This window comes from Ursus americanus, chromosome 13 (assembly GCF_024610735.1).
Source record: "Ursus americanus isolate L20-20 chromosome 13, mUrsAme1.1.p, whole genome shotgun sequence".
Taxonomy (NCBI): Eukaryota; Metazoa; Chordata; class Mammalia; order Carnivora; family Ursidae; genus Ursus; species Ursus americanus.
The window spans coordinates 68,185,379-68,329,557 of record NC_142139.1 but is presented as its reverse complement, the minus strand read 5'-3'; the positions used below and the strand labels follow the sequence as shown (position 1 = coordinate 68,329,557).

At 36.5% G+C, this 144,179-nt stretch overlaps 2 protein-coding genes across 2 annotated transcripts in view; both read left to right on the top strand.

Annotated features, from left to right (window-relative positions):
* The window catches only part of ADAMDEC1 (ADAM like decysin 1), a 16,819-nt gene extending 10,652 nt beyond the window's left edge, over window positions 1–6,167 (top strand). Inside the window, exons 12-14 of the mRNA XM_045774098.2 lie at window positions 270–447; window positions 4,152–4,237; window positions 5,499–6,167. Coding sequence (XP_045630054.2) covers window positions 270–447; window positions 4,152–4,237; window positions 5,499–5,505 — 271 coding nt within the window. The 3' untranslated portion in view covers window positions 5,506–6,167. The remainder of the gene's footprint in view (window positions 1–269; window positions 448–4,151; window positions 4,238–5,498) is intronic.
* Window positions 6,168–39,946: 33,779 nt separating this feature from the next.
* On the top strand, window positions 39,947–116,267 carry ADAM7 (ADAM metallopeptidase domain 7). Its single transcript, XM_087866609.1, has 23 exons — window positions 39,947–40,196; window positions 41,192–41,295; window positions 45,816–45,892; window positions 69,558–69,636; window positions 70,379–70,455; window positions 71,260–71,452; window positions 73,601–73,654; window positions 76,681–76,752; window positions 87,275–87,444; window positions 89,847–89,931; window positions 91,614–91,744; window positions 93,300–93,474; window positions 95,140–95,229; window positions 96,231–96,426; window positions 96,820–96,922; window positions 97,899–98,088; window positions 105,815–105,895; window positions 107,029–107,107; window positions 107,627–107,732; window positions 108,100–108,199; window positions 113,909–113,974; window positions 115,148–115,204; window positions 116,223–116,267. The coding sequence occupies exons 1-23, from the start codon at window positions 39,947–39,949 to the stop codon at window positions 116,265–116,267; spliced, it is 2,580 nt and encodes an 859-aa protein (XP_087722735.1).
* The last annotated feature ends 27,912 nt before the right edge of the window (window positions 116,268–144,179 follow it).

Genomic DNA, 144,179 nt, shown 5'->3' with positions numbered 1-144,179 from the left:
CAATGGTGATCACAAATGGTGAGACTCATTCATCATTCGTGCCATTTAGGACAGTACTGAATCCACACAGGAATTTAAAATCTTCCAGTTCCACAAGTTCAATTTTCCTAGTGTAATATGTATGCTCTTTCATCCTCCACATGTGACATAGTGCAGTCCTAAACAGATACTGAATTTGGAGTTCCCATTGAACCAGGTGATAGAGTTAGACAAGTCAGATTCTCATGTTAATTTATCACTAGATATCATGATTTTTCTTCTCTTTACAGTTCAAAATTCCCAAAGGATTTCAGTACAACCTGCCGTTCACATTTTGAGAAATACATTTTATCTCAAAGACCAAAGTGCCTACTGCAAGCACCAATTCCTAAAAACATAATAACACAACCGGTGTGTGGGAACCAACTTCTGGAATTAGGAGAAGACTGTGATTGTGGCTCTCCTAAGGTATGAAAATATCCACAGTTTAAAAATTTATTAGAGAGTTATTGCAGCATGAGAATTATGCTGTTTTCTTTTTCTTTTCCTTCTTCAGGGAATGTTCTTTTGGAAATTCTTTCTAAAGACAAACATGGCATCATAGTAAAAAAAATAGGGTTGCACTTGTGGTTTTCTTTTTTTTTTAAGGTTTTATTTATTTATTTATTTATTTATTTATTTATTTATTTATCTATTTATTGAGAGAGAGAGAGAGACAGTGCAAACAAGGGGAGGGGCAAAAGGGAGGGAGAGGGGGCAGGGAGAAAATCCTAAGCAGACTCCACACTGAGCACAAAACCCTACATGGGGCTCGATCTCACAACCCTGTGTTCATGACCTAAGCTGAAACCAAGAGTTGGAAGCTTAACTGACTGAGCCACCCAGGTGCCCCACACTAGTATTTTTAATACTGATTTTAGCCATATTTTGAAAGGCATTTCAAAAGCCAGCATACACTTATGGGATGATTGTATAAAGTTCAATGTAAAGAAGTAAATCTTTAACATGTCACTTACAATCTTTCCTAGACATATTGGTCAGAAATTCTTAAATCACCTAGTCACAGTTGATCATTTGTTTAATGAAAACAATTACAAATCTAGAAGAAAGTTCTCTCCATGAAGAGAGCTGGCCTTCCTTCACCAAGCCAGTGTATAAACCAGAAAGCAAACAAAACAGAGGAGAAAAAGAAAAATCACATAAACCTGGAGAAAATGGGATATTAATATAAAACATCTAAGATAATTACTATAATTCTGCTAATCTTTATAAAAATCTGACACCTGCAAGGTATCAGTATACTGTAAAGAATGTCTCTGATAAAATATTGGCCAGCAATCCCACACTAGTTTCTAAGAGAACATTCTGAGTTCCTAGTAATCTTCTCTTGCTTTAAGACTGAAAAAAAATGAGTTACTATTTGAAGAGATTTTTTTTATGTGTCAATCAGCAAAATAAATTTTTAAGCACACCATATCTCCTTTATTACTCACAACAAACCTACAGAATGGGTTTTGTTATTATCCCAATTTAGAGAAGTGAGACTCAGAAAAGTTAAGTAACTAGTTCCAAAGATCCAAAGCCAGTAATGAATGAAGCCTGTGGGAACCCAAGATTAATTCATTACTTTAAGAGGCTCTATGACAATGGAGAGGGCATAAATTTTCTCTGTCCTTCAGTTATTTATTCAGACATTTTAAGCTGTTGAATTACATTAGTAGATTTCATGGTGTGACTTAATCATTTGTAAAAAGAGTACTACAAATACTCTTTCAGTTAGAATGAAATGCGAAATAATGGAAATGATTTGTAACTTTATAATAGGTTAGATATAAGTTTATCTCATTCCTACTTGCTTGCATTCCCATATGGCTTCTTGGGTGGAAGACCACTGAAACTGTTCACAACCCAGGGTACTTCTGATCTCAGCAGGCCCAGGGCCTGTAGTCAGTGCACACTGACAAAGAGAGACGGGGAGAGAGAGAAACACCGTCTATGTGATGGGTGAGGTCTAATATTCTCTATCAGCCAGCTCCTGTATGGCTTCCATTTTGTGTTGATTTTCTTCTTAAGGAGTTGAATAAAACTAGAGGTCAGACTTACGAACAGCTGAATTTTAAATAGCTGTTTTCCTATCTAAAAAGTAGTATATAAACATTATATAGTATCTTTTAGTGAAAAATCCAATTTTCCATGATCCCATATGCTATTTTACTATTTTTATGTACCCATTTAGGTCTTTTTCTAGATCTTAAAAACAACCATTCTACCGATCTACCTAGATATTATCACACAAGCATCACACACTATTTTAGTGACTTTAGTCATAGAACACATTTTAATATCTGCAGTGCCAAGTGTGTTCATTTTTTGAGGTGGAATATGCATTGTCATTCTTCAGTGTTCATTCTCCCATATAACTTGGTATTTTTTTTTGGTCAGTTTGCTCATAAATACAACCGAGATTCTGATTGAAATGCATGAAATTCATATTTTGCTCTGAGGGTCACTGGGATTTTCATGATATGATTGTTTTATTGTTTTAATTTTTTAAAAGATTTTATTTATTTATTTGAGAGAGAGAGAGAGAGAAAGACAGCAACAGAGATAGCCAGAGAGAGCACAAGCTGGGTGAGGGGAAAGGGAGAAGCAGACGCCTTGCTGAGCGGGGAGCCTGATGTGGGGCTCAATTCCAGGACCCCAGAATCATGACCTGACCCAAAGGCAGATGCTTAACGACTGAGCCACCCAGGCGCCCCTCGATATAAATATAAAGTTCTTCATGTAGTTCTTGCATATGATGAAGCTCTTTTCTATTTTTCTTTTTGCTATTAGTATGTGTAATGTTTACTTTTTTATATTAGGTTCTACTTTATTACTCCTTTTGATGCTATTTTATTATTATCTTAAAAAGTGACTTTATTTTAAAAAGTGACTCATCTATTGTTTTTAGAGTTGATTCTCTATTTTTTCCCAGGTCAAATATTTTACTACATATACAGAATGAAAATGTGATTTATACTTTCCAATTATTATTATACTTTCATATCTTTTCTCTCTCATAGCATTTGTCATAATTTTCATAAAAATATAGACTATGAATAATCCATGTCTTACTATTTATTTTATTAGTTATATTTTTGCTATTTATTAGATAGATTTTCTTTCTTTCTTTATAGATTATCTTTATTTTCTAATCTTTGCCATCTATCACAATAATATTAGTTGTTTTTTACCCTCAGTCTCTTAATGTGATGGATGATATCACTTTATTCTGTATTGTGCAGACACCCTTGTATTTTTGGTGAAAAAAAAAACCCTGCATAGTTGTAATGGAGAGTTATAATATTAATAATCTGTTGTTCTGTTAATATTTTATTCAAGTTTTTGCATTTATATTCAAAAATGAGAATTGTGTATGTGTATGTATGCATGTGTGCGTGTGTATATGTATGGGTGAGTATGTATACATGTGTATGTGTGTGTATGTGTTCATGTATGTATGTGTGTATGCATACGTGTGTGTGTGTAAATGTGTGTGTGCATGTGTGTGTGTGTGTGTGTGTGTGTATTCATTACCAGCTGTCATTATCAGAATCATGCAGGCTTAGTAAAATAAATTGAGAGTTTTAAATTTTTTTCCTACCTTCAAATAGTTTGAATAGTATAGAAATATTCTTCTTGGAAGTTTTAAATTAATTTACATGTAATATCATCTAGGTCAAATCTATTTGTGGTAATTCTTGGATAATTCTATTTTTGTCCTTTTAAGAGTAGTTTTCATTGCACTTAACATTATTTTCTATTATTGTCTCCTTGGTCATTTCTTCTGGAATCTGTATAGTAGAGTAATTTAGTTTAAAAAGTGAAATTTCTGGGGCGCCTGGGTGGCACAGCGGTTAAAGCATCTGCCTTCGGCTCAGGGCGTGATCCTGGCGTTACGGGATCGAGCCCCACATCAGGCTCCTCCACTATGAGCCTGCTTCTTCCTCTCCCACTCCCCCTGCTTGTGTTCCCTCTCTCGCTGGCTGTCTCTATCTCTGTCAAATAAATAAATAAAATCTTTAAAAAAAAAAGTGAAATTTCTTTGCCATCTTGTACTAAAATTGTACGCACCTGGTCTATAGAAAAAAATGCTGAACCCACTTTCCCATCGTGTGTGTGTTTTAAAGGAATGTTCCAATCCTTGCTGTGAGGCCATGACCTGTAAATTAAAATCTGAAGCTGATTGTAGAGGAGACACTATGAACCATATCATGTAAGACATTTTTTTCTCTTTCTTTGTTCCCAAATATTTTCTCACTTTTATTTCAGATTTGAGAAAGATGTGTCACTGAGTTCTGCAATACAATAAAACAAAATTCACTTCACATTTTTATTAATTTTTTGAAATTTTTATTGTTTATTTTTTAATATTTTTTACTTCATATTTTTAAAATAATTCAATTTCAGAAAAGAAAAAAGAAAGCCGCCACACTGAACAAAAACAACTCAGGGTTGTGTGTTTACTAATATACTAATGAGAACAGTAGCTACATGGTCATCTGGGAGATGTGAGATTAAGACTGCTTAAATCTACGCTAAAAACTATAAATTTCTGTGAGGTTGTAATGAGTTTAATACAAACTAAGATGAGGGAAAGAAAAGTTCATTTAAAAAAACCCTCTGTTGATTAAGAGCTGATAATTGTAATTTAAAAGGTAGTCAGAAAATCAGTAACATTTAAGAACATATACTATATGATTTGACAGTTTTCTTCCTTTTAAGTGTTCCAATAAACTATAATCTATGTATTACTCTTGGGTTTTATAGAATCCTACATCAGTTGGGCTAGAGACTCCAACTGCTCTGACTGAATATGGTATTTGTTTCAGTGAAAAATAGTCTCTGAACAACAAAAATCATAAATGGGGAAAAATTCAGGATAAAATACACGGAAAGTGCTATTACTCCCCACTCCCTCCCCTGAATCTTTTCTGGAATTGAACCTGCAGAAACATTATAAAGGGAATAATTGACTCAGAAACCATCGACTACCACTTCCTTAAGAAAGGACCAGCCAGGTCCTAAGACGAGGAGCAGCACCCATTCCTTCAGCAAGCCCCATTTGACCCGGACCGTGTGATCCACTCTGCAGGGAACTCTGGAAATTATGCCCATCTTCTTATTTGGTCACAGAGACAAAAACTTAGCATCTCAAAAGATACCCATTCAACCCCTCAGGGGCTTGGAATGATAGGTGTACATGTCCCATTACTGGGCAAGATTGGCAATCTAGTATCATGGAAAGGAAATGGACTCAGGAAACTTCACTTCTTTTCTTAGTTCTGCCCAAAACTAGCTGTGGGACTTCAAACCAAGTTATTTAATTAGTGTTCTCACCTACAAAATGGAGCTACTGTTGTTGTCACCCAGTAGGGTTCTTAGTATTATTTAAACTTTATAAATGTTATCAATGTTACATAATATTTTATAATTTGTAATAACCGTGGCTTCCAATTTTTTTTTATTTTAATCAGACAATGAATCAAAGAATCTACTTCATTGAGATGCTCTTTGCTAGGACAAGAATGAAGAAATCTAAACATCCCAGGAATCTCGTATTTAGATATATTTTGCTTTTCACTTGGCATTGTACTTCTTACATTGTTATCAGTCCAGCCAAGAGGTAAATGTACTCAGTGAAATTTCCTGTTTTCTAAAGCCTGATCTTTATGTATTTTTAAGGATGATGAAGGTTGTTGCCTAGCTCTGCTCTTTGGAGAACGAAAGAAATTAGCCCTTGACCAAAACCCCTCAAATTATGCAAGCTCAATCAGAACTGTAAAATGACAAGTGGCTTATGTTTTTACCCCACTCTCATGTTACTAGTATAGCCCATGACAAAATAAGACCCCTTGATGAGTGAAGCCTTTGGTGGGAGAAGGGAGAACAGAATTCATGTGTCATGTACCGATCCTCAGTATTCCACTTACCTTGCTCTTAGAAGTGAGATAGTTGTCTGTATCATGTGTCTGTATCATGTCAAGATTAACTAAGCATAAACATTTTTCATTTTGTCTTGTATAATCCTCTCACCATCACAGATAGTGTTAATTTTGAGAAATCTTCATGCTCACAATTTAGCCTAACCATCAAGGAATGCTTCATCCATCTGTTGATTTAATGTACCCTATAATGTCAATGAATAAAACCACAACTTTTTGAGCCTCTTGTGTGTGGTCATTTTCAAAAATGAATATTTTCCAGCTTTGTTGTAGGTTTGCATTAGGTGTTAAAGTCTCACATAATTAATTTGACTATTTCCCCTGTGGTCCTCTAATAGTGTTGCCACAGGCAACCAGGCATCACCATGTGAAGATGAAAAAAGAAGGCCACACCATCTTTTAATGTCAAAAATGAAATGACTTGAGGCCTGTCACACAAGAAGATTAGATTTCTTTCTGAGGTTTCTTTCTTTACAAATTTTTTAACAATTATTGAAAAAAATTACTCAAAATTCCACTGATGCTTATACTGGGAGAACAGGAGATGAGAGATACATCTAAAGATTGGGCTTTGAAAAGAACAACCTTCCAGAAAGCCCTGCTTACAAGTGTCACCTGTTTCCCCCTTCACTGCCTCACTGTTATTGTTGGGCTTGGCACTACAAGGGCTACAGGTGAAGCTGCATGTCCAATGTCACTGAGAGCCATGCTACAGCCCACGTGCATAAATTGTCAATATTTTCACTGTCCACTGGTAGGATACAGACTTCCACCAATTCCTCCAAGGCAAAAAGCTCTCTTTTGGCATATTTCCCTCCCCTACTTCATGCTCAGGTAAAGGTTTCTTATAGTAAAGTTGCCTGAGCTGCAAAAATTATAGGCAGTGAGTATGTGAGTGTCAATTGTTAGATTTTCAGGAATATTATGAGTTGGTTATGAAACACAGCCATTACTCAAAACCAATAAATTTTTATAAATATAAATTTATAATTAAATATGTTATATTTAATCTCATAGAGTTCTCAGAGGCTTTTCAGAGTTTTTCAGAGAAACAGAATATAGATGATAGATAGATAGATAGATAGATAGATGATAATAGATAGATAGGTAGATAGATAGATGATAGATATAAAATGAGATATATTTATTTTATGTATTTTATGTATTTAGTCATGGATATATATTTATGTATTTTATTACATACATTATTTATTATATATCATATAATATACATATTTATAGAGAGATTGAGATTTATTATGAAGAATTACTTATTAGGAGGAATTTGCTCACATGATTATGAATGCTGAGAAGTCCCAGAATCTGCCATCTGCAGGCTGGAAAGCCAGAAGAGCTGGTGGTATAATTTAGTCCAAGGGCAGGAGAAAATGAGATGGAATGTCCCAGCTTAGGCAGGCACACAGAAAATAAAAAGAGTGAATTCCTTTTTCTTCTGCCCTTTGTTTTACTCAGTGCCTCAACAGACTGGATATCAGGCACCCACGTGGAGGAGGGCAATCTGCTTTACTCAGTCCACAGATTCAAATGTTAAGCTCATCCAGAAACACTCATACAGACACACCAGCAATAATGTTTAATCTGGGCACCTCATGGTGCAGGCAAGTTGATACATACGATTAATCATCACAAAAGCAAAGGGCATACTCAAAACTGACAACTTCCTATTACACTACATTTCAACCTATGTTCTTCTGATTGTTTAGTTCTACCATAGCTGCGTGCTGGCAGTGCTGTACACCCACGGGGGGCATATAGCAATGGTACACCTCTACTGCACATTCAGTGATGTCACACTGGTAGCTTGAAATGGACCATGGTGGGAAAATTATATTACAGAAAAAAGAAAATACTATTAATCATTTATTGATTTGCTTATTGTCTATACTTAAGAAAGTGATAGAAAAAATGTTATAATGCAGATTAAATTTTAAAAAATGTGTTTTTATAGCAATTATGATGTGAATAGCATAAAACCCTGAGATACTATTCCTTCAGTATTTGAAAACTCTTATCCAATTCAGCAAAAAAGTTATTTACATCTTTGACGAATGAGTGAAATTCCAACATATAGCTTTGATGTTTCAATTTCACTCATTTGCATAAACAAAGATATGAACTAATATTCATACCAGAATTAGACTCACACATCACATGCAACTATAGTTTGGCCTCAGACATAAATGTTCAACAGAAATCAGTGAGAGCATTCTGTGAAAACCTAATGACTGTATGGAATTTACAATAAAGAATATCACATATTTTATTATTTTAAAATTATATGTCACACATACTTTCTACCTGTAAAATTTACAATAAACATATGTATTTATGTGCATACATGCATTTGTTTTTCTGAAGAGTCAATTATTAAAACTTTACCAGCATACCACTGACTAGAGCACACTAAGTGTAAAGTTTTTAAGTCATATACATGCAACCATTTCACTGTATTCAGAATAGGATGGATTCTATTAGCCTAGAAATCTGATCCTGAACCTGTCTCCACACTCTTCTCCCCTACTGAGTAAATCCGGGTATATAATCTGGTCTTTTTCTCTACCTTCCAGTGTTTTATGTTTTTTTACCTAAAAGATCCCTTGTGTCTTTCTGAAATTTGCCTTGATCAGGGCTACTCCAATCTATCCAACATAGAATTATAAACCTCAAAGGAAAGCAGTCAGGATTCTGGTTCTTTTCCACCTTCAAAGAATGTTCTACCTCAGTTACTTGAGACAAATATAGATATATGGGCTGGGCAATGAGGTGCAGAGGGCCCTTCCAAACTCTACCTAGTAACATTCAAGCTTCAAAAACTGGTGTATATCATGGCAGGGGGCGGGGGGAGCGCAACACCTAACTCCAAGTGGCTTCAGTGTCTAAGTCCTAAACCTTAGTCTAGTGAAAAAGACCTATTACGTAATTTTCAATTTCTTAATGATTCTTCATTTATCATGAAAAGATATGCATCTTCCAAAAAGGGGCCTAGAGATTTGGGCAACTTTAAAAGCTGTGTATGCCCAGCATATCACCAAAAACCAGTTTAAATGAAACTTTTTCCACTGAATTTATCAGGTGTCATAGAACTATTCAGGAAAGAAAAAAAAAAGAGCATGGCTATAATAAAGATATAAATACTCTTTTTGGAAACCTCCAGATGGCTGACATGTTGGTAGACCAAACATCTGAATAGTTTCCTTTTGATGTTTGGCAATATGCATATAGTCTAACAGTAAAATGTGATGTGTTTTTATCATCAAGAAATTCTTTCAAAAGCACAATTCTGTTTCCAACCAAAGCAAAATCAAAAGACTACCATCTATCTGCTCAGTGTTATAAGTTTTTCAAAGTATTTTTATATCTTTTACCTAGTTTGAGTCTTAATGAAAGCATTAAGAGACAAGCATAACAAGTGTTATCTTATTGATCAAAATGATTTTCTGTGAATCAGTTGCATTTCTATACACGAATGACGAGACTGAAGAAAGAAAAATTAGGGAATCCATCCCATTTACAATACCACCAAAAACCATACGTTACCTTGGAATTAACTAAACCAGAGACGTAAAGGACCTATATTCTAGAAACTGTATATCACTCTTGAAAGACATTGAGGAAGACATAAAAAGATGGAAAAATATTCCATGCTCATGGATCGGAAGAATTAACATAGTTAAAATGTCCATGCTACCCAGAGCAATCTACACTTTCAATGCTATCCCGATCAAAATACCGAGGACATTTTTCAAAGAACTGGAACAAATAGTCCTTAAATTTGTATGGAAAAAAAAAAGGCCCCGAATCTCCAAGGAACTGTTGAAAAGGAAAAACAAAGCTGGGGGCATCACAATGTCGGATTTCGAGCTGTACTACAAAGCTGTGATCACAAAGACAGCATGGTACTGGCACAATAACAGACACATAGACCAATGGAACAGAATAGAGAACCCAGAAATGGACCCTCGGCTCTTTGGACAACTAATCTTTGATAGAGCAGGAAAAAACATCTGGTGGAAAAAAGACAGTCTCTTCAATAAATGGTGCTGGGAAAATTGGACAACTACATGCAAAAGAATGAAACTTGACCACTCTCTCACACCATACACAAAGATAAACTCCAAATGGATGAAAGACCTCGATGTGAGACAGGAATCCATCAAAATCCTAGAGGAGAACATAGGCAGCAACCTCTACGACGTCGGCCAAAGCAACCTTTTTCATGACACATCCCCAAAGGCAAGAGAAACAAAAGATAAAATGAACTTATGGGACTTCATCAAGATTAAAAGCTTCTGCACAGCCAAGGAAACAGTCAAAAAAACTAAGAGGCAGCCCATGGAATGGGAGAATATATTTGCAAATGACACTACAGATAAAGGACTGGTATCCAAGATCTACAAAGAACTTCTCAAACTCAATACACGAGAAACAAATAAACAAATCAAAAAATGGGCAGAAGATATGAACAGACACTTTTCCAATGAAGACATACAAATGGCTAACAGACACATGAAAAAATGTTCAAAATCATTAGCCATCAGGGAAATTCAAATCAAAACCACACTGAGATACCACCTTACGCCAGTTAGAATGGCAAAAATAGACAAGGCAAGAAACAACAATTGTTGGGGAGGATGTGGAGAAAGGGGATCCCTCCTACATTGTTGGTGGGAATGCAAGTTGGTACAGCCACTCTGGAAAACCGTGTGGAGGTCCCTTAAAAAGTTAAAAATTGAGCTACCCTATGACCCAGCCATTGCACTACTGGGTGTTTACACCAAAGATACAGACGTAGTAAAGAGAAGGGCCATATGCACCCCAGTGTTCATAGCAGCAATGTCCACAATAGCTAAATTGTGGAAGGAGCCGAGATGCCCTTCAACAGATGACTGGATTAAGAAGTTGTGGTCCATATATACAATGGAATATTACTCAGCCATCAGAAAGAATGAGTTCTCAAGATTTGCTACAACATGGACGGCACTGGAGGAGATAATGCTAAGTGAAATAAGTCAAGCAGAGAAAGACAACTATCATATGATTTCTCTCATCTATGGAACATAAGAGCTAGGATGATCGGTAGGGGAAGAAAGGGATAAAGAAAGGGGGGGTAATCAGAAGGGGGAATGAAACATGGGAGACTATGGACTATGAGAAACAAACTGAGGACTTCAGAGGGGAGGGGGTGGGGGAATGGGATAGACCGGTGATGGGTAGTAAGGAGGGCACGTATTGCATGGTGCACTGGGTGTTATACACAACTAATGAATCATCGAGCCTTACATCAGAAACCGGGGATGTACTGTATGGTGACTAACATAATATAATAAAAAATCATTAAAAAAAAAAAAGAAGAAGTTGTGGTCCATATATACAATGGAATATTACTCAGCTATCAGAAAGAACGAGTTCTCAACATTTGCTACAACATGGACGGCACTGGAGGAGATAATGCTAAGTGAAATAAGTCAAGCAGAGAAAGACAACTATCATATGATTTCTCTCATCTATGGAACATAAGAACTAGGAAGATCGGTAGGGAAAGAAAGGGATAAAGAAAGGGGGGGTGATCAGAAAGGGGAATGAAGCATGAGAGACTGTGGACTCTGAGAAACAAACTGAGGGCTTCAGAGGGGAGGGAGGTGGGGGAATGGGATAGGCCGGTGATGGGTAGTAAGGAGGGCACGTATTGCATGGTGCACTGGGTGTTATACGCAACTAATGAATCATCGAGCTTTACCTCGGAAACCGGGGATGTACTGTATGTTGACTAACATAATATAATAAAAAAATTATTAATTAAAAAAATGATTTTCTTTGGATGGTGATGAATGAAGAGACTCTGAAGTACAAAGACAGGAGAGCTTAAGACAACTTGAGGACTTAAAATGACACTGCATGGCAGATGAGGAAACAAAGACAGAGACAAGACAAAAGGCCTTTGTGAGCGAAGTTGTGTGATATATTTTTTGGAAAAGGAAGAGAGAAACAGGATTGTGAACACTTAAAAGGGGAGACTGAAATATTTTCAAATCTTAAGGAGCCCATGTTTGAAGAGAAGAAATAGGCTTAGAAGATAATTTTGTAGGGTCAATTTTAAGAGAGTAGCTCTTAAAAGTAACAGTAAAAAAGTAAAAGTAACAGTAAGCATGCTGTTGACATATTGGAATAGATCATGGAAACATGTGGCACAAACACTGCGTTTTAAGTGAGGTATTTGCAAGTGGGCATTCTGGAATTTTGTACTAGAAGATATCTCTGGATTGGACTTTCTTATGAGAAGTTTCTTTAGAACGAGGGTTTGAGGAAAGAGTAGAAGGGTGTCCATAAGCCTAGCACCTTAACACCTAGCACTTACCTTAATACCTAGCATATAGCTTGGTACCAACTAGACACAAAAACAGAGAGAGGGGGTGGGAAGGAAAGGGAGAAAGAAAAGAAGAGAAAAGGAGAGAGGGGAGGGAGGGAGAAAGTCATGAGAGAATGGGAAAGAGTTGCACACAAAGTCTGAGGAAAAGTTATGGTTCAAAAAGAAAGACTGCTTAAAAGGGCGTTTATAAGTCCTTCAAACTCTGAAGCAATGTGTAAAAAACACAAGAAACATGATTTTGACCTCTACTCAGAGTGGGGTAGAATTTTCAAAGAAATAAAGTTAAAGTGTAAGAACAAGATTATGTAATGCAACTCTGTACAGTATAAATCTATATTTTGTTTTAGAGAGAGGGGGTCAATTATCTGATGATACAGGCCACCTTTAAGAGTAAGAACAAAGTACAATAAAACCAAGCTCGTATTAACTAATTTAACCTCGGTAGTTTTGAAAATTTGCAAAGTGCAGTGGTCCATTTAATGAACTAATTTATACTTCCACTGAAGTATGATTCCCTATCTGCAAGAGAGCTGCTGTGGAAGGCCAGCGCTTAGCCAGGGAATTAGCCAAGGCAAGCACCAGACTCCATGACTCTACATGTTGTATCTGGTCATACTAGTGCTGAAGGTTCAATCATTCCTGAGAGGTGAGAAAGAACCAGAAATAAAAGAGGTAGAAAGAGACAGACAGTGAGCAGTAGGGGGAGAGAACCCTGAGGAACCCTGTCACCATCAACTCTGGACACAGCAGTATGACAAAAGGCTGGGTTTTCTCTTCTCTGGAGGTTTTTCTGCAGAATACCATATTTGGGGTCCATTAATGCCTCAGCATCCAAATCTCCCTCACATATCACAGCAAGTAAAAACAAACAAACAAAAAACCAACCTTGGGTAATGGCCAAGTGAGGGGTCTGGCCCTACCTCATCTCTTATGACCTTCTTCAAAGAAGGCCTCATTTTTCCTGTCATGTTCTACCCAAGGGAGGGAGGAGAGTGGCTTATCCCTCAGCCTTTCTTCATTATTTCTAAATCTGTTCCCTCTTCTCTGTTGTTCACAGCATCAACCAGTATACCTCTTGGTGCTCTCTGAACATTTTCAACACCCTTCCATCTGTGTCAGGGAATGAGAGATTGCCTTATGTGTCCACATCCTTAACATTTGCATGCTAATGCTCTTTTTCTTCTTCTTCTTCTTCTTCTTCTTCGAGAGAGAGAGAGAGAGAGAGAGCGCACATGTGTGTGAGCAGGGTGATGGGGAGGGGCAGAGGGAGAGGGAGAGAGAGAATCTTAAGCAGACTCCATGCCCAATGGGGAGCCTGAAGTGGGGCTTGATCTCACAACCCTGAGATCATGATCTGAGCTGAAATCAAGAGTCAGACACTTAAGGGACTGAGCCACCTGGGCGCCCCAATGTGTTAATACTTCTTAAAAGCAACACAAATAATTGCTCAGACATTTTTAACTTGATAACACTTCAGACTTCCTTAAAGTCCAGTGGGATGCATTGGGGCACCTGGGTGTCTCAGTGCCTGTCCCACTCACCTCTTGCGCAGGTACCCTCTACCTCTCTCTCAAAATAAATAAATAAAATTAAAAAAAAAAAAAGACCAGTGGGATGCAACTTTATGCCAGCCCTTGGAGCAAGCCTTCTGCATGTCTTGAATGCCTTGAATGCCATCAATTACAAATGGCTTTTATTCTAAGATTTTGGAACTGGGACTTGCCTTCTATGACTGTTTCTGCCTTGTTTTCTTAAAAACTCCCATGTCTGCCCATTCTTGTGGTGGGATCTGCTTCCAAGTACTGACTTTGTTCTAGTTATTTATACCTTTCCCCTCTCTTGACTTTATGACCCAGATGGAATCCCATAATTCATCATTTCAGTGCTTTCTTCCCTACTCTACTCTGTCCTTTCCAGTCAGGCTCCTATCATGTTAATCACACACGACCTTGGTATCCTTACCTTCCATTTCTCAGGTTGGCTGCACCACAGAGTCGCATGAAATTCAGCAAGACTCTTGCTGCTATTCACCATTTCTTTTATCAACCTCACATTAACTCCTGAATCTTTCCCCTGAATTGGCTGTGTTAACTCATCCTCCCTTCTTTTCAATTTAAGGACTGCTTTTCCCACAGAGCTGAAGTGAACCATCAGAAGGGAATTCCAGTCCCCAAATATTCCTTCATTGGCATTTCTGGCCATCTCTGGGTCCACATTGGTCTCTGCCAGGACCCGGGACACCTGCGCCACTCACTCTTCTGCTGCCATTTGCTGCTTCAGAAAGGATGACTTCTTTTTATTTCCTGTTTTTCTGTCCACATCCTTCTTGATTGTTTCCTTGTTGACTTCTTTATTGATTCCTTCTGCTTGAATGACTTTAGCAATCAGCATCTTTCTTCACTATTCCTGGCCCCCTCTTCAGTTACTCCTCCCCCCTACCCTGTTCTATTCCTGCCCCCTCATTCATTCCTAATGCCTTCACCACAAGCTGCTCTTTTGTTTTCAGTTGCCCCTTGGGTCTCCATTCCTCCCCTCTTCTCCACCCTAGAAAAGGCTTAACAAAAAACTGAGGGGAGGAACACTCTCAGCAGGCAACTGCTTTTCATGGAGAAGAGGAAGAATTCGGTAGAGAGCACAGCCTTCCTTTCAGGTCTTACCAATATCAAGGAAAGAAATTAAATTGTTATTAACTCTAAACTCCTTCCCAGAGAGAAGGAGCTGCCTCAAGATGGCAGTCCTGAAAATTACCTGGAGAGGAGTTAAATGTGGCAGGAAGAACTTGGGGTCTTCCCTGACCATCTACATCAGAGGTGGCAACAATGAGGGCTCCCTGAAGGTGAAGGAAGCAGAGAAGCAGTAGTGGCCAAAAGAACATTTGCTATGTAAACATTTATGAGCATATTTGAAATACAGTAAATGTTTACTTTCACTGATTATATTTTACAAATTCTCAATAATTTTAAAATAAAATATTTATATTAATATTGGCAAATTTGTATAAAAAAGACAAACCACTGGCATTGTCATTTTGTTCCCCTCTTGAGACAAACTTTTATGTACATCATGTCAAGTTCTCCCTCATCTAAAACTATTTTGCCCTCCATTCTGAATGCTTCTTGAATGTCTTCTCCATTTTAGTTAACTTCTGCAAAGAATAGGCTACCATCACTGCCTCATTTTCCTACCACTTTGTCCTTCCTTAGCTCTTTGCAATCATGTTTTTGACCCCACTGCACTACTGGATCTCCTCTTTGCAAAACCAACAGCTGCTTCATTGCCAGAAGCTATTGGCTGTCTCTGATCTCTTCCTTTTGTAGCTGAATCTCCTCTTTGAAACTCTTCTCCCTCAAACTCCATGATGCTGTAACCCCATCCCTTCCTTCTTCCCTGCTTTCACACTGACAAGTACACTCTCAGCCCTTTATTCTGTCTGCACTCTTCCAAGTTAAGAAGGTACCAGCTATGAACCCGACCCAGTTGAGCCCTGTTGAACTTAGCATGGGTGTGTGTGAACCTGCTTTCTGAGCTGCAGGACACGGGGATTCTTCAGCCCTACCAGACATCTCCACCCAGCTGTCTGGCTTTCATCTCAAATGCAACACCTAGGACTGGATTTTCCTGCTGTTTCTCTCCATGGAGACTGCTTTTCGAATAAATGCTTCAGGAAGCTTGAAACATAGGAATCATTGCCCTCCTCTCTCCTCCCTGTTATCACACACTTAGTAAAGTCTAAGGAATGGCAGCAGAAAAATCTCACCAGGAGAACGGAGGCGAGAGAAGGGGAGAATGAAAAGAAATCCCGTTCTCCTCAATAGTGGGATCAGAGAAGCTCCCTTTTAGGCAGATACCCCACTGTTGCAGGAAAGTATAAAATCATTCTTCATCTTGACATTAAATATCAAAATATCAGAATATGAGGAAGTCACAGCATATCAGCTTCACCCATCTCCAAAACCACCACCACCTAGTGACGGCCTAAAATTGACAGACCTTTCCATTTCTGAAACCACATTAACTTGGATGTTGGTATCTTCATAGACACATGACAATAATCAAGAACAGACAAACCCATAAGATAAACAGATAAACAGATATCCCCCCCCCCCCCCGCCAGCACAAATCAATCTTGGGGTAAAAGAAGTACTGTTTCTTCAGGTAGAATTTGGTCCATGGGGTGTGAGAAAGCAGTGAGAAATCAGGGTAACGTGAGGTGGTAAGATTTCTGTGGACAGGAAGAAGCTGAGAGGGAGTGAAGCCTATTATTCCTGCTTTTGGGGACCCTGCGGACCCTGCGGGCTGTCGTCAGGAGCGATCAGGGTTCGGGAAGGGCGCCGTTCTGCCCTGAGTGGACCAGGCGTTCCCAGCCGCTCCTGCTCTGACGTCCAGGCTAAAGCCCTCGGGGCTCACAAACATGTTTTCCTATTACAGCTTTAGCATAAGCTCTCGGCCAGGGGCTGGGGCAACTGTCTGCTTCATAACAGCAAGAAATAGCAGTATAAATCCATTGTGTAGGATTTAAGTAACACAAACATGTAAACGCAAACATAAATACAACCTTCTTCCTGAAGTTCAGCTCTGCTCTTTTGATAAGCTCCAGCCCAAAGCACTGGCACATTTTTGTGTGCTTTGCCCAGGTCCCTTAATCGTCTTACTCATTTCCATGTGAAGATTCCAGTTTTTGTTTACCTATTAACCTTTCTTTCTCAATTTCTGATTCCTGTTCATCCCTAAAAATCCCACTTGTGAACCATCTACAAGGCTCCTCCCCAGAGGTTTATAGGAAAGCCACTTACTTCCCTGCTGGAGACTCTTTCCCAAAATTCTTCTGACTAGGAACGCAGTTAGGTGGTGACCGAAAGCATGAAGCAGATTCCCTCAGCCCAGCGGCCCGGCAGCCCACAGAGCAGGCTTCGGGGCTTCTCCAAGGTCGGGCTAATCCCAGGCCCTCCAAGAGCAAGGACCTCTTGCATCTCAGTCTACTCTACTTTTTCCCCCCATTTGAGGTGCTGTGGCCGGTGCGCTGTTGCTGAGCAAAGTAAAGGATTCCAGCATGGGGGCAAGTAGGCTTTAGTCTAAAGTTTTGAATCTTAAGAGAGGGGCTCAGACCAGCCCCCTTGTTTTGTGGACTCAGAGAGGACATAAACCTTTGTAGACAAAATCTTGGGCTTTGGGCGCCCCCCTGTGGATGTAAAGTGCACAGCAGCAGAGCCCTCTTCTGAATCTGTTCAGCTCGGAAATCCTCAGGGCTAACACCACCCTCAGGCAAACCCAGCTCGAGAGAGAGATTATTTAGGGCCTGTTTCTGAACCAAGTCCGACCTGCAGCCTCTACCATCAGTCCAATCTGCACTTCCTGCAGGATATTTAACAAAGTTGATCCTCTCTGGCTGGAAGATGCATTCCTAGCCAAGCCTTACCCGTTCAGCCTGATACCGGCTACAACAAGCAGCTCTTTTGTTAACTATTCAATCAGTAAGTAGCTGACCTCTGTCTTCACCCCAATTCCTTGGTTCTACTTTTGATTTGAAAACAAACTTGGGACTTAGAGTTTACAATAACCCTCTTCCTTGTTCATTAAAGATTTGACCAGTTTTCTACCTCAGCAGTTTTTTTTTTTAATTTTCATGTGTGGTATCAGGTAAGATCTAATGCTCATTTTCACCGTATATAAAGCCTGTTGTCCTTGCACCATTTGTTGGAAAACATGTCCTTTCCTCATTGAGTTATCTGGATGCAATTACAAAGGCAGCTGTCAACGAGTATGTATGTGAGAGCCATTCTGGTCTCTGCTCTGTTCCGTTGATCTATATACCTGATTACCTTTCAGTTCCAGTAGCTTTTTCCTCCTAATTTTATACTGCTTTCCTTGTTTATGTTGCCTACAGGACTGCAAATGCCAATGTTCTTCATCAGCTTGTCACATTATTTAAACACCGGTTGGCCATTCCTAAATCAGTTTGAGCAGCCAGTTCAGTGACTGCCAATTCTTATTTAGTCTGGGTCTGGCACGTGTGTGCTGTTCCGTGTCCCGACACCTGACTCTTTCCTACTCCTGCTATGTGATGACTTCGCTGTCCCATACCCAACACCCTCTCACCCAGAACCAGGCCGATATGATCCTCACTCTCTCTTCCCCATCCTCCTCCAAGCCGGTGGTATCATCCATATTTTGCTTAGACAATAACATTAGCTGAGTAATTCAGTTTAGAGACTGGATCTTTCAACCTTTGCCCTGAAGAAGGCTGTATCTCCATGGGAGGAAATATCCCATATTCATTGGTAATTGGTCATTTAAAAGATGTTTACTTTTTGTCTTATTTTATTATTGTTTATGTATTTGACTAGTTAGGGTAATATTTCTTATTCTTGTGGAATAAATAGAAATAGAGAAGAAATATTATTTTCGAAGATGATGTATCTATGTCTGGAATATGCTAGGATATTTTTCACAGCTCACCTGCTGGAGGACTTTTTTTTTTTAACACAGTACAAATACAAACAATAGTAAAAGCTTCTCTAAGAATGGGAGCAAAGGAAGATAACAGCTTCTGCTGAACTGAGAGGCGAAGTTTCTCATGGTCTGCCGCCATGGTTGGGATGGATATTGTCCAGAGATGATTAGCTGGTTTATTTTCCTTGCATTTATTGAGCTATGGGCCAAGTACCAAAACAGCAGGCACTTGCTGTAGGCTCCTATTATAGGAAGCGGGGAGAGTTCCTTATTTCTCTCCTGACCACACCAAAAATGCAGATGAGAAGGAGAGTACTAGCTCCTGTGTCCCTCAGCAAACTCCCAGGGACCACTACCAACCTTCACTACCCCAGGTCCCACTGGCCTCAAAATTCCTTGTTGTTTTTTGGAGGCATCAGCCAGCAGGGCTGTTGGCACTCAGTTGGCATCCTTCAGAATTAGAATCCGCGTAAGGAAAACTGAATCTGGGAAATTGGGAAGCAGTGGAAAATAGTATGTGGTTCATTACTGTATTTCCTTGGTGCTAACGGTGACATTCTTTCACATTTTGACATTTATGAAGTTGAGATACTGCTTGTAGTATACTTAGATATATGTTTTTACACATATATGCTTACATGCATTTGATGAGATAGCAGTCTCTTTTTTTCCCTTAATAACGATTATTAAATCAATGCTGTAGCTTACCAGCATGTGACTTGTCAATAGAGGAAATGTGCTCATTACCATGTCAATGCTAACATGCTAATGGTACCAACTGAATATTTTAAAGGCATATTTTAAAGTGATTAGTGCCTTTCTGTTTTGCATTAAGGAAACAGACTCCTTCTCTTTTACTAGGCAATTGTGACACCTGCTGTCAGAAATAAAGAACTTACTCTCCCGTTGTCAACTGGCCTTTCTGATGGATCAGATATAAATACTGCTAGAATGGAAAACTTCTAGGAGAAAATGGGCAAATAACGGTTTTTATGTTTGCATTTATTAAAACTATATAAGTTATACACAAGTAATGAATCATGGAACTTTACATAAAAAAACTAGGGATGTACTGTATGGTGACTAACATAATATAATAAAAAATATTATTAAAAAAAACTATACTAATTATTTCTGACCATTAAAATTACAGTTTTGAGCAGGTAGCATTTGTGTTGAAACATTGTAAGCAACCCAAGGCCTGTCTTTGTCCTTCCCCAATGTTTTCCTGAGGATTTGGTGCTGAGTGATTTAGCAACCACTAGATGGACAAATATTTGCAGACATCTACCCTGTCTTTCACAGGTAGGTAGCACTGTTCTTTAGTTTCTAGTTCCCTCTATGTTTGTTTCTATTTTTCAAAGTACAATTTTATTGAAGTATGATTTACATAAAAGGTACTTACTTTAAGGATACAGTTCAATATGTTTTGATCAATGTCACCACTACCACAATCAAGATACAGAACACTCCCATTCCTTTATGTCCCTCTCGGGTCAACCTCAACCCCACCCCAGGTCCCAGGCCATCACTGACCTGCTTTCTACCACTATAAATTAAATGTGTGTTTTCAAGTTTCAAGTAAAGGGAATCATACAGTATATATTCTTTATGTTCAGTAGCTTTCACTCAGCCTGTTTGGAAGATTCATCTATTATTCCAGGCATTATTAATACATAACTATTCACTCCAAAATTTAGTGGCATAAAGCATGTTAGTATGTTCCCTGATTCTGTGGGTCAGCATTTCAACAGTGCTCATTTCAACAGGGCACAGTGGAGACAGCAAGTTTAGAGAGGGTCCTGAGCACAGGGGCTTCTGTTCTCATGCAGTTGGGGTGCATCAGCCTCCTGGTGGGTATGTTTACCAACCTGGAAGCTCTTCAAACCCCCTTCAACTGGGATTTTATGGAGGCTCTCTCATGTAGGCATAATCTATTATTAGCTCTGTTTCCAGCCCCCGTCCCCTCTCTGGAGAAGTGGGGGAGGAGTGGAGCTGAAAATTCCAAGCTTCTCATCATGGTTTGGTCTTTCTGGTAACCATCCTCCATGTTGGAGCCCATCCAGAGTCACCTCAATAGAATGATCCTCTAAGGTTTATTAAGACTTGTTTTGTGGCATGACATGATCAATCCTAGAGAATGCTCCATGTGCACTTGAGAAGAATGTGTACCATGTTGCTTCTGGATGGAATGTTCTACATATCTCTATTAAGACTATCTGGTCTAATGTGTCATTTAAGGTCACAGTTTCTTTATTGATTTTCTGTCTGGATGATCTATCCATTGATATAAGTGATATAAGTGGGTATTTAAGTTCCCTACTGGTATTGTATTACTGTCCTTTTCTCCCTTTAGGTCTGTTAATATTTGGTTTATATATTTAGGTCCTCCTATGTTGAGTACATAAATATTTGGAAATATTATATGTTCTTTTTGAATTGACCCGTTTATCATTAGTAATGCCCTTCTTTGTCTCTTTAATTAGAGTCTTTGTTTTAGTCTATTTTGTCTGATATAAGTATAGCTACCCCAGGTTCTGTTGGCTTTCATTTGTGTGGAATATCTTTTCCCATCCCTTCATTTTCAGTCTCTAAGTGTCCTTACATATGAGTGTGTCTCTTATAGGCAGCATATAGATGGATCTTGTTTTTTAACCCATTCAGCCACACTGTCTTTTGATTGCAGAATTTAGTCCATTTACATTTAAAATAATCATGGATAGGCATGAACCAGTAAATATAAATATCAATCCGTGCTTGTTGTGTGCCCCTCCATCTCTTATCTAATCTATCACTCTATCTACACCAACTTATTTATTCTTATATTACATAGTTAAAATAATATTTAAGGTAACTCATGATACATAATGTACAAAACAAAAATATAAATTTGAAGTAGACAAGAAGAAAAAGGTAAACCTCTGAATTTTTTAATATTCCTATTTTTAATTTTATCCTCAATGTGAATAAGAGGCATTCTGGATCAGTGAGAGATTATTTATTATTATTTCCAGAATAATAACTGTATTGCTTCCTTTGTTCCAACTCCTACCCTGAGACAATACAGTGAGAGCCAAGTGGGAAAACATATTTGGGAAGCCAGACACTCCCTATGCAAGGGCCAAAGAAAAAATGGATTTTTTCTTCTTATATATATAAGGAGAAAGATACAGCTGTCTTTCTGTTCACTCCAAAATGAAGGGAGAAAATCCCTTGCTCCTTAAAGATAGAAGAGAAAGGATCCTGGGTTCTCACTCTAATCTTTTGGAATATAAATACATCACTCCAAAATCCAGATATGTCCCCAAACTTTCAGCCTTTAATGACCTGTAGGAATATCTCCCAGGTCCCAGGCCTCATTTTCCCTTGAAGTGTAAATTCGTATCTGTGGTGTAAATCAACTTCTCAAGACTTGCTCTTAGGCCAGAGTATGAAATTTCTGCAAAATTTATTCAGAAAACTACAGATCTGCAGAAACACAAAATAGTTCATTCCTCAGAAATATAATGCTAAGGTCATAAAATGCATATTAACAAGAAGTATAAAAGAAAATAGTGCTAGGTAAAGTCCTTGAAGCTGCCCTTTTAAGTAAACTGCAGAGATCTCAACTAGTTTCTGAGTTAATTGACTCTCTTTAGAGTAAAATACATATAAGTATAGTCCTATGCATGTACACACACACAAAATGAATAAGCAGAACAAACCCATTATTTTTATTCCAAAAAATATGACTGTTTTGTTTTTGTTTTTGTTTTACTTTCACTTGGGAAACTAAAATAGGCTTCACAGAATTAGAGATCCAAAGTATTTCATTGTAAATTGGGGAAAACTCATTAGATTGACTTAAAATGTTCTTTTAGTGATTTTATTCTTTCAGTTTAAGTGCTTTTGCCCAGGGCATGTGGTTGAAGTCAGATTTCTTTATTAGGAACAGAGCATTTTAGAGCTAGGAGAGACTTTCAATATCTAGTAACCGTAATGGATTCAGAGCTAATTTTAGAAAAAGATATGTCGACACACATATTGATTCTCAGTACTGATGAAGTTTGTGTTTCTTCAGAAATATGTACTTCCAGTTATTTTTCCATTTTTCTGTCACCCAATGAGATTTCTAAAACCTTGAATCATAATTCTTGACAGGAGATAGATGACTGAGATTTTGGTTTTCAGTTACTTGCCTTTATTAGAACCAATGTGGTATCCTGAGCAGTACTGACTTAGAAGATAAACTTGGTTTGGAATCCTTACTCTGCCAGTTACTACCGGTATGGAATTGGAGGGTGAAATTGGTTTAGTCATTTATGAAACCACACTCTCTCTCTCCCTCTCTCTTTCTTTCTCTCTCTCTCTCTCTCTCTCTCACACACACACACCGTTTTACAGATGAGAACACAGATGTACACATGCTAGAGGAAGTCTGGTTATATATGCAGTCCTTGGAACTTTAATAGAGATGTATAAATTGCGTTAGTAGTGTGTGTGAGCAGTAAGCATTCAATAGATGAAAGATGATATTAGTGTATAACAATAATAAAAATTGTTTTCCCCTTTGTCCAATCTCAGATGAAATAGCTAAGCATTGTTTATTTTCCATACCACCACTACCTCCCCCATCCAGAGGACACACTTAGAAAGTTTCCTTAAGCACATCTTTTGAGGACTACATTCTTCTGCATCACTTCTGCCGCCACAATCATTTATACATATTCAACAAAAAGTGGTGCCCCAGAGTCCATGGAAAGAATACCTGGGATCTTTATTAGAAGACTAGATATTCTAAGACACAAGCTTTTTTCTAACAAAAAATATATAGCATTAGCTGACCCAGTGGACAAAATAAATTGTTCTATGCTGGTTTCACCATGCTTTCTTTTTTCTTGTCTTTCCTGTTTTTTCTCTATGTATGTGTGCACATCTGTATGCATATGTGCAGTACTCTAACTCTGGCTATTGAGAGGGCTTTTCTTTAGTTGTCCATTTGAGCTCTTCTTAAAAGCTCTGGTGAGCAAAAGGCAATGCAGGGACCATCTAAGTAGAATAAATACTTTGAAACAAAACATATCTTTAGAAAAATGATTCCTCCTTCTCTCCCTTATCCCTTCTATGTAATAAAATAATGAGTTATGGTCATGCCTGCATAATTAGTAGAAAATCTATTTTAGAAGAAATAACCTGAAGCAAAGAATTTCATAGCTATATGTTTATGTTGGATATTTATTTCCTTCGAATTTAGCTTGCAAGGCGTTATTTTTTTCTCCTGGGGGTGGACCATTGCTCTTCGAAGTAACTAAGAGCAGATATTTCGATAAATCTCAAGTCCATGCTTAGTTTAAAATCCTTCACAAGTCTGCCTTTACTGGAGTTAACCTGAAGGATTATACATTTGCCTGACCATCAAACACATTTATCTTTCTCTTGACTCTCTGGAGTAAGGTCCATACATCACATAGCATCTGCTCTAGGATTAAAATACATACCTACAGTCCCTAATTTCAATTGCATTGCTATACCTAGTCATTTCTGATCTTCGTTTAACCAACAAAGAGAGTGACTACTGTATGTCAGACAATTTGTCAAGCACTGGAAATAGAACAGTAGTCAAGCAGACAAAATTATTTTTGGGTGATAAAGTCAAGGAAGTAAACAGGGGTCAGAGAAGCAAGGCCTTGTGAATCAGGGTAAAACATTTGGCTTTTCTTTTCAGTTTGTTGAAAATCCATTAGAAGGGGAAGGTTTTAAGCCATAAAATAAATTGACGTGGCTTACATTTTAAGAAAAGAAAATCGATGTCTCGAGAAGGGTTGGAGGGCAAGAAATTCTAAAAGCCTTTCTGGGCCTCCCATAAATAGAAACACTGCTCTCCTACCAGGATCCAAGATCATGCCATGTTTCCAAACATGGTCTCTTGAAACTGGTTATAGGTATAAATACTGGCTTGTTGCTCACTAGCTGTGTGACCTTGACAGGGTTACATAAATATTTTATGTTACACAAACATTTCAATTTCATCCACAAAATGGGGAAACAATTTTACCTTCCACCAAGTGTTGATATTGGGATTAAATACTGATACATATAAAGCTGAAGCAGTTCCTAATATACAAAAAACCAGTAAACAGCAGCTTCAAAAAATTGTGTTCATAAAATCTATTGATTACTCTCTGTTTTTGCTGTGTGGACTTTGGAATATCTTACCACAGAGACCAAAATTCTTCCCAGCTTGATTAGTCTCTTAAAATATTGAGCTACTCACTTGCTCTTGCCTGGCCTGAGATATCTCTCTTAGTCTGATGGATTGCCTGACTATATGATTAGTAGGCACCAGTCATCGTATTCTTCATCAAAGTCAGGGTTTTAAACTTCTTGATTCCACCAGGCCTTTGCAACTACCTCTCCCTACCTCCTGCCCACTGCACTGGAAATCCACACTTATATTCTATGTGTGTTTAATATCAGAGACATCTTATGCAACGTTTGCTGCTATAGTATGTTTAGCCTCTGAGGGTCTCACTCTCATTTAAACTATACATATTCTCATGTCCATTTTATAATGGATTGATTATATCATCTGCTTAGCTGCTGATTTTTACCATTTGTATTACTACCTTTCCCCTCTAGCCCCCAAAACAAGAATTCTAACTGCCTTCTTGTATTTGGGGTATTTTAAAGTCTTAGTCTAGAAATGTGTTAATATATAAGTCTTTGATTTCAATATAAGGGGAGGTATAAACAAGTGACCTAATACAGAGAGCTCTGAAGGAAGTGGTTTAATTAAATCATCGAAAAATGAGCATCCCAGATGAGTGTCCAGAAGTTCAACTGGCCTCCTAATTTCACTGTCATGACCCTCCAGCACAGCCAGGCTCTCAGTGGTGGTTCATGGTCATTTAAAAATTATAATATTTTGTTCTTTCCTCATATCCTAAAAGTTTGGAGAAGAGAATGTCTTTTGTGACTGCGGTTGTCATGTACGTTTGAATTTGAGGTTAGCTGGAGATTTTTGGATGAAATAAATTCACATTTGTTTTTACACCAAGTAATTGGCTATAATTTAAAATTCAATATAAGTCAGAGAAACAAGTATTAACCTTTTCTTATATCACAACCATTGTGCATTTTATATGAATAATGCCATTTAAATTATTTTTTCAGTCTCCTATATAGAGTTAATAGAGATTGAGAAGCAAATATAATTATTTCCATCAGAGATCCAGTGTCAAATGACACCCTTGCACTATGGTCTATATGTCCCTGGCCTAAAATGTTTTTACAAATGCTAGCCCAGGATCTCAGCAACATTAATACTGTTGAATGTTTATCTTTTCAGTGATTCAAAAGTCTTCCAAACTTAGAAAAAAACACTGACATATAAAAACAATATTGCTTGAAACAGGAGTTGGTATACACTTTCTTTAAGGATCTAGATTGTATATAAATGCTTCGTGGGCCATATGGTCTCTGATACAACAACTACTCAGCCATTGCAGCATGAAAGCAGCCATAGAAGAGACATAAACAAATGGGTGTGGCTGTGTTCCAATAAATATTTATAAAACTGGCTGTGGCCCAAGACCATAGTATTTTGACCCCTTGCTTAAAAAATGCAATGGAACATCAGAAATAGCAGGGAGATCAGTAGGAGAAGGAAGGGAAGAATGAAGGGGAGGGGTAAACAGAAGGGGGAATGAACCACAAGAGACTATGGACTCTGGGAAACAAACTGAGAGCTTCAGAGGGGAGGTGGGTAGGGGATTGGGAAAGGCCGGTGATGGGTATTAAGAAGGGCACGTATTGCATGGAGCACTGGGTGTTATATGCAAATAATGAATCATGGAACACTACATCAAAAACTAATGATGTACTATATGGTGACTAACATAACAAAATAAAAAATTTTTTAAAAATGCAAAGGATATGATTTTATTCCTTAATTTTGTAGAAAATCACAAAGCAATCTTCCCAATAGTGTGTTAGAAATCAGTATCTCATAGTAAGTACAGCTGGGATATTCTTTCTCTAAGGAAAACTCCCAGAAATGAAATTCCTCAATCTGAGGTAGAAGAATGACACTTACCCATGTGAATAAAACTAAAATTATTCTTCCTGGATAGGTCTGGCACAATCAAAACGATTTTCTTCTTTCTCTACTCCAATTCATCTTCCTAAATATCCTTATCATTCAAAAAAATAGGACTAACAATATTATTTCTGTTTAAAATTTTTGCAACTATTGCCTTCAGGATAAATTAACACCTTCTTATCTGGCAAACAGACCTCTTCTCAATCCACTCTAACCCACTGGATAGATTTATCCCATGGCACAGTCCACCTTCCCAATCCCATTTAACCTGGCCCATAATTAAACACATCTCCACTGAGCATCCAGTTCCAGGAACCTGTCAGGGTTTCAGATGTGAATTGACTTCATCTAAACTGTTTTTTAAAAATTTCATTTCAATTTATAGCAATGCTCAACTAAAGATTAAATCTCAGCATTCCATTAATATTTAATATTTTTTGGCCCTCTTTAAATGAGTACTAGAATGGCTACAAATATGCATTACTAAGTTGAAGTAACTGAGAAACTTCAGCAAAGTAAATGGTAGAGCCAAGGCGGGAGAGTCTCAAACCATATGAACAACAAAAGAGAGCAACGCAACACAACACAGGCATGCTTCCTGACCTCAGAGGGTGAGAGAGAGGGAGAGAGAAGAGACAGTTTTCTTGTGAATCCTCCTTAACAATTACGCATAAATGAGTATGATTCTTAAAAGAAGAAGCTTTGATGAAATAAAATTTTAAAACTCTTGAATTTTTATTTCTGTTTCTAACTAAGGGCACAAACAGGCAGCAGGAACACCCACAAAGCACAGTGGAAGACAAAGGTTCCAAATACTTTGCATGACTTGTGACTGAAATTTTAAATTGAAGGCGAATGTATTCCTTAATGTCAAACCTTGTGCAGATGCTGGTTACTTTGAGAAATTAAAACGTTTTTCTTCTGTGTGTGACTATCACTAATACAGGAATTCTCTGTGATACTCAGGACTAAGAAGTAGAATGGAATAGTAGGAACCTCATGAATTAATAGGCTAAGATAACTGGGCTTACCCAACTCCACCAGTCACTTATCTTTGAGCAGACAAATTTCTCTTTTGAGACTCAGTTTTTTCACTTCTATAATGGCTAAATAATAATTACACATAGTGTCAAAACTGAATGAGCAGGGTAAGTGCAGACAGAGTAAGTGCTCACGGTATAAGTTTTACTTCATCACGAGGTCATAGGGTTTATTTCAAGCCTGAATCAAATTGTGTGTTCTGAGTTAAGGGATATCTGGGTACCAACATTTCCTCCCTTAACTTTCTCTTTGTGAGAAGACAACCCGGATGTGGGGAGTTTCTGGCACAGGTTTGAGGACCATACTGAGCCTCTTCCTCATGATTAATGGAGTACTGCTGGTACAGGCAGAAGGTACAATTGTGGGTGAAAACAATCTACAGAATTTGAATGGACAGACTGTAGAGATGCTATCACATTCATTCCTACTTTCAGAAGAAAAGCATGACGGATACCCAAGCTATGAGAAATATTAATGTAACCTCAACTTCTAGTATTTGATGGTGCCTGAAGAGCTCTTGGACACAGGTCAGTCTGAAGCTTTTACACAGCCACAGATTAGCTATACAGAGACCCAGAAATGCTTGATTTTCAGGAAAATAAGAGTTGTGGAATTTGTTTTCAGTCACAGTAAATCTATAATGTTTATCATCTATTCTATGAACTAAGTACAGCAATAAAGTTATGATAAATTAATCAACTTCTTAAACTACTATTTACTGAGTCCCAACAATGAGCAAGGCCTGGAGTTGTTAGACCCTGCAGGGGACACAAGCATATTGGCCATGGTTTCTGTCTTCAAAATGCTGACACATGTTTCAGAAGATAAAATGAAAATTTTACCAGTGACTTTTCAAATGTTTGAGAGCATTTATAGGCAGAGGACTAGCAACTTCAAATATATCACTTTATTCAGATCTAGACAAACTTACTAAATACCTCAGGCTTCCCTATATTTAGTCTACAAAAACAAGCAGGGGAAAGAAACAAAACTCCCTCAAAGGTACGCACACACCTACATACAGACTGTAGAGCAGAAGTAGGTAGTGTTAGGAGTCAGGAAAAAGAAAGAGCAGTGTGTGCTATGGTGGGTAACAGAAGTATCATGAAGAATGCAGTACTAGATGTGTGGATTCAGGAAGGGTGGGCAGGGGATGGCCCCTCACTCCAGAGTCATTTATCATATTTGTCAAATCAGAGAAGGGTGGCATGGAATGAAGAATATGATTAACCCACAAAGACTGGTAAGTATACTGAGTTCTGTTCAATCAACCCTGAAAAAGATGGTTCAGCTGAACCTGTAGGAAGATGAAAGGAGAGCTCAGCAGGTGTGCTGAAAAAAAAGGAGCAGGGGCAGCAAGATCTGAGCAGGCCAACCAAGCTATTAGCTAAAAGTAAAGTCCCTAGTCTTCTTTTAGTTGGTCTTAAAATATTTTGCAAAAAGTGTCTGGATGTGACAACATAGGTCTCCTTACATTTGGCCATCCATGCTACTGGGAAATTCCCAACAGAAATGCAGAAAGAGACAGAGTCTGACTCATTCACTGGTAATACTCAGTTTCTTGAACAGAAAATATAAACTTTAAGGACAATATCTTTAAGTAAACTTACCCTAAACATATTTATTGAGAGTCTACCCTGTGTGAGATACAATTCTAAATCTTGGAGATATAGCACTGAACAACAAACAAAATGTTCTGTATTACATTCTAGTACAGGCAGATAGATGAAAAACAAGTACATAATTAAAAGTCTTCACTGATCAGGTGCTTAGTCTTCAATGACCAAGTGGGAAGGCAGATTAGGAGAGCTTAACTGTATTGTCTTAAGGGTGTGTATTTAAAATAGAGCAGGCAAAGGACTTGCTGAAACGGTGTATTTGAGAAAAGAACTAACAGGAGTGAAGGATGGAGCCTTGAAATGACATGTTGTCATATTGTGTCTCGGTAGAGCAAGAAGGGCAGAATAGCTGAAGAAAGCCAGGGAGAAGAGTACGTAATAGTAGCAAGGCACCAGATCATGTAAGGACTTTAAGAACATTTCAAGGAATTTAACTTCTACTCAGTTAGATGGTAAACTATTGAAGGATTTTACACAGAGGAATGACATGCTATCACTTCCATTTAAAAAAAGATTTCCAACTACTCTGGAAAATAGAATATGAGAGAAAGGCAAAGATAGAAACAGTGAAACCACTGATTAAAAGGTTCTGGCAGTCATCCGTGTGAGAGGGAGATGATTGTGGATTTGCTCAGAGTGGTATCAGTAGAGGAGATGAGAAGAGGTTAGATTCTGACTACGTGCTGAAGGAAGAGCCAACAGGATGTCCTGACAGATTATATATGGATTGTGAGAGAAGAGAGGTGCTGAGGACAACACCATGGTCTTTGGCTTGAGTGGCTATATTGATCTATAGCATTGTTATTTCCTGAGATGAGCAAGGCATTTGGAGGAACACTTCTGGGGATGCAGATCAGGAGTTTTGTTTTGCTATAAATTAAATTTTTGATGCTCACCCCATATCAAAATGGAGATGCCAAATAGACAACTGAAGCTAAGGAAATACTTCTGGAACATATGAATTTGCAATCAACAGCATAACAAGAGTTTTCAAGACATGTGATTTGTTGAGACTTCCAAGGGAATACATGTAGACAGAAAAGAAAGTAAGCTCAAAGAGTGAGCCCTAGGACTGTCCCATGTTTACAGGTCTGAGGTGTGATGAGAAATTAGTGCAGAGAGGCTATTTGAGGGAGAAAACACAGGGCTAGGAGTCAAGTAAGGAAAGTGTGGAAAGGAGAAAGAAAGAAAGAAAGAAAGAAAGAAAGAAAGAAAGAAAGAAAGAAAGAAAGAAAGAAAGAAAGAAAGAAAGGAAAGAAAGAGAGAGAGGGAGAGAGAGAGAGAGAAAGAAAGAAAGAAAGAAAGAAAGAAAGAAAGAAAGAAAGAAAGAAAGAAAGAGAAAGAAAGAAAGAAAGAAAGAAAGAAAGAAAGCCCAAATAACAAACCAAATATGACCAAGAAGTGAAACTAAGACTGAAACTTGGCAATTGAATTTAAAATCTGGAAGTCATTAGTGACATTGATGAGTAATTTCAGTGGAGTAGTGGGGACAAAGGAGATTGTCTTTTGTCCATGATTGGAGAGGCTCAAAGAAAGAATGAAGAACTAGGGACAGTGATTATAGATAATTCTTTGAGAACATTTTGTTGTAAAGGGATCAAAAAATTTTTTGAAGCTGCTAGATAGGCATGTGAGATCAAGAGACTTACTACAATTTGTTTAAAGATGATGAACATCACAGCTTGTTGAGGAGTGAGGAGAAGGTATGACATAGTCCTATACGAATATGGGATTTATGAATAGAGTCAGGAGTGCTGTCTTCTTGGGCCTGCCTATCCAACAGGAGAAAATCTAATTATATTGCATTTCATTTGATATCATGTCACCATTTAGCTTTTAAGTTTATGTTCTGTAAACCATTTTGACCTTGCTAAATTTAGTACATTTCTTAAAGCTTTTATGAAACAGAGTTAAGTTGAAGGTGAGAAATAACGTCAACCCCTCAATAAAATTGAGTTATATATATTATGTACAATTCATTAATTCATCTCAATCTATACAGCAATCCTATATAAAAAAACTCTATCATCTATAGTTTATCATGAAGAAACCAAAACTCTAGGAATATTAAGTAATTTGTTCAATGTCACTGGCTAAGTAATGTGATTATCAGAATAAGAGTGAAATGACTACAAACCCTATTCACCCTGGGTTTGCCATTTGCCAAGAATAACTTTATCCCTTTGGGTGACAGAGCTAGGCAGTTTGTTATGACTCTTGTTGCATTTATCACATGATGTTTGCTATGCATGTTAATTGATAAATCTGTAATTAGAAATAAAAAATATGATAGTGATTAAAAAAACCCAAATTTGTCATTATTCTGCCAAGTCAAAATTCTTACTTACAATGAAGTTTTTAGAAAAGGAAAGAAAAATTAGTAAGTATGGAAACAGCATTTTGATGTTAAAAAAATCTTGGAGTTCAAACAATCTAACAATCTCAATTTATAAATTAGGCACTGGGGAGCAGAAAATAAGTGAGTTGCCTAAGGTAGTGGAATTAGTCACAGGAGAACATAGAGCTCCTGACTTTGAATCTAGTGTTCTTTTTGATGCACTTAAAACATGATAAATAGGCTGAAATTAGCTTCTACAAAGAGAATTACAAGTTTCGTTTGATTAATGTGGTTTTGGAGTACTTGATATTTATTTTACAGCCAGACAGAAAATACTTTTTTTATTCCAGTATTTCTGTGTGAAGCTTTTCCCATTTCCATTATAATTTAAATATTTTTCTTTATTCACCTTATTCTCTTCGTTCACTTGGATTTATTGCCCCTTATCTCCATGTTTCTCTTCACAGAGGTGGTAGAAGAATAAGCATTTAGGGTCTACAGGATGGGCTGTTTCTCATTTCTGATTTAGAATACATTCTGCATCATCTGTCATCCTTCCTGGGGCATCCACTATTGAATACCCTCCTTTAAGTTTTTAAGAGGGTCTGGGGGATTGCTCTCCAGGTTGCTAGCTAGAAGGAGAGCAAGAAAAATATTGAGGAAAAGAGAGACACAGGAAGCTCAAGAGGGCAAGCCCAAAGGGTGTCTGGATTGTCAAAAGTAGAAAGTGGATGAGCTCTGCACAAAGCTGGGGTCCTCCAAGACTGTTTTCTGATCTTAGTGGTGAATATGGAATGAACACAAGAATCTACAGTCTCAAAACCTCTCACGGAAACCACAAAAAGAGTAGACTAGAGAACCTCCTATGAGAGGTTGCTTCACTAATTTGTAGCAAAGAAATAAGAAGAGAACAGAACATTCTCATACATATCTAATCTTCTTTAAAATCTGCTTTTGTCTGACATTTGGACTCCATGCAGTCCCTTTGATATTGAAATCTGTTCCAGGGTTCATTGTTTCCTGAAAAAAAAAAAGTTTTGTTTACTTTAGTGATCATGTTAATTTAAACAGAAAACTCTGACTAAGAAGTGAGAATAACATATAGACTAGTTACATCATAATATTGCTCTATACCAAGTGGCTGCACTTGGAGAGTTTGGAATTGAGTACAACATTCTCCAAGCTTGAAAGATTGATTATAATGTAATTATGAAAAAGAATAAAGCTTTTATTCTTCCTCTCAAAGAAAGGGGCACCAGTATATAATAGAAAGAACATAGAGTGAGGCAGACATTTTCTTTTAATTTCTGCTTTCCATTTATTGATTATGTGACTTGAGTGAATTACAAAAATTTTTCTTCTTTGCAAATGCTTGGTTGTTTCATCTGGGTTAACCATAGATAATGCTGTATCTGTAATATTTTAGACATGTTAGAAAGCTAGCTTAGCTGTAACTAATGCACAAAGACATCAGACAAAGGCCTCAAAGCCTTATCATTTACCATGACACCATAAATAATTGAGATTGCATAATTGGTGTTTAAAAAATTGTTTATTCTATTTCCCACAATTTTGACTGTAACAAAGGCAAGTTCAATATAGTTCCTGTCACCCAATTTAAAATGCTCTTTTCAACTGTCACAATGTATAAAGTTGGCAAATTTCATTTGATGTGTGGATGAGTATTTGTTTGGTTTGGTAATGGATCAGATACCTTGAGGACTCTTTCTTCAACTCTCTCTTGCTGTTGCCCTGAAAGAGTGACGGAGATTCTACTGGTAAATGATCATTTGGATTAAAGTTATTTCAATTATCTTAGAAATTTCTGAAAACACATGAGAATGTAACCAGGCAAGAATCATGTTGCAAATTATTTTTTGCATTCAACAAATTTATATTAAATGCAGTATCTATATGCAAGACACTGCTAGGTTTGTGGTACCAGAGTAAGCAAAAGCAAACAGAAGCTTTGCTTTCTGGAGATTACAATCTGCTAGAGAAGACAAATAATCAAATAATTGGACCAGTAAGTGTGTGATAACCTAACACAAGTTTTCAGAAGAAAAAAAAAACTTTGGCATAAAGTTATCTGAGGTACAGCTTTATTTTAGAAGGAAGAGAAAGGATCTTCTGCATATAATTTCATTATTTTTAATAGATTGGTACATTCAGGGTTTCTGTTTCTTCTAGTGTCAATATGGACTTTTTACATTTTTTCCAAAACCTGATGTGTTTAATGTAGGTTTCAAAATTATTGATGTATGGTTATTCATGATATTCTTTTAGGTATAAAAGATAACTATCATATTCTTTTTTCCTAATTTTATCAACTTGTCTTCTTTCATCTTTGTCAATTAAATTATTTTCAACAAGAGAGGAGACTCTTGTTTCAGAATGAAACTTGGTCTAGACTGTGGGATTAGGGAAGGCTTTCCCTAGAAAGTGACCTTTGAACTGAAAACTGAAGAGTGAAGAATTGATGTGGCTACAAAGAGGAAAGGAGAGGACTCCCAAGTGGAGAACCATGCATGTCCTGAGGCGTTTTGATGGGAGAAAGTATGGGTGTGTTGGGGCAAAGAAAGTAAGCCAAAGACCCTGAAGCTCAGAGAAAAAAAAAAGGGAGATGAAAAGTGGATGAAACTGGCACAGAAAAAGTAATAAAAACAAAAATAAACACTTACATAGTTCTTAAAAAATCAGTACTTCCCCAGCTTTTAATATGCAACAGGCACTGCTTTTAGATGACTTAGATAAATTACCTCTTTTAATCCTCACTACAAATGCTATGAGTTTAGTCTCATTTTGGGAAATGAGAGAACTGAGGCACAGAGAGATCAGATATTGTCCAAGGTGTGCAGGTAGAAATTGTAAATGCTGGGAACTGAACCCAGGTGATCTGGATTTGAATGTATACCCTTACTTACTCTACTATAACTCCTCAAAATTAAAAGTTAAATAATTATAGTTTAGTTTTATTAGGTGCTTACTATTACCAGACATTGTCCAACTTCTTTAATGTATTAGCATATTCATTTAATAAAAATCATTTAGCAACCTACTGTTCTAGGCTCTGAAGATACAGCAGTGAATAGAACTGCCAAAAACCCTCACGGAGAATACATTTCAAGGAAGAGAGGCAGGCAATTGAAATATAAATAAATATTTCACTTAGCATATTGTTAAGTAAATAAGTCAATCAGAGGAAGACAATTATCCTATGGTCACTCATATGTAGAATATAAAGAACAGAGCAGAGGACAATAGGGGAAGGGAGAGAAGACTGAATGGGAAGAAATCAGAGAGGGAGACAAACCATGAGAGACTCTTTACTCCAGGAAACAAACTGAAGGTTACAGAAAGGAAGGTGGGTGGGAGGATGGTGTAACTGGGTGATGGGCATTAAGGAGGGCATGTGATGTGATGAGTATTGGGTGTTATACACAAGTGATATATCACTGAACATTATATCAAAAACTAATGATGTACTATATGTTGGCTAATTGAATTTAAATTTTAAAAAAGGAAATATAAATAAATAAATAAATAAATAAATAAATAAATAAATAAATAAGATTCCAGATGACATCTAATGCAAGGCAACAAAAGGCAACAGAGGTACCAGGATGGAAGTTAACATGTCTGCTTTGCCTAGAGATTTTGGAGAAGATCTCACTAACATGATGATATTTGAATACGGATCTGAAGGCAAAGCGGAAGAGAGACCTGTGGCTGAAAGGAGAAGAAAAAAACAACAAGCAAAGCAGAATATGTAGGGCTTGTTCAATAAAGAGCAAGGACACATGTGACAGGATCTGAGTGGGTGACAGGAGAGTAGAAAGTATGAATCCAGAGAACATCAAGCTAGATCATATCGATCCTAGAGGCTATCACAGGTCTTCAACTGCTATTCTGAGATGGGAAGCCATGGGAAAGTTTTTAGCAGAAGAATCACATAATGTGATGTGTTTTAGTGAGATCATTCTCATTGATGTGTAAACAATATATTGTGAGGGACTAAGAGAAAACCAGTAAGGTCAATCAAGAGGCTATATTAATAAACTAAGCTAGAGATGATAACATGTTGGATTAGCAAAACAGCAGTAAATGTGGTTAGAGGTGGTCAGATTCTTGATGTCTTCGGAAAATGGACAGCTGGATTTGTTGATGGATAAGATGCAAAGAGGGGGAAAGAAAGGAATCAAAGATGACTCCTGAGTAACTGAAAAGATGGAGTTGAAATATCTTTTTTTATAGTAATTTTTTATTATGTTATGTTAGTCACCATCCTTACTTTTTGATGTAATGTTCCATGATTCATTATTTGTGTATAACACCCAGTGCACCATGCAATATGTGCCCTCCTTAATATCTTAAAACAGGAAAGACTGTGGAAATACCAGGTTTGACGAAGAAGTTCAGAAATCTAGCTTTGTACTTGTGTTTGAGATATCTATTAAATATTCAAGTGAAGATGTTGAAAAGACAGTTGTTTCTATGAGTCTGAAATTCAAAAATGCTTGGATTAGATAAATAAAGTTAGCAGCCATCATGTCACAGATGATATTTAAAACCGTGAGGTTAGGTGAGAACTGCTTTGTTAGTGACTATATATAGAGACAGGTGATAAGAGTTGAGCCCTGGGAATCTGGAATATTTAAACACTGAAAAGAGAACAAGGATCCAATAAAAGCAACTAAGAAGCACTGAATAAGCACAAAGTTGATCCATGGTATACCATGAGCTAAACTCTTCAAAAGGTAGAAGCTATTGTGTCAAATACTGCTAAAAGGTCAAGTTAGTGGGGATTGAGAAATGACCACTGGATTTAGCAAGGTGCAGCTCCTCAGTAGCATTGATGAGAAGTATTTTGTTGAGTGAAGGATAAAAAATTTGAAGCAGTTTCAAGAGCAAATGGGGGTAGAGGAATTGCAGACAAACTGCACACTCATCTTTTAAGAAGATGTGTTATTAAAAGAAGTCAAGAATGGGATAGAAGCTGGGTGGAGGAGACAGTGATCTAAAAGGAGACAGTGATCTAAAAGATCTAAAAGGAGGAGACAGTGATCTAAAAGACAGTGATATAAAAACATCTTTTAAAAGATGGACAAAAATGACAACATATTTGCAAATATACAAATTCAGATGATGGAGTAGCAAAAGAGAACAATCACCAGAGTGATGACATTGGATGGGGAAGAAGAAATGGAATCCAACATATTAATGGTGGCTGGACCTTACAGGCATGGGCAGTCTATCCATAGACTAGAACTAGTCTATATTGGCACACATTTTGGAAGTGTGGTAGATGTGATCATAGAAGGTGAGATTTCTTCCTTCTGGTGATTTATCTGTTTCTTAATGAAATAGAAAGCATGGTGATCAACTAAAGTAAATAAAGGAAGATTTGAGATTTGAGGAGAGGAAAGAGAATATAAAATAGTCAACTAAGAAAATTGGCGAGGGGCGCCTGGTTGGTGCAGTCGTTAAGTGTCTGCCTTCGGCTCAGGGCATGATCCTGGTGTTCTGGGATCGAGCCCCACATCGGGCTTCTCCGCTAGGAGCCTGCTTCTTCCTCTCCCACTCCCCCTGCTTGTGTTCCCTCTCTCGCTGGCTGTCTCTCTCTGTCACATAAATAAAAAATCTTAAAAAAAATTGGCGAGTAAATGAACCATGGAATGTAAGATTGCCTTTCAGCACAGATTCATTTAATATTCATACTGTCCCTATGAGATACATGCTATTATGCCCAATGACCATTTTATAGATGAGAAAACAGAAGTACAGAAATATTTCATACTTTTTCCAAAGCCACAGAGTTAAAAAGTAGCAGGCAATTTACCTTTTGAGGTTTTAAAGCCAAGTGAATCTTAATGCTAATACCAATGACAAACTATTGAAGCATTTTCAACAGGTCCATGACATGATCAGATTTGTATTTTGAGAAGATCACACATGTTGCAGTAAAATCAAAGAGAGTCTATAGGAACTTGGACTATGACGGAGGCAGAAAAGTTGGAGAAAAGAGGTCAGGATATTTTTTAGAAGGTAAAATAAACATACTTTGTAATGGGATGATTATGAGAGATATCAATGATGACTACTGGGTTTCAGACTTGCAATGTGGAATGGAAAATTGACATCATTAATGAAGGCAGAGAACAAGTTTTGCACCTTCTAAATTTGCAGGGGCTTTGAGCCCTTCCAATAAAGATGTTGAGTAGAGAGCTGGCTGTAAAGGTCTATAACTCAGGTGGCTAGAAGTATAAATGTGCAGCATAGTAGAGAGATGATAATTAAACTATAACTGAAGATGAGATGGCTTTGGAGCAAGCATACAGTTGGAGGAAAAAAGGTATAGCATAATACCTTCAAACTCCAAAATTTAAAGGTTGGATAAAAGAATATATGCCCACAAATAGCCAGAGAGCTAGGAAAATGTTAGGAAGACTGTGTCAAGGGAGCTAAATAGAATATTTCAAGGGAGGAGTTATGGTGCCAAATGTTGTTAAGAGGGAAAATAACATAAAGAACCAAAATATCCATTGGATATAGAAATTATGAAATTATTGGCAAGATCAGTCAGTTATATCAGCAGAAGAATGAAGGCAGATGCCAGAGTACAATGTGTTAGAATGAGCTGGAGGGGAGAAGACTGCCACAAGAAGTAAAGATGAACTTTGTGAAAAGTTTAACTGAGAAAGGAATGAAAAATAAGGTGATGGCAGGGGTCTGTGGAATATAGGATTAAGGGTAGGATTTTTTGAAAGGGAGAGACTTGAACTTATTTAAATGTCAAAAGAAAACTTCTAGTTATCATAGATTTTTTTCAGTTCATGAGATTAGAGGTATAATCAATAATGTGAGGTGGGGGGAAGACAGAATACCAAACACAGAGAAGGGATGGTATTGGCAAAGGGTATCTTCTAAAATAGTAAGAGATCACAGACATACAGATAGTCTTATACAGGTTCTTTGCACATTTGCCTATTAATGTTTTATTTTTTGTATTGATTTGAAAGAGTTCTATATTATGATATTTACCTTTACCTTTTATTGTATATATTGCATACATTTCTGGAGTTTGTCTTTTAATTTAAATTTATATGTGATTTATGGCATAAATATGTTTTCTTTTTTTATTATTGTGTTCAGTTAGCCAGCATATAGTACATAATTATTTTTCGATGTAGTGTTCAATGATTCATTAGTTGTGTGTAACACCCAGTGCTCATCACAACCCATGCCCTCCTTATACCCATCACCTGGTTACCTCATCTCCCCACCCCCTTCTGCTCTGTAACCCTCAGTTTGATTTCATAAATAAGTCTGGATTAAGGTGGTCAAAAGTGCAAACTTACTGTTTATAAGATAAAGATAAGATAAATACATACTAGGGATATAATCTAAAACATGATAATTATAGTGAACACTGCTGTATGGTATATTTGAAAATTAAGAGAGTAGATCCTAAGGGTTCTCATCATAAAAAAAATCATTTTCTTTCACTCTTTTTTTTTATCTGTAGGAAATGATGGATTTTAACTAAATTTATTGTGATATGACTTAACGATATGAGTACGTCATCGTGCCATGTACCTTAAACTTACACAGTGCGATATGTCAGACCTCAATAAAACTTCTGGGGGAAATCAAGTTATTTTCTCTTGCCTCAGGACTTTGGGTTCTTTTATCGGGGTGGGGGTTGAGGGTGGAGGTGGAATATGGATGAATATCTTGTGTTTTTTTACAGCTTTTGAAAGGCTATGATGCCCATGCCCCACATGGCACAGACTTTTATTTAGCTAGAAAAAAAAATAAGTTCTCAATATTTCTAATTTTTATGAAATTTTCCTTTATAGTTTCTACATATGGCGTTCTTCACATGCACTTCCTTAAACCTAAGTTTCTATAAACATTCTTCAATATTTTTTCTAAGACACACATGGTTTTTTTCACTTTTGAATTTTTAGTACACCTAGAATTATATTTATATCAGGCATGAAGTAGGGATCTCTGCCCAGCCCACCTCCACCACAGCACGTCAGTGGTGCCTTCAATTAGTACATGATGTCCACCCTCCAGGCTTTACCCTCAAGCACCTCACAGGTGATGCAACACAAGCAAGGAACGCTTCCTTATGCTAGATCAAAACCGCCTATCCACCTGTTAGGTTCTTCCACCCTGCTGTGGAAGCAAGGGCAGGGAGCCACACACATCTTTTCTCAAGCACCTGTGCCCCTTCTTCCACCAGAATCATTCAGGATGTTTCCCAGGAGTTTGCTTTTCATGATCGTACTCATGTCTCAGATTAAAGGTATGTCTTAATCTTTTTATCAGGGTTTTCTTACAAGGCTATGAGGTAATGTCTCTTTAGTCACGGAGTTTAAGTGACAAATGATAAAAAACATTAAAACGCATTGATGATTTTGCTGAGGACATAGCATAGGACTTGGACTAGTTATGGCTAATATTGAGATTCTATGATTCTATGAATTACTTAAGCGGTCTTACACACTCTGATTTACAGTGAGGAGGAGGAAGGAGTGGACATTTTTTAATATCTGCAGTATAGAGACACTGCACTAGCCATTAGCCACTGTGTACATTAGCCTTGTACAATCTTAAGTTATTATCTCCACTTTATAGATAAAGAAATTGAGAATAATATCTTCCGATCAGAGAGAATAGATACAGTATTTATGGCCATACTGCTAATAAACTGGTGAAACTTTGACTCAAATAATAGCAGACTCTGAAAATCTTATGGTCTTGCTTCTTTATCACTCTTCAAGGAGGTAAGCAGGGCTAATTCACAAGTGGATGACCACCACTTGTGAAGACTATTTAGCACTGATTCAGGAGTACCTAAATCCTTTTTACAAGGGAGAGCCTTGTATTTAGCTAGGAGAGTTACGATTTCAAATGCAAATGTCCCTGGGAGATAAAATCAATCAGTAATTTACACTGAAACAATCCCTTCCAGTAAAGGCTTTGACGTGTGGCAGAACCCAGAAACAGGCAGGATGAGATTAAGATGAAGAAGGTGGTGACTGCAGAACAAAGTGAAAAGATGGAAGAACCTAAAAGATCTATTTTTTTTACCTGTTTTCCAATTTTGCTTATATTTTCCTAATTTGGAAATATCAGTCTCAATTTCCTTACCTGTTAAGTGGGGGTACTACTTCATAGTGGTGTTGTACACGGCTGCTAGTTGGGAGCAAGTGAACTCTGTGAGAATAATTCTTATCCAGTCACTGTGTGTGAATGCTAATGCTGGATGTATTTCCCCCCTTAAACATTTCCTTTCAGAAAAGATAATCCTCGGAGTAGAAGGTCAAGAAGTGGTTTATCCTAAAAGGCTACCTCTGATGCAGAAGCGAGATGTTTGGCACATCCATGATTATGACATACCGGTACATGTTTTGATTTAATAAATATGATTTATTACTTTCACAGGATATATAGAAAGCAACCTCTGGCTCCAATCAGAAGTGAACAAGAGAGGAGTCTTGATTTTTCTGAGAACTCCCTCTCAGTTTCCAGCATGCACTTGGGGTAGGGGGGATGTTGGGGAGGATGCAACATTTTGATGGCTTAAGAAACAAAATGGGGTAAAATTTGGATTTTAGAGAGTGCCATTTAAAATTTTCTAAAACATGAGGATTTCCACTAACAGCTTTCCAGGCTGATTTAAGGCAACCTCATTTGTTCTCAGCTGGTGCCTATGGAATATAACCTCTGAGCATTTTGCTTTCCCAGTGATGTAATATGCAGGTTTACTTGCTTTACAGATTCAGCAGCAAAGTTGGACAACTTTCACAGGAACACATTTGGCCTGCTGCTTAGAATAGTGCTTATTCAGGTGTTAAAATGTAAACATTTACAATTTTATTTTCAAAAGAAACAAATGTTTATTCAGACAATATGTAATACATATAATGGGAAATAAGCTTCAAAATAGTAATTTTCAATTCCCACTACTATAGAAGACATTCAAGGTCTTACATATTTATTACCAGGCACTTGCATTGTGGGCCTGAACTTTCTAACTTGGTCCATGGAGAATACTGACTGTCACTTTGCCCCAGCACTCTTTGAGAGGGCAAACTTTTCCTAATGCAACTACTTTTCTTCCCTCCACCACTAGGGGAGACAGCCTTCCAGGCTTTCATTTGTTAGGTTCCTCAGTCATAAGCAAGACACATTTCAGCTTCCCAAATGAACCCACTAAGATGTCTTTCCCATGGTTTAAGATAATGAAAAAGCAGCTCTTCATCTGTTGCCATTTGGAGATAATGTCTAACCATTTTTCTGTAATAATCTCCTTATAAATAATGTTTTCTCTTGATCTCCAATTCCTTTATCCTTTATTCCTTCTTAAACCTTTTATTATTATAACATTGCATGTCAACTATACTTCAATTTTAAAAAGCTTTTATTGGTTGAAGTTTGGTACTCATCTAAGAGGGCAGAACAAGCCCTCTATCACCATTGTGCAAATCAAGACAACAATCCCATTATAAATATACAAGATAGGCCTGGACTGGGGCAGGAGATACACAAGATGAGTTTGAAGCCGGAAAGTAAGGAAATTCTCAAGCAAACAAACAACCCAAACTTGCATTGATGGGAGTATGACAAAAGAACATAGGAGCCAAATGAAGGAGCTCCCGATAGTCAAAGAAGGGACAATTTGAGCAACAAAATTAATAATGTAGTTTTGGACTTTAATAAAGTATAAATTAATATCTGTGAACTCATACTTGTATAAATAAATAATTGAATAAATAAATAAATGGGGAGAATAGATAAATCTCCCATATATAAGAATTAAAAAATTGATGTAGACACTCCCCTTCCCAGGAGGTGGAGCATAACTCCATACCCTTTAAGTATGGCCTGTGCATAGACCCTTCCAAAGAATAGAGTGTGGAACGGGGGGACACAGTATAAACTTAGAGTGGAGAAAGGCTGACAAATGCTACCTCAGCCAGGTGATAAAGGTAATCAATAATCATCATCAGTAATAAATCATGTTGATAGTATGTACTCTTAATATGATGTGATAAAAACGGCACTTTATTTTGTTGTTTTCTCTCAAATCTCCACAATTCCAGGGTAGGAATGAGAAAAATATTGGAAAAACCTTAATTAAGGAGCAACCTATAAAATACTTGATCAGTACTCCTCAAAACTGTCAAGGCTGTCAAAAAATAAGGGAAGTCTGAGAAACCGTCATAGAGTAGAAGAGTCTAAGGAGGCATGACAACTATGGTAACGTAATGTGGTGTCCCGGATGGGATCCTAAGACAGTGAAAGGACAGTAGACAAAAACTAAGGAAATCTGGATAAGTGCACACTTTAATTGATAATGTCAATCTTGGTTCATGAGCTGTGACGAGTACACCGTAAGATGTTAACAATGTGGAACCCTGGGTTGTGGCATACACAGGAATGCTCTGCATTATCTTTCCAACTTTTCTCTAAATCTAAAATGATTCTAAATAAGCTCAAATTTTAAAATAAAATAAAATAAAATTCTAAAATAAAACACAAAGTTAAAAATTCTGTTTATATAAGAACAATATTAATGACAAGATTAACAAGAATGTCATATTTGACAATATTAACAATAGTGTCTGAATATTAGCTAATATGAAACCCATAATCACACATTCAAATTTTACAAAGTCCCATTATACCACTTTGTTATTCACACACACCTGCATGTTCATCATGTTGTAAACGGGATTCAACCTTTCTTATCTGAGTAAGTACCTGGTTCTTGCCTGCCAACTGTATTTATAATGAAGTCCCAATTTTATGTTAAACTTGCAATAAAAAAAAATGCCCTAATACACAGCTCACATTCAGCAAACACAAAACTCCCCTCTCCCTCCCTCAAAGTTGTCTCTCTTCAGAAGACCCTCCTTTCAATAGCATAGTTTAAACAAACCAGAAGACTGAGGGTATTTTTTTTTTTGAGAGAGAGATGTAGAGGGGGGGCGAGAGAGAGAATTCTAAGCAGGCTCCATGCCTAGTGCAGAGCCAAACATGGGGCTCAATCTCACAACTCTAGATCATGACCTGAGCCGAAGTCAAGAGTGGGATGCTGAACTGACTGAGCCACCCAGGTGCCTCCTAAGGGAATTCTTTATTCCTCTCTTTTGCCTCCCCCACCAAAAAAAATCACAAACTTTGTGCATTCTAACATGTAAATATCCTTTGAAATTATCTACTCTCCCTTTTTCCTGCTGCCACTCCCCTGCCCAAGTGACCTATATCCCATCAACAGCCTTTAAATGCTTTTCCTGCCTACAGTTGTGATTTTTGCTAATCCATTATCTGTAATAAGTAAGCCATTTAAAATACCATACCTACTTCTGCATTTTTTTGCCTAAATCTTTTTCTTCTCTTTGGTCTTAGGATAAGATCCAAATCTTCTTTTTTTTTTTTTTTTTTTTTAAGATTTTATTTATTTATTCGACAGAGATAGAGACAGCCAGGGAGAGAGGGAACACAAGCAGGGGGAGTGGGAGAGGAAGAAGCAGGCTCATAGTGGAGGAGCCTGATGTGGGGCTCGATCCCAGAACGCCGGGATCACGCCCTGAGCCGAAGGCAGACGCTTAACCGCTATACCACCCAGGCGCCCCGAGATCCAAATCTTCTTAAGTGGCTAACTAGTCTGTACATGATTTGGCTCCTTCTTGCCTTTTCATTTCTCATATTTATTCAACTTACCCTTGATTCTCCAGCTACCTTGAACTTTTCTGGGTTTCTCAAACATGTCAAGCTCCTTCTTACCTCAGGGCCCTTGCATGCCCTATTCTCTGCCTCTGATTCCTCCCTCACACAGTCACTGCATTTCTCCTATTATGATGCTTATAATACTCAATTACATTTACTTGATTTTCTTCTTTGCCAAGCTGTGGTTTCCATAGGGGCAGTGACCTCTATCATGTGCACCATTGTATTTTCCAAAGTATCACTGTGCCTGAAATAATAGCTATTGAATACATGAGTGAATAATAAACTAAAGAAATGTGCTAGATAAATGACCAGTAACTATGAATCCTTAAATTATAAATAATCTTATAAATCACAAGGAAATAAAATACCACAAAAGAAAATATTTAAAGGACATAAGTTAGGAATTCGTATACAAATATGTAAATAACAAAATAAACTAAACAAAAGAAAAATATCACTTCCAAAGGTTATTAAAGAAAAGTTTGTCACAATAAGTTATCATTTCATTAATGTTAATATCTAAGGCAAGAAAATAAGAACCACTATAAATTTTTAGTGAAATTCTAATTTTGTGCTTCCTTTCTTCAGGGTTATCTTGCAGCATTTATCAAACATTTTTTTCCATGTTGCCAACATAGGAATGATGTCTAACTATAGTGAATACCCAAGTCAAATTTCTGGTCTGGGTATAGGTTAAATAAATTCACATTGTGATTTTCAGCCATAAAATACATACTATAAAAGAACATTTATTGGAATAGGAAAGTGGTCATGGTCATGATTTATTTTTATGTGAGAAAGTAGACTATAAAACAGTACACCCCAAACTGTTAGCGATACATAAACAAAAGATCTGTGGGTGAGGGGCAGAACTGCAAGGACACAACAACTTGTTATCTCTGGTTGAGGAGAGAATATATATATTTTCATTTCATTTCATTTTATAACTAGAAAAAATGCCCATCAAAAAATGTAATTAAAAAATAACTTACAAGCAAAATCCTTCATATATTGGCTCTCATAAATTCAGCCTAATCTATATTTATCATTTTGCCTGGCTGGACTGCTGGACCGCTGGGTATACTGATAAAGTCTAATTTCTCCCTGCACCCACCCCACTCCCCACCCTAACACACACTAAATGAGCACACATTTAAGTCACATGATGGATATTGTTTTGCAGGAAACATATGAAGAAGAATTGTTGTATGAACTAAAGCTAACTAGAAAAACCTTAATACTTCACCTTTTAAGATCAAGGTAAGTTCTATTATAATTCAATACCTTATAGATTTATTGGTCTGTAGTATCCCAGTTTTTGTAAAAACTGCCAGTGAAGTGAATTCATCAAGTTACTGTTACCTATATATAGACTGAATTCCTACTCTTCTAATATAAGCCCATCACATTTCAACATTTGAACAACAATTAGAGATGCTGCTGTTCAGGTCCTGAGTTACCCTCTATTTGGGGTACTTGGAGCCTTTGAGTTTCATATACTCACTCTAAAAAGAGAGTTAATACATTACTTCTTTGTGAGTCAGTAGAACAAAGGAAATTTGAAAAAACGTGGTTTTTAGAGTGACTGCTAAGTTATTTAAAATAGGTATCAAACCAAGTTCTTCTGGAGAATAAACTAAGAACGGGGAAGAATTTACTTCATCAAGCTACCTTGTGTCAGCTGAATAATTCTAACTCCTTTAATTTCTTCAATTAGCTTTCTCCACAATCTCTGTGCTGTTATTGCTGAATTTCTATAATTTTCCTTTGACCATTCCTAAAATCATAAAGAATTGTCAAATGTTAAGAAAAGTGGAAGGATAACTCTATTGAAGAATTGAGACTCTGGCCTATTAGCTAAAAACAGCAACAAAAAATATAAAACAAACATCCTTTCTTCTACTCTCGAGTTGCCTGTTGGACAAATGTGCAGAAATATAATTAATCAAATAACATAATTATATTTATAATTTATTCAGACTCTGCATACATTCTCAGAATGGAAGAGGGATAACATCTATTGAGCAATTTCCATGTGCCTTTTCTCAAAGTTCTCTCTTAGTTCCCACAATATCATACGAAGCAGATGTTGTTTTACTTCTATTTTACTGAGGAAGAATCATAGATTCACTGAAGTAAAAACTTGTCAGGGTCACAGTGCAGATGATGGTGCTGATTCTCTAACTCAGATCTGCCTGCTTACAAAATTACCCCATGCTGCCTATACCTCAAGTAGCCAATCTTATTATATTAGCTATCGTTTAATTCTGTTAATCAGCCTGGTGTGGTATATTATAAAATTGTAGACATACAAAGCAGTTTGATCTGATATTGATACCTCTGATGGGCAACATTACCCTTGTCCCCTCAGCAACACGAAGAAAGTGAATTTAGCACATACAATGGAGCCTCCCATTGTGAATATTATTTATTCAGATGTTTTCATATCTTATGGTTAACAAACAGAAACTTTCAATGATTCATTAGTAAGCATATCACCAAGTGCTCATCATATCACATGTCCTCTTTAATGCCCATCAACAAGTTAACCCATCTCCCCCACCCACTTCCACTTCTGCAACCTTCAGTTTGTTTCCAAGTCAAGAGTCTCGTGTGTTTTGTCTCCCTCTCTGATTTCTTTCCATTCAGTTTCCCCCCCACCCCTATTGTCCTCTGCACTATTCCTTATGTTCTGCATATGAGTGAAACCATATGATAATTATCTTACTCTGATTGACTTATTTCACTCAGCGTAATACCCTCCAGTTCCATCCACATTGATGTAAACGGTGGGTATTCATCCTTTCTGAAGGCTGAGTAATATTGCATTGTGTATATATACCAATCTTCTTTACCCATTCATCTATCAATGGACATCTCGGCTCTTTCCACAGTTTGGCTATTGTGGACATGGCTGCCATGAATATTGGGGTGCAGGTGCCCCTTTGGATCACTACATTTGTATCTTTGGGGTAAATTCCTAGTAGCACAATTGCTGAGTGGTAGGGTAGCTCTATTTTTTACTTCCTGAGGAACTTCCACACTGTTTTCCAGAGTGGCTGTACCAGCTTGCATTCCCACCAATTGTGTAAGAAGGTTTCCCTTTCTCCTCAACCTCACCAACATTTGTTGTCTTCTGTCTTGTTAATTGTAGACTTTCCGACTGGTGCGAGGCAGTAGCTCATTGTGGTTTTGATTTGTATTTCCCTGATGCCAAGTGATGCAGAGTATTTTTCATGTGTCTGTTGGCCATTTGTATGTCTTCTTTGGAGAAATGTCTGTTCATTTCTTCTGCCCATTTCTTGACTGGGTTATTTGTTTTTTTGGGTGTTGAATTAGGATAAGTTCTTTATAGATCTTGGATACTAGCCCTTTAACTAATATGTCATTTGCAAATATCTTCTCCGTTTCTGTAGGTTGTCTTTCAGTTTTGTTGACTGTTTTCTTTGCTGTGCAGAAGCTTTTCATCTAGATGAAGTCCCAATACTTCAATTTTGCTTTTGTTTCCCTTGTCTTTGGAGACGTGTCTAGCAAAAAGTTGCTGCAGCGAGGTAAAAGAGGTTGCTGTCTGTGTTCTCCTCTAGGATTTTAATGGATTCCTGTCTCACACTGAGGTCTTTCATCCATTTTGAGTTTATCTTTGTGCATGGTGTAAGGAAATGGTCTAGTTTCACCCTTCTACATGTGGTTGTCCATTTTTGCCAGCACCATTTATTGAAGAGACTGTCCTTTTTCCATTGGATATTCTTTCCTGCTTTGTCAAAGATTAGTTGACCATAGAGTTGAGGGTCCATTTCTGTGTTCTCTATTCTATCCCACTGATCTATGTGTCTGTTTTTGTAGCAGTACCATACTGTCTTGATGATTACGGCTTTGTAATAGAGCTTGAAGTCCAGTATTGTGATGCCACCAGCTTTGGTTTTCTTTTTCAACATTCCTCTGGCTATTTGGGGTCTTTTCTGGTTCCAATCAAATTTTAGGCTTATTTGTTCCAGCTCTGTGAAAAATGTCAATGGTATTTTGATAGAGATTGCATTGAATGTGTAGATTGCTCAGGGTAGAATAGACATTTTAACAATATTTATTCTTCCAATACATGAGCATGGAGTGTTTTTCCATTTCTTTGTGTCTTCCTCAATTTCTTTAATAAGTGTTCTGTAGTTTTTAGAGTCCTTTACCTTCATAGTCCTTTACGTTTCTGGTTAGGTTTATTCCTCCGTGTCTTATGGTTTTTGGTGCAATTGTGAATGGAATTAATTCCTTAATTTCTCTTTCTTCTGTCTCATTGTATAGAAATCCAACTGATTTCTGTGCATTGATTTTATATCCTGTCATGTTGCTGAATTCCTTTATGAATTCTAGATTTTGGGGTGGAGTCTTTTGGGTTTTCCACATAGAGTATCACGTCATCTGCAAAGAGTAAGAGTTTTACTTCTTCTTTGCTGCAACACCGCCTGTGGAGCCACAGCATGATTTGGGAGAAGGATGAGGCATAGACAGGTTAGCTTGTGAAAGAGAGCATGGGTGCAGGGGACGACTGCCAGGCGCGCCACCGCCAAGAGTGCGATCTCCCTGAACAGCTGCAACCTCACGTATTTATTGGCAATAAACAATCAAAGACAATCAAGGGGATGATCTGTATCACATCCTAGTGAATAGTAGTACATCACGGGGAAGGTCACGGGATTAGATGATGTAACGTTCAGCAAGTGAGGCCTATTCTTAAACATCTTCCTATGGACCCCATGGGCCATTGTCAAAAGCAATCAAGTTTTGGCTGGGGCAGCGTTCTTCCCCTTAGTGGACCAGGCATTCCACTTATTATCTGAGGGCAGCGTTCCACCCTGAGTGAGCTGGGTGTTCCCAGTTGCTGTGTAACCTGGGCATTCCTGACCTCTATACAAGCCAGGCGTTCCCGACTGCTGTGCTCTGATGTTTATGCTAAAGCCCTAAAGGTCACAAACATGTTTTCCTATTATATCCTTAGCATAAGCTCTCAGCCAGAGGCTGCTGCACTTCTTTGTCAATTTGAATGCTTTTAATTTCTTTTAGTTGTCTGATTGCTGAGGCTAGGACTTCCAGTACTATGTTGAATAACAGCAGTGAGAGTGAGTATCCCTGTAGTGCTCTTGACTTTAGAGGAAAAGCTCTCAGTTTTTCCCCATTGAGAATGATATTCCTTGTGGGCTTTTCTTAGATAACTTCTGTGATATTAAGGTATGTTCCCTCTATATCTACACTGTGGAATTTTAATCAAGAAAGGATGCTATATTTTGTCAAATGCTTTTTCTGCATCAATTGAGAGGATCATATGGTTCTTGTCCTTTCTTTTATTAATGTGATGCATCACATTGATTGATTTGTGAATGTCAAACCACCCTTGCATCCCATGAATAAATCCCACTTGGTTGTGGTGAGTAATCTTTTTAATGAACTGTTGGATCCTATCGGCTAGTATCTTGGTGAGAATTTTGGCATCCATGTTTATCAGGGATATTGGTCTGTAATATTCCTTTTTGATGGGGTCTGCCTGGTTTTGGGATCAAGGTAATACTGGCCTCACAGAACGAGTTTAGAAGTTTTCCTTCCATTTCTATTTTTTGAAAGAGCTTAAGAATAGGTATTAATTCTTCTTTAAATGTGTGGTAGAATTCCCCTGGGAAGCCATTTGGCCCTGGACTCTTGTTTGTTGGGAGATTTTTGATTACTGCTTTAATTTCCTCGCTGGTTATGGGTCTGTTCAGGTTTTCTATTTCTTCCTGTTTCAGTTTTGGTAATTTATAAATTTCCAGAAATGCATCCATTTCTTCAAGATTGCCTAATTTGTTGGCCTATAGTTGCTCATAGTACGTTCTTAAAATTATTTGTAATTCCTTGGTGTTGATCTTGATCTTTCCTTTTTCCTTCGTGATTTTATTAATTTGAGTCCTTTCTCTTTTCTTTTTGATAAGTTTGGCTAGGGGTTTATCAATCTTATTATTCTTTCAAAGAACCAGCTTCTAGTTTCACTGATCTGTTCTACTCTTTGTTTCCATTTCATTGATTTCTGCTCTTATCTTTATTATTTCTCTTCTCCTGCTTGGTTTAGGATTTATTTGCTGTTCTTTCTCCAGCTTCTTTAGGTGTAAGGTTAGCTTGCATATTTGAGACTTTCTAATTTTTTTGAGAAAGACTTGCATTGCTATGTATTTCCCTCTTAGGACTGCCTTTGCTGTATCCCAAAGTTTTGAACAGTTGTGTTTTCATTTTCATTTGTTTCCATGAATTTTTTTAAAATTCTTTAATTTCCTGGTTGACCATTCCTTCTTTAGTAGGATTCTCTTTAACCTCCACATGTTTGAGTTCTTTCCAAATTTCTTCCTGTGATTGAGTTCCAGTTTCAAAGCATTGTGGTCTGAAAATATACATGGAATAATCCAAATCTTTTGGTACTGTTTGAGACCTGATTTGTGACCCGGTATGTGATCTATGCTGGAGAACATTCCAGGTGCACTAGAGAAGAATGTGTATTCTGTTACTTTAGGTGGAATGTCCTGTATATAACTGTGAAGGCCATCTGGTCATTCAAAGCCCTTGTTTCCTTGTTGATCTTCTGCTTAGATGATCTGTCCATTGCTATGAGTGGGGTGTTGAAGTCGCCTACTAGTATTGTATTATTATCAATGTTATTGATATTAATTTGATTATTAGTTTGTTTATATAATTTGCTGCTCCTAAGTTAGGAGCATATATATTTACAATTGTTAGATCTTCTTGTTGAATAGATCTTTAAGTATGATATAGTGTCCCTTTTCATCCCTTACTGTAGTCTTTGGTTTAATATCTAATTTGTCTGATATAAGGATTGCTATCCTAGCTCTCTTTTTTGTCCATTAGCATAACAGATGGTTCTCCACCCCCTAACTTTCAATCTGGACATGTCTTTAGGTGAAAGATAAGTCTCTTGTAGGCAGCATATGGATGGGTCTTGCTTTTTTCATCTAATCTGATACCCTGTGTCTTTTGATTGGAGCACTTAGCCTATTTACGTTCAGAGTAACTATTGAAAAATATGAATTTAGTGCCATTGTATTACCTGTAAAGTCCCTGTTTCTGTAAATTTTCTGTTTCTTTCTGGTCTGTGTTACTTTGGGGTGCTCTCTTCACTTACAGGATCCCCTCTGATATTTCTTGCAGGGTTGGTTTAGTGTCCACAAATTCATTAATTTCTGTTTGTTCTGGAAGCTCTTTATCTCTCCTTCCATTCTGGATGACAGCCTTGCTGGATTAAGTATTCTGGGCTGCACGTTTTTCTCATTTAGTACCCTGAATACATCATGCCCGCCCTTACTGTCCTGCTGGGTCTCTGCTGCCAGTCTAATGTTTCTACCCCTGTCAGTTAAAAACCTCTTGTCTCAAGCCGCTTTCAAGATTTTATCTTTATCTCTGAAATTTGCAAGCTTCACTATTATATGTTAGGGTGTTGATCTATTCTTATTGATTTTGACAACAGTTCTCTCTACTTCTTAGAATTGAATGCCTGTTTCCTTTCCCAGATTAGGGAAGTTCTCAGCTATGATTTGCTCAAATATACCTTCTTTCCCTTTCTCTTTCTTCTTCTTCTGGGACTCCAATAATTCTAATATTGTTTCACTTTATGGCATCGCTGAAATCTTGAAACCTCCCCTCATGGTACATTAGTTGTTTTTATCTCTTTTCCTCAGCTTCCTTCCTTTCCATCAACTTGTCCTCCATGTCATTGACTCTCTCTTCTGCCTCATTTACCTGGTGTCAGAGCATCTAATTTAGACTACATCTCAGTTAAAGCATTTTTAATTTTGGCCTGATTCGATTTTATTTCTTCACTAAGAGATTCTCTAGTGTCTTTCATGTTTTTCTCAAGCCCAGTTAGTAACTTTATAATCATTATCCTGAATTCCAGCTCTGACATTTTACTTATATCCATATTGATTAGATCTGTGGCAGAGAGGATTACCTCTGTTTCTTTCTTTTGTTGTGAATTCCTCCTTCTAGTCATTTTTCCCAGAGAAGAATGGACGAATAAGAGAAAAAAATAAAAAATATCAACCATGTCCCAAGTGAAATACATACTAGACAAACCCGAAGAGGTCAGAAACCAAAAAAGAAAGGAAAAAGAAAAAAAGAAGAAAAAAGAAAAAAAAGGGGGGGAGGTAAAGAGAGAATATGTGGACAAAACAGGGTGATCCACTTGGTCCTGGGTATATTTTGGTCTGTTAGAAGACACTAAATCCCAAAATTGTAAAGAAAGCAAAATGTATATATATACACAAAAATAAAATTGAATACAGTGAAAGTAAACCAAAAATGAAGAAAAAATCTATAAAATATAACTGTAAAAATAAAAGTTAAAAAAACTTAAAAACAAGGCATTGATAAAACAAGGAACTAGTTTAAAAGAAAAAAAAGAAGAAAAAGCAAAGGAAAATTTTAAACTGAAAGATAAATGAATCATGAGAAAAAATCTCAAATTCTATAACTCTTTTTTTCCTAGCCCTGGAGTTTTTCGGTCCTGTGTGCTCCATAAACTTGGTGTTCCCCTGTTGTTTCAGCTGGTCTTCTGGGAGTGGGGCCTGCTGTGCTGATTCTCAAGTGTCTTTGCCTGGGCCGAGTTGCCCCACCCCTTGCTAAGAGGCTGGGCACAGTGTAAGCTGCTTCTGGTTGCTCAGGGAACAAAAGCCCTGAAGGTTTTCCATGCCTCTTTAGAGGATGAAAATAAAAATGGCCATGACCAATCTCCAGCCCTGGAGGTGAAAGATCACAGCCCCCTCTCTTCAGTAAACCTTCAGGGATAAGCAGTTTTCACTTTTGTTGTGCCAAACTGCAGACTCCTGCAGTGCGACCCCTCACTGATCCTTCCAGGGAAAGGTGGAGGGTTACTGTGTTTCTGTCTTTTGCAGGACCCTGCAGGGAGAGCAGTCACTCGATTGTATGTAGTTCATGGTTTATGGTGAAACAAGCTGAGATCCTGCTCCTGGGCTTGCTGACTATAATCAGTTTTCCCACTCCAGTGCTTGGGAACTCTGCTGGCTCAGTCATCCCCATTATTTCTGTACACTAGGAATACTGAGACCACACTTGTCCCACCTAGGATTCTGCCCTGCTTTGCCATCTGAGCACCTTTCAGGCAGTGACATCTCTCAGTAGAGCAGATTTCTAAAGTTCCCATTTTCTTTAATATAACTGTATCTTTCCATTTAAAATGTGTCTCTTATAAGTTGGCAAGTAGTTGGGTCCTGCTTTTTAATAAATTCAGACATTCTAATCACTAATTGTAATGTTTAAGACATTAACATTTAATGTTATGAATGATATGTTTTATTTAATATTTGATTTCTGTTTGTCTGGTTTTTTTGTTTGTTCATTTCTCTGGTCTTCTTTTCCTTTCTTCTTTGGATCTTTGAATTATTTGGTTTTTTGTTTTGTTTTGTTTTTACTTTATCTATTGGATTTTTATTTATTTATGGTTTTTTAACAATATCTTTCTGCTTTAGGTTTAAGCTTTTGTCTTAGAGATTACAATATTTGTTTACAGTTAATATTGTATCATTTTATGTAAAATATAAAAGCTTAACCATCATGTAAGTCTATTTATAACCACAACTCTTTTATTTTACCTTGTCATATATATACCTCTATATACATTAGTAATTCCATAATGCATGGCTATAATTTTGGCTTTAAATGTTCATATGTATCTTAAAGAAATTCAGTGAAAAAAATTTTTTTTAATTTACTGAATGCTTTACCATTTCCTATCTTTCTATTCTTAGAGATTCAATTTTCTATCTGCTGCCAATCCCTTCAGCCTGAAGGACTTACTTTACCCATTTTGGTAGTATGGGTCTGCTGGCAGAAATTTACCTTGGTGTTCTTTTATCTGAAATGGTCTTTACATTTTTTGTTCATTTGTGAAGGTTATTTTTGCTGGATATAAAGTTATGGATTGATAGGATTTTTCTTTTGGCAAAAAATATTGACATTGTTCTTTCCTCTGACCCCTGTAGTTTCTAATGAGATGTTAGTGGCAATTTGAATTTCTGTTCCCCTGTACGTGTTATGTTGTTCTCTTGCTGCTTTCAAGATTTGTCTCAGTTATTGATACTCCTCAATTTGGCAATGATATGTGCAGGTGTGATTTTCTTCATATGTATCTTGCCTGTGTTTTACTAAACTTCTTTAAATTATAATTTGTGTCTTCTTCCAAATTGGATAAAATTTCAGTCACTACCGATTTTTTTTTCTGCCATACTCTTTCTCCTCTTCCTAGCAGTCAAATTATCAGTATTTTAGCCCTTTTGATATTATCCTATATGTACCTGAAGCTTTGTTCTTTTTTCTTTTTTTCTCTTCTTTAGGTTGGATAATTTCTACTGATGATTCATTAAGTTTATTACCTCTTTCCTTTATCAATTCCATTTTTATTTTATGCCCATTTAATGAAACATTTTATTCACAGTATTTTCAATTATAAAATTTTTAATTTGCTTTTTAAAAAGTAATTTCCAATTTTTTGTGCTGATATTTCACATCTTTTCATGCATTTCAAGCATATTTTCTTTCACTTTCTTGAGAATAGTTATAATACCTGCTTTAATAACCTCATCTATTTCATCCTCTGAATAATCATGAGGTAGATCTTTATTGATTGTCTTATTTCTTGACAGTAGTTCAAATTTTCCTGTTTCTTCATATGTCTGGTAAATTTAGATTGTGTACTGAATAATTTGAGTGAAATGTGGTAGTGACTTTAGATTCTGTTGTTCCTCTGAAGAGGTTTGATACTTTTATTTTATTAGGGAATTAACTTTGTTGAACTCAAACTGCAAATTTCATCCTTTGGGTGGCAGCTCAAATTTCAATTTAGTTATTTTATTCTTAGCAGCACATGTTTACTGAACACATTAATATGTCATATATGATCTTGGGAACCAAAAAGACACAAGTAAAAAGGAAATCAGTCCCTTTATAAAAGTAGTTCACAGGTAGCCTCAAACACAGATATGATAACATATTAAGGCAAGGCAAATAAAAGCTGGTGGACCAAGCTGGGTTTTTACTGTATGTATGTCCCTGGAGCTAAGAGTAATTTTTAAAGTTAAAATATTTGGAATAAAAACAAAATAAAACAAAACTCAGCAAAGAACATGTAACAAAGATTATATGTGACCCACAACCCAAAATGTTTACCATTTTGATGTTTACAGAAAAAGTTTGCTGACTTCTATAATATAGGATAAGAATGTAGTACAATATAAAAATGGAAGTTTTGGAAGCATAAAATACACATATAGGAAAGAATTTCAAAGTCTACTTGGAGTTAGGAAGTGTGTTTCTTTTTTTTTAATTTTAATTTTTTTTTATTATGTTAGTCACCATACAGTACATCCCTGGTTTCTGATGTAAAGTTCGATGATTCGTTAGTTGCGTATAACACCCAGTGCACCATGCAATACATGCCCTCCTTACTACCCATCACCAGTCTATCCCATTCCCCCAACCCCCTCCCCTCTGAAGCCCTCAGTTTGTATCTCATAGTACATAGTCTCTCATGATTCATTCCCCCTTCTGATTACCCCCCTTTCTTTATCCCTTTCTTCCCCTACCGATCATCCTAGTTCTTATGTTCCATAGATGAGAGAAATCATATGATAATTGTCTTTCTCTGCTTGACTTATTTAACTTAGATTTAACTACTCCAGTGCCGTCCATGTTGCAGCAAATGTTGAGAACTCATTCTTTCTGATAGCTCAGTAATATTCCATTGTATATATGGACCACATCTTCTTAATCCATTCATCTGTAGAAGGCCATCTCGATTCCTTCCATGATTTGGCTATTGTGGATAATGCTGCTATGAACTTTGGGGTGCATATGGCCCTTCTCTTCACTACATTTGTATCTTTGGGGTAAATACCCAGTAGTGCAATGGCTGGGTCATAGGGTAGCTCAATTTTTAACTTTTTAAGGGACCTCCACACTGTTTTCCAGGGTGGCTGTACTGACTTGCATTCCCACGAACAATGTAGGAGGGATCCCCTTTCTCCACATACTCTCCAGCAATTGTTTCTTGCCTTGTCAATTTTTGCCACTCTAACTGGCGTAAGGTGGTATCTTAGTGTGGTTTTGATTTGAATTTCCCTGATGGCTAATGATTTTGAACATTTTTTCATGTGTCTGTTAGCCATTTGTATGTCATCATTGGAAAAGTGTCTATTCATATCTTCTGCCCATTTTATGATTTGTTTATTTGTTTCTCATGTATTGAGTTTGAGAAGTTCTTTGTAGATCTTGGACACCAGTCTTTTATCTGTAGCATCATTTGCAAATATATTCACCCATTCCGTGGGCTGCCTCTTAGTTTTTTTGACTGTTTCCTTGGCTGTGCAGAAGCTTTTTATCTTGATGAAGTCCCACAAGTTCATTTTTTCTTTTGTTTCTCTTGCCTTTGGAGATGTTTCATGAAAAAGGTTGCTTTGGCCGATGTCATAGAGGTTGCTGCCTATGTTCTTCTCTAGGATTTTGATGGATTCCTGTCTCACATTGAGGTCTTTCAACCATTTGGAGTTTATCTTTGTGTATGGTGTGAGAGAGTGGTCAAGTTTCATTCTTTTGCATGTAGCCGTCCAATTTTCCCAGCACCATTTGTTGAAGAGACTGTCTTTTTTCCACCGGGTGTTTTTTCCTGCTTTATCAAAGATTAATTGCCCAAAGAGCCGAGGGTCCATTTCTGGGTTCTTCTCTTCCATTGGTCTGTGTGTCTGTTTTTGTGCCAGTACCATGCTGTCTTTCTGATCATAGCTTTGTAGTACAGCTTGAAATCTGGCATTGTGATGCCCCCAGCTTTGTTTTTCCTTTTCAACAGTTCCTTGGTGATTCAGGGCCTTTTCTGGTTCCATACAAATTTAAGGACTATTTGTTCCAGTTCTTTGAAAAATATCATTGGTATTTTGATCGGGATAGCATTGAAAGTGTAGATTGCTCTGCATAGCATGGACATTTTAACTATGTTAATTCTTCCTATCCATGAGCATGGAATATTTTTCCATCTTTTTGTGTCTTCCTCAATGTCTTTCAAGAGTGATTTATAGTTTCTAGAATATAGGTCCTTTATGTCTCTGGTTAAGTTAATTCCAAGGTAACGTATGGTTTTTGGTGCTATTGTAAATGGGATGGATTCCCTAATTTCTCTTTCTTCAGTCTCATTATTTGTGTATAGAAATGCAACTGATTTCTGAGCATTGATTTTGTACCCCGCCACATTACTGATTTGCTCTATAACTTCTAATAGTTTGGGCATGGATTCTTTTGGGTTTTCCATATACAGTATCATGTCATCTGCGAAGAGAGACATTTTGACTTCTTCTTTGCCGATTTGGATACCTTTTATCCCTTTTTGTTGTCTGATTGCTGTTGCAAGGACTTCTAGTACTATGTTGAATAATAGTGGCGAGAGTGGGCATCCTTGTCGTGTTCCTGATCTTAGGGTAAAGGCTTCCAGCTTTTCCCCATTGAGAAAGATATTTGCTGTAGGCTTTTCATAGATGGTTTTTATGAGATTGAGGAATGTAGCCTCTATCACTACACTCTGATGGGTTTTAATCAGGAAAGGATGCTGTATTTTGTCAAATGCTTTTTCTGCATCAGTTGAGAGGATCATATGGTTCCTGAGTCTTTTCTTGTTGATATGATGTATCACACTGATCGATTTGCAGATGTTGAACCACACTTGCATCCCAGGTATGAATCCTACTTGGTCGTGATGGATAATCCTTTTAATGTACTGTTGGATTCTATTAGCCAGGATCTTGTTGAGGATTTTGGCATCCATATTCATTAGGGAAATTGGTCTGTAATTCTCCTTTTTGATGGGGTCTTTGCCTGGTTTGGGTATCAAGGTAATAGTGGCCTCATAGAATGAGTTTCGTAGCTTTCCTTCTGTTTCTATTTTTTGAAATAGCTTTAGGAGAATAGGTATTATTTCTTCTTTGAATGTTTGGTAGAATTCCCCAGGAATACCAATCGGGCCTGGGGCTTTGTTATTTGGAAGGTTGTTTATCACTGACTCAATGTCTTCATAATTAATTGGCCAGTTTAAGGAATCAATTTCTTCCTGTTTCAGTCTTGGTAGTTTATAGGTTTCCAGGAAGGCCTCCATCTCTTCCAGATTGCTTAATTTATTGGCATATAGCTGTTGATAAAAGTTTCTAATAATTTTTCCAATTTCATTGGTGTTGGTTGTGACCTCTCCTTTTTCATTCATAATTTTATTAATTTGGGTCCTTTCTTTATTCTTTTGGATAAATCTTGCCAGTGGTCTGTCAATTTTGTTGATTCTCTCAAAGAACCAGCTTCTAGTTCTGTTGATCTGCTCTACTGTACTCCTGGTTTCTAATTCATTGATTTCTGCTCTAATCTTGGTCAACTGCTTCCTCGTGCGTGGATTAGGTCTGTCCCTCTGTTGCTGTTCCAGCTTCTTGAGGTGAGAATATAAAAACTGCATTTTAGATTTTTCTATTCTTTTGAGCAAGGCTTGGATGGCTATGTTTTTCCCCCTTAGGACTGCCTTTGCAGTATCTATAGGTTTTGGACCATTGTGTTTTCATTCTCATTGGTCTCCATAAATTGTTTAAATTGATTTTTGATTTCCTGGTTTATGGAATCATTCCTGAGCAGGATGGTTCTTAGTGTCCAAATGTTTCAGTTTCTTCCAAATTTTACTTGTGGTTGAGTTCCAATTTCAAAGCGTTGTGGTCTGAGAATATGCAGGGAATAATTTCAGTCTTTTGGTATTGGTAGAAACCTGTTTTGTGACCCAGAACATGGTCTATTCTTGAGAATGTTCCATGGACATTAGAATAGAATGAGTTTTCTTTGGTTCTGGGGTGTAGTGTTCTATATATATCTATGAAGTCCAACTCATCGAGTATGGCACTCAAAGCTCTTGTTTTCTTTGCTGATTTCTTGCTTAGGTGATCTCTCTATTGCTGATAGTGGAGTGTTGGGGTCTCCTACTATTAGTGTGTTTTTATCTATATGTCTCTTTTTTGTGGTTAAGAGTTGGCTTGTGTATCTTGCTGCTCCCCTGTTGGGGGCATATATATTTATAATTGTCATATCCACTGGTTGGATACATCCTTTAAGAATAATATAGTGCCCTTCTGTGTCTCTAACTATAGTCTTCAGTTTAAAATCCAATCTGTCTGATATGAGAATTGCTACCCCAGCTTTCTTTTGAGGTCCATTGTCATGAAAGATGGTATTCCATTCCTTTACTTTCAGTCTGAATGTATCTTTGGGTTCAAAATGAGTCTCTTGTAAACAGCAAATGGATGGGTCATGTCTTTTTAAAACCCTTTGGCATTTATGGGAGCATTTAGGCCATTTACATTGAGACTGATTATTGAGAGATATGATTTTAATGATGCCATGTTGCCAGTAAAGTCTTTGTTTGTATAGATTGTGACTTTCTGTTCTGTATCACTCTTGGGGCCTTTTTACTTTTCTAGAACGCCCCCTTAATATCTCCTGTAGGGCTGGTTTCATGGTTACGAAATTGGCTAATGACTGGTGATTCTGGAAGATCTTTATTTCTCCATCAATTGTGAATGACAGCCTTGCTGGATAAAGGATCCTTGGCTGCATGTTTTTCTCTGAAAGAGCTTTAGAAATGTCCCCCCAACCCTTTCTCTCATTCCAGGTCTGTGTCGATAGGTCTGACGTAATTCTGATACCTTTGCCTTGGTATGTGAGAAATTTCTTTGCCCTGGCCACTTTCCATACTGTATCCTTGGATCTAATATTTGCGAAATGCACTATGACGTGATGTGGTGTAGGTTTGTCATGATTGAGCTTGGGAGGGGTCCTCTCTGCCTCTTGGACATGAATGTTTGTTTCCCTTGCTAGATTAGGGAAGTTTTCAGCTACAATTTGTTCAAATATCTCTTCTAGACCTCTGTTTTTCTCCACCCCATCGGGGATGCCGATGATTCTGACATTGGAATGTTTCATTGAATCAGTAATCTCCAATAACCTACATTCCTGAGTGTGGATTTTTTTGAGTCCAGATTCTATTTTAGCTTTCTCTTCTACTAACCCATCCTCCAATTCGCTGATACGTTCTTCTGCCTCATTCACCCTGGCCATCAGAGCCTCTAGTTTTGACTGCATTTGGCTCATAGAATTTTTAATTTCTGCCAGATTCGCTCTCATTTCCACCCTGAGAGATTCTATTTTCTCATTAACATTTTCGTTAATACTTTTTTCAAGTCTACACATCATCTTGACTATTGTTGCTCTGAATTCCATTTCTGATAATTTGGTTATATCCATATCCATTAGTTCTGTGGCAGAGGCCAAAGACTCATTGTCTTTTCTTTGTTGGGGGGGATTTCTCCTTCTCATCATTCTGATGAGGAGAGGTTGTGGGGTTGTCCAGAGCCCAAATTATTGACCAGGACCCAGGCCATGCGCCCTTGTTTTATAAGGATCTTAGGGATGTGGGCTTCTTAATTTTTTAGCCTGCCTTCTGGGGGGGGGGCCTTCCACCCCGATACTCAGGCAACCCTGTTTGGGTAGAGTCTCCGTGTCCCCTGCGAGGGGGGATGGGGATGGGCCCACTGTGAGTCAGTATTTCCAGGCTTTTGTTCTCTGGGGGCTTTCCCTGGTGGTTTGCTGTGGCTCTTCTGAGAGTCAGAGCAGCAGTGGCCGAATCTCAGCCTCTGCCTCAGAACAGAGGGATCACGGACCGTTCTCCACTGATATTCTTGCCACTTTAACTCTGTTTCTGTTGGTGCTGCTCAACCCTGCAGCATCCCGGGATGTGCGCCCCACACCCGGCATCCCAGCCCTCACTTCCAGGGCTGGCACGTCTCTGTCCTTTGTGTTTCTAATACCTCTCACAGCCAGCTAGCTACCCCTGCGCACTCCCAGAGCCCCCAGTCTCAGTCTGTTTCCAGTGAGTGCACCGGAGTTCTGTGAGAAGTCTGGTGGCTCACGCTCCCTGGCTCACGGTCTCAGTCTGTTCTCTCGCGGGTGCCGTCTGCGAGTCCGATATCTGTGCGCGGTTTCACGGCTCCCCGCTGCGTACCTCAATACTCAGCGCTGGAGATGTTCATTTGTAGAGATCCAGATGTATCTTCCTGCGTCTCAGGCTGATTCTGTGGGTGTTCAGGCTGGTCTGGTACCTATCCAGCTCGACTCAGGGGATCAGCTGAAAAAGGGGTCCCCTACTCCTCTGCCATCTTAACTCTATATCCCAGGAAGTGTGTTTTGAGCCCTTTTTTGAAGTTCTAGAAGTTTATCTTGTTGGAGGTGGGACCAAAAAGTCACCAGGGGTAGTTCAAAGGCATGAAAGAAATAATTTTAGGTTCAATAACTTTACAAATAGTTTGTTACTTATCTATATATCTATTTCTGAGGTATCTTGATCTCTGTGGGTTTTAATAACTGTTACCCTCTAATTTATTAAAATCCTTTAGTATGTTTACTCCTACATCATCCAAGTAGTCAGTGAAATGTTGTCACTCTTAGATCAGGAATACCATGATAAAACAGTACTTTTGAAACTATACTTTTATGATTTGTCAGTTCTAAATCATTTTTTATGGCTATTTGTATATTATTGGTTTTTTATCATATGTTTCAATTTTTAATTTGAGTTAAATGCTGATGTCTGTTCATCATCTTGGTTAGACCTTAGATTGAAAAGATCTTAGCAATGACAAAAATATTATGCGATGATAAATGTGTTATGATTATGTAATGTGTATGTATTTTGAGATTTAGAATAACAGTAAGCATAACTTGTGGTTGTCTACTAGCACAGCATAGTGATATTAAAGAATATGTAGAATAGAATTCCAAATGATACAATGGTCTATAAAATTTCTTAAAATTGATGTATTTTGATTTATAAAAGACAATGAGGCTATGAATTTTCACTTCCAGAGAAATGGAGCAGACATATTTTTTTCTATTCTTTCCACTAAGTACAACTAAAACTTCTGGGCATTACATATATAAAGTAAATATAAGAAGACTGACAGATCTGAAGAGAAAGGTAGACCAGCTAGGGATTTTGTTATCCAAGGAATGACAGACACAGTGGTGAGTTTCTTGGGTTGTCATTTTGCTTCATATATCCCAGACTAGATACTGGAGAAATCATAACCTGAAAATGCCCATGAGCACAAATAAAAACAAACAACCAAACCAAAAACAGGCAAAAATCATACTCTATTTAGCCAAAGGGCTAAGAAAGAAAGGAGCGGCTTAGAAAGACAGAAAGTTTTTAGACAATAACTATTCTACCCTAGCAGACATCACACACACACACACACACAAAGAACAGCATCCCCACTCCCAACCCAGCCAGAAAAGGCAAAATCAAGAGACTAAGCTTCTGCCCTTCTCAGGCTATAAAAAGACAACCCAACCACCCTCTCCTGTCCTGTGTAGTGATATCAGAGATAGCTAAATGGGGAGATAAGACTTTCATCTTGGCCCATTGGTAATGAAGACCCATTTTCCCCACTGTAGTGTGGCTGAAGACTATTTGTGGAGCCTGATGCCATGCCCACCCAGCAAAATGAGGTATCTCTCACCTTTCCTGCTGGGTTAATGTGAGAAGAGGCCTAGTGGAGAATTAGCAGGAATACCCCTCACAGTGACAGTGGAAGCCACATGAAGAGCATGGATGAAACATCCCTTCCCTTCCTAATCAGGAGATTTCAGCAGGAGTGAAAAGATAGAATTTTGACCCTAACCCAGCAATAGCAAGGAACTCATGTAGGACAAGTGGAGAGCCTGGATTTCCATTCCTACATGGCAATAATGAGGTACCTCACATTAAAATGGTATCATAGGAGATCTACAAAACCACAAGATTTAAATAAGATCTAGGGGGTTATAATATAATATCATAATACCCAAGTTTTCATTGAAAATCATTTGTCCATCCAAAAGCCAGAAATATTTCAATCTAAAAGAGAAAAAAAAATTAGTGGCTGCCAATACCAAAATGAAACAGATGTTTGAATTATCTGACACAACTTTAAAGCAGCCATCATAAAAATACTTCGATGAAAAATTACAAACATACTTGAAACAAATGAAAAAAACCAGAATGTCTCAGGAAATGAATAAAAAATCTCAGAAAAAAGAAAATAGAAGATATAAATAAGAATCTAAAGGAAATTTTAGAACTGGAAGTAAAATACATGGAAAAAATAAAACTCTCAATAGATGGGATTAAGATCAGAATGGAGAGGAGAGTAGAAATAATCAGTGCAGATAGAATAATAGAAATTACACCATCTGAAAAACAAGGAAAATTTTTTGAAAAAAAAAAACACTCTCAGGAATATGTGAGAATAAAAAAAAAAGATGTAAAATGGATGCCATTAGAGACCCAGAAGGAGAGGAGAGAGTATGGAGCTGAAAAAGTATTCAAATGAGTATTTTGATACTGAAAATTTCTAAATTTGACAAGGAAAATACCACATGCCTACAGGTTCAAGAAGCTGAACAACTTTAAAACAGGATAAACTCAAACAATCCCATTCTAAGACTCACATAGTTGATTTTATATATACATACATACATACATACGAAATATATTACATAGAGCAACCACTAAGAAATCTATACAGAGAGGTACACAGAAAAGTGTTACAGATAAATCAAAATGAAATTTGAAAATATATTTAAGCAACCCACAAGAAGGAAGGAAAAAGAAATTAAAACATGAAAAAAGAAGAAACAGGAACAAAAAATAAACTAGCAGACTTAAGTCTTAATATATTAATAATTACTTTAAATCTAATTGGTCTGAGTACTCTGAGAATGGCACAGTGGATGAAAAATGCTATTTATACAATGTCTTCCAAAAAATGGAAGAGGGAACACTTCCCTTCTCATTCTATGAAGCCAACATTACTCTGATATCTAAACCAAAAAAGGTAGTACAAATAAAATTGAACTACAGAGAATATCCATTGTGAATGTAGATGCAAAACTTCTTAACAAAATGTTAGCAAATAGAATTCAACAATGCACAAAAGTTATACACCATAACCAATTCAATATCCACAAGACTGGTTCAATACTCTAAAATTAATCAATGTAATTTACCAATGTAAATTTACCAATTTACCTATTTAACAGTGTAAAGAAAAATATCACATGATCCTCTTGATTGATGCAGGAAAAAACTTTCGATAAAATTCAATACCCATTTATGATTAAAAATTTTAGAAAATTGGGGGTCGCCTGGGTGGCTCAGTCATTAAGCGTCTGCCTTCGGCTCAGGGCATGATCCTGGTGTTCTGGGATCCAGCCCCACGTCAGGCTTTTCTGCTGGGAGCCTGCTTCTTCCTTTCCCATGCCCCTTGCTTGTGTTCCCTCTCTCGCTGGCTGTCTGTCTCTCTGTTGAAGGAATAAATAAAATCTTAAAAAAAAATTTTTAGAAAATTGGGACCATAGGGGAATGTCCTTGACTTGATAAAGAGTATTTACAAAACCCTATAGCAAATATCATACTTACTGGTGAAAGACTGAATGTGTTCCTCCTAAAATCTGAAACCAGGCAAATATGTGCACTCTTATCATGGCTATTCAATATATTCCCAGAAGGTCTACTCAGTGCAACTCAGGAAGAAAAGGAAATGAAAGGCATATAGATTGGAAAGGTAGAAGAAGAAAGTCCTTATTTTCAGACGACATAATAGTGGTTTGCATAAAAAATTCTATGGAATCTAAAAACAAGCTAACAAACAAATAAGCACACAAACACCTACTAGAAGGAATAAATGGGTTCAGCAAAGTCACAGAATATTTCATCATAAAAAATCAACTGTATTTCTGTATCACAATGAATATGTGGAAACTAAAGCTTAAAATATAATGCCACTTGCAATTGTTCAAAAAGAAATAAAACAATCAGTTATAAACCTGAGAAATATATACAAAGCTTGTTCAATGAAAACTACAAAATTCTGAGGAAAATCATCAAAAAGATATAAACAGATGAGACCTTATTTTATGTTAATGTACTAGAAGTAGAAGATTCAACTTGGTAAAGGTGTTGATTTTCCAGTTGATATATATAGGGTTATCACAATTCTTATCAAAATTACTGTAAGATTTTTTATAAATATCGACAAGATGATTCCAGAATTTATAGGGAAAGACAAAGGAACAAAAGAAATATGACAAAAGAAAAAAAAAACAGGAGTAATCATTTCGAGAACTATTATGTATATACAGAGTCTTACTGTCAGGGGAATAGACACATAGATCAATGGAATCAAATAGAAAACTCAGAAATAGCTCCATGCAAGTAGAGCCAACTGATTTTTGTCAAGGTTTGTAAAGCAAATCAATGGAGACAGTATATAGTCTCTTCACCAAATGGTGCTGAAACTATTATGTATCCATAACAAAGGAAGGAAGGAAGGAAGGAAGGAAGGAAGGAAGGAAGGAAGGAAGGAAGGAAGGAAGGAAAGAAGGAAGGAAGGAAGGAAAGGAGGGAGAGAGGGAAGGAGGGAGGGAGGGAAGAAGAAAGAAAGAAAGAAAGAAAGAAAGAAAGAAAGAAAGAAAGAAGAAAGAAAGAAAGAAAGAAAGAAAGAAAGAAAGAAAGAAAGAAAGAAAGAAAGAGCCTCAAACTAAATCTCAAAGCTTATGCCAAATTTATACCAAAATTAACTTAAAATAGACCATGGGTTTCAACATACAACACAAAACTATAATACTTTTAGATAAAACAAGATAATATATTCAGGATCTAGGGCTAAGGCAAAAAATTCTTAGATTTGACACCAAATCATTTGACAAGAGTAATAAAAGATAAAGTTGATAAACTGGACTTCATTAAAATTGAAAGTCCTTACTCTACAGAAGTCCTGTTATGAGGATGAAAGTCAAGCTGAGGATTGGGAGGAGACATTTGCAAACCACAACCAAGGAATACTAGTCTGGAAAATAAACAGGTTTCAAAACTCAACCATAATAAAGCAAACAATTCAACTGGAAAATAGGCAAAAGATACAAAGATACATCTCACCAAAGAGAATACGCAGATGAAAAATAAGCACTTGAAAAGATGTATGGCATCATTAATCATTCAAGAAATGCTAATTAAACTGTAATGAAATATCATTCCATTCAATCAGAACGGCTAAAACTAAAAAAAATAATTACATCACCAAATGCTGGCCAAGGGATGTAAAGAAATTGGATCGTTAATACATTGCTGATGGGACTATAAAATATAGCACTCTGGAAAACAATTTGACAATTTTTTAAAGACCAAACATGCAAACTTCGTGAGGTAAAGCAATTGTATTTCTAGGTATTCTCTCAGAAAAATAAAAACTTACATTCACACAGAGAGCTATATACAAATATTTACAGCTTTATTCATGATAGCCTTAAATTGGAAACAACTCAGATATCCTTCAACAAATAAATGGTAAAACACACTGCAGTCCATCCGTATCATGGAATACTACTTTGCAATGAAATGGAACAACTTGGGCAGATCACTAGGGCCTTATGCTGAATGGAAAAAAAAATCCCATCTCAAAAGATCACATACCATATAATTCCACTGCCAAAACATTCTCAAAATGAAAAATTATAAATTGGGAAAACAGGTTGGTTGTTTTGAGTTGTTGTCAGGAATTAAGGATGCTGGGGGGGATTATAAAAAGATAGCATGAGGGAGAGTTTTCTGGTGGAATAGTTCTGTATCCTGATTGTAGTAGTGTAACACAAATCCACACATATGATAAAATGGCATGTAAACACACACACACGCATTGTACTAGTGTGTATTTCTGGTTTTGTTATTGTTTTATAATTATGTAATATATAGCTACTGGGGAAACTGAGGGAAGGGTACACAGACATCAGACTCTGCTATGCTATCTCTGTAACTACTTATGAGTCTATAATTTTTTCAAAATAAAAGTTTAAAAATGAGATACTAATACTTTGTATTCATGAATTGAAAAATGCAGGATCCTTTGTTTTATAAGAAAATAATGTTTTAAAATATAATATTTTGGGGGAAACGGGAGTGATACCCACTTTGATTCAGTCCTTGAGCTAAAATGTACATCCTGGTTGTATGCTGAACACATAATCCTGCCTATTGGGACTTACTGGGAATGAGGGAAGTTATGTTCATGGAACATGGGCACGAAGGGAAATCTACCAGTTCTGCTCTAGTAGAGCAAATTCTGGTTGTTCTGCCAGCTGTTTTTGGAAAGAGGAATAAGAAGGCACAGGTGGATATTTTTAATTCAGTTTAAATATTTCCTTGATTTTGTTTTATAAAATCTATTTTTAAATGCATATTTATGAGATAGTTAAAGGAAGACTGTTGGATAAACAGTTATGTAGAGAGAATCATGTCAATTTTAATAATTAACATGTTTAGTATTTTTAACTACATAAACATCTGTTTGTTTTTCATGTTCATATAACATAGTATATGTTTTACCTCTCAAAAGTTATTTTGAGCTCATTCCATTCAGTCAAACCCAAGTAATCGTATGATACTGGGGCTTTCTCTACTCTATCACCATTTCATCTCTAATTGAGTTAATATTCCACTTTTCTTCTTGTGGACTCATGAATGTTAAAATGGAAAGGCTATTATCCACATTGGGTAATTCAGATAGAACTAAGTGAATTTCAGAGCACAGAACACTGTCTTCTTACTGAGCAAGAAATAGGCAAACTATTGACTATTGCCAAGGGATCTCACCAGATAGCAGGACTATAAACAAACTTCTGTTCCTTAGCAACTTACAGTTTGCCATGGAATGAAAAGTTGACAGTTTTTTGGGGGGGGGGATAACTCCATATCCATCCTTTTCCTGGGTCTAGGAGCAGGTTTGGGGCACATCAGGAAGTCTTTGATGTGGACCTTCCTGCTTATATGTTATCTCTATCTCTACAATCTCCTTCCTTCATCATAAGTCCCCCATCCTTTCCCTTCCACTAGGCTTTTTTCCTGGTCTATCCTGACAGTGGGGTATCCTGGTTTCTCTTTTACTATTGTTGGTCTCTTATTTATAGGAAGACTGCCCGGAGCTCTTCATTTTTATACTTTGGAAACATAAAGCTTAGCTCTTATATTTCAAAAGCCTTGAGTTTCAAGACAAATGTTTCTGTTATGAGTTTCAAAAGCCTGTTTTTCAGGATAAAATAAAATCCAATAATTTCCTCTTTTGTTCTTCTGTTCCACTATAGCATCCATGTACTGAGGGAGTTGAGATATATAATCGTAGTTCTCAGTCTGAGGATACCTGTGGGTTTGATACGTGAGCTGTGGGAGAGCACTGATGACTGATTACTCAGAATGCCATCCCTTTACTTGCACGGAGAAAAAAACTATAAAGAATTACATGAAAATATTAACCATAGTTGTCTGTCTATGGTGAGAGTTCAGGAAAATTTCATTTGTTTTTTTCCATGTTTTCTAAATTATTATTAATATATATTGCTTTTATCTAAATATATAACTGTTGCGTTAAAGTATTTTAAGATATATGTAGTGTATGTATACACGCCATATACGTCAAGTATATTTTGTATCAAATGTATTTATATATAATTTTTACTTAGCCAATATTTTCTCTAGGTTCTTCTCAAGTTACTGCCTTGCCTAAAACTGCCAGAATCTTTTTCAGTCTCCTCTAGTGTTTACCAAACCATGAAATCTGGGTAGAATCCCTTTTCATGTGAGTGGAATTGATTTTACTTATGTGTTTTTAGCATGAGAGGAACTTGCTGAGATTTTAAAGTAGCTCAGAGACTTCTCTCCCCCATAATTGGTTTTATCTGTTGACTTTAGAGAATGAGTAAATCTCACTTCCCCCTCTGCCATCTTTTCTAGGGAGTTCCTAGCCTCAAATTACAGTGAAACCTACTATTCCACAAAAGGAGAGGTGATCACCAGCTATCCTTCTACCATGGTATCTTATGGAAACTTCCTATGTCTCTTTTCTCAAATTTCCTCATGTGATTTTAAAATCCAATCTAGCTCTATAAGAAGCTCCAGAAAATGTTATGTCAGAAATGAATCTTGCATAGAATACTGGCACTGAATTATCCTGGAATAGAAAACATGACCCTCCAAACTCTAAAGGAATCTGATTACTGCCTAACAAGCAAATCAATATCTGTTAATGTATTTTTCTTTACTAAACTGACTTCTATGTACCCAAAATGGTGTTTAGTCTGGAGGAAGGGCAAAGCATTATGCAAAAGCAGTATAAGACACCCTGATGAAATTGTCATCAAGCTAGATTGATAAAACCTAAAGATATGAAACAGTTTTAAAACCTCCATCTGATTGACCCTTATGTGAGTCATATTCCCTGGCCTAGGACTGCTGATGCACCAACATTGAAGCCTTTTCCACTTTCCAAATGAATTTTTGTTCATTGATCATTAATATTATTCCAGTGGATACAGGTTCTAATATATGGAAGAATCCATATATTGTTTAACACAATGTAATCATGCAATTAAAAGGATTCTAAAGGAGTTTCAATTTTCCAAATGACAGGATGCAATAAATGAATATATGAATGAGTATGTGTATAATTTGTGAGAATGAAATGCTGATAAATTGTAAACATAAAATATGCATATGTTAATATTTATGTAATATGAATATATGTATTTATATCAATAGCTTCTTCACTATTTTAGGATCACTGTTTTTACCAAGGATCCATCATACATGAATTCGATTCTGCTGCCAGTATCAGCACATGTAATGGTCTGAGGTATTGCACAAGTGTCTATTTTGTTTATAAGTTTGCTTAATGGATTTTCAGAGACATTTGCTTCTCATCTTTCTAACAACCCTATACATAGAAAAATTAATGGGAAAAAGCTACTGTATATTTTCACCATGAGTATCCATTTTGACAAAAAGATGTCTAATGCACAGAACTCAATCCAAAAATCAGGCTTCCTGACTTCAAATCCTGTGAATTCTCACCACACACTACTTCACACCTTTTTAATAATCAGGAGTTTAGAGATTTTAGAAATTAAAGTTAGAAGTAAACCCTATTTCAGTTCTCTGTAGATCTTGGGCTTAAAGGTAAAGGAGGAAACGTGTTAGATCGTAGAAGAACAAGAAACTTCCACCTTCATGTATGTGTGCTTTACTTGAGTAGATCCCAATATATTCAAGAATAAGAACACCTTTCATGACAACATTTCTAGATAATAGTTATTTTACTGTCATATATTTACTCTACAATTAATGTACGATGGACATAAAAAATTCACAAAATGTGAGTTTTACTAGAACACTGAGACTTCAAAGTAGAGGTTGAACTGTCAAGTTTCTGAAAATCTAGATGAGTTGACTCTTACAAAAGTTATTAATTCAAAGGCCACATGTCACCTTATCTTTTTATCACTCAGAATACCTCACTACTTGCTCATAAGGCCTTGGTCTTATAGTTTCCGTTCTTAAATAGGCAAAGGCAATAAAATGGAATAGAAGAATATTGTGAGAAATATAGAGGTAAAATGGAATAGATCTTGAACATACATCACATTCCCATTTTCCACAGGGGATTCTTCAGGGTATATGACCAAAGGTATCTCATTGAACCAATGAAATATTCAGATGAGGGACAACATTTGGTGTTCAGATATAATCCAAGGATGCAGTATGCTGCTAATTATTCTTGTACAGAACTCAATTTTACCAGGACAAATGATTTAAAGGATGATATTAAAATTATGGAAGACCTCAAAATAGAAGTAAGTGCTTTATTTTTAAATCATCTTAATGCCAGGAAAAATGTATCTTATTTCCTTTTGTAATTCAAAACAGAGAGATGAGCCCAACTAATGAAGTGTATGTGCTACCTGAGTCTGCTTTTCATTGTGTGAAATCTAAAATGTCAAACTTTTTTTATCAACATAGAAAATGTTCATTCCCAGGGCACCTGGGTGGCTTGGTTGGTTAAGCATCTGCCTTCAGCTCAGGTCATAATCCCAGGGTCCTGGGATGAAGCTCTGAATCAGGCTCCCTGCTTAGCAGGGAGTCTGCTTCTCCCTCTCCTTCTGTCCCTCCCTTCCCCTGCTTGTGCTCGTGCTCTCTCTCTCTCTCTCAAATAAAAAAATAAAATCTTTTTTAAAAGAAGAGAAAGAATTCCCTACTGTAAATATCAGTTTGTCCCATTAATTTTAAGAAAAGGGAATATTTACAACCATACATATAGATTTATAGCATTAGGACTATAAGTGGTTGGAAAGAATGAAATTTGCAATGTCTCGAAAACTCTCCTAGATATTGTCTTCCTTCATCTTCACTGCCATTTTTTTTTTTGCTTGGGGGGAGTTAGGGTCTCCCCTTTCATCAGTCCAAATATTCTAATTATTAATTATTAAAGATAAGTAAGTAATAGCAACTTCAATATCTGGTGGGATGACTGCACAATGAGAGTCCTCTGTGTTTTAGACTTTCCTGTACAACTAGTTCATATCACCTCAAATCTGACTAGGTGTTAGCCTTTAAGATCCATGAGTGCCCATCTTCTTCACATATCCATGGTCCAGATTGTGTTGGAAACTTACTAGGTGCCTAACAGATGTTTCTGATTGACTCAGTCAACTAATACATAACTATTTAGTTCATACACAAAATGACTTCGTTAAGTTTTTGTATAATATGACTCTGGTTTATACTCAGATGATATGCACACCCCTCAATGCATAATACTGAGAGCTGAAAACAGAATTTTCTGATATTGGTGATTTATAAAATAAAAGATCTATAATTAACAACTTTTGTACATTTCCTTGGAATTGAGGCTACTGCAAAGTAGGAGACTGGGAGACAGGAGAAGAGTAGAAGGAATACAGTCAGTCCTATTAGCCAGTCAGTCTTATGTTTTGCTTTCCTCTATTGATAAGTCCTTTTTATATGAGCTTAGTTAGTAAGCATTTACTTTATAAACAAACAACCAAAAAAACCCAACTAAACATTAAAAACTGTATTCATTATTCTTTATTTATAACTCTTTATTTATTTAGAGTATAACTAACACACAATGTTACATTAGTCTCGGTATACAACATAATGATTCAACATCTCCATATTCATGCTACACTCACCACAAGTGTAGCTACCCTCTGTCACCATACAATGCTACTACAATACCATTGACTGTGTTTCTTATGCTGTGTCTTTTATTCCATGAGTTATTTATTCCATAACTGGAAGCCTGTGTCTCCCACTCCCCTTCACCCATTTTGCCCATCCCTACACCTGCCCTTCCCTCTGGCAACCATCAGTTTGTTCTCTGTATTTATAGGCCTGATTCTGGTTTTTGTTTGTTTGTTTATTCATTTGTTTTGAATTTTAGATTCCACATATGCATGAAATCATATACTATTTGTCTTCCTCGTTCTGACTTATTTCACTTAGCATAATACCCTCTAGATCCACTCATACTATTGCAAATGGCAAAATTCCATCCTTTTTTATGGCTGCACAATGTGTGTGTGTGTGTGTGTGTGTGTGTGTGTGTGTGTGTGTGTACTACATTTTCTTTATCCTTTCATGTACCGATAGGCACTTAGGTTGCTTCCTTATCTTGGCTATTGTAAATAATACTGCAATAAGTATAACTCTTATTACCTGAAAGACTTAACAAGGAAAGGAAGGATATTCAAATATAGAATATCATTTCAAGTTTATTAAAATCTGATATAGAGGGGCACATGTTTTAACAATATATTGAGTTTTATTTAGATAAATTCCTGGAATTATTTGTTATACTCCTGTACCTCACATTCCTGTAACAATAATATTAACATGATAAGTCATGAAATGGTTTGAACTTAAAACATTAAAATGAGGAACATTAACCATACTTCATTAAATTTTTCATAAATTTCCAGAACATCCATAAAGAAAAGTATGTTGAACTGTTCATTGTTGCTGATGATAACGTGGTAAGTTTTCAGATGAACATTTGCTCTTCATTCATGCTTACAAAACTATAGTTGTGATCCTAAAAAAGAGGGGAAAAAGTGTTTCAATCAGAATTCCATTTGAGCTCAATGTTATTTTTTAGCTTCCCCAAACAGATTTATATAAGATATGATAAGGTCCTTTGGCAGTATAGCAGACTAAGCCAATATAGAATTCTCCTCCCTATTATGAACATATGCAAATGATGAACAATGTATACAAAACTGAAAATATGTGCACAATCTATAGTTTAGCTCAGGAAAAAACACAGGAAATCTCCAAGTCCTAAAAATGAGAAGAGAACCTCTGTCAGAATAGTAAGTAAAATTCAAGGGCATGGTGACATGCAATATATAGAACATATTGCATAATGCCCAGAGCCATAAAGAGCTTCCCCAATCTCTGAAAAGAGAACTGGAGAATCTCTCTTCACTGATACTGCAAAGAGAAGGAATGTTCTGCCTGTCTGTAACAACAGGCAGGGAACATATTACGCATGAGAAAGCAGAAATCCTAAACTTGTGTCATGCAATGATGTGGAGCATGATATAATTTTCTTTAGATGCAGAAATGCCAAGCAAAGCTTTCAACGGAAAAACTGATTGAAAACTTGATAAACTGTTAACGCTCAGGTCAAAACTGCCCTATAAAGACATTTTCATAATCCAAGATAAAACTAATCACATGAGGAAGAGTCAACTAACATAATGGGAAGTAGAATAAGCACTCCAAGAGCTGAAAATTATCCACTGATATTTCAGATTATACACCTAAAAGTAGAGCAGGAAAAGATATGCAACAGGAAATAACAGAGTTACAGGAAGAGTAGGGTTTTTTTAGTTGCCCTCTAGCAGGAATGTTAGAGTTTTTTTCTCCAAAAGTGAGAATAAGGTACATCTGTTTTCACTGCCAATAAATTTTCTTTTGACAGATTAACTGAAATTTTTAGTCATCGCAATAAGACAAAATAAATGAGATCTATGTTAATTTAAAAGAAAGACACAACATTGTTGCATTTTTTTTAAAAAAAGGAGAAACTACAGTTAACAATTTTTTTAAAAAAGTAATTGGTAAAATTTAGGCACTAGATAGGCTTACATTAAGGTGTTTATGACAACATGTTAACTCACTTTTTAAAAAGTGCTAAAACAAGCTTTCTTTATAATAATTTATTAGTACAAAGTAAGGATGATGTATTAAATTTAATATTTACTCCAGATACCAGGTAAAGGTTTGCTTGATACGAGTTTAGGGACATTAAACTTTTACATGCATAGCTCTCACATATGCTGCCTTAATATTGTCTTTAAATATTTAAGGGGTGTTTTTTAGAGAAATTCCTACAGGAAATCACCTATTGTCATTTAACAAATAGTTAATGAGTGTCTAACATGCTAGATTCTGAGTATTAGATATACATATTTATATTTATCTGAGTAATATATGCACACATGCCTACATGTGTATGTTAGCTGAGTATAAAGGGCAACAGCAAGAACAATTCAGAGTTAGTGTATTCTGGTAAGATAGGATAGAAAAACAAAGGCAACTTCTGGAAAATATTTCAAGATATTTATATATCTTGAAGACAGTATGATGAATTTTCAGCATCTAAGTAGAGTAAGGATATGGCTGTATACACCCAGACCTAGCAATTTGAAAGACTAAGCAGAACACAAGTTTCTATATACTGGGGAAGACAAGCCATATAATAAAGACTTGTCAATAAGAATGCAAAGATCTCACACCCCTTTCTCTCCCTTATCCCCATGGGTGGATATCACTGACTGATAAAGTACCCTATCCCTGTGATCTCTAAGATAGGCTCAGAATCTTTCTCAACTGTGTATTTTAGGCAAGCACTACCAATTAGTCACCAAGAATCCTGGTGTGAAACTATATTTGCCAACCAGAATTTAAGGGAATGTGGAAAAAAAGAAAGCTCTGTACAATAAAACACTAGGGGTGATAGGGTATTAGCAACCAAGGTGATAAGAAATTTCTTGAAAGACAAAATGTTCGATATTAAAGGTAAACAAGATGACCAAGAAGATGAGGAAAAGGTGTTCAACAGATTGGATAACTAGTAGGACATTTATCTTCCTGTCAAGAATAGTTTTAATGTAATAGAGGCAGTTAAGCCAATGGATATCAGGTGGAGGAGTGAACTGGAAATGAGAAGTGAAGAGAGTCTAATGTTATATCTTTGAGGTATTTAGATATATGAGATAACAGGACAGCAATGGAGCAAGTAACTGGAGGATACTTGCAGGATTCAGAAAAGCCATGTTTCTTTTACTTTTTATTATGAAACAAGCTTGATCATTTGCATTTATCCCTACATGATACTTTTGTTATTTTTATAAAGTATATTTTATCAGGGCTAAATTGATCATGCTAAGAACAAGGTCCTGATGCCACAAATGGAAAATCCGTTTGTTAGAAGGGGGAAAAAAGACAAAACAGGCTGGAGCAGGGAAGTCTACTTTGTCTTCTCCACCTTTCCCTGTAGAGAAGGGGGAGGCAAGTTTTCCTGTCCTTCTCCATCACATCTCTGGCTCTAGGGTAGTCCTTGATTACATTCCTTAGTTTTTGACAACCATGGACATAGACGGGTTGATAAAGTGTCTGCTTTATTTGCAATATAATGATTTCTGTGGAACTTTAATAAGTTTTGTTTCATCAGCATGATAAATATGGACTCTAAAGAACACTGATAAGTTGCTTTAATAAATCTATGTACTAGAATATATTGTTATATGAAAAGGGGATAAGGTTAGGAAGAAAACCTTAAAGTAGTGCTAACCGGAAGCATGTCTTAGAAATTGCTGTATCTGGTTATTTTATATCAAAAATATAATTCTGTATAATTTATCCAGATTTTTAGCTGACCAGAAAGAATGCCAATAAGTTTTCCCCCTTGTAAATATCTCATAGTGAAGTATTTTGTTGAGTTTTTATTCATCTCCTATTATTAATGAATATTGATCTGATGTTTTATTTCCAGTATCACAGGAATAATCATCCTCACAGCAAACTGAGGAACAGAATTTGGGGAATGGTCAATTTTGTCAACATGGTAAGATCTGACATAGTTTGAATCAAGCTAAAAATGAAAATGGAAGAAAACTTTTAAGATAGATAGATGCTGGATTTTGTGGTAATCTTGATATTGAGACAACCCAAAATACAAAAATTCACCATGTGGACTAATTAGCCAATATCCAATGAAAAATTCACAGCAATAAATGAACCACAGCACTGAGGTTTTGGTTTTCTAAGTAAATGATTTTTAATACTTAAGGAGGTTTCAAATATTGGTTACTAATCACAAAATTTATAAAGCACTGTATAAAGACTTGAATATTCACCATGCATTAATCAAATCCACTAATACATTTAAAATTACTGTTCCATAACCTAGCATTGTTGGAGAGCTTCTTTTTGCTTCGCCCTCAACTTCAGGACTTCATCATGGGCCAGTGCCCAATGGTGTCCACTCACATTCTTATCTCTTCTTCAGTAGTAATCTGTTCTTTGTTACTCAGTGATTGCTAGCCTAGTCATGGGACCCAGAGTGTTTTGTTCCCCTGATCTATCCTGTCTTAGGAAAGCTGTCATCCATGGGTATTTGGGTAGATTATTCTCACTGTGTTCTTCCTTCACTGGAGTGAAGGTAGGAGACATTGAATGCTCTGGCCTTAGAACAGCTTCTGGCATCTCCTCCAGGGGCAGAAGATTTTTTTTTTTCATTCCCCTTCTTTCAGCAACAATCAGTTTTCACTTGAGTTCTGGGAGTATAAAAAAAAATGCCCCACACTCAACAATTGATAATCAATTGTTATCAATAATAATCAAACCAGACAGATAATCAATAAATAGTGGTTTTGAGCAATACTATAAACCAAATGAAGCCAACAGGTATATACAGAATATTCCATCCAAGAGCAACAGAATACACCATTTCTTTTCTTCTCAAGAGCAGAGGGAATATTTCATAGTATATATTATATAGTAGGCCACAAAGCAAATCTCAACAAATTCTGAAAGATGGAAATTATATTAAGTACAATGACAGCAAGATTACTGGAAAATTTATAAATATGTGGAAATTAAAGAACACATTCCTGAACAATAAATGGATCAAAGAATAAATGAAAGGTAAAATCAAAAAAAATTCTTGATACTAACAAAAATGGAAACAAAACATATCAAAACTTGAGATGCAGCAAAAGAATTCCAGGAGGAAAGTTCATAGTTGTAAATGCATACATACATCAATTTAAAAAGAAAATAGCAAATGAACAAGTAATGTTATACCTTAAGGAAATACAAAAAGAAGAACAAACTAAGCCCACAGTTAGCACAAGGAAAGAAGTAGTAATGAGATTAGAATAGAAAAAAAAATATTTGTGGAAGGTCATACAGAAGCTTAATGCTTTCATGTCCCTGGAGAACAAGAGCCTGGTAGGTTAAAAATGTTCCTGAAGCAACAGTTTCTCCCATCCTTCAGGCCTATACCACAAAAGGAGATTATCTCCAGTCTCTCACTCTGCTCTCTGTGATTTCGTGGGCATCCAGAGGAGGCTAAAGGAGAAGATTCTGAGTGTAGGTGTGAAATTCCTTATGTCCGTATCTTTCAGAAGGTCCTGCACTCTCATCTTATCCCACACTTACCCTTTAACAATTCCTTACAAATGTCTGGTTAATTCTTCTTATGTCTTATGTGGTGCTCAGCGTCTCTTTTGCTCATGCTCTGCCACGGGGAGATGCTCTAGTACCATCTCTCAAAGGAGGCAATCTTAGATTTCAGGCTACAATTTGCCCCGTGACTTCAGCTAACTTAGGGTCTGACATGATAGCGACTCTGTAGATTTTCTGGCTTTTTCTTTTTGTCAGGGTGTAAGCAACATTCTTTTCAACTTTATACATCTTAGCCAGAAGCAAAATTTCTCCAGACTTTAAATCTATGTCTATGGAAATTAAAAATCCTCCCCATGTTGTTATAAAAGGTAGAAACAATGTGGAGTGAGATGGTTATATCTCATAGTCACCTCCATTTTCTCCTGTTTCTTTTTATTGATTGATTGATTGATCAGGGTTTTTATAAGTTTATTCATGACTTGGGTCTGATCCTATTTTTCCAATAATTCTTTCAGTTTTTGTAACCATCTTTTCTCCTATCAAGGTTTTTAGGCACTTTTTTCCCAGTTTTATTTAGAAATAACGGACATACACTGCTGTATAAGTATAAGGCATACAGCATAATAGTTTGATTTACATAAATTGTGAAATGACTACCACTGTAGGTTTAGCTAACAGATACAATGAAAAGAAAAGAAAAACCCAAAAGAATAAAGGGAAAAAAATTCTCCTTGTGATGAGAACTCTAAGTATCTACTCCTTAAACAACTTTCCTACCCGTTATACACGTCAGTGTTAGCTTTAGTCATGTTGTACATCTCTAGGACTTATTTATTTTATCACTGGAAGTTTGCACCTTTTGACCACCTTCCTCCAATTTCCTCCTCTCTCCACACCCCACCTGTGGTAACCACAAGTCTGATAACTTCCTATGAATTTTTTTTGTTTTTTAAAAATTTCATAGGTAGGGGAGCCTGGGTGGCACAGCAGTTAAGCGTCTGCCTTCGGCTCAGGGCGTGATCCTGGCGTTACGGGATCTAGCCCCACATCAGGCTCCTCCGCTATAAGCCTGCTTCTTCCTCTCCCACTCCCCCTGCTTGTGTTCCCTCTCTCGCTGGCTGTCTCTATCCTGTCGAATAAATAAATTTAAAAAAATCTTTAAAAAAAAATAAAAAATATAAAAATTTCATAGGTAAGTGAGATCATATAGTGTTTGCCTTTCTCTGTCTGACTTATTTCACTTAGCGTAATACCTTCTACGGTAATTTATGTTATCAAAAATGGTAGGATATCCTTGATTTTTTATGGCCAAATAATATTTCATTGTATATATCTACTACAACTTCTTCCATTCATCCATTAATGGATCCCTAGGCCATTTTCATGTTTTGATTATATAATAATGCTTGTATAAACATAGGAGTGCAGATATCTTTTTGAATTAGTGCTTTTGTTTCCTTTGATATGTTCCCAGAAGTAGAATTGCTGGATCATATAACAGCTCTTTTTTTTAAATTTTTGAGGATCTTCCATACTGTTTTCTATAGTGGCTATACCAATTTACAATCCTACCGATAGTACACAGGGGTTCTCTTTTCTCTACTTCTGTACCAGCATTTGTTGTCTCTTGTCTTTTTTGATGATGGCCATTCTAACAAGCATGAGATGATATCTCATTGTGATTTTAATTCACTAGGATGTTGAAAATCTTTTCATGAACTTGTTGGCCTTTCATGTATCTTTTTTGAAGAAATGTCTATTCAGTTACTTTGCCCAGTTTTGAATTGGATATTTGTTTTTTTGTTAATGAGTTTATGTGTGTTGGATATTAACCCCTTATCAAATATATGGTCTGTAAATATTTCTTCCCATTCCGTAAGTTGTCTTTTCACTTTTTTTACTGGTTTGTTTTGCTGTGCAGAACCTTTTCCGTTTGATGTAGTCCCACTTGATTGTTTCTTATTTTATTGCTTGTGCTTTAGGCATCATATCCAAACAATCATTACCAAGGCCCAAGTCAAGGAGCTTTATTTCTATGTTTTCTTCTAGGATATTCATGGTAAAACTCAATTGAAGTCTTTAATCCATTTTGAGTTAATTTTTGTGAGTAGTATAAGTTAGGGGTCCAGTTTCACTCTTTCACATGTAAATACACAACTGGCACAGTGCAATTTATGAAGGGACTGTGATTTCCATTGAGCATTCTTGACTTTCTTGCCAAATATTAGTTGACCATTGGGGTGCTTGGGTGGCTCAGTCAGTTGAGCTTCCGACTCTTGGTTTCAGCTCAGGTCATGATTTTGGGGTCATGGGATTGATCCCCACATGGGCCTCTGCACTCAGCAGGGAGCGTACTTCCCCTCTCCTTCTCCCTCTGCCGCTTCCCCCACTCACACATTCTCTCTCTCTTTAAAATAAATAATGAATATTTAAAAAATATTAGTTGACTGTATATACTTTGGTTTATTTCTGGGCTCTTGATTCTTTTCCATTAGACTATTTGTCTGTTTATATGCCAGTATACTGTTTTGATGACTTTAGATTTATAGTATAACTTAAGATCAGGGAGTGTGATGCTCCTGCTTTGTTTGTTTTTATCAGGATTTCTTTGACTATTTGAGGTGTTTTGTGGTTCCATATAAACTTTGGGAGTGGTTTTTCTACCTCTGTAAAAAATGTCATTGGAATCTCGATAAGGATTGCATTGACTATACAAATGGTTTTCAAAAAAATAATAAAATAAATGGCTTTCAGTAGTATTGATATTTTAACAATATTAATTCTTTCAATCTATGAACATGGGACAGTTTTGCATTTATTTGTGTCTTCTTTGATTTCTCTTATCAACTTATCATTTTTAGCATAGATATCTTTCACCTCCTTAGTTAACTTTATTCCTAAATATTGTATTGTTTTTTATGTTCATGTATATGGGATCAATCTCTTTATTTCTTTTTCAGAAATTTCTTTGTTATTATACAGAAATGCTACTAAATGTTTGCATGTTAATTTTACATCCTGCAACTTTACTGAATTCATTGATTAAATCTAACAATTGTTGGTTGTCTTTAGGATATTCTATATTTAAAATAATGGCTGCAAATAGAGACAGTTTTACTGGTTCCATACCAATTCGGATACCTTTAGTTCTTTTTCTTGCCTTATTGTTCTAGCTAGGACTTCCACCACTACGTTGAATAGACGTGGTAACAGTGGACACTCGGGTTTTTTTGTTGTTTGTTGTTGTTGTTGTTGTTTTAAAGAGAGAGAAGTGCATAGAGGGAGAGGAAGAGAGAGAATCTTAGGCAGGTTCCATGCCCAGTGCAGAGCCTAACACGGGGCTTGATCTCATGACCCTGAGATCATGACCTGAGCTGAAAGCAAGATTTGGATGCCCCTGTTCTTAATCTTAGAGGAAAAGCGTTCAACCTTTCACCATTGGGCATGAGGTTAGTTGTGGATTTGTCATATCTGGCCTTGAATATATTGAGATATGTTCCTTCTATGCCTGATTTGTTAAGAGTTATTTTTTTAATAACAAATGAAATGAATTTTGTCAAGTTGAGGTATGATTCTTATGATTCATTTCTTTCATTCTATTAATGTAATATATCACATTCATTGGTTGGCTTATGTTGAATGGTCTTCACATCCCAGGGATAAATTCCACTTGATCATGTGAATAATTCTTTTAACCTGCTGTTGAAATCAGTTTGGTAGTATTTTATTGAGAATTTTTCATTTATACTCACCAATGGTACTAGCCTGCAGTGTTCTTTTCTAATAATATCCTTTTCTGGCTTTGGTATCAGGGTAATGCTGGCCTTGTAAAATGAGTTTGGGAGTGTTTCCTTCTTTTTGAGTTTTTTGGAAAAGTTTGAGAATTATTGATATTAATTCTTTAAATGTTTGGTATAATTCATCAGCAAAGCTATCTGGAACTGGACTTACCTTCATTAGGATATTATTGATCACTGATTCCATCTCCTTACTAGTAATTGGTCTATTCAGAGTTTCTAATTGATTTGATATTGGTAAGTTCTTTAGTTCCAAGAATTTTTGCATTTCTTCTAGGCATCCAGGTTTTGTCATATAGCTGTTCATAGCAGCTTCTTATCCTTTAAATTTCTGTGGTGTCCATTACAATGTCTCTTTTTTCATTTATAATTTTGTTGAATTTAGTCCTTTATCTTTTTCCTTAGTCTAGCTAGGGTGTGTCCATTTTCTTCATCTTTTTAAAGAACCAAATCCTAGTTTGGTTAATCTGTTCTCTACTTCATGTCTTTCTCCTATAATTTTTATTATTTCCTTTCTTTGGTTGAGTTTGGGCTCTGTTGCTATTGTTGTTGTTGTTGTTTGTATATATAGTCCCTCAAGGTGTAGAATTAAGTTGTTCATCTAGGATCTTTCTTACTCAATGTAGGCAATTATGGTAATGAACTTTCTTTTCCCTTAGAACTGTTTTTGCTGCATCCCATAAGTTCTTCATGTTGTGTTTCCATTCTCATTTCTTTTAGGGTCTTTTATTTCCCCTTTAATTTCTTCTTTGATCCACTGACTGTTCAGTTGAGTGTTGTTTAGTTTCCATGAGTTCATGAATTTTCCAGTTTTCCTCTTGTTATTGGTTTCTAGTTCCATGTCATTATGTTCAGAAAAGATACTTGATTTTTTGTGATTTTTGAATTTGCTAAGACTGGTTTTAAAACCTAACATATGGCCTACTTTAAAAAAATATTCTATGTGCACATAAGATTATGTATTCTGCTATTGTTGGGTAGAATGTTCTGTATACATCTGTTAGGTCCATTAGGACAAGAGTATTGTTCAACTGTTTACTTATTGAGTCTCTGTCTGGATGATCTATCCATTGTTCAGTGTGGAGTATTATTATTTTTTATTTCTCCTTTCAGTTCTGTTAGTTTTTGCTTTGTAAACTTAGGTTTTCCAATATCGGACACATAAATATTTACACTTATGACTTCTTGATGTATTGACCCTTCTATCATTATGTAATGGCCTTTGTCTCTTTATTATTTTTACTTAAAAATCTACTTTGATATATGTATAATTACCCTTGCTTTTTGGGGGAAGAAAGGGGTTATCGTTTGCTTGAAATGTCTTTTTCCATCCCTTCACTTTCGGTCTATGTATGTCTTTAGGGCTAACATGTCTTTTTTATGTTGTATATTGTTGGATTTTGCTTTTTTAATACCTTCAGCCACCCTATGTCTTTTGATTGAATAATTTAATTTGTTCACATTTAAAGTAATTATTGATAAGTAAAGACTTACTATTGCCATTTTGTGAATTGTTTCTTGTTGTTTTGCAGATCCATTGTTCCCTATTTCTTATTCTACTGTCCTTTGTTTGTATTTTGAGGTCTTTGGTATTGGTATGCTTTGACATCTTTATTGTATTCCTTCATCTACTTACTAAAAAATTTTCCCTAGAGGTTATTATGAGGTTTACATGAAATATCAAACTTATCAGATCCTAATTTAAACTGATAACAATTTAATAGAATTCATATACTTTACAATTCTCCTTTTTCTCCTCCTTACCTTTTACATTATTGCTGTTACAATTTACATTTTTTAAAATATTTTGTAAGTAATAACATTGTACATATTGTATTTATGGGGTTTTTTGCTATGTTCATATTTTTAACTTTTAAACTAGTGTTGTGAATTATACATCGTTATTAACAAATTGCAGAATCTAACAATGACTATATATTTACCATTACAAGTGAGATATATGTTATCATTTTGTGTTTTTTATGATGTTAATTAACATTTTTTTACTTCTACTCAAAGAATTGCCTTTAGCATTTCTTCTAAGACAGTTCTGGTGGTAATGAACTCCTTTCCTCAGCTTTTGTTTGTTCATTTGTTCAAGAAAGTCTTTATCTCTCCTTCATTTCTGAAGGACAACTTTACCAGCCATTGCATTCTTGGTTGACAGTTGTTTTGATATTTCATTATCTCTTTGCCTAAAAAGTTTCTGTTGAGAAATCTGTCCATAGTCATATGGGAGCTGCCTTATATGTAATGTTGTATGGGCTACACAGTTTCCCATGTGCTCTGGTTAGACTGCCTGGTTGGACAGACTGAAGACTATATTCAGTGAGGAGCAGGGTTACGAATTAGATTCCCTGCCCTCATGCAGTGCGAAAAGCAGCTCTAAAACTGGAATATATCTTTGTTGTCTTAACTTAAGCTGGACTGCACCCCAACGTCCCCAGCCAAACAGCACCACTGGCTTGGCTCTGCACACTATGGGCTATGTCTGCCTTTCTCTTGCACCTTTCTTGAGTTTTCTGGGCTCCACAGCTTTCAGGTGTTTTATCAACCTTCAGTCAGATAAGACAGAAGGCACTCTTCACAGTGGGTGGGTTATGTCTCATCTTCCTTGCCTGGGTGGCTACTCCAGGCAACTCCCAATTTCCTAAACATGCTCTCCAGTTAGAAGGGGCCAGAAGCTACCCTCAGCCTTGACTAAAAATTAATCCCCCTGCCTGTGTGTAGCTCTAGAAGCCTTCACACCTGGTATAACTTTCTCCCACTATCTGGAAGTAGAGTATTCCTGTTAAATATTTCATAAGCCAAAATAGCATAAAACTAAGAAGCAATTACTATTAATTTATATGGGAATATTTTTGAGACAAAAAACAACTTCTCTTAGACTTTTCTAGTACCTTATGACACATCTTGCTAATGAATGTACAAAATAAATTGAGATAAAGAACTGATGCTCACAGACACAGTTCGAAGTTATGGTGGCTTGATGCTGAGTTTCTGAGTATGGCTCCTGGAGAAAGAGCTTGGCAGTGCCACAAATTTGCCTCTATAATGGCTTACCACACAACAAACATGGAGCATTATTTTTGCTTTTTGCCCTTTCTCATAAAAGAAAAATTCCTCTTCAGATTTCTTTTGTTCGGTGAAAACAGATTCTAATGTAGGTCTTTTGTGAAAGCAAAATGGCATAACACAAACTCAAAAATCAAGGAATACCTGTATTGGCTTTTTTCTGAGAGTAATCAGCTCTATCCACCCACCTCTTGGCTCAAGCCACCACTGGTTCACACATCTTTCAGGAATGTCACTAGCTCTTCTGGTCAGGTGGAACCAGATGACTCTCCCTAGACTGGGTGGGACTTTGTCTCAGTTCTCTTGCCTGGGTTACTCTCAATTTCCCAGTCTTCAATCAGGAAGAGCCAGGAGCTACTTTTGGCTTTGTGTGTGGATTAATCCCCCCTGCCTGTGTGTAGCATGGAAGGGCTCATGCCTAGTACTAGCTTTTCTCTGAGGGTGATGTGTTCTGGTCCTCTGCCTCTCAGCTCGGGCTCCTCTTGCCCTGTTTCTTATATTTTGCAATTGTCTTTATCACTACGCTAACACTGGTCCAAATATAAGACTCAGTCTTTCTGTTTGGGTCCCCATCACCAAAGTAAACATAAATACAACACTGGTACATATTACTGAACTTTTACTAAAAATTTTCAGTTTAGATTGGGAAGTCATACTGATCCTTTAACCTCCACAGTGCCCATATTCATAATTTTACAGAGTCTTCTCTCATTTACTATTATAATGCCTTTTCCCCTTTATCTCAGAAATTTCAGTTTTTTTCTCTACTATGAAGAGTGAATTAACTCTTCACAACCTCCTAAATATGTATATCCAAACCTATCCAAGCATTCCATTGAGGCAACACAGTTTTATTTTATAGGATATGTTCTCACTAGAAGAGAGTGCATTCATAGGATGACAAATGATTAATATTGTTTCCATTTGTACTTTCTCCAGTTTTATGGACCTAAAGCCCACCCATGAATTGCAGAGACTCCAATGAGCCCAGGTTAAAAAAAGAATATTGTTCTATGGGACCTGACTCATAAGGTTTATTCCACAATAAGGTCAGGGTCAAAAGGAATGGACATCACAGGCTCCAGTATGGATTTGAGATCATGATTTGACTAAAGGTCTAACTTCATGAGAGTTTAAAGGAAGCCTAGTTCTCAGACTTCTGAAATGCCTTTGTTGGGTTATTATGTTGACACATGAAATTCAATATATTCATATTATGCAGCTTAAGAAAAGTAGAAAATTAACACAATGTTATTATAGCCATGATGTATCACACTTCTTGATAACTGATTGCATACTCTACTAATATTGTGTGAGTGGCCTTATCATTTTCACTCTTAACTCAGTGTTCGTAGTTCTTCATTCATTCTTTCAACCCACTTTGTACTGGCTGTTATGAAATGTAAAATTTATATAACTCTTTTTGTCTCAAAATCCTCATATTTGCTTCAACTGTCTTCTTTTGTGCTGGCATTAAAGTATCTACCAACTTAGTGTTTACAAAAGCAAATGGGAATGAGTTGAGAAGGCTTATGGGCTAAAGCTATTTGTACCAGTTTTGAGCAATCACCAAAAAGATTTCTTAGACAACAAATTAGTTCCAAAAAATTAAACAAAATATGACACCTACATTATTGGTTTTTGAAAACAATTATCAACATTCTAATCTGCCATAGAACCAACTAATGACTTAAATAGAGAGATGAATAAAGAACACTCATCCCTCTGTGTGCCACTATTAGTAACTTCACATCTTCAGGTCAGTTATAATCTCAGAGCTTTGCTAAATTATTTATGCTAGACACATCTTGAGCCCAGTGTCTGTAAGGTTTATCATATTCAAAGGGAATCAGATTTTTTTTTTTTTAGTTAAGTTTTTTGTTGGTCATGGTAATTCACCCAGTATTCTGGGCAATTTACACTATATTCTGTTTCAATATAACCATTTGTAAAATAAGGCCTGTGCTTTTTGTTTATGTACCTCACATGTTAAAATTACCTTTTTTTTATTGTAGAGGAATATAGTAATGATGAAGGTTCCTTCTGTAACTTGACTCTATGAAAATTTATTTCTCCTTTGAACAGATTTACAAAACCTTGGACATTCATGTGACATTGGTTGGCCTTGAAATGTGGACAAATGGAGATAAAATAGACATAGATTCAAATATAGAAAATACCTTGTTGCGCTTTTCAACTTGGCAAGAAATGATCCTTAGAAAAAGGAATAATTTTGATCATGTTCTATTACTCAGGTATGTAAGTGCTCTATTTTCCTGCATACTTTAGGTGGATTATAAAAAAAGAAAATAAAACAAATGAACAACACAATACTTTTTAAAACAATTGACTTTTGCATAGTACATGGTGACAAAATGTTATGTCTAGCTATACATAAAATTTCCAAATGAATTTTTAATAATCTTTCTTTCTGATATTGATTAATACTAGAAAGTAAACGTACGACATATTTACATTTCCGGTCAGAGTTGAAAATGTCATTAGAAAAGCAATGTACTTTTATTCTTTTTTTTTGCCATTTTTGTTCATTTATTTTTCTAAATAAAATATAAAATTATCTTGTCAAGCTCTCTTATTGAATAATTTGGAGTGACATTTACAATAGAAAATATTGGGTCTTTCTATAAGGGATTGTATTGTGTGCTTCCCTTTATTTTATTTATTTTATTTATTTTTAATAATATTTTTTATTATATTATGCTAGTCACCATACAGTACATCCCTGGTTTTTGATGTAAAGTTTGATGATTCATTAGTTGCAATGTACTTTTAGAATCAATTTACTTATCAGCATCCAGCACTAACTCCCTTAATTCTTCTACACTATACCATTCCAATACTCCCCAAAAACCTACCTATTTGGGAAAGCACCTCATTCTCTGGAAAATTTCCCTCAATAAAGTGTCCCTATCCAATGAATAGCACTTTAAGAGCATCTACTCTACTATTCATGATGGATAACTAATCTGCCACAGCTTTAATATTCCTAAGTAAATAAAGGTTTGGATTTATCTACAATATTAGGTCATTCCTAAGACAGGGGGGCCTTTTTTAAAAATCATTTTTGTAATTCAAAATAACTACCACACTACTCAACCTATTGGGAAATGATAAATAATTGTGGAGCTGAACTGACTTTAACCTTGTGTTAACTGTAGTCCTGTTATCTTAGTTAAAGTATGAAAGCATAACTTTGGAGCAATGGAGCCTTTATAGTTGGAGGTCAGGTCCAGCTCTTTGGCAGATTGATGAGAGTGAACCACACCTCCAAAGTAATATCACTTCTGATTTTCATATCTGGGATGGCCCACAGCACATATCTCCAGGGGGATAGTTTTACCTGACTTGGGAGATTCATACACTAGTATGCACCAAAATTATAGAGGTTAATGTAAAATATCACTATAACCTTCACCGTGCACAAGATTAGCCTCTTTGCCTATTTCTTGAACATGTGTTTTAAAATACTTAATAAATTAGTCTAGTAATATTACACGGCTATAAACGAAAACCTTTTTACTCTCACAATGTCTATTATTCTGAGCAGTAGCTTCTCACAACAATAGTATGTCTGCAAATAAGGAAATGAGAAAAGTGCTCCTAAATATCTAATTGGACATCGTATTTGGGACTTCTTAAGTGTTGAGTTTCTTGTATGTCTTCTCATCTATCTATTCGCATAGCACTAGAAGTGATAAGACAATATATATGGCATTTTCATGTTGTGATTTTTGTTTTTAAGTAACCATGAGCAAATTCAGAATCCACATTGTGTTTTCTCTGATGCTTCATCTCCATAAGTGGTATTCTTCCAAGATCTCCAGAGTCTAGGAAGACCAGAGTTCTAAATTCCTCCAAGATACATAGCCAAACACTGAGAATAAAATGTAGGACATTTCAATAGTAAAGAAAGAAATAGAGCATATCTTCTTGATCAAAAAAGTTAAAGATTGAAAGGGGTCATGTAACCTGACCACCTTCCTCATATTTGAATCTTCTTAATTATATTCCAAGTGTGGTCTTCCAGCTCATGATTGCTCTTTCAAGTGGTCCAATTCTAAATGTTCTTGAAAGCATATCAAGTCTGGATTCCCTGAATATACACATCTACATCTGTCTTTTTAGGTAACCCAACGGTAGTTCACATGACAACTCTTTTAAATGTTTGATTATAGTTATCTAATCCTCTATGATTTTCTATGGTTGATTTAAATTTTCTAAAAATTTTCAGCCATAGCTAATTAATTAATCACGGTATTGAGTCTATTGACTATGTTGTATTTTTCCCTCCAAACACTTTTTAACTTAAGTTTTTGGTCTTTTAAGTGGTTTTATCCAAAGCTGAGTGTAGGGTAAGCCATGTAAAATTGGACTCTAACCTTATTATTTTTCTGAAAGTACTTTTTTTAGGATTTCAACTTCAGATTGTACTGATTTTTTTCAATACCTCTACTGTACCCCAAGTTTTAAATGAGCTTAATAACAACTAAGATCATCCTCAATTCTAGAACTCCATGAAAAAAAGGCACTTCTATGTGCAAAGGCACTAGCATTGTGAGGATTCACTGCAATTCAATGTTTGTGTTAATTAAACCACTACCTCAGACTGAAGAGTGTATTTGCCTCTTGTTTATAGTGGGAAGTGGCTCTACAAACATGCACAGGGAATTTCTTATTCAGAGGGTATATGCCTGCCCTATTATTCCACCAGCATTGTTAAGGTAGGCTGTGTTTTATTTGTTATGTAACTTAATCACAAAGTTTGAATTTAATTTTTATAAATTTTCTGTGTCCTGTTGAAAGGGACTAGGGGCACCTGGGTGGCTTAGTCAGTTCAGCATCCAACTCTTGATCTCAGCTCAGGTCTTGATCTCAGGGTCATGAGTTCAAGCCCTGCGTTGGGCTCTGTTCTGGGGGTGGAGCCTACAAAAGAAGAAAGAAAAGGAAAGAAAGAAAGAAAGAAAGAAAGAAAGAAAGAAAGAAAGAAAGAAAGAAAGAAGAAAGAAAAGAAGAAAAGGAGAAAGAAGAAGAAGAAGAAGAAGAAGAAGAAGAAGAAGAAGAAGAGAAAAGAAGAAAAGAAAAGAAAGAAAAGAAAAGAAAAGAAAAGAAAAGAAAAGAAAAGAAAAGAAAAAAGAAAAGAAACCATGTATGAATTCTGCCATATATTCTCACCAATATATATCATGATGAAACTGTTATGTTTCCTCTATTAAATAGGAAAATAATGTTTTATAAAAACTACTGATGAACAATGAATGTAAATCAGTGTTGTTCAGAGCTTTAAAAATCATATACAAATTAACATACAAAGATTAAAAAAGCTTTTTTGCATATTATATATAGCTATTTATAAGGACATGTAATGTACACATGTAAAGTAAACATGTAAAGACATGAGTTAGCAAGGGAGGATAATTGCTTTTGTGCTGAGTGTATAGTTTATAAATCATTTAAAATATATCAAGACAACCTTGTGATTCATTTTCAGAAAGACTAAGATGTTCAAACTGCTGACTTATCTATTTTCTCTGGTATCTTTCCCAAGTCACTAAGCTTCTAGTAGATGCTGTCCAAGTAGTCTTATTTAAGTCTTATTAAGACCTTGAAATTAAAAATTTATACATGATCTATTTATTACATGGTTCTTTTTATGATTATGCCCTTGATTATGGTATTTTAATAACACAAATTTTGCATTGTAGAATCCATCTAATCTAATATATAGGCTGTAGCCACTCCAATTATGACATTACAACCCATCCAGAACACATTTTAAAGTTCAAATGAATAAAATGAAATAACCAAATTAGGGGAATTTTACCTTTACAGTAACTTGATATCCCACCCCTTTTAGGAAATTATTTTTTTTGTACTTAATATAGAGATTGAAACATGAAATAGAGCTACAGAGTTAACAATCAACTCTGCCTTGGATTTCAAATCACTGAACTTCTGGTTTTCTTCATAGTAAAAACTTCCTCTTCATGATCACATACCACTGTTATGTAATGCAATGTGAGACTGTACATTGAAAACATGAACCTCGCATATTTTTTATTTTAAAATCAAAAGTGTTTATTTTATTGTGTAGGACATTAGTTTATAAATTTTAGCTACTTGTAAGAATGAGTTTATAGAAATCCAACAATGACTATTACTGTGCCACAAAAAATAATTTTGAAATGTTAGAGTTAGAGACACTCAAAAGGTCATTTGTCTAACCTCATTATATAATTAAAGGAACTGAGGGCAGGACAGGGAGGTAATGAAGTCCATGGACTCTCAAATAAGTACTAGTTAACCAGAAGCTAGAAACCAGGTATCAACCAATAGTTCAAAACACTACATACTAAAGTGCATTATCTTATAGAAATTTCCAATGCATACCTTTTCTTGGCCTCAGGATCTTTTGCCTGATCTAAATGTAGTTGCAAGCAGAATTGCACATCAGCTGGGTCATAACCTTGGGATGAAGCATGATGATTACCCATGTACCTGTAATTTTCAGAGATGTGTGATGGATCGTGGTGGAAGGTAAGGTTCAAACAATGTAGAGAAGACATTTAAATATTTTGGGTGTGGCTCTTGGTTAGAACTCCATATTGTAGTGATATGTTGTTATTATGTGAACATTTTCCTAATATATTCCATAAGGTCTATTATGAAACCAGCCATCATAGGCTGTTTCTCTTTGGGACTAAATCTTATCAGTTGGTAGTGTCTGTTCTAGTGACATGGTGAGAGAAATGCTAAAACTCTGTCTGAACATATTGCAAAAATATAAAATGATTAATTAGTAAATTATACTAAGGTGCCTAGGAGAGGAATACACTCTATGTACCTTGTTTTATCATCTTTGCTATAAACTCTAATTACCTCCTTCAAATCTTTACTCAAATGTCATTCTCAGCCAAGCTTTCCCCAGCCACCTGATCTAATTTTTCGATCCTGTCTCCTCATATATGCTATGGCATTATCCATCCCTTCCTTGTTTTCTTTCCATTCTTAGTATCAATCACTATCTAATATAGTCTACACATTACCTATTTAGCTTGCTTATTATTTTATTCCTCCAACAAAATATAAATTTCAGGAGGTCAGAAGGTTTTGTCTGCCTTCTTCACTGTTTTATCACACCGTCTAGAAAAGTCCCAGATACATACTAGGGACTCTATAAATAATTACAGAATGAATGAATGTCCTACATCCCCCCATCATGCTGTGAATTACCTGCAGCCAGGTCCTAAACTTTACATATTTTTGAGCTCCTTCACAGAGAGTACATGGTGCATTTCACATAAGAAAGGTGTTAATGATGATGATCAATGTGTCTATATACTGATTAAATGAAGTAAAGTAGTGAAAGCACCCAAGTACAGTGACTGGCATAGAGTAAGAACTATTTTATATCATTATCTACATAATTAGTAGTATTTTTCAGGGCCCCACCATTCCAAAGTAATGTTTTTAAGCCTCTAAAAACCCATCCGTGCCCATCATGTGTCAATAATGGCAAGGGAGTCAAAACAAAAGGAAGACAGAAGGGAGGTGAATTTCAGTCTTTTTAATCTTTGAACTTTTCAGAAGGATAGTGCATTCCTAGGATGTGTAAGATATTACTAAATAAATCATTTGTTTCAACAATGGTTTAGAGAACTGCTTTGTACTAGGCACTCTGCTAATTAGTGCTTATTTAAAAAAAAAATTACAGTCCCTGCATTGAGAATCTTGTATTCTTGCATAAATGATAAACGAATATATAGATTATGTCAAGAGGAACAAGTAAAATGTGATCTAGGAGCAGCAATCACATTCAGTCTAAACTATGGGCTTCAGGAAGGACTTTCTGGAGGATATATAATCAGAGTATGTTCATTAAAATATCATGTGTTGGCTGTTTCAGTAAGACATTTTCTATAATAAAAGCTCACTGCTACTCTCCTATAACTGTAAAGTAGGATAAGTAAATGGACTTTTAGAGTCCATCATTTATATTTATTCTTCCTAAATCCTTCATAAAAGTTTATAGCTGTTCCACCACGATACACTGATAAAATTTATCTTTATTTTTAATTTATCTGAACTCTAGCATTCCTGCACTAAAATTCAGTAAATGCAACAGAATTCAGTACCTGCAACACCTGAAGGATTATAATCCAACATGCATGTCCAATATTCCATTTTCTGATAAATTAAGTAATTACCCATATTGTGGAAACAAGCAGTTGGATGAAGGAGAAGAGTGTGATTGTGGCCCCGTTCAGGTATTTGCAAATAATGTCTTTCAATTACAATGTTTACTCTCAGCTAGAACCTAAGCAGGGAGGTAGCCATTAATCAACCATGATATTCCTTGTAAAGTTTTAAATAATGTGTTTTTTTGTCTCGTTTCAAAAAAAGTCATTGGTGTAGCCTCATTGCAAGGCATCTTACCAAGTCATGAATTATGTATAATGATCTTGCTGGAGACCCACGGTATTACATTTGCCTGGTTTAGATAGTAATTGGCTCTTCTTGTAAGAAAGGCCCATAGGTGCCTTTAAGTCTGATCTCATGCACAGTAGGAATTTGTTCTCCACAGTTAGTCAATTGAGCTTTACTCAGGGCCTTATGAGGCTGGTTTATATACCAGCTGGACAGTTCATGTTATTAGAAAACTGTCTTAATTGAGCAGAACCCTTCTAACCTTCCACATATTTGTTGGAGCCTTGGTCTCTGGAACATTTAGCATATGCCTTTTAAGACAAATTTTAGAGTAATTCTTAATCTGCTTTCCTCCAACATAGAAGCTATTTCTGTTAAGCGCTTATCATATAGGTAGGAGTCCTAGACAACCACTTCTCAAATTGTATGTATACACATCACCCGGGAATGTTGTTAAAATGTGGATTCTGATTCTGTAGGCCTGAAGTGAGGCTGAGATCCTTTATTCCTAGCAACCTGCAAGGTTATGTTGATACTGCTGGTCTGAAGACCACATATGTAGTGTGTACACTGTAAGCACTACAAAATTCAAAATAAATCTAATAGTGAATCAGAGACTCCATGATCAGAGTGGGGACAGTGACATGTAAAGAGTTTGCAACACTTAGTTTTCGAATGTCTCAGATTAAATGCAAAGAGGCTCTTAACTTTGGAAATCAAGGCTTTTGCCTGTGCGCATTTTTTAGAATGGTTCTACAGTTTCATTCTAACACATGAAGTACCTTACATTACAATTTGCAGACAATTTCTTTTGCAATTTTAATTTTGTTTCCAGCAGATGAGGCCTATGTGTCCATCCTGCTCTTATTATTGAATGATGCGTTAAAACAACAAAGTTCAGCTTGAAATATTCAACATCTTGAAGAAAATGTAAAATTAGATCTTCAGAAGTTCTATTATCTCACATTAAACCTTTAGTATAGAGAAGTAGCAGGGCCCTTCCAAAGAATGGAAGTCATCAGGAAAATGAAAGGTCAGAAACTTTGGACTTTGTAAGCTGCTGATGAAAATTCATTAGTGTAGAGAACTGAACAATTGGGAAGAAAACAAAATAGGGGCAACTGGGTGGCTCAGTTGGTTAAACCTCCAACTCTTGATTTTGACTCAAATCATGATCTCAGGGTTCTGGAATCAAGCCCTGCATTGGGTTCAGTGTTCAGCAGGGAGTCTGCATGAGATTCTCTCCCTCTCCCTCTGCCCTTTCCCCTGCTCACACATGCACGTGCTTTCTCTCTCAAGTAAATAAATCTTAAAAAAACAAACAAAGTAAATTCCCAACAACCAGTTACAAGCAGTAGTCTTCATATACACGTCATAGCCAAGGATCACGCATTTGGATTTAACTCTGAAAGACAAGTAATGATAAATTACACAGAACCACAACTTATTAAACAAGACCTTAACTACAAACCAATTTCCGATCTTTAATTTTTTATTATTGCCAGGAGTGCACCAATCCTTGCTGTGATGCAAACAAATGTGTGTTGAAGCCGGGATTTAGTTGTGCGGAAGGAGAATGCTGTGAATCTTGTCAGGTAAGGACCTGTGCTAGGACTGGGTTCTTCATTTTCAGTTTATTAAGTGTACATAGAATGGAAGAATTGGCTGTCCACAGAATGACCCCACACTCCTAATCCCAGATTAGGGTTAGTCTTGCTTGTACCCAATAAAGCCTCTTCTGAGTTGTTCTGACTTCTAAGTCCTGGGCAATGCTATGGCCTGGGGAGTGGAGAAGCAAGTATCACTTGGTCTTTTAGGAGTAGAGTTATATGATAAACATATTATTCTTGTTCCTTTGTAAATCATTGTCAACCTATTTAACCTCAGCTCATGTGTGGTGGTGGTGGAAGGGGTGGCATTCCAAAAACAGTGAAGGAAAAAGGATTATACTGGAATTGGAAAGTGAGTGTGACTAGTACATGGAGATATATTCCTAGGAAAGGCAATCAGAAATCCAAATGACTGTCCAAAGTTTAAATGACATTTCCTTTAACACACTATATTGTGAACTCACAAAGGAAAGGAAGTGTGTCTTATTAATTTTCAAATCTTTCTAGGACTCATTATAATTAAATGTATATCGAGTGGCTGAATAAGAGAATGCACTTTCTCCCAGCAATGAGTCAGGGAATTTTTCCAGTTCATTTGGAGAGATGTGATTTCTTGGGAGTGGAGATTCCTCATTACAGATAGGCAGTTATCCCAGTTATATGTGTGTGCTGGAGATGGTATGCATTGGAGCAAGACGAACAGAATTCTTGTTCATTTCTCCATTTTATGTCCTTTCCAACTCTTCCCAATGCTGTTCTAATACAGATTTTCAAAAACACCATCATGTCATTCCTGAAATTACATAAAAGCCAACACATTTACAAATGATAATAATTCTCAGTGGAATGGAGAAGAAAGTCATGATCCAACCTTAAAACCCTTTTTTTAAAGATAAGTTAAATGGGTCAAACTCCCTCCTCTTTACTGAAACTTAACCTACCTAAATGTGTCCAAGATTTTTTGTCTTTTTGTTTTTCTTCAACAGATGAAAACATCAGGGTCCATATGCAGACCAGCAAAAGATGAATGTGATTTTCCTGAAGTGTGTACTGGCTACTCTTCTGCATGTCCTAAGGACAAATTCCAAGTAAATGGATTTCCTTGCAAAAATGCAAAAGGCTACTGCTTCATGGGGAAATGTCCCACCCGGGATGATCAGTGCTCTCAATTCTTTGATAATGGTGAGAAATAATTACAGTGAATGGCTGATAAACATAATAGCTACTATTTCTGCTATTATCCTGTAAAAATTTAGGGGCAAGATTGAAGATAATGCCATTTGTGGCATTCTTCCCAGATCTTACCTAGAATCTTTCTGGAAATTACCTTTAATATTACTTGATATTACCTCTAATATTAATTAACCAGCTCAGTTTGTGGGTTTATATCCATACTCCTCTGTAAAATAGTTTCCTGATGCAATAGGATAGCTTTAAATTGATTTATTTATCCCATTCTGCCTTACCACTACATGATACTAAAATTTCAATTACATTAGAAAAATAAGATATTTTATTATTTATAACATTCATGCTTTTATTATTTTACTTTAATCATTCCATTTTGGATCCTAGAGGTGAAAGATAGTTCTGATCTCTGCTATGAGATGAATAAAAAAGGAAATAGATTTGGATACTGCAAAAACAAGGAAAACAGATTAATTCCCTGTGAAGAGAAGTAAGTACCATGTAAAGAAAAGTAAGTGCCTACTAAGAGTGTTTTTGCAAAATCAGAACTGCTTTTGTTCTGGCAGCTGTTAACCTCTTTTTACTGAGGAGATTGGGAGGAGAGGGAGTAAGGGAGGGAGCACACATCCCTGACTGTGTAACTGGCACTTACATACTGTATTTATGAGTTGAAGGTTGTGAGATAGAAGGAGGAAAGATGGGAAAGAGTTAAAATTCTTAGGAAAGAAAGGGACGAAGAGAAGCTACAAGAAAATAGGAAAGAGCAAACAGGAGGAGGAAAATAAAGTGGAAAGAGGGAAAAGAAGCAGAGAGAAGGAAACAAGTGAAGCCACAACAAAAAAGAAAAGTAGAACTTGAAATTGGAAAGAAGAGGAGAAGTGAAAGTTAGATCTGATTTTAAAAAGTATTAGCTGCGTCATTCTTCCAGATTTGTTACATTCACAAAACAGGATTTGGACTGAAAACAATAACAGAAACCTTTGGTCAAGTTCAACTTTGCTCTTAAATATTCTAGGTGAAACTGGGCAGTCACTTAACTTCCCCTTACTTTCTAATCTGTAAATGGGTATTATAATAATATCAAACTCACAGGTTTGTTGTGAGAATTAACTGATGTGCTCTGTGCAAGAAAGAATAAGAAAAAAATCTTAACATCTTGATGAAAGTTAGATAACTCAAATTAATAATAGGAAATATTCTTCTGTAAACTTGAGCTAATACTGATTTGTCAGAATCACAGCACTACAAAGAAATACAATCATTTTACATCTTCACCTACTCATCAGAGTTCCCAGAGTCAGGACTTTGTCTAACCTTTCACCCTGCTTCTCTTGGTGCTTCTGCAACCTATTGATAAGGCTGGGTGGGTCTAGAGAAAAGTGACCAGGCCACTTTATTGCCAGCCTCATCTCTATAAAGTTCTGTTTCCTGGTCCCAAGTCTGAGAATATTCTCCCTTTCCTTCAGAGATGTCAAATGTGGAAAGATACACTGCAGCAGAGGGCAGCACTCATTTCTTCCTGGAAAAGAAAAGATTAATCACCTTAAGAAGATTTCAAAGCAGAATGTCACCACTGAGTGCAAAACTTTTATTTTATACCACAATTCTAAAGATTTGGGCCTGGTTGCTCCTGGAACAAAATGTGGAGATGGAATGGTAAGATGAAAGTCCTTTGTTTTATTAAAACTTCTTGGTTCAGCCACTTTTAAAACATTATTTTCTATAATTGGTTCCTGAGGACCTATATATGGGAAAGCAGAAACAAATGGGCAGCTTTTGTTTTCATTTGATTGAGCAAAGTAGTAATAACACTATAATAAATAATCATTTTGTCCAATCTCTGTTATACAAAATGATATGTAAATGTTATAAGTGCACTTAATTAGTAAAATTGTAGGCATAATTTTTAAATTAATTTGACTAAAAAATAGCCATATGTTCAATTATTTTATTCATTCAGCCATATTTATTGGACACATACTATGGTGCCAGTGGCCATACTGGAAACAAATGATGTAAATATGAGGGTACTTGAGAATTTCATAAATTGAATTATATTATATATATTACAGTCTAACACAAGTGCTTTCATAGTGGTGACCGATGAATATTTAAGTCCAAAGAAGAAGTGATTGCCTGTACTTGGAGAACATGAATGGCGTGTTATGATGCCTTTAAATGAGTGACATTTCAGCTTTGACATGATGAACATTTTTCAATGCAGACAAAATGAGAAAAGATGTTTTAAAAAGAAATACCTACATAACATGCAAAGGTACAAAATATATGGCATAGTCAGGTAACTGACAATTTCAGGGTGACCGGAGCTTTGGGTAAAATGCCAGAAAATGAAGTTGAGCAGCTAAAATAAGGCCAGATCAGAAGAGGTTTATCATTCTAAGATGAAAACTTTTGGACATGTACTAAAAACAACAGCCAACTCATCAAGGTTTATAAACACAAGAATATATGGAAAATCTAATACTTTTTTAAAATCAGTTATTTTGAAATAGTATAGCTTCTGTGATATAGCTCCTCTCCTACCATACCACCATCCACAAACATTACAGTTTCATTCATATAATGTGATAGAGAAATGAACTGAAAAATAAAATTCAGAATGTAAAAAAGGGAATTAGAATTTAATAATTTAAGGGAGATCTATATTTCAAATCCATACACTAACTATTAGTTTCCCATTAAAATAACAAAATATCAAAATGATGAGGTATCTATATTGGTGAAATTTTAGGTTTGTGTACCAACTACATACTAGAAAGTTCAAGGACTTTCAGTGATAGAGTGTATGAGCCATCAGGTTAAAGAAAATATCAAACAATTTTCTATTCACTCCAGGTAAGAAAAATCATCCAGAAATACTAAGCAGAAGTATGACTTACCCCTCATTGAACGCCATAATGAGTGACAGGGCTTGAACAAAGGAATTTATAGGGAAGCAGTTGTTACTTCATCTTGATCTTATAAGCATGTTGTGGCCACATGCCATCACATAGAATGCCTATTCTTTCAAGAGAAGTCTTAATATAGATGTGTACCAATTACAATGTGCCAGTTATTGGGTCAATTGATAATGAAGGAATTCATGAATAGCAAATGCCAGTTTATAGAGGTATCACAAAGGTATTACTTATAGACTTTTCATCTCATTTTTACATTGAGATACTACTTTTAGATATGAGTAAATTAAAATGAATAAAAACATTCTAGTTTCTCATAATTTTCTTTCTGGGTAAATTTTGGCATAGAAAATGAGGGCAAACATATCCCATTGCCCTTGAATGCCTTTTTCCTTAGTAACATAGATAAGAAAAATAAAACAAAAGGAAAACAGTGAGAAGAGATGAAAAAGGAAGGATAATACATTGGAAAAAGAAGAAGAATAGAGAAGAGGGAGGGAAGGTAGGGAGAATACTAGTTAGTCTTCTCTGGCACAAAAGATTTGCTGCAAACCTGTCTGTAGTTTTCTCTTTATTAAACATAAAAAAATGCCAAAATTAAAATAAGAAACATTTCGATGTTTCCTTTAGTTGAGCCTGAAGTATGTGAAAAGAGATTTACATGGCTTAAGGAGCATTTTTCCAGTGTTCACTTGATCACATATATTTGAAAATCCATTCTTTAAGAATAAGCAAAGAGGACGAATACCAACAGACAAAAGAATTCAACAGTGTGAACAATGAAGATTAATTTGAGGACTCATAGATGATAGTCCCCTATGAAACAGATATACATTAAAAAAGAGAGAAATCCTTTAGAAAAAAAGTTAAATTTATACTTTAATCAGATTTAAAAGGATATTAAATCTATAAAAATGGTATTATTTGAAAATAACAAACACTGCCTTCAAATTACAAAATAAATCATAATTACTGATTTACATATAATTTGAGCAGTAAACCATGAAATGTAGTAAACCACAAAAAAATAGTGAATTAGAAGCTAAACTTAACACATGAGACTGAGGTAAGGAATTCTAAAGGAGAAATTGAATAAAAACAGGAAAAATAGTCGTAATAAATCTGATACCGTTTTAATAGGAATCCTAGATAAAGAAAACATAATATAGGTAAAAGTGTAATTAAAGATATAATAATAAAAAATGTCCCTGAGCTGAAGAATATATAAAATAAAAACTCAACTTAATACCAGGAAAAATTCATAGAAAGAGGTGAGCATGTAGACTAACCTTCACAGCATGAAGTCAACAATAAAGAAAATGTTCCAAAGAAGGCAAGTATCATTTTTCAACAACAACAACAACAACAAAATTATCAGGTTATCATTATATTTAACTTCAAAAAAGAAATGCCATAAGATAATGCAGCAAAATCTATGGAGCTTTGGAGAACGAAATTTTGGGACCCTAAAACCATACATACAGCCAAACTATTATCCAGATAGTAAAGCAATAGAAGGACATTCTCACACACTTTATGACTAAAAGAACTACAGCAAATTAGGTAGCATTTATTTCTGAAAAGACAAATAGTCAAGAAAGTACTCATGAAGCTCTAGCAAATGATCTGGAAGAAATGGAGATCTAAGATTTGCCTGACAAAGAATTCAAATTAATCATTTTAAAGAAGCTCAAAACAATATAAGGGAACACAGACAGATGACTAAATGAAATCAGGAAAGCAATGCATGAACAGCATAAGTTTAACAAAGAAATAGAAATCATAAAAAAGAGCCAAACAAATTCCGGAGCTGAAAAATACATTACAGAAATGAAGAAATCAATGGAAAGCTTCAACAGCAGACTGGATCATTCAGAAAAAAAAAAAAAAAGTCAGCAAACCTGAATATAAGTCATTTGAAATGAGAAAGTTGGAAGAACAAAAGAAAAAAGAATAAAAACTAGAGAAGAAAGTGTATGGAACCTATATAACACCAATGACAAAAAAATGAATATATGCATTATGTGAGTCCCAGAAGGAGAAGAAAGGGAAAGAGAGAAAGGGGAATAAAGATTATTTTTAAAGATAATGGCTGAAAATTTGCCAAATGTTGGAAAGGATATTGACATTCAGATTCTGAAAGCTCAAAAGACCCCAAGTGAGACCAATCCAAAGATTATCCAGAGATACATTATAACCAAACTGTCAACAACATGGATGAACCTAGAGAGTATAATGCTGAGCAATATAAGTCTGAAAAAGACAAATACCATATGATCTCACTCATATGTGGAATTTAATAAAACAAATAAAGTAAAAAAGAAAAAGAGGCAAACTAAAAAGTAGACTCTTAACCATAGAGAACAAACTGATGGCTACCAAAGGGGGATGGGAACAATAGGTGAAAGAGATTAAGAATATACTTATCTTGATGAGCACTGAGTAACATATAGAATTATTGAAGCACTATATTGTACACCTAAAACTAATATAACACTGTATGTTAACAATACTGGAATTAAAATTAAAAAAAAAAAAACCTAAACTGTCAAAAGTCAAAGACAGAAAGAGAATTTTGAAAACAACAAGAGAAGAGCAACTCATTATATAAAAGGGAATAACCATAAAACTATCAATAAATTTCCCAGCAGAAGTCTCATAGGCCAAGAGAGAGTGGGATGATGTACTCAAAGTACTAAACAAAACAAAATAAAAATAAAAACAAACAAACAAAAAACCCCTGCTAACCAATAGTACTATATCCGGCAAAGCTATGGTTCAGAAATGAAAGAGAATTAAAGACATTATCAAACAAAAGCTGAAGGAGTTCAACACCACTAGACCTGCCTTACAAGTAGTGTTAAAGGGAACGCTTCAAGTTGAAACAGAGGATGCTAAGTAACAACATGAAAACATTCGTAAGATAATTTTCATTGATAAAGGTGAACATATAGTCAAATTCAAAATGCTTTAATACTGTGAAGATGGTATATAAATATATTTTAACTCTAATATAAAAGTTAAAAAACAAGAATATTAAAAATAACTGTAGCTACAATAATTTGATACTGGATACACAATATAAAGAGCTGTAAAGTGTGATATCAACAGCATGCAATATGGAGAGAACAGAAGTAAAAGTATGCCAATGATTTTATAAAACCTCTAGTAGGTACACAAAAGATAAAGAGAAAAAACATCCAAACATACCACTGCAAAAAATTAACAAAGCGCAAAGGAAGACAGGAGGAGAGGAAGGAAAGATCAAAGAAGTTATAAAGCATTCAAGAAACAATTAACAATGAAAATAGTAAGAACTTAACTATCAATAATTACATTAAATCTAGATTTATCTATTCAAAAGACACAAATTGGCTGTTGGCTAGAAAACAACAACCACCAGGATCCAACATTATACGGCCTACAAAACATTCATGTTATGTTTAAGGACACAGGCTTAAAGTGAAAGGATGAAAAAACATTGCATGTAAAAGGCAACAAAAAGGGAACAGTGTGGCCATATTTATATCAGGGAAAATACATTTTCAATCATAATCTGTCACAAGAAACAAAGGTGATCACTCTGTGATGATAATGAGGTCAATTCATCAAGAGGATGTAACAATTAGAAGTATATATGATATTTACCTAACATTGGAGGACCTAAATATATAAAGTAAATTTACACTAAACAGAAAGGAGAAATACAATATAATAATAGTATGGGACTTTAATACCCCACTTTCAACAATGGAGAAATAATCTACACATAAAACCAAAAAGAATACAATAGGCTTGAATAACTCTATAGACCAACTGGACCTAACAGATATGTACAGAATATTCCATCCAGTGGCCACAGAATACACATTTTTCTCAAGTGTACTTGGAATATTCTCCAGGATAGATCATATGTTGGGCTACAAAACAAGTCTTAACACATTTAAGAAGACTGAAATAATATCAAATATGTTTTCTGACCACAATGGTAACTAGAAATCAGTTTTCTGACCACAATGGTAACTAGAAACTAGAAATCAGTAACAGAAGGAAATTTGGAAAATTCACAAATATTGGGAAATTGAACAATACACTCCTGAAATACAAATGAGTAAAGAAGAAATTGAAAGGGCAGCCAAAAAATACCTGAGACAAAGGAAAATGGAAACCAACATAGCAAACTTATGAAATGCAGCAAAACCAGTTGAAAGAAGGAAGTATATAGCAATAAAGCCTACATTAAGAAAAAAGAAAAATTTCAAATAAGCAACCTAATGTTATATTTCAAGGAACTAGAAAAGGAAGAAAAAAACTAAGCCCAAAGTTAGCAGAAGTAAGGAAATAACAAAGATTTTTAGAGCAGAAATAAATGAAACAAGAAAGACAGTAGAAAAGATTTAAAAAATTAATTGTTTTGGTTTTTAGAAGGTAAACAGAATTGACAAACCTTTAAGTAGGCTGACCCAAGAAACGAAGGGAGAGGAATCAAATAATAAGATTATAAATGACAAGGAGACATTACAACTGATATCACAGAAATACAAAGGATCATAAGAAAATAATATGAATAATTATACAAGTTGAATATTTAAAAGAAATGGATAATTCTGAGAAACATACAACATACCAAGACTAAGTGATGAAGAAATAGAACATCTGAACAAATAGGAGATCAAAACAATAATTAGTAATCTCCCAACAAAGAAAGCCCAGGAACGGATGTTTTTGTATGTGATAATAAAAGCACAGGCAAAAAGGCAAAAATAAATAAGTGAGATTATATCAAAGTAAAGATTTCTTCCACAAAGACTGCAATCAAGAAAATGAAAAAATAATCAATGAAATGGGAAAAAATACTTGCAAGCCACATATCTGATAAAGGGTTAATAGATGAAAGTTATAAGTAATTCATGCAACCAATAGCAAAAAAAACCCAAATAGTCCAATTAGAAAAAAAATGAGCAAAGGACCTGAATGGATATTTTTTCCCCAAAGAAGATACACAAATGACCAACAAGTAAATGAAAAGGAGTTCAACATCATTAATATTCAAAGGAATGCAAATCAAAGCCACTATGAGATATCACTCACACCTGTTAGGATGGTTATTATCAAAAAGACAACAAATAAAAGATGTTGGTGAGGATGTGGAAAAAAGGGTACTCCTGTGAACTGTTGGTGGGAATGTAAATTGGTATAGTCATTATAGAAACTGTATGGTGGTTCCTTAAAAAAATTAATGATAGAACTACCCTACGATCCAGGAATCTCACTTTTGGGCACATTACCTAAAGAAGTTGAAATCAGGAACTTGAAGAGATATCTGCCTGCCCATGTTCATTGCACCATTATTTACAATATTTACAAGAGCCAAGATATGGAAACAATATAAATGTCCTTTGACAGGTAAATGGATAATGAAAATGTAATATATATATTACATTATAATATATAATATTATTTAGCTTTAAAAAAAGAAGGAAACTCTGTCAGTCGCAACAACATTGATGAACTTGGAGGACATTTCATGTATGCTAAGCAAAATAAACCAGTCACAAAAAGACAAATACGGTATGATCTCACTTATATGTGGAAGCTAAAAAAAGTCAAAGCCCCAAAAGCAGAGAATAGAATGATGGTTGCCAGGTGGGGGAAATGGGGAGATGTTGGTCAAAGAGTACAAACTTTCTGTTATGAGTAAATTCTGAAGATCTAATGCAGATCTCGGTGGCTATAGTTAGATACTATAATATATACTTAAATTTTTCTGAGAAAGTAAATTTTAAATGTTCCCACCACAAAAAAAAAAAGTATTTAAGGTAATGGATGTGTTCATTAGGTTTTTTGTGGTAATCATTTCACTATGTATAAGTATATCAAGTCATCATAACATGTACTTTAAATATATGCAATTTTTATTTGTCTATTATACCTCAATAAGGTTGGAAAAGCATCTCCTGATATATGCTTTTTAAAAGAAATGGGTAAAAATAAAAATAACAGGTAAAAAATAAATGGGTGAAGATACGCCAGTCAATAATCATAAGTAACAAAAACAACAATAATTTGGTTATAAAATGTATAAAAATAACAAGCAAAATGTAAAACAAAGTTAATAAGCATAAATAAGATTAATTGATATTGACAATAACAAAATGCCTAACCACCAATTGTGACATAGCAAGCACAGATCCTTATCAAATCAAAGTAAAACTTAATAGAAGAAATCATTGTACCTACAATTATAGAATCTTTGGTAGATTAACATTTGAAAAATTGTTAAGAATATAGACATTTTAATAAAGAGTTTGCATATAACAATATTTTAATGTACACTATATTCATTTCAAATATCTATCAAACATTTATGGAGGATTTCTTCTTTCACAGTAGATTCTACATAGAAAAAATCACGTAAATTCTAAGAGCAAGTTATTAATTCATATGGGTAACTTCATTTCCAGGTGTGCAGCAATGGTGAATGTGTGAAACTTGAAAAGGTCTACAATTCAACCAATTGCTCTTCTCAATGCAATGAAAATGCTGTAAGATTTGACTCCTTTTTAAATTAATGTCTTGCCTTATTTACATAGGACTTCATTCTTGGGCATGGTGTGTGTGTGTGTGTGTGTGTGTGTGTGTGTGTGTGTGTGTATGGTGATTTTTTAAATCAAGCACATATTTGGGATCCACTTTTTCATGTGTCAGCCATAAAATTGATCTAAAGATCCAAACCAGTATTACACATAGATATTGCCAATATTGCAAGTATATATTTTATCATTGGACTAGTAATCTACAAACCCAATAATTTATGTACATATGAAGTTTAAACCTAATGTTTAAAGTTAGATCTATCGTAATGTCACTTATAGTTAAATTATATCAATGTCAACATTAACCTAAAACTTTTGACAAAACAACAAAATTTATATATATATATATATACACACACACACATATATATCCTCAAATAAATAAATAGTGCCCAGTACTAGCAGTACCCAGTGTTTGCATTTGTGTGTAACATCTCTCCTTAACCCAATTAATCAGTAACACTTAATGTTGTATACGTATCAGGTACTTTTTCAAGTACTTTATATATATATTAAATTTTAAAAGTTTCATTAACAGCCTTAACAGGTGGGTACCATTCCTATATCCACTTTTATAGATGGAGAATAAATTACATGATGTTATGTGAAAGGAAAAGCTGAGATTTAAATACAGAAAGAATGCATATTCTTAATCATTACACAATGCTCTTTGATGAACTAAAACATTGTGCCACCACTTTTTCTCATGTTAATATTTCATTACTACTAAGCCTAGTTAGAACCTGAGATCTGGCTATAACATGTCTAACTCTAGCAGGGCTGTTCCTTTAATAAGATTGACTCCTTCTAGAAAGATAAGTCAAGCCATCTTGTTCTTCTGGTTTTGAATTTGTTAGAATCATTCTCTTGTCCAAAGGCCATCTTCAAAAGTGGTTGCTTCTTGTAATTTTTGCTTATTTTTTTCAAAGGAAGATTCTGATATGCAGTTTAGCTAATTTATCAGTAAAAAAAGTGTGTGTGTGTGTGTGTGTGTGTGTGTGTGTGTGTGTGTGATGTAGAACTAAGCAAAGTGAGGTGGAAAACACACACATAATCTGATAAAATTATGACTGCTCTTCCAGGTGGATGGCCATGAACTTGAGTGCCAGTGTGAGGAAGAACAGGAACATGTGGACTGGGGAGAAAACTTAAATGTTACCAGTGAGCATCCTAGAATATAATATCTTGCATATATCACAGCTTAGACAATGAGAAAGCTTTTTTGCCCCATTTCTGAAATCTAAGACATAGATGTTGTGTTTCTGTGTGGATTTGCATGGTATTTTAATTATGTTGCATATTTAAATACCCAAATTTGAATTTACAACAAGTACCTTTTAGAATGAATGTATCTTCTTTTAGTTAAATTTGGATTAGATCTTCTAAGAACCCATAACACAAGGTCTTTTCTATAGTCAGTTATTAACTGACAGTCAAAACATTTCTTGCTGATTGTGGTTCTTAAACAAAATGGACTTCTTGGGTGGAGTGTCAATGGATAATACAGATGATAATTTCTGTTATGTCTTGGTCTTCTACTTTATATTTTTTAAAAAATTGGAGGAAGGGGGAATTAAAGTCCTTTAAGGAAGGGAGAAGCTGGATCATAACAGCTCAGTTAATATTCCACTGTCCTAAATTTGATGTCCTGGCTAAAGCTTATGTTTTTTAATGTTGCAGATATATCCATCCTGGTTGTTGTGCTTGTCCTGGTTATTATTGGTGTTGGGGTAGTCGTATTATTAATTCATTACCAAAAATGTATTAAGTTGAAGCAAATTCAGAGGTATGTATTTTCTATGTACTGAAATGGGACCATTACTGGGAATATACAAGCTTTGTCACTGTTGATGATACTCCATGGAAGAGAAGTATAAGCCCTTACTGAGGACAAAGTAAGAGTAACAGTGAATCGAGCTTTTACATATTTATGTTCTCATCTCCAAATGCTTATCCCAATGGTTTCCAAACTTCTTCACACATTAGAATCATAGGGATTTTTAAAAGAATGCTAATTTTAGTTCCTACCTCAGATTTTCATTGTTACAGGGTATAACCTGAGTATCAATCTTCTAGAAATCTCCTAGATGATTAAATGTTAACCACAGACTTATCCTATCACTTACGTCGATATTCAATTTCCTTCTTGACAGCCCACCTAGAGACACACTGGGAGTGGAGAATAAAGGATACTTTGGCGATGAGCAGCAGACAAGGACTGAGCCAATTTTACCTGATTTTCATCCCCTCCATGTAAGAAAATGTCATTTGCAATAGTTAATTAATTGATTTAAAAAGTAGTTGCACATGTATTTGAAGTGGAACTAGCCCCGAGCTAAGTGATATGGAAGAGGCAAGAGAGCAGTTTAACATAATTCCACACCAATGGAGCCTTCAGTCTACATGTGGGGAAGGAAAGGATGGCAGGACACAAGCAAACCAAGACTGTATTTCCGAACAGCATGGATTAGTTAAACAAAATACGGATTTGTGCACTATTGGAAAAATTCACAAACATAAACTATATTTTGAGACATAAAACTAGTCTTTTTAAAAAGATTTTATTTATTTATTTGAGAGAGAGCATGAGCAGGGAGAAGGGGCAGAGGGAGAAGAAGACTCCCCGCTGAGCAGGGAGCCAGATGCCGGGCTCCATCCCAGGATCCTGAAATCATGACCTGAGCTGAGAGCAGGTGCTTAACTGACTGAGCCACCCAGACACCCTGGGACATAAAACAAGTCTTAACAAATTTACAAGAGTTGGAGTCATACAAAATATGTTCTCAAAATAAAATGTTATTAAAAATCAGTAACAGAAAAATATTGGAAAAATCCCCAATTGAAATTAGATAACAAATTCTAAAGAACACTTGGGTCAAATAAAAACTCAAAGAGAGAACAGAAAATACTTTAAAGGAAAATGAAACAAAACATACCAAAATTTGTGGGAAGTAGTGAAATTAGTAATTAAAGGAAAGTTTATAGCACTAAATGCTTATGTTAGAAAAGAAGAAAGGTATCAGTTCAATGATATCAGCTTTCATTTTAAGAAACCAAAAAAAAAAAAAAAAAAAAAAAGAAAGAAAAAAGAAAAGCAAATAAAGCTCCATGCAAGTAGAGAACAGGAAAATAGTAAGTACTGGGCACCAATGAAATTGAAAACAAAACAAAACAAAAATCACATATGAAAACAATGAAAGAAAAGGCTGTTTTCTAGAAAATAATTAATCTTATAAACTTCCAGTCAGACTGAGCAGAAAAAAAGCAAGAGAGTTAGCATGACTATCAGAAATCATAAAGGTAACATCACAGGAGAGCATACCCTTATTAAATTGACAATATTTTGAATATGGAGATTAATTTGGAAAATTATTATTTTAATATATTTGGCAGTGTAATTAAATAGTAAACGTTTTGAAAGTTGCAAATCACCAAAGCTTATTCATGAATAGATAAACTGAATACCTCTGTATGTAACAGAGAAAACTGAATTTGTAGTAAAAACCTTTCTACAAAAAAAAAAATGAATTCTACCAAACATATAATGATGAAATAATACCAGTTCTACATAAACTTTTCTGAAAAATGTGAGAGAATTGACACTTCCCAACTCCTTTTATAAAGACAGTATTTTTCTACTATACACATAGAGAAAAGCACTACAACAAAGAAAATTATTTGCAAATACTTCTAATAAATATAAGTATATAAATATTAAATTTTAACCAATTGTATTTCACAATGCTTAAAAACGATAATTCGCTGTGACCAAACGAGGTTTATCGTAGGAATGTAAGGCAAATTTAACATTAAAAAATCAATCAAGCTAATCCACTATATTATTTTACAAAAAAGAAAAACCATATGATCATCTCGATAGATGCAGGAAAAGTATTTGAAAAAAATCTAATATATATTCCTGATAAAACTCAGTAAGCTAGGAACATAAGGAAACTTTCTGAACCTGATGAAAGTGTCTATCAAAAAACCTACACCTAATATCACGTTTGTGGTTTAAAAAACTGAATATCTTTCCTAAATATCAGGAACAAAGCAATGATGTCCACTGCCACCACTTCTATTAACCATTTTATTTGAGATTATAGCCATTACAATAAAGCCAAAAAAAAAAAGAAAGAAAAAGTAAACTGTTTTGATTTGCTGAAGACACAATCATCTATCAAAAATCCTATAGTAAATAAAAAGGAATTTAGTAAGATTTTAGATTACAAATTCATATGCAAAAACCTGTTGTGTTTCCATACACACACAATGAACAATCCAAAAAATAAAATGAAACCACAAAATAACATTTACAGCAGCATCAAAAATAGGAAATACTTAGGGATAAAGCTGACAAAATATGTACAAGAAATGTACAAAATATGTAGATAGAAAAATACAAAGCATTGATGAGAAAAATTTTAAAAGACCAAAATAAATGGAAATACACTGTTGTTGGCTCAGTTCTCGGCAAATGGACCTATAAATTCAAAACAATATTAATCACAGTATTGGCAGGAATTTTTATAAGATAAATAAATTTAACAAGGATATAAGAACAATAAACAAAAATTAATTTTATTCCCATATACTACTAACAAATAATGTGGAAACAAAATCAAAAATAAAATTTGAAATAGCACCAAAGATGTGAAATATTTAAGGACACTTCTGACAAACTACGAACCAGAACTTTATATGGAAAATGATAATACACTGCTGAGAAAAATTTTAAAAGACCTAAGTAAAGAGGGGTATATAGAGTCACATGTATATTAATATATTGATTGATTGCTAGTTGATTTGCCAGTTGATTTTTTACAAAGGTGCAAAGGCAATTCAGTGGAGAAAGAACAGTCTTTTCACAATTGGTGATGGAACAACTGGGTATCCATATGTACAAAGACTAACCGTGATCCATTCCTCAAACCAATAACTAAATTAACTCCAACTGCAATATATACAGAATATATGTATTTTTTCCTAGTAAAAAATTTAAATTAAAAATGTACAAATTAAGTGATAGTGTTGAGAGGTAAATATTTGGGGGGTAAATGTACAATGACATGCAAGAGCGAGGTCATTATTTTAAGTCAAGAAAAGTGGCTAATTTGAGGGGAGGGGGTTTGTGGGAATAGTGATAGGAAATTTGAAATGGCAAAGTTTCATTTCTTAACCAAGGCAGTGATTTCAAGGATATTTACCTTAAATGGTTCATTAAGCCATGAACCTGTTTTATGTATGTGTTTTATCTGTATTATTTTTTCCTATGAAATGATTAAAAATGAAGAACAACAATACCAATTACTAGTGGGAATACGGACAATGAAAACTCTCATACACAGTTAATAAGAGTTTAAATGGTACAACCATGTGGGAAATTGGTACTAAGTATTAAAATTGATCATACATATATCTTATGATCCAGCAGTTCCTGTCATATGAATATATCCAACAGAAATCCCATGTATGTGTACATGGGAAAAACATTTACAATTATGTTCCAATAGCATTATTTGCAAAAAGTGAAATCAATAAAAATGTCTAATAAGAGTAAAAGGGATGAACAAAATGCTATATACTCATACAATGGAATATTACAGAGAAAGAGTAGTAAATGATATCTACCATATGAATAAATCTCACAAACACAATGTTAAGAAGATGTCAGATCCAAAAGGCATACTGTATGACTCGTTTATATCAAGTTCAAGAACTGGCAAAGCTAATCTATGGTATTGGAAGACAGGGTAGTGATTACCACAGGGAAGAGAGAATCTTCTGGGAAGGAGATAAAGTTTTGTTTTTTGATTCTGGGCAACTTTCAGCAACTTTCATTGCTCGTTTGTGAAAATCCATCCTCTATACTTAGTACTTGTGCATTTCTTTGTGTATACTTGACACTAAAGGAAAAAGTTGCCTGAAATAACAGCTTTAGCAATATATGAAGACGTAAGAGAAAAACCAACAATCTTGCAGAAGTCCCTACATTTAGTGATTTGTTAACTGCCTTTAACAACAGCTATGATTTCCAGTGCATTCAGCTCGTTGAAAAAAACTGTAAGTGTCCACATTGAGAAGCTACAAAGTCATTGCCTTAAAAAAAAAAATTAACCACTGAAGAAAGCATTATAGGTAGGACAATACTGATGAAATTACCCAATAGGACTGTCTCGAAGGAAGGAATACAAGCCTTCAATTCAGAGACTAAGTATTACCTGACTATTATTAGATGCAAATGCCAAAGAAAATATAATATTAGCATTTTTAAGGTAGGATGTTTTTTGGTTAGTGGTGGTCTGATAACAGAGCTCCACAGGTTTTGAATGCTTTGCCCAACTCTACATGTCCCATAAGCCCTGTGTTTCTTACTTCACAATATTTCAGAACATGTTCCCACTCGTCCCCCAGAAATACATATATACTGGAAATGCTTCTACTGAACTTCACTCTCGTATTTAAGGATGGTTAGTTAATCTTTCTCTGGTTGTATGATGGTTTATTATTTTGATTTGTTTATATTTTTTATTATGCTAATGATGACCCCAAGATGATAAAGCAAGCCTTAATTGTCCACTGGAATGGATGGAAAGTATTGTGTGATAATTTTTTAAGCTTACACATAGATTTCATGACATGAACAACGTGATACTGATATCAATCTTGTATATTTGCCTTGAGGTTTAAATAAGAAATTATGTAAAGGTACTTATCACACTGTTTGCTAAATATTTAGCACTTAACATGTGTTAACACGCTTCATGAATTAATATGAAAAACAGTTGTGCTCCTGGAGAAGAGAGTCAGGTGAAAAGTGGCCTATGTGATCAATGAATATTCACAGAAGTCAACCAGGGGTTCACATAGAGCTTGGGGCATATTTGTTTCATTTCTAGAATGCAAGTTCCTTAAATGCTTTGACTTGTTGGTTAAATGAGGGAATGTAGAAGAGGAGCTTAATAAATATTTTTTAGGTATATGAATAGGTTAAATTCACTATTAATGGTATATATGCCATAATATGTTATAAACACAGATTGTATAGGAGAGTTGTGGTGTCAAATCTCACATTTAGGCTTTTTGTATTATTTGTTATAAAAGTATATAAATAACAGTGATTTAGCTGATACTTGTTTGACACATTAGTTACCCATCAGAGGCCAGTTTTCAGCATTGTGGTTTGGGAAAGGTCTTTTGATGTCCTTTTCCTGTTACATTAATGATGCTTAGTTATATTTTTCCTCTGGCACCCAGTACCTCCCCTAGGTAGGTCCTGTTTCCACTAGATCATGCTTTCTCGTTGTATCAATGTCCACTGGGAGTTAACAGAAAATACTTTAAAAAGGATAACCTTATCCAGGCATATCTGTATTACAACAGAAAGTTCTGGAGGTCCTCAAAGCCTTCAAGGTCCAGGAACGATATGGCTGGTTATGGCATTTCAGACATTTGGACAATTCGATTAAGATTTGGAGGCTGAGGGGCGCCTGGGTGGCACAGTGGTTAAGCGTCTGCCTTCAGCTCAGGGCGTGATCCTGGCGTTATGGGATCGAGCCCCACATCAGGCTCATTTGCTATGAGCCTGCTTCTTCCTCTCCCACTCCCCCAGCTTGTGTTCCCTCTCTCGCTGGCTGTCTCTATCTCTGTCAAATAAATAAATAAAATCTTTAAAAAAAAAAAAAAAGATTTGGAGGCTGAAAGACTTGCCTTGTGCAATTTTCATCATAACTCATAAAGAAACTCTCACTCTTCTCGAATGTAAGTTTATTTTATAAGTTCTTAGACTCCATCATTATAACAGAATAACCTAGGGAAGAGCATTGTTCCCATGTGTTTTAATATTTGAACATTTACTAGGTTGTATTCCGGAGATAGCTAGAAAATTTATATTGTGCACTTAGGAAATAGTCATACTTGCTTGAATACTAATTGCAGGTTAATAGTATCTCTTTTCACTAGCAAAGAACTGCAGAGTCCTTGGAGAGGCATCCAACCAGTTTTTCAAGTCCACACTACATCACACTGGTATGGTCCATTATCTCCTTTCTGTTGGTTGTACTGATCTGTGGCCATTTCAATAATTTTGGTACCACTTAGCCATGTTCTGGTTCCTTGAATAAGTCCAATAATATAACATAGTTCTCTGATTTGAGGCAGAAATAGGACAGGTCCCACTTATCAGCAGGGCTGGGATTAGTTTGAGAAGAGCATGAGAAGTCATGCTTGGTCATGCACGGTCAGATACCACCAGTAAAATACTGACATTGTGTTCATCATGAACACTTGGGAATTAATTTTGACTTTTTAAAACAGTGCATTACCACATTATTTCTCGCAATTACTGAGTTTGTTTGTTCCCCTCAAATGGTGCTTTTGAGATGAATGCCTCACTAATCCTACCCTACCCCCAGCCCTGGTTCTCAGGGGTCAAAACCCAGTAATGGCTTCCAATGGTGCCTTATCGTCCTTAGGGCTTTCCACTGACTGAGGTGTATTCCCTTATTAATATTAATGAAAGAGGAATACATTAGCCAAATTAGCATGCATATGCCTTAGAGACTGAGTCAAAAAGGAGTTATTACAGGATCTCTAGGATCTTCTGAACTGCTGGAGTGTCTGTATCTGCATCTGTATCCTCAAGGGCCATAGTAGAACCATTATTCAGAGTTGGGTACTGACATCACCAAGATTCTCAACTATGTATTTTTTTCAAATCAACAATTCTCATTATGCTTTCCATTAATAAAATGGATCACACCCTTTCAGCCTGTGTTTCCACAGAAATTTCCCATCACACGACAGGATCTCCGAGCATGCCCTACAGTTGGGATGGAGCCAAATGAGCATTTCTCCCCAGTCCTCACTCAACCAGTACAGTCTATTTCTATATTGTTTTTAATGGGATTTCAACAGAAATGTTTTCTCAATGAAAGTCCTAGTGCTTGAAAAATGTTTGGAAATCTCTTACTAAATGCACTGTTGGAGAGATCCACCACAAAGTTTACGAGGAAAAGTGGTTTCTGATAAGACTTCCCCGGCCAGAACCATCCCCCCATCCTCTCCCATAGCAATTTACAAACTTTCTTAGATTTTTCATAGATCAAGAAGAGATGGTCTACACGTGTGTGTGCTCATGTTTATGTGTCTATGTGTGATATCTGGTGTAGTTCCTGACACAACAAAATTTATTTATTACAGAAACCTGCAAATAAAGCTCCAAGAGGAATCACCGATCCAAATCAAAGTGCCAAAATGGTAGGTTCCTGTGACAGATGGTACCATGCCCCCCCTTTTTAACTTTTCAACTGTTAGCATTCTTTGTGTTCTTTATCTACTTATTGATTGAGTAGGCACACCTTCTGTCCTTATCAGAAGAACAGGATGGTTGGAATTGTTTTCTCTGATATGCTAGCATTTCTAAAAGATAATTCAGCAGAGCATGTTTCAGTCCAGGAATTTCCGACCTCACCACAGGAGCAAGCTAGAATTTGAGAGTGTCACAATCTCAATACATTTTAGACACAACAAAAACAAGACTTCTTTCTCAAACTTTTCTTGCCCAAGGGAATCGCCCTTATGGGTTTTCATTAAGGATTCTCAAGGACATAATAGCACTGGTAATTAAAGAGAAGGTACATTCCTCATGAACAGTTATTTCATGATGGTTTCATCAAAGTTTCACTTACCCAATCCATAACTACTATATCTGAGGGACGATTTCACTTCTGAATTGCTATGGCTATGTTAGAAAATTTATCCAAAAATCGCGATTTTTGTCAAAGGAGACAAAATGAGCATTGTTTGGCTGCATTTCAGAGTTCATTCATCCATTCATTGATTTCTGTTGAATTCCTACAATGTACTGGGTTAATACAAAGCTTTCCTCCACAAAACATTCTTACAGGGGATCTTGCCCAATATGCTTCCTCTGTCGGGATGGGGAAGGAAGGATATTTCTAATGGTCCTTCCACCTCAAAATGATGGAGCTGTTTAATACTAAAGAGTGGAGAGAGATGCTCTTTAGTGAAAGTAAATTGTTTGACTCCCTGTAATGAACACAAAATGATTTTCTTTCTTTTGATAGGCTTGTTCATTTTATAATGACTGTTTAATTAGCCATGGCTAAGGAGATCTGGGAAAATGTGAATAAATGTAGTACAACAGAATCCAGAAAGTTACTGTAATTAGCAAATAAAAATGAGTAACTGAAACATAACATGCTTATAGACTTTGGAGAAAATAACTTCTTTTTAACCATCTGTTTCTATTTAGAGCTTGAAATTGGATATCCAAAATGGCTGTGCAAGCCTAGGTTGAGATTTCTGGCTGAAAGATCTTCACAATCTTCCCTAGGTATTTGCTACACAAACTTCTGGCTGTTTTTCAAAATTTCTTTATCAAGACAGAAAATGTTAACAAGAAACAACCTCTTTCAGTAATATTTGCCTATAGAATTTACAACCTGTAGTGTAGACACATGCTACAAAAAAATTCTTAAAGTTTTTCCAATGCTTTTCGGCCTAACACAAAAATAGTTTCCTTGCTCTAATGTTTTCCTAAAAAATCTAGTTACTTTAAAAAGTCAATCTAGTTACTTTAAAAAGACTCAGAACCTCGAGGATATTAAATTACACCCCTGAGTCTAAGAAGCAAAACAGTGCTTATAAAGGGTTATTTCTTTGGGAGCATAAAACTACTTACTTTAGTTGAAATCTGACATGATTATCACTAATTCTGATTTAAAAGAAATTCTCTCCTGCAGAAATGCCAAGAAATCCAGTGCAGGAAGTCATCTGATTCTACTAAATAATTAAAAGGTAGATGGCTGTCTGGCTTATGTCTTATCAGTGAAGGAGGCAGAATAGTCACCTTAACTACAGCGTCGTTCTTTAAAATTGTGGTGGCAGCAAAGGAAGACATGAAGTGCTCCTGGTTAAATTCCTGGAATCTAATTCTAAACTCTCAAATTTCTAGAATTCCTTATGAACCTGACAGAAGTCAGGGAGTTATAAGAATTTCAGAAAATTAACTCCATCAGAGAAGAAATACTCACCATTCCCGTGAAGTGCTTGTGAGATCTTTAGAATACACAGATTCATGCACTTACTGTGTAATTTCTGTGCTGTCTCTACCCCTCCCTGATGACGGTGTGTGGGGCTATCCCAGGAATGATTTCAGCTGTTTCTTATACCAATGTTTCCCAACATGTTCTCTTGTGTTCTTTATTTTCTTTTTGTTACCTGTTAAAGCTCTATGCAATCGTTTTTTCATTTACTAAAATGAAGTTTTCGACAGTGAAATGGGAATTTTCTGATTCAATAAATAAAGGCTGCAAATCAAGGAAGAAAGCTGGTTGTTCTTGATGAAACTCTTGCTATATCGACGAGTCGATGGGAGGACAGAGTGAGATCAGCAAAGGACAGCAGGGACTCAGAACTTTATACCTAGTGAGGATTTATTTATTTATTTGAGAGAGAGAGAGAGAGAGAGTGTGTGTGTGTGTGTGTGTGTGTGTGTGTGTGTGCACGAACAGGGAGGGGCAGAGGGAGAAGGAGAGAGAGAATCTCCAGTAGGCTCTATGCCCAGCATGGAGCCTAACAAGGGCCTGAATCTCAGAACCCTGAGATCATGACCTGAGCCGAAATCAGGAGTTGAATTCTTAACGCACTGAGCCACCCAGGTGCCCCTAGTGAGCTTTTAATAAACATTTGTTGTTCTAATTAAAACCATCCATTTAAGAAAGAATATTGGTGATTGCATACTGAAAGCAAAAGAAGCTAATTTAAATGTTTTATGCAAATTTGTGAAAAAAAGAAATTCCGTGTCACATATACAGGGCTCATTAAAGCAAACAATAGTCCTCCAATGTCCCAAATGAGGGGACAGTCACATATTTGTATTTGCTTGAACAATACATATGTTGATGAACAATATATATTTTTGTAATATGTTATTCCCCCTATAAAAGGATCACCTTCTTGATTCATTATTTTTCTTATTGTTCTCATATTTCTTCCAAAAGACTCACCATCCCATTTGCCTTGGTTCCACATTCAGCCAACTACTAATTTCTACTGATTTGATTTTTTTTTCCCAAATATCTTCTCTCTCTCCAATTATGTCTGATCACCTGAGTCCTCCTGTTTCATTGCTTCCTGCCTAGTTAATCACTCTGGATTTCCAGTCTTGTCCCCTGCCCTTCAGATAACCCCAGAAGCCTTCTGACAGTTAAGCTCCTTTTTTATTTTAGGGAGTATTCTCCATGCTTGCCCCTATTGCTTCTCCGAGCTCCTAGAGACTTGACCTACACTTCTTTTAGATGCTACTACTCTGTGCTCTATTTCTTAGGGATCTTCTCCTTTCAATACTGTGTGCAGATTGGGAAGCATCTTCATGGCTTCTCCTCACTAGTGGTTCCCTTGTAGGCCCAGTTCAATCCCTGGTTATGGAGCCAGTTATGATTTCATAGCCCTAATATTTCTGGCTCTTGCCACCTCTGAGAGTTCAAGTCTTTTCCCTTAAGGAACAGTTGTAGACAGAACTCCTGTTTGAATGGACAGACCCACTCGACCTGCAGTCTAAGGACCTCTGTCTTCCTCCTCAGCCCCGTGAGCTTCTTGCTGCCCCACCCCATACACAGACAGAACCCTTCGTGATGCTGGAACTTACCTCAGTTAAGACTGACCTTGTTAGAGCTCTTGGATGCTATGCTTGGGGGTAGTGAGTTACTCTCCGCAGCTGGCTCACTCTACCCTCTGCCCTGGACAGAGGTGGGTTTATCTGGAAGTAATGAAGCCTGAGCTTCGGGGTCTATCACATGTACTACCCCTTCTAAGACCTTTTATCTAATTTTGTATTTACATATTTTAATGATAGTGGGCTGGTTTGGGTTGAGAAACAAGAACTCAGATGAATTTATCAGCAATAGTGACTATACATAAAAGACAATTAGGAAAAAGATGCCCCTGTGCTGGGCTGAGATGGTGGTCCCAGCAAGTGCAAAGAGAGGACCAGCCAGGTATGGGATGGAGGCACTTGGGAATGAGAACAGCATGGTAGGTGTGAGGAGCTCTCCACAAACCCCTGGCTGACTGGAGAAAGGCTGCCATGGGGGTGAGTCCCCAGAGAGCACCACTAAGAGGAAAATCCAAGAAAGGAGTGAAAACGGACTGCACTTTGACTATGTTCCCCAACCCACCCACAGATCATGGCTGAGGGCCCAAGCTTTACAGGTTAGCAGAGTTTGAGCAAAACCAAATCACTGACCACTGAGTGATGCAAACCTAGTGCAACCCATAGAAAAATAGTATAAAATACAGAAATAAGAATTAAAACCTGAGCAGAGGTATTAGCATCTGTACATCACAGGGGGCAGAGGGTGGACAATAGATTCTGCAGTTTAACTTTGGGCAAGTCCTTTTAAAAAAACACTCAGAAAAATAAATCAGAATTCATATTTGTTGCAATATATTATCTAAATACGACTATGTGAAGGAATCTCAAGTATACGTTTACGTCAGTTCTGCCAGGAATGCAGCGATGGTGATCCAAAACCAAACCAAACCTAACCAGCATCCCCCATACAGCTGCCATTATTCTAAATATCAATCAGCTCCGCACAACCACTTTGCCTTTTTCTTAAGGCATCTGTGCTGTCAATGATTATAGAATTTAAAAGTGCTCTTGGGATGTGCTGAAATTGGGAAGTCATATTCTAAAAAAACCGGTGATAACTTCCCTATCCGGGCGCTAATGTGTGCCCGGCAGCCAGCACCCAACAATCCATCGATGAAGTTCCTAGAATGACCACTAGGTGGCCACAGAGCAAACTAAATCTCCTGTGAGCTGGAAACGGGCTCAAGGATTTCACAACTAGACAGGCAAAAATCCTGACTTGTAATAAACTTACTTAGAAGTCTGTTAAACTCTGTTCCTGGTTATTAAAGATGTAACATTGGGAAAATGTTGCCAGATGCCACTTTTTCCTCTCCAGGGTTGTGGGTTGAGGTAGGAAAACAGAGACAGAGCCTCTGAACAAAGGGAAGCTGGTCTGAAAGCCTGAAAAGTTTGAATGGGGATTTTAAATTGGGAAGATAAATCCTGTTTGCTCTCAGTTCTGAAGTCCAGTCATCTTGAAGCTGACATTTCGATAGCCCCCCAAAACCCAGCCTCCTGAAAACTACTGTGAGGGTTGACTTTTGTTTTTGTTTTTTAATTTTATATGATCTGTTCATTTATTTAGTTTTTTGAAGGCCAGCAAATTAGCCACTGCTGCCATGGAAGCCCGCAGAGCTCTCCCTTTCCCCAGGGATAGGTAATGGATACTAAATGTCAGGACAAGTTGCAGCCCCTGAGACTTAGATGACTTTGTGGTGGGCCATTCATGACAATTGATGTTCCCCTACTAATCACCACTGAGTAGTGAGAAATATTGATTAGACTCTGAGCTTATTGGAAACTTCCTGATCACTTTCTAACGGAAGCTCAGGCTTTTAGGAAACTCAAGAGCCATTACGTAAGGAAGTAGCTGTCTCCTGGCCTTGACAGAATCCATTAATATCTTTCTTCAGGAAAAGCTGTAATTGTGAACTGTATGTAATGGGTATTGATTGCTAAGAAAAGAAGATACATATAATCCTAAACCTCAGGGGTCTCCAGGAACAAAAGATATGGAAAAAGGGGCCTTCATAGGATCGTAGGCGTACAAGCTGGAAAGAAACAGTACCAGAGCTGTCTTAGAGCTTAAGTAAGTCAGTTCAAAAGCCAGTGCTTCTTGCTCAAGTATATTAGTGATTCGCTGCAAGGAAAGCAAACAGAGCATTTACTGAGTACATACTGTTTGTCAGGCATTATTCTAAGCACTCCATATGCATTATTTTTTTTTGACTTAAAATAACTCTATGTGTTCACTATTAGTATCATCATTTTACACTTTGAGAAAATTGAGGTCCAAAGTAAAATAATTTGCCAAAAGAGAGACAGCTGCAGAAAGAGCACAGCCAGGATATCAACCCAGGAATTCTATCTCCCGAGAGAGTATGCTTTCAATCACTACCATGTTGTTTGGTGAAAGTATAATTTTGATAGGGAAAAAGCACAAGCCCCTCCAACAGTCAGTGTGTAAGGGAAATTAATATATCTCGCTCCCATTCACATTTTCCATCCACAAACTTCCCAACCTTTTCAGCTACAGCAACAACGATGCGCAGATTTACACAGCAAGGGACGCCAGGCAGCAGGCACCTCCCGGTTTAGCAGACCCTGGTTGCAGTGCTGTTGTCTGTGGTAGAACTGTATTTGGGGATGCACTCAAGACGTTACCACCTTTCATCAATCTCCTGGCCACTCCCACGGGGGTGCTTGTGATACTGGAATGTTTCTGTGTTTTACTAATTCAGGTTCTGGAAGATCTTTCTCAACTGGGGTAATGTTTTAGTTCAGTTTAGCACGCCTAGGAAAGATGTCTGTTGCTGCCTCCAATGTCTGTACGCAGGGAAAGAAAACCAACAGAATCATTGACTCTAGGCAGCAGCTGGTGGATCGGGGGATGGCAAGAGTCAATGAAGAGGCAGAGCTCTCTGATGAAGCCTTCTTCCTTGCTTTAAGAAATTGAAGAATGGGCACCTTTGACACATAGAGAAAGAGAGAGCAGCTACACTACACCTGTCAGACTCCAGGCACCTGCTAGACCTTTACACATTTCTCATCTGATGCCCACTGCAAAGCTCTGTGTACTTTTCACAGAAAAGTAATACTTTTTTTTATTTTACAGACAAGGAAACTAAGGATAAGAGGTTTCCAGACACACACCTGTAAATGGTAAAACAGAAATCTGAAAGTAAGCCTCAGACCAAAGTCACAGTCTGAACTCACTCGTTTCAAAACTGACCTATCACACACCTACGTGACAGTGACATCACAGGTGGCCACTGAATGAATGACCCAGCGGTCTATTTCGGGGAAAGGCAACTTTGATCTAGAGAAGGAGCTGGCTGAAAAATGCAGTGGGCAGGCCTAGGTTTTTGTCATAAAAAGCAAGGTGTCAATTTCATTTTCCTATCGTCTCCAGGTTTTCAAAGTGATGATTAGAGGGGAAAAAATGTTCAAAGGTCTACTGTCATTCCAGCAGAGAGGATTCACTGGATAGAAAAATACAAAGGCTTTTAAATAAACCTTCTGGCATTTAAAGTCATTCCCATCCCATATTTAAACTATTCCTTTCTCTCATATTATCAACATCAGCCTCTGGATATAAAAGTTGATGTTCATTACCCAGCGATGATGAAATTTAAAAACAAAAAACAGAAAACTGAAGTTCTGGCTCAGGGGCATGCCTCTTCAGGTCTACCAGGGAAAGTAGCTGGATATTAATTTGATCTTAGAAATGTGTCTGATGCTCTCTCTGAAGAAGGACGGCGTTTAATATATCATTATCTACTGCAATCTTTAGGCTGGTGGAGGGAAGAAAGAAATAATCTTCCAAATAGCACATTGAGCAGATTTGATACCTCAATATTGAGGCACTGCCAACCACTCAGAAGAGAAAGAAATCAATCCCTTCCATCTTGTTCAAGCTGCTTGGTAGTTTAACAGGTTTCTATGCTGAAAATAGCACCAGCTGGACACTGTGCCATTCAATATGCCACCTTCAGAAATGAATAATCAGACACGAGCCCAATCCAGTGTCATATGGCTCCTTGAGATCACTTACATTTTCAAGTGAGCGAACACTCAGGAAGAAGCATGATAAAGTGGTAGATCCGCACATCATTTCCAGCCAGAGCTATAATCTTCTTCAATAGGACCCCTCAGTGACTCTTCCAAAAGGAAACAAGCTAAAAGTAGAAACAGAGACCAATAGTCCTTGCAGATTTCAGAGGGGAAAAAATGGCATAAAAATAACAAAATAAGTAACAAATATAGATTGATACGGTTTAGGCTCTGCTTGTTTAATTATTCATTTACTCCATCCCTCAACATGTACTCACAGCACATTTGCTGTATTGGAGGTACTGTTCTAGGTACAGGAAGATGTATGATGTAGAAAGCTCTGCCCTAAGAAGCCCATGCCTCATGGGAAAGCACACAGGCTCCTAAATGGATGGCCCTAAAATAACAGGATGAGGACATAGAGGAAGAAGGAAGAGGAAGGAAGAGGAGGTGTATCCTATTTGGTAGAATGGAGACTCCTTCAGAAAGGCAAATATTTATCAAGAACTTAACAAATTATAGGTTTGCCAAGTAGAAAATTAGCATTCCAGGGAGAATCAGCAAGTCTATGCACACCAGTTTGATGGGTCCATTCGTGGTGAGTAGTTAGAATGATAAGGTGTACAGCAATGATGATATGAGGGCAGGTTGAAGGTAGGCTGTGCAGGACATACTGTGCTGTGTTTATCTTAAAGGCAGTGGGGATTGTTTGAGGGATTTAAATGAGAGAGGCATGATCAAACTTGTATTTAAGTGGGAAAAAGACAGCCATAATTATGAAAGGTGGATCAAAGAGAAACCAGTGGGCTGTCCAAATTAGAAGACACCAAACTTCGTAGAGACCAGGGAAAGTAGAAACAGAGGGAAGAGGCTGGCTTCACACAGCTTCTTTCTTACTGAGTGAGGGACCAGGGCTGAAGTAGATGGAAAAGTTGATATTGGCTGGTCAGTTTCTGTTTCATGTAGATGAGGCTTCACCGGTTCCTTCACCCAGAAAGAATGTAAGAAGCAGGTCACCCTGAGGGTGATAATGAGTTACATTGGAGGTATTGTAACTGACTCTTACATAAATAAGTATAGTGAATTAATATGATAATAAGAGCAAACTGGGAAAAATTACTCAGAAAAGTTTTCCTTAAAAAAAAAAATGATTTGGAGACACCTGGGTGGCTCCGTTAGTTGAATGTCTGACTCTTGACTTCCACTCACGTCATGATCTCAGAGTCCTGGGATGGAGCTCTGCGTTGGGCTCCACGTTCAGCAGGAGTCTGCTTGAGGATCTCTCCCTCTCTGCCCCTCCCTCACTCTCATGCCCCCACAGGTGTGGTCACACGTGGTGTCTCTCACTCTCTCTCAAATAAATAAATGTCCTTAAAAAAAAGAAGCGATTTAAAACTATCTATTCAATTTATTAAACTATTGTGCTAGAAGCTGACTGTCTATAGCAGAATCCAGGATCAGTAGCACAGAGTAGATTAGAAAATAAGTGCATCGAATAGTGGTTTAGATTTCAAAGAAATGTTACATTTTTAAGTAATGTAAAGAAAGCACAATGGGGTTAGGTAACTAGTGGAAAACAATGACGATGTCAGTAATTCTGGGAGTAGGACTCCAGATTCCCCTAGCTGCTCATGCAGCACCTGGTCCCTGTCCATCCTCAGACGCATTGATGCATCAGAGTTCTCCCCCAAACTCCACAGATTCTGTGACTCTCCCTGCTGAGCTCAGGACACAACTTACTCTGAGCCCCAGTAAAAGCCCTTCGAGCAAGAACAGACAAGGGAGAAGAGGCATTCTCCTTGAAAGATTCTTTAAACCATTTCTATTCAACAAAATCATTCTTATCTCTGCCTTGAAACAATGCAAACATTTAATACATTTTGTATACTCTATGTTTCCCCTTAAGTCTTTGGATATATGAGATATAACTGTCTCAATGACCTTGTCTGGTCCTTCGAAAATCTGTGTCAGTTCTGGTTTGGTTTTGATTGAGTTTTCTACTCATAAGGGTCATATTCTCCTGCTTCTTTAATTCCTGGTCATTGTTGATTAGATGCCTCCCACTATGAATGCCACCATTACTGATACTAGATATTTATTTATTTATTTATTTATTTATTTATTTATTTATTTATTTTGGATTCTTCTACATATTCTTGAACTTTGCTCTGAAAAGCTGTTAATTCTTTGGAGACAAGTTGATCCTTTCAGGTCTTGATTTTTAGATTGTTAGGCAGGCCCAGAGCAGTGTTTAGTCTAGGGCTACTAATTCCTCACTCCTGAGAAATACTGAGTACTGTACCAGATGCCCCATGAATTATGAGGCATCCAATGGAGCCAGCAGGAGCAGGCACTATGCCCAGCCTCATAAGTGTACCATGTAACTTTCCCTTTGATTTGTGTTATGGGCTGAATCATGTCCCCACAAATATCTTCACTCCAAGCCTCCAGAATTGCAAAGAAATAAATTTCTGTTGTTTAAACAGTACGTGTTATTGTGGTTCAAGGAAAGTAATACAGATTTTAATGCAAGGACAATGGGGGGAAGCTGGAAGTCTTGAGACGCATGTTAGAAGAGGCATAGATTCCCTTTGAGAGACTATTGGCACAAATATGACTGGTACAGACTATTCTGGTGAAGGCTGAGAAAGAAGAGGAGAGCTGTGGAGCAAGTTTCTATCAGGGACACAGATATGATCACCAATAGGATGTTGTTAGAAGTACAAATGTTAAAGGTGCTTCTGGTGAGGTCTTGGAGGGAAATGACGAACATGTGATTGGAAACTAGATGAAAGGCAATTCTTGCTATAACGTTATAGACCTTGGCTGAATTGTGTCATAGTGCTTTATGGGAGGGAGGATTTGCCAGTGATGGACTTGGTTATTTAACTACACAAAGTGTTGAAGGAGGCACCTAGTTTCTCCTTGCTGCTTATAGTGAAATCCAAGAAGAGAGAAAGAGAAATTGAAGATGGAATTGTTAAGCATAACCAGAACTTGAAGATTTGGAAAATTCTGAGCCTATCCATATTGCAAAACTAGGAAAGAATATTCCAGAGAGAACACCAAGAACATGACTATGCAATAATTTGTTAAAAGATTACCTGTGTGTGACTTATGGATCCAACCACCCATCTCAGCAGAAGCCAGGAATAGGCATGGGTCATACATTCAGAAACACTGAAGGAGATGGAGATGGGATGAAATGAAGGAAGGCTGTTGGACTTCAGAGATTCTACAGGACGGGTCAATAGAGCTATCCTGATGCAAAATGCTATCCTTCTAGAAAAAGGAAGAATGACCCTAAAGGTGTTCAGAAGTTGGCAGGGATAGTCATTTCACCAAGGGCCAGAAAGCCAAGGCCTGAGGGGTCAGAGTCACTATCCACAGTCAAAGGAATGGGGCCACCACACTTGGACTGGTGGTTATACAAGGCAGGGCTACTAACCAGGTAGGCCCAGAGGATGGAACGTGGAGCCAAAAAGGATTATTCTTGAATCTTAACATCATATGGAATTTTCTCTGCTAGGTTTCAGACTTGCTTGGAACCCATCATCCTTTTCTTTTTTCTAATTTCTCCCTTTTAGAGTTGGAAGGTCTATCTTATGCCTGTCTTATCATTGTATTTGAGGAGCAGTTAACTTTTCTGGTTGCAAGATTCACAGCTGGAGAGGAATTTTGTGTCAGGATGAATCATACCTTGAGTTTCACCCATACCAGATTTAGATGATATTTAGACGAAATTTTGAATTTAGAGTATATGTGGGAATGAGTTAAGACATTTGGGGCTGTTGGGATGGAGTGATTGTATTCTGTATGAAAGAAGAACATGAATTTGGGGGGGTTGGGCAGAGGGTGGAGTGTTATAGGCAGAGTCCCCCCAAAATTCATATATTGAAGTCTTAATCCATAGTGCCGTAGAATTTGACTGTATTTAGAGATAAGCCTTCTAAAGTAGCAATTAACTGAAAATGAAGTCATTAGGGTAGGTTCTAATCTAATATAACAGGAAAAGGGGAGATGAGGACACAGATAGGCACACAGGGATGACCATGTGAAGAAATCAGGAGAAGGCAGTCATCTACAAGAGAAGGAGAAAGGCCTCAGAGGAAACTAACCCTGAAGACACCTTAATCTTGGACTTCCTGCCTCCAGACCTGTTAGAAAATAAATTTCTACTTCTTAAGCTACTCGGTTTGTGGTATTTGGGACCACAGCCCAGCAAGCTAATACAACCTTAGGTTGTTTCCTGTCATATATGTGCTGCTCAGTGCCCTGTTAGACACCCTAGGGAAACTGGATCTGCAGAGTTCTGTTTCTGTGCAGCCCTCTCCCCTCTGATACTTTCTCCTACGCAGTAGCCCTACCATCACTCCATCTCCTCAGCTCTGCTGGGCTCCCCTTTCTTTCTTTTTTTTTTTTTTTTTTTTAAGATTTTATTTATTTATTTATTTGAGAGAGAGAGAGAGAACACAAGCCAGAGAGGGGAGAGGCAGAGGGAGTACCAGCCTCCCCACTGAGCAAGGAGCCCAATGCAAGCCTCTATCCCAGGACCCAGGGATCATGACCTGAGCTGAAGGAAGCCACTTAACTGACTGAGCCACCCAGGTGCCTTTGGGCTCCCCTTCCTTTGTGATGCAGCCTATAAACTCTTAAGACAGTGAGCCTGGAAACCATGTAGTTCCACTATTTTGCTTCCAGTTTCTCAACCATCCTTCATTGTTTGCCATCTTGTGTCTTGAAAACTGTTGTTTCATATATTTTAAACTTTATGTTTTAGTGGATATTCCAGGTGGGAGGGTGAATATGGCGCCTGTTCCAGTTAATCCTTGGTTGAATATAAAAGAAGAATGAAGTAGAATGGCAACTTTTCTTTCTGGCAATATGGTCAACTAGAAAGCTAAAGAAATGTACTTGGAACAGAATACCAAAAAGTTTTGCAGAAAACTTTGTTTTTTTCCTAATTCATTGCTGCATTGATATGAAAGCAAAGGAAATTTTCAGAGTCCAGGAACAATGAAAAATGTGAATTCAGAGATGTAAGCTAGAGAAAAGCCACTTTAATGACAAACTCAATTTTTATCTCACAGTCAGGGTCCAATGAACAGGACATGACATTTTAGAAAATTACAAAGCAGAGTTGGAATTAGGTCATCAGGACCAAGAATCAGTAGAAAAAAACAGCCGATTAAAATATCCAAATATAATAGATGTTGGAATTAACTGACTCAAAATATAAAATAGGCACATGTACTTAAAGAGTTAAAAGAGCAGAAAACAAGAAACAAAATAAGAAATAAGAAACAAAAATAACCCATTGTTTAAATATATACATAAAGTAATTAAAATTAAAAATTCAATGGTTGTATTCAGCAGTATATTGGATATAACCGAAGAGAGAGTTAGTGAGCTTTATGACAGTTCCAAAGAAATTATCCAGACAGAATGCAGCATAATGAGATAGGATTGGGGGAAAAAATGAAAGAATAGTTTGAAGACATAGGAGGAAGTGAAAAGATTTAACCTATACCTAGCTATAGTCTCAAAGTAGACAACTGAGAAAACAGAGGGACATTATTTATAAAATTGTGGCTGAATATTTTCTGGTAGGGGGAGAAAGAAGGAGATGGGAAGGAAAAAGGGGGAAAAAATCAAAACTAGAGTGTGTGACTGCCCAGATGTGAAGTACCCATCTTAGAAGTTAGAGTGAAGTTTCATATCATCAGATGTAAAGGGAAGAACTCAAAACCTTCAGAAGGAAAATACAGGCTATCAAGAAAGATGAAAGAATCAAGGAAGCATTATATTTCTGAGTGCAGTGCAGGAGGTTAGGAGAAAAAATGATCAAGATCTTCACATGTTGAGGGAAGATGTTTTTCAAACCTAGAAGTCTAAATTCAGCCAAACTTAATAATAAAGATGAACATAGAGTAGATATTTTCCCCATACAAATTCTCCAAATTCTCCCTGTTGTTCATTTACAGGAAGGTAGCAGAGGATGTGCTTCAAAGTTTTAGAGAGTAAAGGAATAAAGGCAACCAAAGATTTGGTAAACAGATGAGTCAACACAGTGGAAAAGCGAAGGGAGTTTCCCAGAAGCGGGTGGAGGGAAGTCCACTGTGCTAGGGAGCCCTAGGGAGCAGCTCTCAGATGGCAACGAGACCACGAACAGCTCCAGAGAGATGTCTCCAAGAGGAAATCAACAAAAGAGGACCTGGTTGAGAACAAGGTGTCTTTATCATTCTGAGATGTGGTTTCTGGTTCTTCTGGGGCAGTGGGTCTAGATGAGGGTGATTTTCTTTTCCTTAGGAGACTTGGATAATGTCTGGAGACATTTTTGGTTGTTGCAGTGAGATGGGGGTGCTTCTGGTATCAAGTAGGATGAGGCCAGGGATGAGACTGAACACCCTACGATGCACAGAACAGCCTCCTGCCCTTCACCATCCCATCAAAGAATTCTAAGACCAAAATGTCAGTAGTTCCAAGGTCAAAAAACCCTGTCCTGAAAAGTTTAAGACAAAAATTTTAAAGGAGGCTATTTTGATTCCATGGTGATGGGGGAGAAGGACAAGAAAAAACAATGTAATCACATGTACTATGCTGGTCAAATATGAGCAATATTTAAGACAACTGTGTTATAACTATTTTGAACAGATTAAGAAACAGAAGTGGTGAGAGAAAACAGGTAAAAGATGAATCTTTATCTCTCTTAGTTGGAAGACAGCAGATAATTCCTGAAACTATCATATATATAAATGGAAGTATAAGTAACTTATTTAGAAACATGGAGGTAGGGGCCCCTGGGTGGCTCAGTCATTAAGCGTCTGCCTTCGGCTCAGGGCATGATCCCAGGGTCCTGGGATTGAGCCCCGCATCAGGCTCCCTGCTCCACTGGGATCCTGCTTCTTCCTCTCCCACTCCCCAAGCTTGTGCTCCCTCTCTTGCTGGCTGTCTCTCTCTCTGTCAAATAAATAAATAAAATCTTTAAGAAAAAAAAAAAGAAAGAAACATGGAGGTAGCTGAGAGTGGAAATAACCTATAGAATCTAATGTTTACTATGTAACAGTGGAAACCAAGAATGGGAAAGTATGGGGCAGAGGCCCCTGTCTTTCATTATAAATCTTTAAATATTATTTGATATTTGAAACCATGTTGTAATGAAAAAAATTTTTAAAGCGGGTAAACAACCATCCATCATGACATTCAGTAATCTAATCAAGAAATTAGAGTTCTGGTTCATATAAATGAGTAAGCTACTTAGACAATTTTGATGACAATTTAATATCTTTATTTTCAGATGGATATGCCAAGAGATGCATTTTTTCTGACCTTCACTGTAAATTGTCCCCATTATTTCAAATTGGTTTCCTCTAGTGGAGAGCTCAGGCAGGGAGGCTGAAGCTGTGTGTTCTGGGGTTGATCCAGCAAGCAGCAAGATGGTCCCATCATCATCTAACATGATGGTAGAAGGACAATGTAAAATTGCAACTGGGGGACAAAACTGAGGCTGATCCAAAGAGACCTGGGCAAAGCAGGTCCTTCACACTGTAATAGAGGAAGCATCGAGAGCCCGCCTATTGGAATCAAATGGAATTGAAAAGTGCAGTAATTTGGGGAGAATTAGCTGGAATGAGGGATATAGGAAGTGTCTAGAATAATTCCAGAGATGGGAGCCCTTGTCCCACCACTAGGCTCGAATGAATTCTCCATACATTGGCATTTGAAAGGTCACCCACTAAAGCGGATGGGATGTAAAAAACATCAGATGATCACGTGAAGGGAAGACTCAAAAATTAAACAAATATGCATGCACACACACACACACGTAAATTATTTTCATCTTTTTTCCAAAGATTTTTTTATTTGAGAGAGAGAGAGAGAGCATGAGGGGGTGAGGGGAGAGTCTTCAAGCAGACTCCCCGCTGAGCACAGAGCCAGACACAGGGCACCATCTCAGGATCCATGAGATCATGACCTGAGCTGAAACCAAGAAATGGATGCTTGACCAGATGAGCCACCCAGGTGTCCCTAGTCTCTGATTTTGAAATTCAGGGCACAGCCTCCGTGAGCCACTCAAATCAATGAAATAGATGAGATTATCAGTCTTTAAGTGATCGGGATAAAACCCTGCTTTGCTGCTGTGCTTAAACAGCATCGTTGTATGACAGCATCACTGGAAGTCTGACTTGACCAAGGACCCTGTTTTCAACCAAGAAGTCCAGCACTGAGGGCTTGCTGCTTCTGGGTTATGGGCTTGCTTACCTCTTTGCTTTAAGGAGCACTGCTAATATAGAACTGTTTATAATCAAGGCTTTAATAATAACATGAGGATTTTTAAAAGCGATTTACTATTTTAATTAGATGTGGTCATGATTAAAATCTTCTGCATTGCTTCATAATATTTTGAAGATGACAGTGCAATTTTCCTCTTATCACTAAGAATAATTTGTATTAGTACATTCAGAGAATATACACCATATGTAAGACAAGTTGCGTTGGTTTTTAGAGGAGGAATAGCTGTATCACATGGAAAAATTTTAAATCTTATAAGCTAATGATGTTAATATTTGCATTCATGTGGTGAAAACCCTTCCCTTTTTCACAGTCAAATTTTTCTTCTATGTATATGTTAAGTATATATATTTTTTCCTGTGGTCAGTAGCAGTACAAAGTTGTTCTTCAGGGCAGTTGCATTTTGGCAAGATATTAGAAACAGAAGAAATACAAGTTTTGTTTTAGTTATCTTGTTTTTTATAAAGCCCACGATAGCCAAGGAAATTTCAGAATTTCTAATGGTAACGGGAATATGGTTGGAAAGGACAAGAAGGATCAGCAATGCATTTTGGTGCTGGGTGACCAGGGTGGGTTTGGGAAGTGGGAATGTATTTGATAGGAAGCACAGAAAATATTTTATATCATCCTGGTCCTCAAAGCACTTATACCAGCTTGAGAATTAGGATTAATACATAAAGACAAAAAATCCCATGTGAAGTGCAAGCACTAATCTTAAATAGATTAGGAGCACAGAGTGAACTACTCCGAGTGTGAGCATATAGGGGTTTGAACCTGAAGGACCTTGAGAAAGACTATCTTTCAGGCTCTAAACATTAATCATTGTGGGGGTGTCTGCGTGGCTCAGTCGGTTGAGCAACTGGCTCTTGATTTCAGCTCAAGTCATGATCTTTGGGCTCCTTGCTCAGCGGGGGTCTGCTTAAGACTCTCTTCCCCGTCTGCTGTCCTTCTCCCCCGACCCTCACTCCAAAATATATAAATTAATCTTTAAAAAGAAACACATTAATTATTATGGGGAAGAGGAAATAAATGAAGCAAGGCGACAATTAAATTCCTCTTTATTATTTTGCATAATTTACTAGTTAAAACCGATGGAGATTACGTTTTGTAATTTAAAAAGAAATAATGTGTGTTTTAGATAGAAAAAGGAGTGATGTCTGATTTGCCTCCTCCATTCTCAGCGTAGCAAATGGCTGTCTGATGTCCTAGAACAGCCAGAACCAGAACAAATTATCTTCTCCCATAACAAAGTCATCACCTCCTCATTCTCCGCTAGCATGGAAGGTAGATCAGTGCATTTTTAGCCCCACTGCCCACCTTTCTCCTAAGCAGACAGCTACTGAGTTCTGCCCTGCATGTTATTGGAGAAAAAGCACTGAGGATGAAGATACTTGGTGACTGTTTAGTTAAATGTGGCTTCTTAATGAATAGCATGAGAGAGAAGTCCTAGTTAGAAACACAGACAAACAAAAAACCTTGGAAGGACATTAAGTAGACCAAATAGGGAGGTTTTTGTATCCGGTTGATGTGAAATGTTTGGCCTGTCTTATTTTCTCAGTTTTTCATTATTTGATTTTAAATGAGAATAGCCAATTCCCCTGCCATACCAATGAACCACATAGCAACAGTCATTTGTAGAACACAGTAGTTGACCTGATTTATTCATACAGCAAAGCGTTGACTCTAGCTTTGGATGATATTTCTCTCTAATTAATTTTCCATAGAAAGTACCAAAATCATTCTCACTAAGTCCTGTTCGTGATATCCTAACATCCTTTGTTCTTACCAGCCACAATATACACCAGATATAGAAAACATAATAGCTTTTCTTCTCCTGTTATGTATGAACCCTTGGGAATGGAGATACGCAGAAAGCAGCTTACAGCAACTCATTTACAGATACTTATTTGCATCTTTATGTGTCATTCACTAGAAAGTTTTTTTGGTTAAGAGAGCCAGAATCAGCCAGTTGCTTTTATCTATCTAATCTATCCATCTATCTAATCTATCCATCTATCTATCTATATCTATCTATCTATCTAATCATCAGCTGATTTTATTAAAGTCTCACTTTCAAAGGCTGTTAAGTCATCAGCAAATATAGGACCTACTGTGTGCCCAGCCCTTAAAGATAGTATTAAATATATATGATAAATGTGGGAAAAGATAGTTCCTACCCTTCTACTTAGATTGTGAAAATATCTACCATTAAATAATACAAAAGAGTATGTCATTCAAACCTGGATGATTGGGCACAGAATAGGAAGTGTTATATAACCCAAATATCCCAAGTCTTTCCATACTGTGACTTCAATTAGAAGCAGAAAGTGAAGTCACCCTGACCGTGGACTCTGCAGAAACACGAGCTGATAGGACTTCTGGGTTCTGACACCTAGTAGTGGTATATTCTTGGGCATGAATGGACCTCTCTGTGCTCCCCTTAAGCTTTCCTTGAAGATATTATCCTCACCTCAAAAATGTCCTCCAGCCACTTCTGGGAGGTCCCACAGGGGTTTTTCACATGAGGTCAACAAACCACAGGCTTTGGCCACGTGCATTTGCCTACTCAGGTGCATGCTTGCCCGTGTCTGCTGTCTCATCCCTGTTACCTGCACTGTCCACACCTCTTTTCTAGGTCATTCAAGACTTCCAACAATCAGCGTGCTTGCACCACGGGCTCTCCATTTGCCCCTCAGATTCACTTTCTACCCCTGCCTTCCTTTTGGGTTTGTCTGATTGGAGGCAGCAAGCAGGAATTTAGGGACAGAAGAGTGCAGCAATCCTTTTATTTCCCCAATCCTTCTATGTTGGACTGTGGCGTGAGAGTTGCTGTGCTCCTCTACCAAAGAGCAGCCGTCTCCTACAGCAATCCGCCTGCCCTGTGCCCCTTCGGACTAAGGGTGGTAAGGGCCAGCTGCTCTTGATAGTCTTGGGATGCTTCCCCCTCCTTTTTGAGCCCCCTGAAGCCCTAATCACACCTTTTTACAAAATAGCAATTTCTCCCCTTGCTACACCTTTCATTAACACTCACCAATTACCCCACATATGGCATCTGTGATCTGCCCAGACCCTGATGGCTACCATGTCATAATTCCACTTAGTTTCACGCAGAAGTTGTGGAATATTCATCCTCCCTGCCCCCTCTTTTCCCAATGCAATTACATGGGCCCTAAAGCAGATCAGCTTATACCCAGTTAAGTCAAATAGTTACAACACATCTCATGAAATCCAGTTCCCCACAATTTTAGAAAACAAGTGGGAAGGAAGGAAGGAAGGAAGGAAGGAAGGAAGGAAGGAAGGAAGGAAGGAAGGAAAAGCATTCCTTCCATCTTTCTCATTAGGTCCTACTCCTATTCACAACACCCTTTCTAGGCATAAAATATGAATACAAAGACACATGGTTAGACCCAGAAGAAGAAGAGAAGGCTTGGCTTAGAGGGCACTGATTTATTCAAGCAGAACATTCTCGGTTCCAGTCATAAAAATGAGGGTCTTTGCAGGAGGTGGGAGGTGTGGAGGTAGGGCAAGAAACTCAGAATCACAAAGGTTGGACTGATCAGAAAAGTTTTTATGAACAAGGTGAGACCAGTTTGACCTTGATAGAGGAGAAAAATGGGGATACATTAAGAAGCTTAGAGTATATTTCAGAGAAAGGTAACATTTACATAAGGGTAACAAGATTACTCCAATATTAATAGATTGTGGGTACCATGTGCTGGGGAACAAGGCACGATGGGTTATGAATAAAGCCATCTGATAGAAGACCTATGTATAAATATTTAAATAAGATGTAGCCAGCAATGGGAAAACATTGAGGTTATAAGCTAAACATGGCTAGACCATGGGAGAAATTCTGATTTAACAGTTTCAATTGATTTAACTGGATTTTGGAGCTGTGATGGTGCTAACCTCAGAATGACCTTAATAGACCTCCAGGAATATGTGGAAACCAGTAGAACCCAAGCTAATTTTTCCAGTAGGGCTCATGAGGAAATACTGAAATTTTAGTTAAGGGATCTTACAGAGAGTTATGGTGCTTTTCTAAATCTTTGTTCAGCAAAGGAGAGATGACAGATAAATAGGCCTTTAACACAATTCTGCACTTGGAAACTGCAAAGCTGTCAAAGTGTCCAGAAACTTATGCAGAAGCAGTTGCCACACTAGAAAAGTCTTTAATTCCATTTCTTGAAAAATGAGTCTATAATAATTCTTCAGGCCCATGCTACATCTATTATGACACATTGCTTGATTTGCAGTCTAGAAGAACTGCTAATGTAGAAAAGGGCAAAGAGATGGAAATAACCAGAATTGGTGCAAAGTGCAGTTGGCATGGACTCCAAGATCACAGGTCATAAAGTGGTCCAAAGTTCTTGGTCATCTAAACTATCTGCATATGACCTTTTTTCTTTTTATTTCATAGAAATACAGAATTAGTGGAGGGGAAAAAATAATATACTTTTGGACATTTAAGAGGGGCTAAACTCTGTGCTATATTCTTTACATTTCCTCATTTATTAACCGTTTTATTAATAACAGGGGTGTTAGCCGGTTTGTTCAGGATCATACAGCAAAAGGTTTTAAAGTAGGGTGCTCCAATCTTCAACAATTGTATGCTACTCACCTGGCATAAGTGTGCAGAAAGAGTCTGAATATGGATATGCTCAACCCTATAGATCTGAGTTTTCTGCCAAGAATTTTCAACAAGTGTGCTACAGAGCTAAGCTCCTGCCTGCTTGCAATCATCCTCTACCTCTCCGATCTAAATCAAGCCTCTATTAAAGAAGATCCACTCCCTATTTCTTTCCTAACACTTTCATGTAGTTTCCTTATGTATGTATGTATGTATGTATGTATGTATGTATGTGTGTGTGTATGTATGTATGTTCCGTCATTTGTGTGTGTTTGAAAGAAAACGAGATTTGATGTCATTTATTCATTTATATTTTTGTATATCTTAGCACCTCCTATATGTAAGGTGTTAGCAAGAACTAAAAGAAAAATAAAATTGCAATCTTTTACTCGAGGAGTTTTTAAAAAGGTAAGGAATAGACAATTACGTTGCAACCTCTACCTCTAATATTGTATGTATATTGAATATTGTACGTTCAAAATAACCCTGGAAAATGTATCATATTGAGGTGATAAATTGTATGTTGTAAAGGATTTGAATGCCAGGTGTAAGGTACTTGAAATTTACTGAGCACTGGGGAGTCATTTTAGAGTTTTTAGTATCCCTTAAATCTGTGTCTTTTCCAAATACAATTGTGGGATTATCAAAAATTCCAATATATGCATAGAGTAAAAACACTGAATTTAGAGCTGGAATAAACTTTGAAAATCACCTTGTTCCACTCTGTCATTTGTCAAGGAGGATGTTCCAGTTCAAGGAGGTGAAAATTACTTACCTGAGTCTGAGACGGTCTGTGTAGGGTTTCTTTCTAAATTTAAATCTCTTAGTAGATTGTCATTGAACTGAATGTCCACTTACTTAACTCACAAATCAGTATTTCACAGGATCTTTGTGACCACTGATTCATTATCATATTGGCTAAGTAAACAGTGGAGTACCCACGCTGTGTTCCGTGCATAATGAGAAAGCAATAGCAGGGCCCTGCCCCAGAAGAACTTCGTTAAGATGGAGGAGGCTGAAATGCCAAGGAAGGCATTTGCTGATACATTTGGATTCACAGGGTATTGGGAGAGCACAAAAATGTACTGTGGTATCTTAATACCCAGCAGGCTTTTCAAAATGCATGGATATTTCATAAAAACATTCCATGTGAAATGCCTATAAATACAGATGACTTTGTTGTAAAATCCTCAAGGTCTAGAACAACTATTAATGAAAGGGCCAGGCAACATTCCCATCTGGAAGAAGGTCGTGTGTGCTTTACTACTCAGGGACGGAGGCCCCTGTTTTGCCCACAGCCAGGACTCCAGGGATGGCTTCAGCTAAACTCGCATTCAGGAAATGACAGAGCCCGGTTTCTTGCCCACTCTGAAAGCTCAGAGCTCTTCCTTAGCAGCTGGCCTATTTGCTGAGCTGCAGAAAATCTCTCTTTCATGACAGAACTTCATTTCACAAATTCAAGGAGTGGTTCAAGGCTATCAAGGTCATTGGACCATTTCCCTCATTTTTTCAGGAGAGAAAAATGACACCCCCAAGGGCTCAGTGATGTGCTAGCTACAAGCAGACGCAGCCAGGTCCCTGGGCATCCAGGGCTAGTCCAGCATTGCATCCACTGCACCATGTTTCTTTGATATCTTCTCCAATGTAATTTTCCCATTATGAATGAACTTACAATGATCCATTACGGAGCAGTGTCAAGAAGAGTTGCATCTATTCATTCAACACTATTCTGGGGCCACATGGATTTTTATTCCAAGTGAAATAGCTAGGATGGGAAAGAATGACATTAACAGAGTTTCCTCTTTCCTTTGTGACAACTTTGCTGGGATGCACCTCTTATTAGCCTGTGTCTTATACTGAGCACTGCCCACTTTAATGATTTAGCATTTAAAACTAAAGGAAAACTAGATGGAAATGCTGCTAGACAAATCTCTGAGGGGTGTGAAGTGTGTGTGTGTGTGTGTGTGTGTGAATATCCTTATTATGTAGATTAGAAAACTGAGCTCTGAGAGATGATCTGTCCAGGTCTTACATTAGTAAATGGCAAAGCTGAAAAATAAATTCAGATCCTTCTGAACCCAAATCCAAGCTCTTTACACTGCACCAATTTATGCATTGAATGCATCAACTCTGCTCTTAAATTAAACAGAAACAATTCCTTGCTTTCATGCCAGGTGATCTCAGTGTATAGTTCTGGGTTTAGGATGAACAGAACCGTGCTTAAATTTATCTAGCATTTTGCATTTCCCGAATGTATCGCCTCCTTTTTTATTACTTGGTGGATGAAGAAAATCTTTATAAGCAATTTTTGCAAGTCATAGTGGTTTAAAAAAAAAAAAAAAAAGGCAAGGCACAGGGGCCCTGAGGAATGATGGCTCTGGCATTGTATGGCCTCAGAGGCAGGAAAGGATTACAATGTTTAAAGTTTCCCAGATTTTGTCAGTGTCCTATCAGTCTCAAGTATAAAATTGACATAGAATTTCCAAGGCATTGAGAACTAGTGTCTAAAATACCAGGTCTCTCTGCTGAAAAGCAAGATGAAAAATGTTACAAATATAAATCTGGGAGTCACAGGAATCAATGTTTGTGATTTGTGGAAGTCTCATTACCACCACTGAAATCTCAATGATTCTATGCAACCTAATAGCCATCAGCCATAAACCACCTAACATTGTAAAATGTAATAAAAATCCACTGGGGTGGGAGCGCAGGAGATGGTGTTACTGTGTTACAACCTTTCTATACAATGGCCAACACACTGACAGCTTTCACATCCTTTTCCTTTGGCTGTCTTGATTATGCTGTGTGAATTTGCTCACACGTAGCATAGACGCAAGTCTGGTTTATATTGCAGGGGCTTCTGGTTAGCAACACCAATTCTCCAGAGACTCTAGTCTCTTCTTTCCCAGAACGGAATACTTGCAAATGGTATATTTAAGCAACAGAGGTGCTGCCAGGTTGAACTAAGATGTGGGAGTTTTTCTTCTCAGCTCCCTCCAGCTATAGAAATAGATAGACTGCAAAAGTCTACTTAGATCAGAAGCAGAAAACAAAACAAGAAATGGAAAAGTGATAAAAGACTTCCACCAGCAGGTTGGAACGAGTTGCAGGAACAAATTCTTCTATGAAACACTGTGGCTAAAATCTACTGGGTTACAACTAAAGTCTAAACCAGGGGCTTAGAAAAATCTGAATTTGCCCCTAGTTGAGCACTGACTTTTTTGAGCAACCTTAGAATCAAAATCTGAACTTGGGGTATATATCTCTATATCCTACTAACAACTTGTCTTGCTTATATATTTATCACATCTGGAGCACAGTTCAGTGTCATAGAAGATAGTAAAGTTAGGTTTATTGAATAAATTAGAATTTGATCTACTTATTGCCTGTGGCACTGAGACACCATTAAGAGGCAGGATATATGGTGGTTAAATGTATAGACTGGGCTAGAAAGCCTGTGTTTGAACCTTAACTACACCACTTACACGTGTTAACCTGGTCCAGTGTCATTGCCTGTCTGTGCCTCATTTTCCTCAAATGTAAATGTAATAATAGTACCCATCCCATAAGGTTATTCTAATAATTGAGTTACTATAAATAAAGCAATTAAGACTGCCCATAGAAAACACTACTACATGTCAGCAAATACTACAATGTTAAAAAGAGCTCATGAACTGTATGATTCCCTATTTTCACTCTCTTCCACAATATTCTATTAGATATATTTATGAATACTGAAATGCCCAGTGAAGAGCAGGGAAAACTGAAGGCAAAGATTAATAATGAAAGAGCAGGAATAAATATGTGACACATCCCCAGATCCCCCAGGTTGCTCTCATGTCCCAGAGTACAAACAAATCAAAGCATTTTAAGGAAGCTCTTTCATAAGATACAAGACTTTATTCATTAACTCAGAAATTTGAAAATGAAAGGCATCTTCTCATAACTGTGAAAGAGAACTAGAGGGCAGGTATGCTACCTAATTCTCTTGTTTGAATTCATATTGCAGTTTGCATTCTTTTTTGAGTAGAATACCCTGATCATAAGATGTTTATTATAAGCTTTGTTTTTGATGCCATTAATTCGCTGGTACTTCCTCCCTGTGCGTACCCACTGCAATTAATTTGCTCGCACTTCTTCCTCATGCACACTCATTAGAGTCCCGCTGGGGAAGCACTACTTCTGATTCCATATCTTACGTATAACTTAGAGGTTTACCTGTCTTAATTTCACATTCCACTGAGAAAAGAAAATTGTTTCCAAAGGAATAAGGCAATAAAATTCCTAATTTTGTCTTTGAAACAGGTAATTTACTTAGAATTAAACCTCCTTGAATACATATGGTTGCAACACTTTCCAATATCATGATTATGAGCCCATTTCCTGCCCTAGCCATCAGGCTTTGCTATAGCTCTTCACCTATCAGGTGAAGACTCATCTCTGAACCAAATTAGACAAAACCAAAGAAGTCTAGAAGGAAAATGACTGCCTCCCTCAGATAGGATCAAGAGTTGGTCTTACTTCACCAAGTCCATGGACGGTTCTATCTGTAGTTATTCACATTCAATTGGCAACTGAGCGGCACTTTTGCACTAACCTCAACCATCAGTTTCCAGACCTTGGCGTGGGCTTCTGTCTCTACTTCCTGATTGGCATTCCAGGTCCTGACGGCATTGGAAATTGTGGGTGAAGCCCAACCGAACTAGATAGGACTCTGACATACAATTCAAGCATCATTGGTATTTAATCTGGGGACTGGAACTGTCTTCTCTACTGTGTTTGTTGGTTTCTATTTTGTTTACACTGAATAGACCACCTGCAAGCATGACGTTGATTTTGTTTGATTAGGTGTATATCCATTACCAAGAAGTTCTCCTTATTTGCACCACCCATGAGAGCAGACTCCTTTGTGTATAAATGACAGCTCAGATCAAGAAATAATTAATTTTACTTGTGGATAATCTCATTTTAATGCTGCTTGTGGATAATCTCATTAAGGTTTGTTTATGTTCTCAGAGATTAGGACTGCATTTGGGTTTGTTAGTTCTGACCTAGCCTATGTCTACTTGCTCTGCAGCTCCCTCCCTGAGAAGCTACAGATGCTTTATCACACCCCATAGCAGGGCCTCTTGTACCATGCTTCCTTAAAAATTAGAATTTTTAGGGGTGGCTGGGTGGCGCAGTCATTAAGCGTCTGCCTTCAGCTCTGGGCGTGATCCCGGCGTTATGGGATCGAGCCCCACATCAGGCTCCTCCGCTATGAGCCTCCTTCTTCATCTCCACTCCCCTTGCTGTGTTCCCTCTCTCGCTGGCTGTCTCTCTCTGTCACAAAAACTAATAAAATCTTTTTTTAAAAAATTAGAATTTTCACACACACACACAAATTAGAATTACACACACACACATCTATATGTAGGTACAGGTAGATGTCGGTATACACATATACAATCTGGGTTACTAGGAGATATTTTCTCATGTATTCATCTGCTCAATCCACTTCTAACTCATTTGTTCATTTACTCATTCAGCAAAAATTATTTGAGCAACTACAATATGCCAAGCATTGGAAAACAGGGGAAGAATAAAAGATTAAGGAGACATGGTCCAATACAAGAAGAAATGGAAATTTTGAATAATTTTATGTGTCTTAAAATATCAAAGTCATAGTTTATGAAAATTTAAAAGTTCCCACAAAGTAACCCCTAGGCCCAACTGCCAAACCAATGAATTCTACCACGTTTAAGTAATTAACTGTTTCAATTCTACTCAAATTCTTCCAGTAAGTAGCAAGATGAAGACTTTCCCCCATTTTATTTTGTGAAATGAGAATGACCCTGATGCCAAAACCAGAAAAAGAACATTTCCAAGTGGAAAATTACAGGTCAATCAAGAATATGGTTGAAAAGGTCAAAAGCAAAACAGGTTCAAATAAAATAAAGAGGATAATACATCACAATCGACTTGGGTTTATTCCAGAAAGAAAAGGTTGGTTTTACATTAAAATTTAATCAATATAAATCACCATACTAACAGACTAAAGAAGAAAAATTATACAACCATCTTGATATATACAGAACATCATTAGATAAATGTAACATCCATCTATGACAAAAATTCTTAGTAACTTAGTAAATAGAAGGATGCTTACTTAACCTGGTGTAAAGCAGCTAAAAACACCTACAGCAAAATTTATAGTTAATGGTTAAAAATATGAAACTATGCCTCTGCAATGAGAAATGAGACACGCACCCACCCAACTGCTACTTCTATTCAACATTGTATCAGATGTCTTAGCTGGTACATTAAGGCTTGTAAAAGGAAAAGCAGCATGAAGATGGAGAGGAGGCAGTAATTTTCATTGATAATGTGGCTTTTCATTGTTGAATAAACAACAAAATCTACAGATTGTTAAAAATTTATTTTAATAAAGCCACAAGACACTGCATCAATATGCAAATATAAATTGCATCTCATTATACTTACAATAACTACTCTGAAATGAAAGTTAAAAAAGAAAACATACCATTTATCAAACCACCAAAAATTGTATAATTAAGACTACATCAAACAAAAATGTATAAAACCCTCTACCCAGAAAACCATACAACATTTTTGACGGAAATATAAAAGACCTGATAAATGAAGAGATACATCACATTTATGGTCTTAAAGACTCAATTTTTTAAAGATCTGCATTCTTTCTAAACTGGTCTGGATTTGATACAACACAAAATGCTTGAATGTGTGTGTGTATGTAAAATAGCAAGCTGATTTTTAAAAATTACTTTGCACCTGGAAATGTAAAGAGCTGGAAATGGCCCAGATAAACTTAAAGATCAGAATTAGAGAATTTACACTTCCCAATATTAAGAATTTTGTGAATCTATAGTAATTAAGATGGTGTTAGCAGACATTAAGCTTTTTGTGAAGCTACAGTAATTAAGACAGTCTATAAATATGGAGGTATAGGGAAAAAGAGCAATACAAACAAAAAAGGGTTCACAAGCAGAGTTGCACATATGTTGACACATGCTAGGGCAGTGGGACAATCGCAGTCTTTCATCACACGTTTCCGAGCCCTTTGATATCCATCTGGGAAAAGATATACAGAAATCAACTGCAGGTGATTTGTAGACCTAATTTTGAAATAATAGAAAAAATAATGTATAGAAATCTCTTTATAGTATTGAAAAAAATTTATGAGTGTTTGCATCATAAATATACAAAGTACTCCTATTTATGAAGAACTATAAAACAGATAACTCAATGGAGTATTTGGCAAGAATGCTAAACAGGTATTCAAAAATGAGATAACCAAATTACCAAAGGACAACAAACACACACAAAAGTGTTCAACTTCATTTCATCAGAGAAATATGGACTGAAACCACAAGGAAATACCACTTACTCTCCAGAATGACTGATATTGAAAGACTGATAAAATAAAATGCTGGCAAAGAGGTAGAGCAGAGCTCTCACATATACTCCTGGTGAGACTGCAAATTGGTGTAATTGCTCTGCAAAACTCTTTGGCAGTGTGCTAAAGATGTAACCGTGTGTGTGTGTGTGTGTGTGTGTGTGTGTGTGCGTGCTTATTTGAAGACACAGAAATAACGCTCCCAGGTTTTTGCCCATGCATACACACATATGAAGAGATGCACAAGAATGTCAAGAATGTGCAAGAATAACAGGCACAAGAGTGTCTTTTTAATTGCAAGTCATTAAACAAAAGACTGTATAAATAAATTGTGGTATATCTATATAATAGAATACCACACAGGAATGAAAAATTATCAATTACTGCTGCATGCAATATTATAGATGAATTTTCAGGCATAATTCTGAGTAAACGAAGCCAAACATAAGAGAACATACACTAAATGGTGTCTTTATGTAAAGGGCAAAACCAGGGAAAACTAAGAAGGAGGAGTGGTTATCTCTGGGGAGAAGAGGAGGACCAAGGGCACATGTGGGTGCCTTTTGGGATGTGGATCATGTTCTCTTACAATTGCTCTCTGAAAAGACGTTTTCACTTTTCTGAATGTATACTATATTGTAATTAAGTATTATTAAAACATAAAAACATGGTCCCTACAATTGAGGTCCCTGCTACTTAATGTGGAGACTACAGATTTATAAATACTACAAGATTTTTCCCTGGCCCACTTACCCACCTTCATTCTAGTAATATTTTCCCATGGGCAGATGATGCCAGTATCTATAGCTGTAGCCCCAACATTGCTACCCTCCTGTCAACCAGACTCCTCCAATGTGATCACTTGAGCATTTTCTCACCTCATCCCACAATACCATTCTCTGTGCCTCTACATTCACTTGAGTCCATTCTCTCTCCCAGCCCTGACCATTCTCATTCTGCTTGACACCCTCGTGCCTTCTCCTGGACAATTGCAGCAGCCCCTTCATTGGTCTTTACATAGGCATTTTATACCTATTGTAAATCTTCAAGACCATACATATAATGGTACCACTCTTTTGCTTGGCACGTATTGCATTGAGCACTGGGTGTTATACGCAAATAATGAATCATGAAACTCTACATGAAAAACTAATAAAGTACTGTATGGTGACTAACAAAA

What these genes read in the sequence shown, in the direction of transcription:
- ADAM7 (XM_087866609.1), top strand. Translation starts at nt 39,947, where the DNA reads ATGATGTCCACCCTCCAGGCTTTACCCTCAAGCACCTCACAGGTGATG. An exon ending in GATCATGTTCTATTACTCAG is followed by an intron (nt 87,445 to 89,846) that starts GTATGTAAGTGC and finishes TCTTGTTTATAG; the next exon opens with TGGGAAGTGGCTCTACAAAC. An exon ending in GTCCACACTACATCACACTG is followed by an intron (nt 113,975 to 115,147) that starts GTATGGTCCATT and finishes TATTTATTACAG; the next exon opens with AAACCTGCAAATAAAGCTCC.